General features: G+C 52.1%; 3 protein-coding genes and 1 long non-coding RNA gene across 5 annotated transcripts; 3 read left to right on the top strand and 1 right to left on the bottom strand.

Annotated features, from left to right (window-relative positions):
* The first annotated feature begins 40494 nt into the window (after window positions 1-40494).
* On the top strand, window positions 40495-46422 carry DUSP2 (dual specificity phosphatase 2). The gene is made up of 4 exons (XM_037886485.2): window positions 40495-41396; window positions 42859-42992; window positions 43690-43909; window positions 44724-46422. The coding sequence occupies exons 1-4, from the start codon at window positions 41009-41011 to the stop codon at window positions 44936-44938; spliced, it is 957 nt and encodes a 318-aa protein (XP_037742413.1). The 5' UTR covers window positions 40495-41008; the 3' UTR covers window positions 44939-46422.
* A 5042-nt stretch (window positions 46423-51464) lies between these two features.
* Window positions 51465-72541, top strand: ASTL (astacin like metalloendopeptidase). Its single transcript, XM_043536271.1, has 12 exons — window positions 51465-51600; window positions 54269-54379; window positions 55093-55154; window positions 58709-58799; window positions 59376-59493; window positions 60554-60735; window positions 61404-61485; window positions 62058-62203; window positions 62622-69758; window positions 70883-71011; window positions 71914-72041; window positions 72380-72541. The coding sequence occupies exons 1-12, from the start codon at window positions 51543-51545 to the stop codon at window positions 72500-72502; spliced, it is 8367 nt and encodes a 2788-aa protein (XP_043392206.1). The 5' UTR covers window positions 51465-51542; the 3' UTR covers window positions 72503-72541.
* Window positions 52825-75678, bottom strand: LOC122463866. 2 transcript variants are annotated; one of them, XR_006287528.1, is made up of 4 exons: window positions 75533-75678; window positions 56503-56596; window positions 55017-55843; window positions 52825-53024 (listed from the first exon to the last, which is right to left on the bottom strand). It is a non-coding gene; the product is annotated as an uncharacterized LOC122463866 (long non-coding RNA). The 2 variants fall into 2 exon arrangements; XR_006287527.1 differs by lacking the exon at window positions 52825-53024 and having other exon boundaries at window positions 53614-55843.
* Window positions 75679-76532: 854 nt separating this feature from the next.
* Window positions 76533-138520, top strand: NUDCD3 (NudC domain containing 3). The gene is made up of 6 exons (XM_007072419.4): window positions 76533-76762; window positions 81899-82203; window positions 112408-112540; window positions 120493-120636; window positions 133061-133249; window positions 134339-138520. Exons 1-6 carry the CDS (start codon window positions 76565-76567, stop codon window positions 134447-134449), a joined length of 1080 nt encoding a protein of 359 aa, XP_007072481.3. The 5' UTR covers window positions 76533-76564; the 3' UTR covers window positions 134450-138520.
* Window positions 138521-140741: the final 2221 nt, after the last annotated feature.

Here is a 140741-nt window from a genome sequence, read left to right as displayed (position 1 = left end):
GGGCTTAGGCCAGCCTCATGCGGGGCAGTCGCGGGAGGGGGGAGAGCTCAGTCCGGCCCGGGGATGTCCTGTGTTCCCCTTGAGAAAATATGGTCCCCCTCATTGTGGGTTATGCGGGGGTCTGTCCCTGGAGCCAGGGCTATGTTCTGGCACTTTTGCTGCACGGGGGATGCTATTTTGTTCCCAGAACGGTACCATCCTCCTCCTCCTCCCCGCATGACCGTGCACACCCTGTGCGTGAGCGATCACGCTGGTGGGGGTTTGGGTAGCACCAGGAACGAAAGGGAGCTGGGACAGTCAGTCAGATGCCAAAGGTGTGGAAAACAGTTTGAGAAGCACTGGCCTAGGGAATTCCTGTCTCCAGGAGAGGCGCCAGCGGCCAGGTCAGCGTCCCTTTGGGTGTGTGCGCCATGGCGGTGGGGGTAGAAGTTATTCGTTGTGCTCGGGGGACCATTAGGTCATCTAGTTGGACCCCCTCGTAGCACAGGACTTAGATTTCAGCCCGTGAGCCCTGCACCCTGCCCAATCATTTGTGGCTGAGCTAGCGCAGATGTTGGGGGCATGTGCAGAGACCCAGAGATCCAAGTGTGCCCGATGCTTGGCTGCCTGGGGCCTGGGCCACCCAGTCCCATGGAAAGTCCCCGAAGACAATTGCCTGGACATTTGGTACCGAGCAAATGAAGACTACGGATGGCCCCGCCTCTGCAAGAAGCCAGCTGGGTATGACCAGCTGGAGAACAAAGGGCTGAGGAGGAGGCCAGGTGGGGCTGCTGGAAGCAAAGAGGTTTCTGGACTGGGACTAAGGAGGGATCAGAGAGGTCTCTGGACTTGGGGACTGACCCAGATGGACCACGCTGTGCCCTTCTATTCGCCATGGTAACTAAGGACTTTCTACGCTGTGCTCCAAACATCTAATAATTCCACTGCTGTTCCAATGCTGGCCAAAAGTCACTCCAGTTTAAGGAAACTGGGGGTGCATTGCTCCCTTTCGGTGTCCAAGTCTCCCTCGGGTGTCCAATCCAGGTGGACTTGCTGCAGGGAGCTCATGGCGTGACGCAGGGGTGCTGAAGGCTCCGAGAGTCGGTCCCAGGAGGTGGTGAAGCCAAAGGGATTACCCCAGTGAGAGAGTTTGACCCTAAAGGGACTGACACACTGAAGGGGTCCTCCCACGAACTATTTCAGAGCAGGGGCACCAGAATGGGGGGGCTAGGGGGCTCAATTTGCAGTGGGGAAGGTTTAGGTTGGATATTAGGAAAAACGTTTTCATTAGGAAGGTGGTGAAACACTGGAATGCGTTACCTAGGGAGGTGGTGGAATCTCCTTCTTAGAAGTTTTTAAGGTCAGGCTTGACAAAGCCCTGGCTGGGATGATTTAGTTGGGGATCGGTCCTGCTTTGAGCAGGGGGTGGGACTAGATGACCTCCTGAGGTCCCTTCCAGCCCTGATAGTCTGTGATTCTATGATTCTATGGTCCCCACTTTTTACCAGCTGTAAGAGCAGGCGACGGAGGGTGAGGGCAGAGAGGTGCAAGCAGGGTCCTGGCGGGAAGGGGCAGCGTGGGGGCGGCACCAGACCTGGGGATCTGTGACTGGGCCTGTGTTCTGTCTTCCCATTGCTCTGCTCTTGGGGCCTCTCACAGGTTCTTGGCATGCTGCCTGTTGTCCTAAGTGATGTAAAGGCACCGGACGTGGGGGCTGAAGCATCAGGAGGATTCTCATCTCTCGGCAGTCGAGGCGCATTGACATTCGTGTTGCCAGCAGACCAGCAGGAGCCACATTTTCTTGGGTGTCTCAAACCAGCCTCTGAAAACCACCTGAAATTTCGCGTCTCCCCTGGGTTTTGGCGTGTGTGGAAGCTCAGCTCTGTGTGTGTAGAGCCAGCACCAGGGATGGCCTGGGTGGTTAGTAACCGGCTAGGAAGCATCTTGCTTCCCGGCTGCCGTCTTGAGTCTACCGCCGACTGAAAACGGTTTACACCTGAAGTTTTTTCGGCAACGGGTGATGAGTTTGGTGCATCTCAGCCCACCTCCGAGTGCACACGATATAAATGCGCCGCCCAGGATGGCTCATGGGGTGCCCAGGCCTACGAGTTACCTTGTTATCCCCATGCGTCCAGCGAGAGGGAATCTTGCTTGTGCTTAACTGGGTGTCAGCTCCCTGACTCCACCAGCCCATTAGCCACGCGGGCACGCCCCTCTGGGCTCTGCCAGCCCTTGCTTTGCCTTGCAGGTTAACAATAGGTGCACCCATCCCTGAGCCTCTTTGAAGCATTTCCACGTTGTGGCCAGCCCTTTATCCCCTGAACACTCACAGAAACACCAGGGCTGCTGGCCCCAAAGGAGCAGTGTGCACGCCAGCCTGTGCAATTTGGCTCAGAATCAGCACCTTGCTTACTATCACAGCACTGAGGTATATTAATAGTGAAAACAAGAATACGTTTATCACCAAAGATTCAAGAGCTAGTGAGCGAGGATAATGGAAACTAGAGGGCTACATATAACACAAAATAATAACACACAGCCTAGAGACTAAATTTAACTTAACGGGCCAATCTTCTACGTAAAGAAGTTCATCTCACCCCAAAGGTCTTTTGCAGCATTTCAGCTAAGGCTGGCTGTAATCCCATTTTCATGAATGTAATCACACTGCCTACTTACTTTCTAGGTGCAGGATAAAGAGGGGTTCTCCTTGCCTTTTCCTTATATTCCCCCAAAGTTCATTGTCTGTTCCCAAAGTCAGACTAACACCCTCCCTTCCCTGGCCATGTCCGATTCTCCGGAGTGCTGTCTCCATTGTGAAAAGAACAGGAGGACTTGTAGCACCTGAGAGACTCACCAATTTATTTGAGCATAAGCTTTCGTGAGCTACAGCTCACTTCATCGGATGCACTCAGGAAAGCTCATGCTCAAATAAATTGGTTAGTCTCTCAGGTGCCACAAGTACTCCTGTTCTTTTTGCGAATACAGACTGACACGGCTGCTACTCTGAAACCTGTCTCCATTGTGTTAACTTACAGCGTTTCATTTACATGCCAGAGGGATAGGAGAATAAACACCTTCTGCCTGACAGAAAACCTGCTTGTTGAGTCTGCCTTGATGCAGACGCTAAGAACATATTTCCAGTACACATGCGTAACTCCTTACACAGTATCTGCATATACATTTCACAATGATAGTAATGACCAGTGTGGCCCTGGTTTCCATTTAAGACAGCACACAACATTCTTTGGTGAACCAGAATACACATACAAGATCAGGATATTCTTGTAACCCCCTTTCTAGTTGGCATTGAGGGGTTCAGGGGTCACACCACCCCAATAATAATACAATGCAGCCCCTTTCACCCATGGAGTTCAATAGAATTCCATCCCTGCAGCAGCTGCTGGTGGGGAAGGGATTTGCCCCCGGTGACAATGGCTGGCTCAGCTTGGGAGAGGTGATCTTTTGGCTCAAAGCGCTGAGTCTGGGAGGAGCCCATTGATTTCTATCCCACCCCCAAAGACTCAGGCTCTGTGGCTGCTCGCATGCAGTGTGGGGATAATTACAGGCAGGGACAGTGGGGTTTGTGCCGTATATTAATACTTTGATTGTTTGCTTGGGGCGTTTTGGGGATTGCTCTGTGGGTTAGATGCTAGAGACTGGCTGATGAAACAGTCTGGCTTGGGAGCTCCTCTGTCTGCTCACAGAGTCTGGGCAGTGTCCCACTCCTGTGCCCTGCTCCTAAGTAAAGAGGAGCAAGAGGGCAGAGGTGCTGGAACTCGGGGTGCTGGGGGGGCTGCCGCACCCACTGGCTTGAAGTCGTTTCCATCATATCCAGGGTTTACACTTTGGTTCAATGGCTCTCAGCACCCCCACTCTACAAATTGTTCCAGCCCCCCTGCAAAAGGGGCACGCAGTTCAGTGCTTGGCCTCTCAGCTGAGCAGACACCGTGGGGTTAAATCAACTCCCATTGTGGGGGCAGCTTTAGAGATGAGGACACACGTTCACCGGGCACTGGACTGAGACCCAGAAAACTCATTGCACAGAAGCCACCCCACAGCTGCCAGTCAGAAGGACTTTTAAGTGTTAATGGTGGAGAAGCTCCATGTGGGTCTAAAACAAAACCTGACCTGGGCTCTGGGTCAGTTCAGACCTGGATCTGGGAGCAAATCTCACTGTGGCTCCTATTCGAATGATTGACCACACCAGGCCCCTGGATGTGAATGCCCCAGCTGAGGTGGTGTCTTTGGTAAACCCTGTGTTTTCTAGGAACTGGCTGAGACCCACCAGAGGTTCCCAACAAGTGCCAAGCTCTATAAAAGACGTATGTTTCGTGGGAATGGACGGCATCACCTCCCCTGTAAAATCAGTCCTCAGCAGGGTATTTTGGCTTCTTGCCTGTATCACGCCCGGTCACTGTGGTTTCCCCACCTTAAATCAGAGCAATTAGAAACCTTTTGGCTCTTCGGTGCAAAGGGCACACAGAGGCAGAACTAAGAGGCTCCCAGTACGTCTCATGCTGCAGCCACATGGGTGGGAGGTGCAGATAATTAGCAGCTGGAACACTTGGCTCGTGTCTCTGATCTGAATGCCGAGGCTGGTCCCACGGGATGTCTCCAGGCTGGCTGGGTGGCTCATGCGCTATGTGCTGATTTGTTTGTAAGGAAGTTTTGCGCTCGGGATGGGTGCCTGATCGGCAGCCCCAGAGGGCAAAGGTCTACATTCCTAGATCCATGCATAGCCCACACTGCCCCTGCCAGTGTGTCTCCGCCCTGCCTGGAAGAGTGAACTGTTTATCTCCACTTCAGCACGTACAGCAGCAGCACCGTATTCCTGCACCTGCAGCTGTATCCCTCAGTCCTGCACTTGAGCCAAATCCTTGAATTATTCCCCAGTCATGTGCATCATGGGCAGAGGCAGCACAAGCTCCCTGATGTGGAGAGGACACTTCTGGGGCCATCAGAGAGTTAAAGAGTCCTGCAAGAGTTGGCCGAGGAGATCTCTGGTCTGCTGTTGTTACTTTTTAATAAATCTCGGAAAACTGGGGAAATTCCAGAAGACTGAAAGAATGCTAATGTTGGGCCTGTATTTAAGAAGGGCGAGTGGAATGACCCAGGTACTTATAGGCCAGTCAGCCTGAACTCAGTCCTGGGAAAAATAATAGAAAAGCTAAGATGGGATTCACTCAATAAAAAACTAAAGGATGGGGATATAATTAATGCCGATCAACATCATTTTATGGAAAATAGGTCTCGTTAAGTCAACCTGATTTCATTTTTGATGAGCTCATGAGTTTGGTTGATAATGGTAGTTGCCTAGATATAATATACCTAGACTTTGGTAAGGTGTTTGACTTAGTGACGCACGACATTGTCATTCCCATATTATCACTACACAGTAACAACAGAGCACACCTTACATGGATTAAGAACGGGCTGACTGACAGATCTCAACCAAAAGTTGTCAATGGGGAATTGTCACTGAATGGGGATACTTTTAATGGGGGTCTGCAGAGGTTGGTTCTATGCCTAGGGTAGTCGGTATTTTTATCTATGAACTGAAAATGCTCCTGATAAAATTTGCAGCTGACACAAAGATTGGTGGTGTGGTAAATAGTGCTGAGGACAGTCATACAGGGCTATCTGGATCACCGGGTGGGCTGGGAGCGTTCAAAGAAAGGGCTCTTTAAGCTTGCTGAGAAAGGCAGGAGAGGAACCACTGGCTGGCCGTCGGATCAATTCACCGGAAAAGCACTCACCCATTTTTAACAGGGAGGGTGATTAAGCACTGGAACAAACTACCAGGGCAGTGGTGGATTCTCCATCTCTCGAAGTCTTCAGATCCAGACTGGCTGGCTTTCTGGAGGATGCTTTAGTCACACACAAAGGCTAACTGGGTAAAATCCTCTGGCCAGTTGTGACAAAGAGGGAGCTGTCTGAGTTCCCTTTAGGAACAGTCCATGTCCATGTGTGTTTGATGGTTGTTTCATTGCTTGCTATGTGATGACCAAAGAGTTCATTGCTGCCAGGACTGGCTGCACTCAGGTTTCAGATTATCAGTACTCAGCGAGACTATGCAGCTGCCAATGGCTTTGAAGTCTGACCTCCCCTCAGCTCTGGCTTGCAGTGCAGGGGATGGGGAGAGATCCTGGTGGGATGCTATGTCCACACTGGAATGAAACACCTGCAGCTGCCCACGTCAGCTGACTTGGGCTCCGGGAGCTGCAGGGCTGCAAAATTGCAGTGTAGACATTCAGGCTAGGGACTCTCCCTCCTTGTGGTTTTGCAAAGCCAGAATTCCAGCCTGAGCCAGATGTCCACACTCCAATTTGATAGCCCCACAGCTGACAAGGGCCAGCCAAGGGGGTTTAATTGCAGTGTGGACAGACCTGAAAACAAAGAGCTTGATTCTGATAAAAGCAGCCTGGCAGACAGACAGAGGGTTTCTGGGAGACACAGAGCAGCTGTCTGAAGAGCTACCAGCTGATTCTCAGCGCCAGAAAAGGACTCTGGGCTCTGGAATAAGCCAGTGCCTCTTCAACTTGCTAGGAAACACTAAGGGTTAGGTAAGAGGATAAATGCCGATAGGCATTTATTGTTTTAACCCTGGGTCTCTCTACTTGGTAGGTTTCTACGAACCATTAAATCATACTTGTTCTGGTTTGGACTGTCCTGAGTCACTGCGTTTCATACGGGTCGCGAGCTCCCAGAGAGGGTTCCATAGCCAGACGCAGACCAAGTGGGGTTGGCTGAGGTGCAGCTGGTGAATCAGGGGGTGTGGTAGCCTGGTGATCCACAGGGCTGAACTTGGGGAGAAGTTTAGCTAGAGGCCTGTCCCTCTAAAACAGAGCTCACAGAGGGCGATCCCATAGCACTTGGACTATGTAGGAGCTCAGACTGGATTTGCTAATGGTCCCGTCTTGTCTTAAAGGCCTAGGAATCAGGCAGGGCTGGTGCTGAGTTTTGCAGGTGAGATCTGGGAGTCGTTGTGGCGAGTTCTCTGAGAACATCCACTCAGTGGGCAGCGGCCGTCAAAAAAGCGAACAGGCTGTTGGGAATCATTAGGAAAGGGATAGAGAATAAGACAGAAAATATCATGTTGCCTCTGTATAAATCCATGGTATGCCCACATCTGGAATACTGCATGCAGATGTGGTCACCCCATCTCAAAAAAGATATATTGGAATTGGAAAAGGTTCAGAAAAGGGCAACAAAAATGACTGGGGGGATGGAACAGCTTCCATATGAGGAGAGACTAATAAGTCAGGGACTTTTCAGCTTGGAAAAGAGATGACTAAGGTAGGATATGATAGAGGTCTATAAAATCATGACGGGTGTGGAGAAAGTAAATAGGGAAGTGTTATTTACTCCTTCTCATAACACAAGAACTAGGGTCACCAAAGGAAATTAATAGGCAGCAGGTTTAAAACACACAAAAGGAAGTATTTCTTCACACAACTCACAGTCAACCTGTGGAACTCCTTGCCAGAGGATGTTGTGAAGGCCAAGACTATAACAGGGTTCAAAAAAGAACTAGGTAAATTCATGGAGGACAGGTCCATCAATGGCTATTAGCCAGGATGGGCAGGAATGGTGTCCCTAGCCTCTGTTTGCCAGAAGCTGGGAATGGGCGACAGGGGATGGATCACTTGATGATTCCCTGTTCTGTTCATTCCCTCTGGGGCACCTGGCATTGGCCACTGTCAGAAGACAGGACATGGGCTAGATGGACCTTTGGTCTGACCCAGTGTGGCCATTCTTATGTGATGCTTTTTCAGGGTGTCCAGAACTATAAGTCACCCGGTTACCTCTCTGCCTAGGCATGAAAGGGATCTGTGGTGCTACCGTGAGTGACTCTCTGTCACTCTGAGCTGCTCACCAGCCCCACAGATTCCTCAGGACTCTGCTAGTCCTAACTTTGCTTTTCAGTTTAATCTTTGGTGCACATCAGTTCCCGAACTCCCCAGAAGCATCTCCCTGCAGTATCTGGTCCCTGATGAGTGGACACTCACGGAAATTAACAAGTCTGCTGTCTCTAAAGAGACTGTGTACACACTCTGCTTAATATAAGAGCACTGAGCTATACTTATGATAAAACAAAGAGAAGTATATTAACCGAGAACTGAGATTTAGGTGATACTACACAAGAATAATAGAGACAGAAATGAGTTCCAAATACTACAAAAGTATAACACACATCTAAGTGACTAAAACTTACCAGGCTACAATCCTTGGTTAAGATGCTTTTCCTACCTTCAGCATCACCCACCCACATGGCAGGGGATCCACCATTCAAAGATACAGAGAGCACTGGCCTCTTTTTCCCCTAGGGACGGATCACCAACATGTCCTTTTGATTCTCCTTATAGTCCCCAAAGTTACTGTCTTTGTCACTGGACTCAGGATGACCCCTGGGGTCAGACTCCAGTGTTTTCCTGTGCTGATTTCACATTTTCATGTTAATTTGTCTCTTCGGTTTAGCTCCGAGGCAAATGAACTGCCCACTGTCTCTGGCATCACCCTGCTCGCTTTACATGAGAGACAGGGAGAGAGCTAGCCTACCTCTTGTCTGGAAGATAACCTGTTTCTCCCTTTGTTTGATTAGAGACGTTAAAGTGTAATATCAGTGAGAATCCACAATTCCTCATATAGTTTTAATACAGACATTTCACAATGATATTAACGACTAGTGCATCACCAGCTTTCATATGAAATCTCCCATGACATTCTTTATTGATAACCATGATGACAGCAATGTGTTAGGTGTAATGAGTTTGCCAGGCTCTATAAGAGTTGCTGTTACATGGCAGTGAACCCTTTGCCAGTGAGCACTGAGAGGCTCTTAGGGTCACAGCAAGGCCCTGGACAAAGTCAGACATGTGGCTCCTTCTGCAGCTGTGACTGGGCCCCCAATCTCCATTTATCCATGACTGCCCTCCCACACTCTGCGGATGCTGGGTCTGAGGCTGGCTGGAGCCAGCTAGGGAAGGCCTTTGGTGCGGAGCCATGGGCAGACTTTGGTTGGATGGGGATGGATCTGAGACCAAGCCAGGAGCAGCAGGGGCAGGAGTCCAGGTGCATCCCTGAAGTGGAAGGGTGATCTGACCATTCAGGTGTTGCTCAGGGACTCAGGAGCTCTGTGTAACGTCCTTCAGCTTCTCTGGGCAATGGGGCTATTGTGGGGAGCTCAGATATTATGCTACGGAGGACCAGATGAGTGCCTGGATCAGTGCTATTATGGGAGATGTCAGCTAACTGGAGGTGGCCACTGCGATAGAATTCATAGAGACGTCATGAACTTGTCCCGGGGGTATGTGCTCTTTGTATGGCAGAGACCCAGTAGATCATGAAGGTCATCTATCTAGATCTACTGAGGCCTCTCGTACCACAGTGTCCTCTAGCCCTGTCCTAACGCATTGGCTCAGCCTTTCCCTGGAGGTCTCCCAGCGATGTGCCTGCTCAGCGATATGCTAGGGGAAATGACCAGAGTAGGCTAATATCCTGTCCACCATTGGCAATGCTAAAGATGATCAATACTGAGTCCAAAGGAGGGTCTGTACAATACCCATGCTGTTGTCGTGTCCAAGGATTGTTCCTTTCAGGGTGTAACATCCACCTCTGCATTCGCCAACCCCCCCAGGAATTCAATAACTCTGGAATGTTTGTCAGAGATAATAATGATGCACGGCACTTGCCTCGTGCCTTTCAGGTGCGGATCGCACAGCCCAGCGCAAGCGTTAATTAATGGAGCTGCACACCACTCCTGAGAAGGCAGGGCAGTATCATTACCCACACTGTACGGAGGAAAAGCGAGACACAGAGCGATTAAGTGATTTCCCAAGGTCACACCATGAGTCAGAGGCAGAGATGGGACTAGAACCCAAACTCTTTAATCCAAAGATCTCAGCGCCACACCAGGCTTTCTGCAACTCTTTCATAGCATGGACCACATCTTAAAACAGACATTGTCTCAGGGCCCTCCCATTCACCTTAGCCCTGGCCCCATCTCCCTTCCTGTTCCCCCTCGCCTGGCCCTGCCTCCTTCCCCTCTTGGCCCCGCCTCCCCTCCTGTTTCCCCTCACTGCCACTGCCCCTTGCCCACCCTCTCCTCCCTTTCTATCCCCCCTCACCTGGCCCCACCTCTCCTCTTACTCCCTCTCTCCTGGCCCAGCCTTCCCTCCTGTTCCCCCTCACATGCTGCCACCCTCTCCTCTCCTCATCGTCCTCTCCTGGCCATCCATCCCCTTCCACTCCCCATCCCGTGGGCCATTTTCCTTCCAGTTCCTGTTCCAGGGCTCCTTCGTGGCAATGACACGATGCTGACATTGATGGGTAACGTTAGGGGAGTGTTGACGCAGCTCTTTCTAATGTGATTTAGCCGCTGGGAACAAGGAGAAGGAGCCAGAACAATGTGACCAGTCAGCTCCCTGCATCCCAGTAGCAAGTGCCCCATGGAGAGAGGATGCTCCACAGACCAGCCACTGGGAATGTCTACACTGGGCCATGCTCCCTCCTAGACCAGAGTCCTTTCCCCGTAGCTCCCTTGTTGAATTAACTGCTTGAACCCGGAGTGTCCAGAGAGTCCTGGCTGGGGCAGGGACCTGGGTCCTGCTCTCGCCCACCGAGGAGAATTTCTCGCCCCCTCGAGCAGTGATTTTATTACGTCCCCCCCTCCCCCCAGCCTGGTGCGGGTGAGCTGTGCTGGGAGGCTGTGCGGCACGTGACACTGGGGAAAGTGTTAATTTGTAAGTGCTGGTCTGTGGTGCCCTGCCCTTGGGCTCAACGAGCAGCCAATGCCAGTTTGTCTCGACCAGTCAGAGTTTGCAAATTAACAACCTTGCTAGAGAGTTGTGTGGGTGGAATTGGCTGAGGATAGATCTGGACTGGCTCTGTGTGGCTTAGCTCCCATCTGCACAACATAATCATCAACCTCCTTAAAACATGGTTTGAATGTAGTGTAGACGGGACCCACCTCTCTCTCTCTGAATCGTCTAGTACTTTGCTACAATCACAGTCATGGTCATACTTGATATGGAGAGTCCAGTTAGTTATAAATAATTTAGAAAAGACTCAGTGAGGACAGGTGGCCCAGTGGTCTGGGAACTAGCTTGGGGTTTGGGTGACCTGGGTTCAGTTTCCTGTTTCACTACAGATGTCCTGTGTGACATCTCAGTTCCCATCTGTTCGGTGGGGAGACCAGCACTGCTCTGTACCCCAGGGGTTTGGAGGGACAAACGCATTTCACAGGGCGAGGCACTCGGTTATTAGAATAATAGCAGCAGTAGACTAAAGGGTTGGTGAATTGTTATGGAGTAGGGTTGACCAGATGTCCCACTTTTATAGGGACAGTCCCGATTTTGGGGGCTTTGTCTTAGGCACCTATTACCCCCACCCCCGTCCCGATTTTTCACACTTGCCCTCTAGTCATCCGATTATGGATTGTACAATAATGCAATATGTTTCTTACAACCATTGATACCTCCTTCTACAGCTGTGCTCGTAAGGATCAGTTAGAATGCTAACACCGGTCAGCTGACAAGGTGCGGGAGGTGATATCTTTTATTAGAAAAGCGTCTGTTGGTGAGAGAGGCAAGCTTCTGAGCCCCACAGAGCTCTTCTTCGGGCCTGGGAAAGGTACCGAGCGTGTCACAGCTAAACACAAGGTGGAACAGATTGTTAGCACATATTTTAAGGGACCATTTAAGGTGAAGTGGCCTGTTAACATCCTTGCAGTCACAGGCTGGAAAACGGGGGGTGGGGTTAGTGGGTTACAGATTGTTGTAATAAGCCATAAATCCACAGTCTTTATTAAGTCCATGATTTTTAGTGTCTAGCAAAGTTATGAATTTGAGCTCCCAGGCTCCTCTTTTGAAGGTGCTGTGCATGTTTCCTTTGAGGACGAGGACTGAGAGGTCAGCTATGGAGTGATCATTTTGTTACATGTGTTCACCCAGGGCTGATCTGGTGTTTTTGTCTTTTTTATCATTTTTCTGTGTGAGTTCATTCAAGAGCATTGTAATTGTCGGGGTTCACCCATATCGTTGCTATGGGGGTACTAGGTAAGGTACACACCGTGTTGGAATAGATGTGTGTAGGACCAGGTTAATTGTAGGGGAGGAAGAGCACTGCAGGGACACAAGTCCAGAGCATAAATCATCTGGAAAAAGGGGTAAACAGTGAGGTGGCAAAGTTTGCAGATGATACAAAACTACTCAGGATAGTTAAATCCAAAGCAGACTGCGAAGAGCTACAAAGGGATCTCACAAAACTGGGGGACTGGGCAACAAAATGGCAGATGAAATTCAGTGTTGATAAATGCAAAGTAACGCACATTGGACATCATAATCCAACTATACATGCAAAATGATGGGGTCTAAATTAGCTCTTACCACTCAAGGAAGAGATCTTGGTGTCATAATGGATAGTTCTCTGAAAACATCCACTCAATGTGCTAACAGTCAAAAAAGCAAACAGAATTTTAGGACCCATTAGGAAAGGGATAGATAATAAGACAGAAAATATCATACTGCCTCTATATAAAGCCATGGTACACCCATAACTTGAATACTGCGTGCAGTTCTGGTTGCCCCATCTCAAAACAGGTATATTAGAACTGGAAAAGGTACAGAGAAGGGCCACAAAAATGATGAGGGGTATGGAACAGTTTCCATATGAGGAGAGATTAATAAGACTGGGACTGTTCATCTTAGAAAAGAGACGACTAAGGGGGGGTATGATAGAGGTCTATAAAATCATGACTGGTGTGGAGAAAGGGAATAAGGAAGTGTTATTTATCCCTTTGCGTAAAACAAGGACCAGGGCTCACGTAATTACATTAATAGGCAACAGGTTTAAAACAAACTAACAGAAGTACTTCATACCACGCAGTCAGCCTGAGGAACTCCTTGCCAGGGGATGTTGTGAAGGCCAAGAAGATACCAGGGTTCAAAAAAGAATTAGATAAGTTCATGGAGGATAGATCCATCAATGGCTATTAGACAAGATGGTCAGGGAGAGGGAACCCCATGTGCGGGGTGTCCCTAGCCTCTGGCTGCCAGAAGCTGGGGGACTGGATGACAGGGGATGGATCACTTGATAATTGCCCTGTTCTGTTCATTCCCTCTGAAGCCTCTGGCATGGGCCAGTGTTGGCAGACAGGACACTGGGCTAGAGGGACCATTGGCTTGTCCTAGTATGGCCATTCTTAGGTTCTTAAGAACCTTAATAGACAGTATGACCAAAATCTAGACAGCTCATTGTCTACACGAGAAGATGATATGCAGTACTAGGAGTAGTGCTGGTTGAAATCTTTTGATCAAAACATTTTTATTTTTATTTGGATGAAAGTTGGCATTTTGACCACAAGCAAATTTTTCTATGACAACAAAACCTGAATTTTTTTGGGTAAAACTTGCACTTGTCGGGAAATTTTTTTTTGTTTTCAGTGTTTCCGTATTCAATATTTGGGTTCAGGGTTTGAAAACTACAAGATATAACTGAAGGCTGAATGTATTTAACCAAAAAGAATGTTCAGAAAGGGACATTTTTTTGAGTTTTTGCTTTTCAGCATAATTTTTTTTTAAATTTCGTGAGAAATTTTTTAAAAAAATTGTTTTTATTCAAAATTTCCCATGAAATATAATTGCCATTTTCAACCACCTCGAACTGGGACCCAAATTTGCTGTAGCAAAGTTCCCACAGCCTGGATGGTTTTATAGTGTAAATGGTTGGCTGTGGTCCATCTCCATTCAGCAAAGCACTTAAACATTTACTGTGTTGAAATGTGGCCTACAACTCTAGAAAATAATGGAACAACAAACAGCAAAGCAGCTGGAGGTTTGTTAAGAACAGTGCATGGCAGATTAATGTGATGGCTTTTTGTGACTGAATTATAGAAATGAGTGGATGAAGGGCACATGGTAGATGCACTGTATTTGGATTTAATGAAGCATCTGATAAGAGTCTCGTGAAATTCCACTCACCATATTAACTCAGCGAGGCTTGGCCAGGATCTGTCTTACATGAATGGGCTACTGATCTGAGGATCCATAAACCAACAGCTAAGTAGCAGTGCGTGTGTGGAGTCTGGAGAGATATCTTGTCAGGGGTCAATGCTGTAGCAGGCCTGGCTGTAGTCGCACACCTTGGTTAATGCTTCAGAAGTGGGAGTAAATCACATGTTGATGAACCTCACAGAAGACATAACACTGAGAGGAACTGCTCACGCCAGTTAAGGAGAGAAAAATAACACAAAGGGCCCTGTAGGTAGGTTAGAAGTATGGGGCCTGGTCCTCATTACAGGTAACTGATGCCTGTGGTGAGGCCCATTTGCTGGCCAGAGTGGTACCAAGGACTTTAGAGTAAATGCGAATCAGGCCCATAGACCATAAATGACAGCATAAGACTAACTGATACACCTGGGTGTTAGGATATAGATATTCAGGCCTGTCTGCAAAGGCCTGTACTTTAAGAATGTAGGTGTATTCTTATCACTTAGCTAGTTCTAGAGGCATAAAAGAAAGAATCAAAATCAGTCTGCCGGTGTAAGGACCTTCTCTTACTGTGACCGTCTGGGGCCCAGTTCTTAGGCTAAGATCTCTGGCTAAGCAGCAGGGGCAGCCATAAGCTGGGAAGCGACCAGTCACCTCCTCACATCCCAAACTAGTCACATTGAAATAAGGCAATCTGGGGCTGTTAGGAAGGTGATCCGATCTATCACCTCCAGAGAAAGGGAAGAGCCTTGAGGATGTAAAAGGAAGTTTAGTTTGACAGTTTTCTGTTCGGTAAGAACTCACTTATCAACAGACACAGCTGGGGAACCCTTGTGTCTTTATAGCTGTGAAATCCTCACTTCTGTATTGTTTTGTCATCATAGTTCCCACTTTGCTATTGTTTGTCTGTATAATCTCTGTCTGGTTCTGTGATTGTTTCTGTCTGCTGTGTAATTAATTTTGCTGGGTGTAAACTAATTAAGGTGGTGGGATATAATTGGTTAAATAATCATGTTACAATATGTTAGGATGGGTTAGTTAAATTTCAGGGAAATGATTGGTTAAGGTAGAGCTAAGCAGAACTCAAGTTTTACTATGTAGTCTGCAGTCAATCAGGAAGGTTGGGGGGGGAATGGGAACAGGGAATGGGGGTGGGGAATTGGAATCATGTTTGGCTAAGGGCAGGAATGGCAACAGGGACACAGGTGTAAGGCTCTGTGGTGTCAGAGCTGAGAAGGGGGACACTGAGGAAAGAAACTGGAATCATGCTTACTGGAAGTTCACCCCAATGAACATTCAATTGTTTGCACCTTTGGACTTTGGGTATTGTTGCTCTCTGTTCATGAGAGAAGGACCAGGGAAGTAAGTGGGTGAAGGAATAAGCCCCCTAACACTGGGGAAAGATCCTCCAAACCACAGGTACCCCCTGGGGAGCAGGACTGGCTCAGACTGAGAGCTGAGAGTAGAAAGCAGATAAGACAGGGCTTTGCCAAGTGATACTGAAAGGCCAATGTGATTCTGAGTCTGCAGGATGCGGAGGTATCCCATTAGAGGCGGGAGGGGGTTAGCTGTCTCTGTAGAGCTCTGGCATGACCACAGCTGGAGACTGAGCCTAATTTACCTCTGCACTACTCCAGTTTTGTGCTTGAGTAACTCCACGGACCTGGGGTTACCCCACCCCTGTGACGGTGAATATTTCGGTAGTGAATCAGTCCCACAGGTCCAGACGCTCAGCTCGTGGAAAGTGTCACAGCACATTGACTTCAAAGGAGCGATGCAGATTTACACTGAGGATCTGTCCCCATTGTATTAAATTCTGGGCAACTCAGTCGTAGAGAGACAGCAACAGACTGGAAGGAGTTCAGAGAAGAGCAACAAAGTGTACTGGGGCCTGAAGGGATCACCCTCTGGGGAAGATTCAAAGCGCTACATATGTCCAGCTTGGCTAAGTGGCAGCTGCTGGAGGGGCCGTGACAACAACCTGCCAGAGCCTGGGGGGAGCACACACCAAGTTAGGATGACCAGGCATCCGGTTTTTGTCCGGAACACCTGGTTGAAAAGGGATCATGGCGCTCTGGTCAGCACCACTGGCCAGGCTGCTGACAATGGGGTTGCCAGGCTCCCTGTTAGCCTCCAGCTCCCAGGAAGCAGCCGGTATGTCCCCACTCCGGCTTCTACATGTAGGGGCAGCCAGGGGGCTCCACACGCTGCCCCCATCCCAAGCGCTGCCCCCGCAGCTTCCATTGGCCGGAAACTGCAGCCAATGGGAGCTGCGGGGGCGGTGCCTGTGGACGGGGCAGCGCGCAGAGCCGCCTGGCTACCCCTACGCATAGGAGCCGGGGGAGACATGCCAGCTGCTTCCTGGGAGCTGCTAGAGGTAAGCGCCGCCCGGAGCCTGCACCCCTGACCCCCTCCCACCCTCTGAACCCCTCGATCCCAGCCCGGAGCACCCTCCTGCACCCCAAACCTCTCATCTGTGGCCCCACCCCAGAGCCTGCATCCCCAGTCAGAGCCCTCACCCCCTCTCAAATCCCAACCCACTGCCTCAGCCTGGAGCCCCGTCACACACTCTGAACTCCTCATTTCTGGCCCCACCCTGGAGCCCACCCCCCCAGTCCTAGCCCTCATCCCCTCCTGCACCCCAGCCCTGTGAGCCAGCCCAGTGAAAATGAGCGAATGAGTGAGGGTGGGGAAAGTGAGTGACAGAGGGAGGGGGGGATGGAGTGAGTGGGGGGTGGGGCCTCAGAGAAGGGGTACGGCATGGGCGGGACCTAGGAGGAGGAGCAGGGCAAGGGTGTTCAGTTTTGTGCAAGTAGAAAGTTGGCAACTCTACAGCAAGTGGAGGCCCAAGGAGGTGGCATTAGAAGTGAGGGGGAGGCATTAAAGCTGAGAAATTGCTGCTGAATGTCAGGAAAGCATTCCTAGCCGTGAGCTCTCCCAGGCTGTGGGATCGTCTCCCAAGGGAAGGGGTGACAGCCCCATCGCTTGAGACATTTAAAACAAGACTAATCTAGCTAACCATCCACTAGGGATAAAGGTTTTCAAACCATCATATCTGGATAACTTGTATCCAAGAGTCCTATAAGAGCTGGCTGAGGAGACCTATAGCCTGCTGATATTACTTTTTAATAAATCTTGGAATACCGGGGACATTCCAGGAGAATGCTAATGTTGGGCCAGTATTTGAGAATGGGGAGTGATTTTCAGACGGTTTCACTGTAAATTAGCAGCAGAGTCCAGACGAGAACCCAGGGTATGCTTGTCTGAGAGGGGCAGATGTTCCTCTGGCCCACACTGTTTGCTCAGCAAAGCTTCTGCATGGGGCAGGATCAGACTGTTGTTTTGCAGTGTCACTAGCACAAAATGGGTGCCACAACCCAATCCTGAACCAGCTCCGCTTCAGTGGTGAGTGAGTGACACTTTTACAGCTTTGTAAAGCACCTTGGGCTCTGTGACAGGTCCCCCTCGGGGTGCCGCCTGGAACTGAGGTACAGCTGAGCCCTCTGTCTCACCAATCTGGGTTTCCTCTTGCAGTGTGACCAGTTGCAAAGCCCTCCAAGCTTGAACTCACACCAACAACCACAGGCAGGGACCACACCCAGCTGTATTCATGAATGCTCTGGCCAGCCACTCATGAACCCATAATAGAGAGGCTGCAGCCAAAATACTCCCAGCTCCCCAGCCTAAGACCCCAGAGCTGTATTGTCCTACCCTGGTCCAAACCCGACCAGTATGAATTTATTACCCAGTCCGCCACTTCTACAAAGGAATGTGGATGTGCACCAACTCTTGCTCATGAGATGAGATTTATTCCCTTTGCATTTCAAACGACACACTAGTAAAATATAAAATGGATTTATTAACTACAGAAAGATAGCTTTTAAGTGATTATAAGTGATAGCAAACAGATCAAAGTAGATTACCATAAAAAATAAAACACACGTGCAAACTAAGCCTGCAGTACTAGATAGGATTTGAATCAGTAATCTCTCACCCTGACTGATGATACAAGCAGTCCACCAAGTTTCTCTTTAACCTGGGACCAGCACCTCCCCCGCAGTTCAGTCTTTGTTCCTCAGGGGTGTTTCCAGGTGTGTGGTTGTAGGGAGAGTGAGGTACCCCCATGATGTCATTTCCCCCTTTTATATCTTCTTCCCACTTGCTGGAAAGCTGTTTTGCCATGACCTGGGTCAAACAGTTCCCATTGTGTAGTGCTATTTCTGAGAGGTTTTTATTGTACCCAGTTCCTGGGGTAATCCTTGTGCTTGTTTGTATTTCCTCAATAGCCATTAACATTGTTGTTAGCCATTGTTGTACCTGAAAGGCTGCTTGTGGGTGTTTTCAACCTCAGAACACGTTTCAGTAGCCCATACATAGCCCAACTTCATAACTTCATGTAGGACAATAGCACATAGAATCCAACGAGATATTACTGTCGAGCAGATCGAGACTTTTAGAATGATACCTCACAAGGAATACTTTGTACAAAACATATCCTAATTACCTGACAGTGGTGAATATTGGGGTGCCAGGATGTCACAGGCTCCTCCAGGATCAAAGGGCTGCATGGATGCAGATTACTCCCATAATTAGTCTTTACTGTTGCAGTGTCTGGAGAGTTAGCAGTGCAGGCAGCTCTGTGTCCTTCGGAGCCTGAAACAAGCCTTATATGGGGGCGTAGCTTTTCTTAATGCTGCGAGTTCATGCTCCCGTTCTATCCTGGCTTCCTCTTGGCCTTTGGTTATGTAGAATCATAGAATCGTAGGACTGGAAGGGACCTGGAGAGGTCTCTGGTCCAGTCCCCTGCACTCATGGCAGGACTAAGAATTATCTAGACCATCCCTGACAGGTGTTTGTCCAACCTGCTCTTAAAAATCCCCAGTGATGGAGATTCCACAACCTCCCTGGGCAATTTATTCCAGGGCTTAACCACCCTGACAGTTAGGAATTTTTTCCTAATGTCCAACCTAAACCGCCCTTGCTGCAATTTAAGCCCATTGCTTCTTGTCCTGTCCTCAGAAGTGTAATGTCCTTTGATCCTGGCTGTGGTGTTGCAACGTGGGAGTGACCGGCATTCCTGTGTCACTGATTTCCCACTGGCTTGGCTGAGCTCTTGGTTGGTGGCTCCTTGTTCAGCTTGATCATGGTGACCAAGACAAGTGCTGGTCAGGAGGGGTTTGTGGTTCAGGCATTCCACTGGGGCTCAGGAGAGCCGCCCGCGATTTGTGGCTCTGCCACAAACATTCTGTGTGACCTTGGGCAAGTCACTTAGGGTTGTTTCTTCAAGAGTCCAGCATCCCATGATAAAACTTGGCCTTCAGAAGTGCTCAGCTCCCGCTATGACAATCATGGTCAGATTCTTAAGAGAGCTCTTCACCAACAAGCTGAGCTCACTTGAAAATCTGAAAATCACCCGGGGCCGTGTTACAGAGGTTGTGTTGGTGTGTATGTGTACCCGGAGGTTGTGTCTTTCTGTATTAATGCCTCACCCAACGCTGTGTTACGGTGGTTGTGTTGGTGTGTATGTGTCCTTGGGGGATGTGTATGTCTGTATTAGTAACTCACCCGGGGCTGTGTTGTGTTGGTGTGTATGTGTCCATGGGGGTTGTGTATGTCTGTATTAGTAACTCACCTGGGGCTGTGTTGTGTTGATGTGTATGTGTCCATGGGGGTTGTGTATGTCTGTATTAGTAACTCACCTGGGGCTGTGTTGTGTTGGTGTGTATGTGTCCATGGGGGTTGTGTATGTCTGTATTAGTAACTCACCTGGGGCTGTGTTGTGTTGGTATGTATGTGTCCTTGGGGGTTGTGTATGTCTGTATTAGTAACTCACCTGGGGCTGTGTTGTGTTGATGTGTATGTGTCCATGGGGATTGTGTATGTCTGTATTAGTAACTCGCCCGGGGCTGTGTTATGGTGGTTGTGTTGGTGGGTATGTGTCCATGGTAGGGTTGCCAACTTTCTAATTGCACAAAATTGAACACCCTTGCCCCACTCCTGCCCCACCCCTTATCTTACGCCATGCCCCATCCTGCCCTTTCTCTGAGGCCCCGCCCCCACTCACTCCATACCCCCCCCTCCACTTCCCCACCGTCACACACTTTCCCCAGACTGGGGCAGGGGGTTCGGGTGCAGGATCTGGCAGGGCATTTGGGCTCTGGAATTGGACCAGAAATGTGGGGTTCAGGGTGCAGGAGGGGGCTCAGGGCTGGGGCAGGGGGTTGAGGTGCGTGAGGGAGTGCAGGATGCGGGCTCTGGGAGGGAGTTTGGGTGCGGGAGGGGGTTCTGACCTGGGGCAGGGGGTTCGGGTACGGGAGGGGGTTCGGAGCGTGGGCTCCAGCCGGGCGGCACTTACCTCAGGCGGCTCCCAGAGGCGGCTGGCCTATCCGGCTCCGAGTCAGAGGGGCTTGGAGGCACGCCACCCCCACAGCTCCCATTGGCTCCTGGCCACGGCTCCTGGCCAATGGGAGCTGCGGAGCTGGCGCTTGGGGCAGGGGGAGAGCGCAGAGCTCCTGTGCCAGCCCTGTGCCTAGGAGCTGGACATGCCAGCCACTTCCGGGAGCCACACGGAGCCAGGGCAGGCAGGAAGCCTGCCTTAGCCCCGTTGCACTGCCGATAGGAGTTTTAACGGCCTGGTCAGCGGTGCTGGCCAGAGCCGCGAGGGTCCCTTTTCGATCGGGCGTTCCAGACACCTGGCATCCCTAGTCCCTTGGAGTTGTGTCTCTCTGTATTACTGATGCACCCGGGGCTGTGTTACTGTGCTTGTGTTGGGGTGTACGTGTACCTGGGCGTTGTGTCTCTCTGTATTAGTGACTCACCCCGGCCTTGTACTCAGCAGAAAAGCCCCATTTAGCTCAGAGGAAGTTTATTATCTGATTACTGGGATTTGCTAGTGTATTTATCTCTAATCCTCTCCCTTCTGCTCCCTTTCCCACTCCCCCCCCTTCCCCTTCTGCTAACCTTCAGCCCGCTGGGCCTGCAGGGTTCCTTTCTTCCCTCCTGCTGGACCAAGGAGTCAGGGCTGGGGCATGAATCACGGAGCTGAAATCATACATCACTTCCCCAAAGGAGCCACCTGCTCAGCCCTGCTCTCTATGCCATGGTCTCCTGCTAGGATCAGCTGCTCTGGGTCCTTCCCGCGAGTCCTGTACCTGCCTGGGCTCAGCGCTTTGTGCCCCACACCTCTGCCTGGCCCCTGAATGGAGTGGAGCATTTGGAGTCCGTGTGGTTTCCATCAGGGAGGACGGCAGACCGAGTACTGACCTCACTGATACGGGTCAACCCTACGCACCTCGGTGGAGCTGCTCAGAAGAGGGTTGCCAACTTTCTAATCGCACAAAACCAAACCCCTCCTTCCCTACACCCTGCCCCACACCTTCCTCGAGGCCCCTCCCCCCGCTCACTCCATCCCCCCTCCCTCTGTCACTTGCTCTCTTCCACCCTCACTCAAAAAGAAAAGGAGGACTTGTGGCACTCTAGAGACTATCCAATTCATTTGAGCATAAGCTTTTGTGAACTACAGCTCACTTCATCGGATGCACCCTCACTCAGTCACTCATTTTCACCAGGCTGGGGCAGAGGATTGGGGTAAAGAAGGGGGTGAGGGCTCTGGTTGGGGGTACGGGCTCTGGGGTGGGGCCAGAGATGAGCATTTGGGTCGCAGGAGGGGGCTCCGGGCTGGGGCCATGGGGTTTGGAATGTGGGAGGGGGCTCTGGGCTGAGGCAGCAGGTTGGGGTGTAGGAGGGGGTATGGGCTCTAGGCTGGGGGTGTGGGCTCCAGGGTGGGGCGGAGTGAGGGAGAGGGCTCCGGGCTAGGGCAGAGGGTTGGGGTGTGGGGGGTGTGTGCGGTGCGGGCTCCAGGGGGAATTTTGAGTGTGGGAGGGGGATCAGGGTGGGGACAAGGGGTTGGGGTGTGGGCGGGCTTTGGGGTGCAGGCTCTAGGCGGCACTAACTGCAGGCGGCTCTTGGGAAGCTGCCAGCATGTCCCTCGGCTCCTAGGCAGAGGCGCGGTCAGGTGGCTCTGCACGCTGCCTCTGCCTGCAGGTGCCACTCCCACAGCTCCCATTGGCTAGCTGCATAGCCAGCACTCAGGGCAGAGGCAGCACGCAGAGTCCTCCTGGCAATGCCTCTATCTCGGGGCCACAGGGACATGTCACTGCTTCTGGGGAGCCGTGCAGAGCCAGGTAGGGAGCCTGCCAGCCCCACACCAACTGGATTTTTAGCAGCCTCCAGGGTCCCTTTTCAACCAGGTGTTCCAGTCGAAAACCGGACACCTGGCAACCCTAATCGAGACCCGCTCGGCCACCCAGCCATTGCAATGGGATGGCTTTGGAGACCCACTAGAGTCCCGCACATTGTTGTACTGAAGCTCGTGTCGTCATTTCCAACAGTGCAAAGTGGGCGTCACAACATGCTACCAAATCAGCCGCTTTGCACCGGTGGAAATGACACCACCAGCCGCAGGGCAGCGGAAAACGGAACCCAAGGGCTTCCCCGCGCCAATGTCAATGGGTCAAATCCTCAGGTGTAGTAGATTGGCCTAGATCTACTGTGATAAACACCAGTCGGGGATCTGGCCCATTGACTCCAATGGAGCTGCGGCCAAGTCACCTCAGCTGGGGATCTATGATGAGATAACTGGCTCTGTGGATGAGGGGAAAGTGGTGGACGTGATATACCTTGATTTTAGCAAAGCTTTTGACACGGTCTCCCACAGTATTCTTGCCAGCAAGTTAAAGAAGTGTGGGCTGGATGAATGGACTATAAGGTGGGTAGAAAGCTGGCTAGATCGTTGGGCTCAGCAGGGTCTTGATCAACGGCTCGATGTCTAGTTGGCAGCCGGTATCAAGCGGAGTGCCCCAAGGGTCGGTCCTGGGGCCAGTTTTGTTCAATATCTTCATAAATGATCTGGAGGATGGTGTGGATTGCACCCTCAGCAAGTTTGCAGATGACACTAAACTGGGAGGAGAGGTAGATACGCTGGAGGGTAGGGATAGGGTCCAGAGTGACCTAGACAAATTAGAGGACTGGGCCAAAAGAAATCTGATGAGGTTCAACAAGGACAAGTGCAGAGTCCTGCACTTCGGAAGGAAGAATCCCATGCACCGCTACAGGGGACTGAGCGGCTAAGGGCTTGTCTACACTACCGCACGGGGTCGATCTAAGATACTCAACTTGAGCTACATGAATAACGTAGCTGAAGTCGATGTACTTAGAGCTACTTACCGTGGGGTCTTCACTGCGGTGAGTCAACAGCTGATGCTCCGCCATCGACTCCGCTTGCGCTCCTCGTTCTGGTGGAGTACCGGAGTCGACGGGAGAGTGCTTAGCGGTCGATTTATTGCGTCTATAGACTCCCGCTGGATCGGGTAGTGTAAACAAGCCCTAAGCGGCAGTTCTGCAGAAAAGGACCTGGGGGTTACGGTGGACGAGAAGCTGGATATGAGTCAGCAGGGTGCCCTTGTTGCCAAGAAGGCCAATGGCATATTGGGTTGTATTCGTAGGAGCATTGCCAGCAGATCGAGGGACGTGATCGTTCCCCTCTATTCGGCACTGGTGAGGCCACACCGGGAGTATTGCGTCCAGTTTTGGTCCCCCCACTACAGAAGGGATGTGGACAAATTGGAGAGAGTCCAGCGGAGGGCAACGAAAATGATCAGGGGGCTGGAGCACATGACTTACGAGGAGAGGCTGAGGGAACTGGGGTTATTTGGTCCGCAGAAGAGAAGAATGAGGAGGGATTTGATAGCAGCCTTCGACTACCTGAAAGGGGGTTCCAGAGAGGATGGAGCTCGGCTGGTCTCAGTGGTGGCAGATGACAGAACAAGGAGTAATGGTCTCAAGTTGCCGTGGGGGAGGTTTAGGTTGGATATTAGGAAACACTATTTCACTAGGAGGGTGGTGAAACACTGGAATGTGTTACCTAGGGAGGTGGTGGAATCTCCTTCCTTTGAGGTTTTTAAGGCCCTGCTTGACAAAGCCCTGGCTGGGATGATTTAGTTGGGATTGGTCCTGCTCTGAGCAGGGGGTGGGACCAGGTGACCTCCTGAGGTCCCTTCCAACCCTGATCTTCTATGACTCTACGTGAGCGAGCTGCCAGCTGGCAAAGGCAGGCACGTTGCTTCCTTCTCCATCTGCAATGGGTGTGTTTGCGTTACCCCAGCTGTATCCTGTTCCAAGGTGCCCAAGTGCACATGGGCCAGGACCTGAGCTCTGAATTATTTGTGTTGGGCTCCGGGGCCCTCCCTGGTGCAGGGGGCAGGAGGGGGCTCGGCAGCGGGCTCCCATGCTCCAGCTACTCCTGTCCCACCTCAGTCCCCAGGGGCCATGGCGGCCTGAGCACAGGTCAGGGCAGCCCTGAAGAATGCTCGAATGCACCAGGAGCTGAACTGAATTACAGGGACCTCAGTCCAGAGCAAAGGTCCCCAAACAGTGGGGCAGGCACGGAGGAATGTTCGGGGGGGGGTGGCGCAGCGGGGCCCGGGGCAGCCCCCATGGGAGGGCAGGGAGGGCGCGCCACCCAGCCCGGCTCTGCTCCCAGCTCTGCTCCACCCCACCCCCAGCCACAGCCCCATCTCCTGGCCCCTCCTCCGGCCCTGCCCCCAGCCTCGGACCCAGACTGCAGCCCAGCTCCGGCCCCACTCCCAGCCCCAGCCCCACCCCCAGCTGCAGTCACAGCCTCAGCCCCTTACCCCTGAGCACCCCTTCCCGCCCCCCCCCCCGGGGCCGCAGCCCTGCTCTGGCCCTCTCTCTGGGAGGGGGAGGGGGAAAGGGGGGTGCAACCATGAAAAGTTTGGGGACCACTGGTCTAGGGTGATGCAAACCACCCCTCTGCTCCAGCGCTGGGCTTAGCACAGGGAGGGAGTTAGTGTTAGACTGGTTTAAACTGGGGGGCGTGAGAAGCAAATCAGCCCATCGTGCGTGAACAGGGCCAGATTCCCATGTCACTCAGCGCAGCCCCACAGAAGCCAGAGGAACCCTGCGATTTACACCCGCTCAGGAGTGTCTCACAGGAGGCAGAGATACGGGGGTGTGTGTATGTGCATGGGTGTGTGTGTGTGTGTGTGTGTGCAGTGTGGTGCGTGTGTGTGCGAGATGCACATGTAGGGATACGTGTGGTGCATGTTTATAAATGGGGGTGTGTGTGCGCAGTGCATGTATACAAGGGATTGTGCGTGTGTGTGTGTGTGTGTGTGTGTGTGTGCATGTGTGCACAGTGCATGTAGACGGGTGTGTGTGTGTGTTGATATTGCCAGGATAAGGGCTGGTCTGCGATGTCCATTCTGGCAGCTGCTTCCCCGCCGGTCTGCTAGTTCCCTGTGTATCCCCATCCCACCCAGTGCACTGATGGCCCCAGCTTTAATGAAAGCTCCAGCTAAACCCTGAGGCTTAGCCCTGGGCCTGCATGGCCCATTGTACTGTAATCCCCTTGGGACACGTTTTTGAGTCACTCCAGTGTTTCATTAATTTTGATCTCAAATCCACGCAGCATTATTCCCTTCACACACAGCAAACGGGGGGTCACGGCCCCAGCTGATGCTAAAGCTGGGAAGGGTATTAGCAGGGCTGGCATAACAGGTGGCTTCTGGACACAGCAGTCTTGCTGTATTTCATTGAATGAGTCTTTAAGCTGTAGGCACGTGTGTGCACCACGGGGATCTCCCATCTGCAGAGGCCTCAGCTTGTCCTCCACTCTGCTCCATCCCAGAGACTGTTCCATGTCCCAGGCTGGCGGGAGAAGAGGGGCCTTCTTTGTGCGTGTGGAGAGACCAGTTAGCAAAGGAGGATCTGGGTATCCAAAAACCCAGATCCAGAGATTATCTATCTATCTATCTATCTATCTATCTATCTATCTATCTATCTATCTATCCCCATACACCCCCTCTATCTATCTATCTATCTATCTATCTATCTATCTATCTATCCCCATACACCCTATCTATCTATCTATCTATCTATCTATCTATCTATCAGTAAAGTATCTAGGTTGTTCTGGGCTGAATCAATGCTCTTGAGGGGATCCAAACACCCTCGGACTTTGAGGTGACAGAAGTCCAGATCCCAACACTGCAGCTGATGGACCCCATCTCTGGCCCTACACACCACAGCATCTCAAAGTACTTTAGAAATGTTCAATCATTGGTCCGTGACTAGATGGAAATGGTAGAATTATCAACAATAATTCAGAAAAGACAGAGGTATTCAATAAATACTTTTGTTCAGTGTTTGGGGAAAAATAGATCATGGTGAGGATAACACTCTTTCCTTTCCACTAGTATCTCTGGAGGATGTTAAACAGAAGCTGCTAAAGTTGGACATTCTTAAATCAACAAGTCAAGATAACTTGCATCCAAGAGTTTTAAAAGAGCTGGCTGAAGAGCTTGCTGGACTGTTAATGTTGATTTTCAATAAGTCTTGGAGCACTAGGGAAGTTCCAGAAGACTGGAAGACAGCGAATGTGCCAGTTTTTTAAGAGCGTCAATGGGATGACTTGGGTAATTATAGGCCTGTCAGCCTGACATCCATCCCAGGCAAGATACGGGACTCAACTAATAAAGAACTAAAGGAGGGTGATGTAATTAATGCCAATCAACATGGGTTTATGGAAATAGATCCTGTCAAACTAACCGGATATCATTTTTTGAGGAGATTACAAGTTTAGCTGATAAAGGTTTAGTGCTGACGTAATAAACTTAGACCTCTAAAGTGTTGGACTTGGACATTTTGATTAAAAAGTAGCACAATATAAAATTGACATGGCACTCATTAAATGGATTAAAAACTGGCTAACTGATTGGTCTGAAACTGTAACTATCAATGGGGAATCATCATCCAGCAAGTGTGGTTCCAAGGAGGCCAGCAGGGACTGGTATTTGGCCCTTCGCTATTTAACATATTTATCAATTACCTGGAAGAAAATATAAAATAATCACGGATAAAGTCTGCAGATGACACAAAAATTGAGTCCGGGGTGGTGGTGGTGGTAAATAATGAAGAGGACAGGTCTCTGATTCAGAGAGATCGGGCTCGCTTGGTAAACTGGGTGCAAGCAGACGATGTGTGTTTTAATACGGCTAAATGTAAATGTATACATGTGGGGGGAAAGAATGTAGGCCATGTTTACAGGATGGGGGACTCTATCCTGGGAAGCAATGACAAGAAAAATATTTGGGGGTCGTGCCGGATAATCAGCTGAACACGAGCTCCCAATGTAATGCTGTGGCCCATAGGTGCTGGACGAGGGGGCTGCTGCACCCCCTGGCTTGAAGTGGTTTCAATCATACACAGGATTTACAGTTGGTTCAATGGCTCTCAGCACCCCCACTATAAAACTGTTCCAGCCGAAAGATCTAATGCAATCCTGGGATGGATGAGAATCTCGAGTAGGAGCAGATGGATGATTTTACCCCTGTATTTGGCACTAGTGTGACCATTGCTTGAATCCTTGTCCAGTTCGGGTGCCCACAATTCAAGGATGTTGATAAATTGGAGAGGGGTCAGAGAAGAGCCACAAGAATGACTAAAAGATTAGAAAACTGCCTTATATTGATAGACACAAGGAGCACAATCTATTTAATTTAACAGTGAGAATGTTAAGGGGTGACTTGATCAAAATCTATAAGTATCTACATGGGGAACAAAGATTTAATAATGGGATCATCAGTCTAGCAGAGGAAAGTCTAACATGATCCAATGGCTGGAAGTTGAAGCTCGACAAAGTCAGACTGGAAACAAGGTGTATATTTTTAATGATAAGAGTAATTAACCATTAGAACCACTTACGAGGGTCGTGGTGGATTCTCCAGCAGTGGCAATTTTAAAATCAAGACTGGATCTTTTTCTAACAGATCTGCTCTAGGAATTATTTGGGGGAAACTCTCCAGCCTGTGTTATACTGGACGTCAGACTACGGTCCCTTCTGGCCTTGGAATGTGAGACACCTCCCCTCCCTCCATAGGGCAGGGCAGACTCATTGGGCCAGAGTCTTAAGTTCCAAACCTCCCCCTATTGACACCTCAATCTGGGACAAAAAAAACAACAACCGAGGAGTACTTGTGGCACCTTAGAGACTAACAAGTTTATTTGGGCATACGCTTTTGTGGGCTAAAACCCACTTCATCAGATGCATGCAGTGGACAATACAGTAGAAAGATATATATACACAGAGACCATGAAGAAATGGGTGTTGCCATACCAACTGTAATGAGACCAATTAATTAAGGTGAGCTATTATCAGCAGGAGAAAAAAAAAGCCTTTTGTAGTGATAATCAGGATGGCCCATTTCAAACGTTGACAAGAAGGTGTGAGTAACAGTGCGGGGGGGGAACTAGCATGGGGAAATAGTTTTTACTTTGTGTAATGACCCATCCACTCCCAGTCTTTATTCAAGCCTAATTTAATGGTGTCCAATTTGCAAATTAATTCCAGTGCTTCAGTTTCTCATTGGAGTCTGTTTCTGAAGTTTTTTTGTTGGAGAATTGCGACTTTTAGGTCTGAAATTGAGTGACCAGGGAGGTTGAAGTGTTCTCCGACTGGTTTTTGAATGTTATAATTCTTGATGTCTGATTTGTGTCCATTTATTCTATTGCGTAGAGACTGTCTGGTTTGGCCAATGTACATGGCAGAGGGGCATTGCTGGCACATGATGGCATCTATCACATTGGTGGATGTGCAGGTGAACGAGCCTCTTATGGTGTGGCTGATGTGATTAGGCCCTATGATGGCCTCCTTGGGGCACTGGCTCTCCCCTCCAGACCCCAGGGACAGTATCTCCTCTCAAAGCTTCTCCATTGCCCTGGCCTGGTGCCCCCTCCAGTGCTCCTGTTCTTCTTGTTGGCAGGAGGGACCCAGCATGGGGCTCGGCTGGGGGGATGCTGTGGGGTTCCCATCTCTTCCCTGGAGCAGCCTTGGCCACCCCTTCCCAGAGGGTGAAAAATGTCCTGGCCGCATCAGGTGGAGTCTCCCTGTTGCTTGTTGTTTGCCTCCATGGCCCCACGTGTTATGGGGCAGGTGAGGGCCTCCCGGCCTCTTCACCTCCATAGCTCGGACGGGGTTGCTAGGGAATGCGTAGCCCCTGGGGAGCAGGGAGGGGGGATGTGCAAAGGAACACGGGAGCATGTCCTGTTTGCAGCGGGGGCATGCCACCTGTCGGTCCCCTCTCCTCCGTCATAGACCTGGAAACTCTGCAGCTTGCGGGGAGGCGGGGACAGGAACACAGAGTGTGAAGCTGCTGCGATTGCAGCTGCTTAGATCCGGCCTCTGCACTCTGCCATTCCAGGCGCTGGGTGTGCATTACGCACCCACACCGGCGGTACGATGGTTCCTGCTCCCTTCGGTGCTGGGGCTGGCCGGGGCTAGTGCTGAGAGCTCTGGCTTCCTGCTGCCGACGCACACCCACAGGGAGGGCTTTGTTGGCTGCTACCAGGCAGCAGGCAAACAAGAGCGAGCCATGAGACGGGGAGCACTGGTGCCTTCATCATTGGCCACAGGAATCATTCACCCAGAGGTGCTAGTGATGGGGAAGGGCTGCTAGGCCAGCAGGAGACCTGCAGAGGGGATGAGCATCTGCAGCTCCCTTGGCCCCCGGGCCTGCATACCGGGTAAAGAGCATCTTCTAAAGGAGTTTGGATGAGACCTTCCAGACGCGTGGTTTTCAGCCAGTCCGATACCAGCACTCCCCTCACATCTTGCAGGGCCCTGCCTCCTACAGCTGGGCAAACAACTGGCTTTTGGCTCACCGACAGTTTCGAAAAATAAAAATACAACAAAAATTGTTCTGGTCAGAGAGGACCCAGGGTTCAGAGCCTCACATGGGAGCTGTTCCACACCCCTGATCATTTTTGTTGCCCTTTTCTGAACCTCTTCCAATTCCAAGATGTCTTTTTTGAGATGGTGTGACCACATCAGTCAGACTTACTGGCCTGTAATTGCTAGGGTCACCTCTGGAGCCATTTTTAAAAATTGTCATCACATTCGCTATCCTCCAGTCATTTAGTACAGAATCTGATTTAAATGATAGGTTACAGACCACAGTTAGTAGTTTTGCAATTTCACTTTTGAGCTCCTTCAGAACTCTGGGGTGGATACCATCTGGTCCTGGTGACTTATTACTGTTTAGTTTATTATTTTGTTCCAAAACCTCCTCCACTGACACCTCAGTCTGGGACAGTTCTTCAGATTTGTCACCTAAAAAGAATGGCTCAGGTGTGGGAATCTCCCTCACATCCTCAGCCGTGAAGACTGATGCAAAGAATTCATTTAGTTTCTCCGCAATGGCCTTATTGTCCTTGAGTGCTCCTTTAGCATCTCGATCGTCCAGTGGCCCCACTGGTTGTTTAGCAGCTTCCTGCTTCTGATGGACTTTAAAAATGTTTGCTATTACTTTCTGAGTCTTCGGTTAGCTGTTCTTCACATTCTTTTTTGACCTTCCTAATTATATTTTTACCCTTCTTTGCCAGAGTTTATGCTCCTTTCTATTTTCCTCACTAGGATTTAACTTCCACTGTTTAAAGGATGCCTTTTTCCTTCTCACTGCTTCTTTTACTCTGTTGTGTAGCCACGGTGGCAATTTTTTGGTGCTCTTACTGTGTTTTTTTAATTTGGGGTGTACATTTAAGTTGAGCCTCTATTATGGTGTCTTTAAAAAGTTTCCATGCAGCTTGCAGGGATTTCACTTTTGGCGCTGTACCTTTTAATGTCTGTTTAACTAACTTCCTCATGTTTGTGTAGTCTAGGGTGACCATATTTCCTAAAGTAAAAGTGGGACAGCCGGGCCCAAGCAGCGCCCCCGCCCCACCTGTAAGGCTAGCCAGAGCACTCCCACCGCCCGGGCCTGGGTCTGACCGCCCCCCAGCTCCATGCCCCATGCCACCCATGGCTGAGGCTGATCCCCCCCCAAGCCACCTGCCCCCTGCTGTCTGTGGCTAGGGGCGGGGCTGACCTCACGAGTCCCATACTGCCCACTTGTGGCTGGAGCTGGAGCTGACCCCCCCCAAACCACCACAACACCCAGGGCTGGGGCTGACCCCCCCCCAACTTCCATGCTGCCCGCGGCTGGGGCTGACCCTCCCCCCCAACCCCCATGCTGCCCGCAGCTGGGGCTGACCACCCCCAAGATCCGTGCTGCCCCCCTCAACATTCCTTTGTGCCCCCCGGGTGGGGGCCCCTGACTTTTTGGTAAACTGGGCATTTGTTTGTTCGCTCTTGCCAGCTGGTCAGTCGGGAAGAGCAAATGGGACCAGTGTCCATTCTTTTCCGAAAAGTCGGGACGGCCGGGACAGAGCTTAGAAACGGTAGTGTCCCGGCCAAAACGGGCCATATGGTCACCCGAGTGTAGTCCCCCTTTCTGAAATCAAATGCTACCGTGTTGGGCTGCTGTGGGGTTTTCCCCACCACAGGGATGTTAAATTGAATTATATTCTGGCCACTATTATCAAGCGGTCCAGCTATATTTATCTCTTGGACCAGATCCTGTGCTCCCCTTAGGACTAAATCAAGAATTGCCTCTCCTCTGGTGGGTTCCAGGACCAGCTGCTCCAAGAAGCAGCCATTTAAGGTGTCAAGAAACTTTCTCTCTGCATCCCGTCCTGAGGTGACATGTACCCAGTCAGTATGGGGATAGTTGAAATCCCCCATTATTATTGAGTTTTTTATTTTTATAGCCTCTCTAAACTCCCTGAGCATTTCACAGTCACTCTCTCCATCCTGGTCAGGTGGTCAGTAATATATCCCTACCGCTATATTCTGCTTATTCGAGTGTGGAATTACTATCCACGGAGATTTCTCTGGTACAGTTTGGTTCATTTCAGATTTTTACTTCATTTGATTTTACGCTTTCTGTCACATACAGTGCCCCTCCCTCACCAGCACGACCTGTTCTGTGCTTCCGATAGATTTTGTACCCTGTTACTGTGTCCCACTGATTATCCTCATTCCACCAAGTTTCTGTGATGCCTATTACATCAATATCCTCGTTTAATACAAGGCACTCTAGTTAACCCATCTTGTTATTTAGACTTCTAGCATAAGCACTTAGAAAGATTGTCACTTTTTAGCTGTCTGCCATTACATGATGTAATTGAATGGGACTTCTTTTTCATTTGACTGTTTCTCATGACATCCTACTCGTATTTCATCATCTTCCATCCTCTCCTCCTTACTAGGACATAGAGAATCTCCATTGTTCCTCGGCACCTGTCGGCTTTCCTCCAGCCCTCAGTTTAAAAACTGCTCCAGGACCTTTTTAAAGTTAAGCACCAGCAATCCGGTTCTATTTCGGTTTAGGTGGAGCCCAATCTTCCTGTATAGGCTCCTCCTTTCCCAAAAGTTTCCCCAGTTCCTAATAAATCTAAACTCCTCCTCCCGACACCATTGTCTCATCCACGCATTAAAACCCTGCAGTTCTGCCGGTCTAACTGGCCCTGAGCGTGGAATTAGTATGAATAAAGACGCTGTAAATAAAATGGATTAAAGGTTTTCATGGTTTTTATTTTTAAAGTGTTTTAAACAGTTTCAGATCCACCCCAATTTCATACAACAATGTAATTCAAGCCCTGGTAATTCATAGGAGAAATGTGAAGGTGGGAAGGGTCCCTTTTTTGTGGGACCAGCACATGGCTGGTGTTTTGGCCGCTTTGGTGTTTCGTAACTGTTTTTACTGCTGTGTTTTATTGGATATTTGTTCTTTTATAGTGTATTTGATGTACATGCGTATGGATTTTTTTGCCTTAGGGCTGCCCTTGCTGGTACCCTAGTTGCAGCCACCTCCGTCTTCAACTTCAGCGTGTATATGTCGTAAATTAACCCTTTGCAGCTGTGTGCTGTGTGAAAGACAAGTCCTGTGTCGATCTCCTGCCTTTTACAATCGTTCCCCGGGGGAGAGCGGCCCACACATATTTTTGGCGCTGGGCCCATTAAAGGTTAATCCAACCCTGGCCAGGAATCAAGGGAGCCAAGCTCTTTGAACGTCTGGCCCCTATCTCTCCAACCCTCCATTCCCCAGCTGTAAAATGGGGCTAACATTTCTGTTCTCCCGCCTTTGTCTGCCTTGTCTCTCTTACTCTGCATGGGTGCCGCACCTGGCACAATGGATGGCCGGTAGGTGTTACCATTGGATAAATGTGAAATAATCATAAAAATAATGCGGCTTTGGCACTGTTGGAATTCAGACAATGGTAATGACATGCTCATACACTCACCCACTGCACCTGCGTGCACCAGGACACCCATGGGCTTTTCTGCAGCAACCAGATAGCCACATGCCCCCCAGACACAGCCAGGCAAAGTGCTTCTCTACCACTGCCAGGCATGCTGGCTATGCCACACAAACACCCCTCCCCAGTGCATCTGGGTAGATCAGGTGCGTCCCAGGAATGGGTTTCTCCTCTGCACCAGGAAGCATGAGGTGCACGGAGCAAACACATTCGTCCACCTCCCGGCGACGTGTCTGTGTTTTCATGCGGTGGAATGGCCTTTCCATCAGCATTGGCCGAGCCCAGACACTGTGATAACCCTGCATAATAGCTGTGATTACCCAGAGAAGGTGCAGTTCCCAGCAAGCTCATTCCTTTATTAGCTCATGCCAGTTTCTGCAATTAACTGCAGCGCTGTTTGCTAATGTTTAAAGCAATTAGATCAGGGTGATATTTTCACTGACACTGTCATTATCATTTCCAGCCTGCGCTTGCACAAGCCATGGGCACTGGACACTTCACCTGGGGTTTGTGTCTCCATCAGGCACATGGAGTGGCTCCAGAATGGATCTTCCACTAATACTCTGTCTTCGATGGGCTGAGCCTTCAGGTGACATGCCTCTGGAGCACCCGTGGGAGGTTACTCTTTGCCCAGGTGTTTTGGCCTTGTTTTGCCAAGATCAAAAAGCTTTGTAATGGACTGGACCGAGAGGCCCCTTCCTGAGTGTCTAGCTGGCCTAGGACATTGAGACTAGGCCACAGAGCTGTTCTCCCTTAGACTATGGTTTGAATCCAGCCCAAGCCGATGTGCACTTTTGAAAAGACATGTTCAAGGTCTGAGTAGGCCATGTGGTCTGAACTCCCCTCATGCCTAGGGAGGTCCCTCTAGCTCAGGATAGAGGTAGGGAGAAGGTGTGGGGGCAGATAGCCCTGCCTGTGTTCCCCCTCCTCTGGGGATAGCGGGCTTCAGGGTGGATATAAAGTGAGTGTCATTTCTCTGCTGACTCTCTCCGCGCCTCCAGAAGCACAAACATGCCCGGATGCCCGGCAGACCAGGACGGATCCCTGTGGTCAGGCCAGCCTTGGCTGTGGTCCCCACCGACACAGTCCCACCCGGTGAGGGGACGGTTAACTCTCATAGCTGAGAGAAAGGGGCTTTCCCTGATTCTCTCCTGCCGGTCGCTTCCTCCCACTCTTCTGGCGCTATATTTATCCAAACACCCGCAGCTGCGCCAGCCACTAGCCCCTGTGCTCAAAACCGGCCTACGTCGCCTGTGTCCCCTGTGGAAAGGAAGGTGTGAAACCTGGGGCAGGCCGGAGACATTCTCGCTGACAAAAGGCCACTGGAGTCAGTGGGAGCTGAGGGCACCAAGTACATTTAGGCCTTTAAAACTTGGCTATTTGGCTTCTGAAATGTGGCTCCTGTTATTCCGTGGCCCGGTGGCTGTGCCTGGTATTTGCCAGCATGATGGCCAGCTACATTAACAGGTAGGCAGCTGGTGGGCTCAGACCACTGCTCCTCTTGGTTTCTGCTTGGAGCATGAGCTCTTTGGGGCAGGGCCTGTCTCTCTGTTCTTCGGTGGGTGGGCAGCGGTCGCCCACTAACGTCCTGGCCCATGACGGGGCTCCTGAGAGCTACCTTAGTGATAACCAGGGTTGCCAGGTCTCCAGAAGGTCCCCATCTGCCAATCTCAGCAGAGTGGCCAGTGACTGCGTGGGCCATGGGGAGTGCATAGCCACAGAAAGCCACCTCTGCTCTGTCCTGGGGCACACTGCAGGGCGGCCTGCACAGGCCGAGAGATAACTAGAGCCCTTCAGGCTCCTGGGCTGCTGAGCCAGTGATTTCGGAAGACTGAGATTAATAGGGTGGCAAATTCCATCCCTGGCCACCTGGGCAGCTGGAGGGACCGGTTGGAGACATCGCATTTCACAAGCTCGTGCCCCCAGGAATGATGCACTTTCTAAGCACAGAGAGGGGTTGGAGGAGAGGAGAATAGAAAGGCTTTATTCTCTCCTAAATTTCAGGTCTGCTTGGCACAGAGGAGTGGGTCCGTTAGGAAACTAGCTACAGCTCTTGGATGCTGAGCTGGCTCAGCCCTGATTTGAGTTAGAGCAGCCTAGGGGCTGCTCTAACTGGTACCACGGGGCTAAGGTCCTCAAGTTCCGCCCTCCCCGTCTAGCCCTTGGCATCCTCCCTCCCCTGGCAGGGCCTCTGTGCTGGGAAGATGACGGCTGTTGGTGCCAGAGTTAGTTCCACTGGCTTTAGAGCAGCAGGGATTTCACCTCTACCAAGGGAATTCTGCCCTGGTCACAGATGGCCAGAATCTGGCCCCCTCGTGTCACCTGAGCAGTGCAAAATAGAACCTGGGCCTGTGTGTGCCGACCATGGTGGTACCCGGGGCTGCCTGCGCCCCCGGGCGGAGTGGGCCAGCACTTGGGAGCCCTGTCAGTGCTGTGTGGATACCCACGGCTGTGCCCCCAGCATCAGTACAGCTCACTAGTGAGTCTCGTGGCCTTTGCCCCGCCATCTAGACTGTTCTCAATGGTTGCAGATGACAGAACGAGGAGTAATGGTCTCAAGTTGCAATGGGGGAGGTTTAGATTGGATATTAGGAAAAACTTTTTCACTAAGAGGGTGGTGAAACACTGGAATGCATTACCTAGGGAGGTGGTAGAATCTCCTTCCTTAGAGGTTTTTAAGGTCAGGCTTGACAAAGCCCTGGCTGGGATGATTTAACTGGGAATTGGTCCTGCTTCGAGCAGGGGGTTGGACTAGATGACCTTCTGGGGTCCCTTCCAACCCTGATATTCTATGATTCTATGATTCTATGATCAAGGAATCAGGAACCTGCCTCCCATTTCGCTGCCCCCTGTGGCGGATACGGTGGCTAAGGTCCCCTGGCCTCTCCAGCCCCTGAGTGCACCTGGGACATTGAAGCCAGAGGCGCCGGGGGCAGGCAGCAGCCACTCAGGGCATTAGCCCCCTAGAACCGTGCTGTGATTCCGAGGGCAGCAGGCAGACGCAGATCCCCGCTACGGGCCAGACGCGGCTCTAAACGCCACAGAGGCCCACAGCTGTCACTGAGAGCAGGTGGACACAGAGGCGAATCCTGATTCATCAGCCTGACCGTTCCCCTTCTGTACCAGAAATGTAGGGGTCCCTGCTATAATTAGCACTCCCTAGAGGACCAGAAAACCGAGCATGTGCTTCCACTTACTGTCACTGCTGCAGGGGAAGCTCGTGTGGGTTCCCCCTTCCCCGGGCTGGGACTTTCCTTCCCCAAGAAGTGAAACTCCAGGAGGCGGAGACCTGCCAGAGCATCACACTGGGGGTGTATAGGTAGCAGTGAGGGGTGGAGGGGGTGATTTGCATTTTGCAATCCCGCGGTCAGTGGGGGATGGAGCAGTGCTCTGGGGGATGGGGATGGTAGGAAGATGAGGGGGCAGGAGGTTGGTGGGTGCAGGGAGAGGTGTGTTAATTTGTAGGCTGGATGGGGAGGGAGAGTCACTGCTGGGACATGAGGAGTCAGAGCCCCGGGGAGGTCTTGCCTTGGGGTGGGGACCAGAAGGAGCCAGGCTCTGGAGAGGGGGTGGAGCTGGCAGCTCAGCCCCATGCTGGTGCCCAGGGACTGGGAGTTGGAGACTGGAGAAATGACGGATCTCCCCATCGTCTTCCAGCCCCCTAGATTAACCTGAGTGCACCTCGTTGGGGCAAAGCCCCTTGGTGGCAATGGGAGTCAATGGACATTGAATCAGGCCCTAGAAACCCAACCTGCTGCCACGTGTCCTGGTGCCTGGGAACTCAGCTCCGAACCCGCGTCTGCCCTCTGGCTGCTCCTGACCTTCCAGCGGGGAGGGTTTAATACACAGCAGGCTTGCAGTCCCTAAACTGGACTTCAGACGCCAGCCGGGCAGGGGTGGCCCTTCAGCCTCCTCCGGCAGGAAAGTGGCGTTCCCCCACATGACTCCCAGGGTGCTCGTTGGAAGTGGAGACCTTAAAGAACAAGGCCCCACTTGCTTTGCGGGGACGTCCAGGGTGCCGGAGCATTTCTCCCCTGAAAGTCGGCCTTTGCCCTGGTATTCTTGGCCCTCTCTGCTCACACCGGCGACGGCTTTAGCAGGGCTGTGCACACAGGGACTGATCCAGCTGCTACGCAAGTCAATGCAGAGCCGACCCAGTGGGTGAATCGGGCCTGCAGATTGTGGAGTGCACGATGCGATGGGAAATGTGAGTCAGTGTTCATGGGCTAAGCCAGACTTCTGCACTCACCCAATGCCAGGGATATCATGGCAGCCGAGAGCAGGGGTCTCAGCCTTTGCTGTACCCTCTCCCAGCTAGCTGTGACCTAGCCAAGGCTCCCCTCCCATCTACCAATATGGGAAGGGAGAGGGGGGGTGGGGGGTGGGGTTGCAACCTCCTGCTACGTTCACATGCTCACCACCTAAAGACCAGGGTAGGCCACGGCACCCAGATCCCGATCCAGATCCCCATCTAAACTTCCCAGACATGCGGTGGGGGTGATGGTGGGGGGGAGGGAGGGGGGGCTGGATCGTGGTGTGACTCTGGCCTCCATTTCCGCTCGACACTTGTTGCATCCATCTCAGGGGTCGAGAGACTTCCCCCCTCTGCTGTGTGTGTGTGTGTGGGGGGTGTCTCCATCATCACTACAATTCCTTACCCCCCCCCAGTCATCCCTGCTAAAGTCACTTCTCTTCTCACCCCTTTACGTGGGAGGAGTTGGGGGGCCCAGACACCAGACACCAGAGGAGGGATCTACAGTGGATCATGGCTCCTCGGGGGCGCCTCCTAGGTAGCCATCACCTTACGGGCCTGCCTTGGAGAGCAGCCAAGGCCACCAGTGCTTCCTCCCTCCCGCCACTTCCCATGCGGCTGCTCCCTGGAAGCCACCCAGGGAGCCGCGTCCCTGAGCCCGTTGTTGTCTGCAGCGACCCCTGCTGGTGGAAGGCAAGGCTGACCCAGTCCTGCGGGTTCCCTTCATCCCAAATGGCCTGTTGTGTGCCCAGGCTCCATGGGGCTTGCAGTGTGGGGAAATGGGGGAGGTGCCCCAGAGGAGTGTGCAGGCAGGAAGGTAGATGTCCCAGTCTTGACCTGGCCCACTATTATTCACTATTATTATACACTATTATTATCACTATTATTCTTTGTGGTCTGGGAGCACCTGGAGAGCAGGACCCCACTGGGCTGGGTCCTGCACCCACGCCTAGTAAGAGGCAGTGCCTGCCACCAAGGGCTGCCCAGATGAAGGAAGGATCCTTGCTCCCACTGCACAGGTGGGGAACTAAGGGGTTAAGGGACGTGCCCAGGGTCACTGAAGAAGTCTGTGGCTGAGCTGGGAATTCGCACCAGGTCTCAGCCCAGTGCCTAAACAAGGGGACCCCCCGCACTTTAAGGCGGCAGGGTCGACTGTTAGCTCCCCAGGGCCGGAGCTAGACGAAAGGCCGAACCGAAGCCCTGCCCCAGAGCTGAAGGCCCCTTTGCACCGCCCCCACCAGGAAGAGGCAGCGAAGGCTCCAGTTGTCAGCGCAGAGCTGGTGATGTGGCTGTGACCCACACGCCTGCTTCCTTCCTGCCCTCCGCTGGCGGCTCATCCCCGTCAGCCCTGGGCCGGAAGGGGGGCCAGGCCGCAGCAGAAGGGTCACCTGCTGCTGTCTCTGCGTCCCATGTCAACACCAATCTTCTCCGCGGGGACTCCTGCCCCCCGGCCCCGGGACTCTCTGCCAGAAAAGGCCGGGGGAGAGGATGAGTCAAAGCCAGGGCAGACCTGGTAAAGCCCCGGTGTAAAATGGGACCAGATCACAGGACCCTTGTATCCCCCACCTGTGTCACTCCGCCCCCGAGATTTCACATTCCGAGACCGGGGGGGCCCCACCTGCGGGGGAAGCCACAGAAGGTCCCCACCCCACTGACTTGAGTCAGTTGAGCGGTGCCATATATAGAAGCCACAGGAAACCAGGTGGGGGCGGGCAGGGACTCCAGGGGAAGTATGTTGTCTGGGCTGGGAAGGGGCTGAGACAGATGAGAACATTCCTGGGGGCTGCTGAGAACCAGGGGAGCGTCTGGGGAGACTTTGGAGAGGTGCTGAGAGCCCGGGAAGTGCTGGTTTGAAGAGGTGACTGCTTAGACACAAGAAGTGATGGTCTGGAGGGGGGACTGGTTAGTGTCAGGAAAGGAGGGAGATTTCCCTTGGCTCCCCCCGTCACAGACAGGGAGATTGTGAGCTGTCTTTACACAGGGCCAGGAGCGTCATGGCCAGCCTTGTAAGCAAAACACACCACGCACCTCCCAGTGAGATACAGGCGTGTGCAAAGAAAGACACACACAGTGAGATACACACAGACTGTCACACGCCCATACAGGCATGCACACACAGAAATACACCCCCGATAGATACACACACAAATATACACCCCCTGATAGATACACACACACACAAATATACATACCCTGATAAGTACACATTCACACACACACCAATACATACACCCTGAGAGATACACACACACATGTATATACCCTGATAGGTACACACACACATAAATACACACACCCTGATAGATACACACACAAATACATACACCCTGAGAGATACACACACACGCACAAATATACACACTCTGATATGTACACACTCCCACACACACCCTGTTAGATATACACACACACACAAATACATACACCCTGAGAGATACACCTACACAAATGCATACACCCTGAGAGATACACACACATAAATATACACACTCTGATAGGAACACAAACACACAAATATACACACTCTGATAGGTACACACTCACACACAAACCCTGTTAGATACACTTTCACACACACCCCCGATAGATACACACACAAATACATACACCCTGAGAGATACACACACACACAAATATACACACTCTGATAGGTACACACTCACACACACACCCTGATAGATACACACACACACACTCTGATAGGACCACACAGACACAAATATACATACCCTGACAGGGATACACTCTCACACACACTGATAGATACACAAGCAAACACACATACACACACCCTGAGAGACACACACACTCTCTCACACGCAAATATACACACCCTGATGGATACGCTCTCTCGCTCTCTCTCTCTCTCTCTCTCACACACACACACACACACACACACACACACACACAGTGGGACGGCCTTAGCTCCTCTGATCTCAGTGCACGTGAGTGGATGCTGCCCAAAAAAGGAGTTCCTCAGTGACACACACTCCCTTATATGGCTGCCCGGAGCTGGCCCCTGCGCTGGGTATTTAAACCGCAGCGCCTGGGGAGGCTGGAGAGACACCGAAGCGTCCATCGCCCCGTGCGCCCTGCTCCGGACCCTGCGCTGCGCTCGCTGCCCGGCCGTGCCCCGTGCGCCCTGCTCCGGACCCTGCGCTCACTGCCCGGCCGTGCCCCTTGCGCCCTGCTCCGGACCCTGCACTGCGCTCGCTGCCCGGCCGTGCCCCGTGCGCCCTGCTCCGGACCCTGCGCTGCGCTCGCTGCCCGGCCGTGCCCCGTGCGCCCTGCTCCGGACCCTGCGCTCGCTGCCCGGCCGTGCCCCGTGCGCCCTGCTCCGGACCCTGCGCTCACTGCCCGGCCGTGCCCCGTGCGCCCTGCTCCGGACCCTGCGCTGCGCTCGCTGCCCGGCCGTGCCCCGTGCGCCCTGCTCCGGACCCTGCGCTCGCTGCCCGGCCGTGCCCCGTGCGCCCTGCTCCGGACCCTGCGCTCACTACCCGGCCGTGCCCCGTGCGCCCTGCTCCGGACCCTGCGCCGCCCCCCGAAATTGGAGTGGGCGCATCCCCCAGCCTCAGCCATGGTGATGGAGGAGGTGCTGCAGCTGGAGAGCGCGGAGCTCGCCAGGCTGCTCCGCGAGCCCGAGGAAGCCGGGCGCACCCTGATGCTGGACTGCCGGCCCTTCCTCGCCTACTGCCAGGCTCACCTGCTGGACTCGCGCCCGGTGCGCTGGAACGGGCTGCTGCGCCGCAGATCCCGCGGCCGAGCCGGCGTCAGCCTGGACTGGCTCGTCCCGGACAGGGCGCTGCTGGGGCGGCTCCGCAGAGGCGAGCTGTCCCGCCTGGTGGTGCTGGACGAGGCCAGCGGCTCGGTGCTGGCTCTGCGGGCGGACAGCCTGGCCAGGCTGCTCCTCAACTCCCTGCTGCTGGAGGCCAGAGCCAGGCCCACGCTCATCTACCTGCTCCGAGGTAACGGCACCTTCCCCTAGGGACTCGCCTGTGGGCACCCAGCACCCCCACCCGGAGAGCATCCCCCCCCCCCGGGAAAACAGCGGGCACCCCCCTCCACCAGGAGAGCACCCCCGCCCTGGGAGAACACCCCCCACCAGGAGAGCACCCCCGCCCTGGGAGAACACCACGCACCCCCCCAACCCACCAGGAGAGCACTCCCACCAACCCACCCACCCCGGAGAACAATGACTGCACCCCCACATACCATGAGAGCACCCCCACTCACCCTGGGAGAGCACCCCCGCCCTGGGAGAACACCCCCCACCAGGAGAGCACCCCCGCCCCGGGAGAACACCACGCACCCCCCCCCACCCACCAGGAGAGCACTCCCACCAACCCACCCACCCCGGAGAACAATGACTGCACCCCCACATACCATGAGAGCACCCCCACTCACCCTGGGAGAGCACCCCCGCCCTGGGAGAACACCCCCCACCCGGAGAGCATCCCCCCCCCGGGGAAAACAGCGCGCACCCCCCTCCACCAGGAGAGCACTCCCACCAACCCACCCACCCCCGGAGAACAATGAATGCACCCCCACATACCATGAGAGCACCCCCACTAACCCTGGGAGAGCACCCCCCCCCCCACCAGGAGAGCACCCCCGCCCCGGGAGAACACCACGCACCCCCCCACCCACTAGGAGAGCACTCCCACCAACCCACCCACCCCGGAGAACAACGAATGCACCCCCACATACCATGAGAGCACCCCCACTCACCCTGGGAGAGCACCCCCCCCACCAGGAGGACACACACACTCGCAGGATCACACACAAACTCACTCCTATCAGTACCACCACTTCACACACATAAGAAATGGCACATAAACACAATACCACACACCTTCCCAGCAAGACACACTCTAACTAGCACCCCGCAAACTTACAGGCACTCGCAAACTCTCTCGCACACAGCACCGACTTCCACTCCTACACACACACACACACACCCCAACCAGAAATCTTCTCTGCCTCTCTCTCACACAACGGCAAACTCAGGCCTCCCTCTCTCCCACATTCAAATACACAAATTCAGCACCACACCTGCAGCCCATCACACTCACTGAGCAGCTCACACTACTCCTCAGTGCTATAAAAGTACACACGGAAGGGCTAAAGGAGACATGGTTTGTACATGGCTCCTGCCCCCAGCTTGGGAGGCCCTGGAGAGAGGCCCCCCCACTCCCACTGGCTTGAGATTACAAGCTGCCGTAGCAAACCCCATTTTAAAATGCATTTTCAGCACACAAATGCCGGCCCACGCCCCGGGCACATCTGCATAAGACCTTTCTGCCTGTTATTCCCAGCGGCTTCCGCGCCTCTTGGCCCCCACAAACGCCGGCCCACTGACCCTGGCACACCTGTCCTGCGCTGGTGCTGAGCGGCGATGACATTAACGCCGTGGTGTGTTCTTTGCAGGGGGTTTTGATGGTTTCCAAGCCCGCTTTCCAGAGCTGTGCTCCGAGCCACCGCCTCCTCCTGCCTCCTTGCCAGCCCTGATAGACCCCAAAGACGACAGTAACACCAGAACCATCACTCCTTTCTACGACCAGGTACGTTTCCCCGACTTCATCAGCAATGCGACAAACTTGGGCTGGGAGGTTGATCTACAGCAATCACCCCCCCCATCCCAAAGGCAGACACCCCAGAGCCCACGAACGCGTATTACAGGGCCAAATTCTGATAGTCTTACTCCTCCTGAATGCTCTCCTAAACGCCGAGGGGCCCGCTGAGGTCGGTATTCTTGGGCGAAGGTGTTACTCAGCTGGAGTAAGGGGATCAGAATCGGGCACCACACTGATAAGTCATTAATTCTGTTTGAGGGCCAGTCCTTGATCCCATTTCAGAAAATGGGCGTTTTGCCAAAGCCTCCCACAGCATCAGGACCTGTCCTTGGGCGTGTATCTGGCCAAACATCTGTCAGCAGGATTTGTGGGGCTCGCAGATTAAATTAATCGTGAACTGACCTGGGTTTTTGGCCAAGGTCAAGTGCAGGGTCTGTTGTCAGCTCGCTCCCAGAAAAGTCATCTATCCAGGCACGAATCTAATCTGTCCGTCTGTCTGATCTCCTGATATCCCTGCTGGAGTAGCACTCCGGTCCAGCAGAGATGAGGGGCATATGAGTACAGACAGAGACAGCTCCAGGTGATTTCAGGGCGAACTGGGGTCCTGTCTCCAGGGGTGTGTAAAGCTGTGAAATCAACCCAGAGGAGGAAGGTCTCACGTTGTCTTTATTCTTCTTGTTTCTAGGGTGGCCCTGTGGAGATCTTGCCATTCCTCTACTTGGGCAGCTGCTACCACTCCTCCAACAAAGAGGTGCTGGAGTCCTTGGGCATCACAGCCGTGCTCAACGTCTCCGCCAGCTGCCCCAACCATTTTGAGGGGCAGTTTCGTTACAAGAGCATCCCCGTGGAGGACAACCACATGGCCGAGATCAGCATCTGGTTCCAGGAGGCCATTGGCTTTATTGGTAAGCATGAGATCAGTCATTAATGCAGCCATTGCTCCTTGCAGCCCTACTGATGCCCTCGTCTAGAGTCTCACGTAGGGCTCAACCGAGGCTCATTGAAAGGAGCAGGAGCCTTTCCATTGACTTCAATCGGGACTGGATTAGGCCCATAGGCTCTGGACAGGGTGCAATATTAACCCCTGCAGCCCTTGTTCTAGAGGGAGAACTTTGGTTTGCCAGGATCCAGTCCAGCCATCTGGCTCAGGTCCAACACTGTCAGAGTCCCATTCCTGCTCCACCTGGCCCCATTTCCTCCCCTGGGGGCAATGCCCCAGGAAAAGCAATGGCTCTTACACAATGCCTTAAAGCCAAACAGGTCAGGGCCTGATTCCCCTCTCACAGACACTGGAGCAAATCAGGAGGAATTTCAGTGACATCAGTGGGGTTACACTGGTGTAAGTGAGAGCAGAATCAGGCCCAGGAGCTCTGCTGGATCAGTGCCCAGCAAGGAGGAGAGGAGTGAGTTTCGGGGCCAAGAGCCCTGCACTGGGGACAGCCTGCCCTGGGCTTCAGCCACTTACATCTAGGGACTCTTGGCCCGGGCATCTCCAATGAGCCAGCCTGTGGGGCAGGCTGCGCGGAGCGTTCGGCCCCTGGCTGTGCGGAAGGGGGATCTCCAGAGAAACTAGTGGGAGAGTCTGGGTTTAACGGGCCCGGCCCTGGGGGTTTACTGGAGGGTTCTGAGGGCAAGCGGGGTGCAGCGCCTCAGGACAGGAGGTTCTCAGCCCCGGGGTCCGGCTGGAGCGCTCAGTGACCCTCTCTGCTTGCTCCATAGATTCCGTGAAGAGCAGCGGGGGGCGAGTGCTGGTCCACTGCCAGGCCGGCATCTCCCGCTCGGCCACCATCTGCCTGGCCTATCTGATCCAGACCCAGCGGGTGCGCCTGGAGGAAGCCTTCGACTTCGTCAAGCAGCGCCGCGGGGTCATCTCGCCCAACTTTGGCTTCATGGGGCAGCTCCTGCAGTTCGAGACAGAGGTGCTGTGCCATTAGCAGCTGCCTGGCGGGCACCTCCCGCCCTCCGGAGCGGCCAAGGACATAGACTCACCGTGTGTTTCCGTTTACAGCCCCAAGGGGGTGCGCTACCCAAACAGTATCACTCGTGTATATTGCACTAAGACGTCAGAGGACACCCCTCTGCAACCTGTACAGACACCTCAGCCTCCCCGTGTTAAAGCCCCCACCCCCGTATGAATGCGGGGGACCCTTGAATGCGAAAAAAAGGAGTGAAGATGGGCAAGATGCAAAAAAAGGAGGGAAACTCTGCTTTTCCAGATGCACTGAGAGCAGCCAGGTGGCCTTGTTCCTCACACTGGGACGGGCCATTTTAAGGTTATGTCCACTTTGCCAACCCCCCCAGCCTCTCCCCAATCCTGGTCTTAAAAGAACACACAGTTGATTTGTCCCTATTGCTTTTCGGTGTGAAATCATGGCAGGTAGCTTCAGAGCAATGCCATTTACGCTGTAAGTTAGGGCAAAGTGCTTCGTTTGTTTTTCAATGCGGCCCAATCCTGTTCCCATCGAGCAGGACCAGGGCTCATGTCAGGTAATTCAGTACATTGCCTGACCTTTTTTGATCCACAAATTTGTCCCCTTTCTGCTCCAAGGGACAGAAGGAAAGACGATAGTCCAAATTTTCTGCTGGGAAATACTCCACTGAAGAACCCGCAGAGAATTTGGTCCCTTTGCTACCACCCCAGCAAAAATGAATGCCACAGTTTCTCCCTTGATTTCTCTCTTTCCTCCCAAACTTCCATCTAGAACCCTGTCTGAGCCATGCCACAGAGTTTAAAGGCCGATGCAGTGGGACTGGATTGGCGTCAGAGGGCAGCGTTTGGTCTGCAGTGCTAAAAAAGAAGAGTTTAACCGTTTCCTTGGCCAGAGATCTTTCCTTGATCGACTCAGCCTCACTGACACAAAAAATCTACTCTGGCCCTGAGCGGCAAATATTCTGACTCATTATGAGCAGATTATACGAACGGTGGATTGTGATTGTCCACCAGGCCCCAGCCTCACTTCTGAGAGCCAACAGCCGTTCTTCTTTGCACCTGAAAACCCTCTGTAATTCACGCCCCACTCGTTTTTAAAATATACCTTGGAAATGGGTTGAGGAGAATTGATTGCAAATGATCCCGCCCTTCCTCTTGGATAATGTGAGCCTTGCACAGACACCCTCTCTCTCCCGGGGGAGTGGGTGGGTGCCCACCTCCCCGCAGAGATCTCCTCTTTTGAATGCACTGAGGGCCTGGATGAAACTTGCCAAGCCAAAGAACCCTCCTGGAGGGCTGACTTCCCCAGCAGAGCTGTCTCTGGCCCTGCAGAGCAATACAGGTTTGCACACTTGCACCGGGAGGCAAACCTCGCGTGGCTGAAATTAATTTATACAGCTGTTGGCAATGTTGCACTTTATATTTATATAATAACCCACCGAGTTGGTTTTAACGATGTTTCAATTAAATGCTGGTTTTTATATTGTTCTCCGAGTCTCTGAGCATCATTCTGCCGAGGCTATGGAGGGACTCACTGGACAAGGGGACGGGATGCTTCCTGAGCACAACCACCTGCTGCTGTCACTGGTGTCCACACCTGCCAGGAGCAGGCCCGAAAGGAGCAAGCTCAGCTCAGAGCACCTTGGCCAGATGTGCATTCCCTGTGTGCCAGGGCTTGGGGCAGTGGGTTTCAGTCCACCTTCCTCTCCTGCGGGCCTAGGGCCATGCAGGGGCCTCTGTGTCAGATCGAGCAGCCTCAGGGCTCCCACTGGGTACCTGCGTCTCTGCAGGGGGCATTCTGGGGAGGGCTGGGTGTCTGCTGAGTGGGTACCAAAGACCACCTCCTCCTTTAAGGGGGGAGGGATAGCTCAGTGGTTGGAGCAGTGGGCTGCTAAACCCAGGGTTGTGAGTTCAATCCTTGAGGGGGCCATTTAGGGATCTGGGGCAAAAATTGGGGCTTGGTCCTGCTTTGGGCAGGGGGTTGGACTAGATGACCTCCTGAGGCCCCTCCCAACTCTGATCTTCTATGATTCTGGTGGTCACGTCCACACTAGCCGGGAATCAGCATTGCCAGACTCTTTGATACCCTGGACTGCTACTTCTGAATCGGTACCTTGGCATGCTCATTCCTCGGTAGCTGCTAGGCCGGTGCCTACCTCGGAGTCTACACGGCTGCCTGCGCTGTGCGTTGTGGCTGCTGTCGGGGGTGTCTGGGGGTTGCTCCTGTGCTGCCCGCGGAGGTCTGGCGTTAGCTGCGCCAGCAGCGTGCACCTTGCCGGTTTAGCAGCCCTCGCTGTGACTCATAAGGAAAGGCCACAGGGTCGCTTTTGCGGCGAAGGCGCTTGGCCGGGTTTATTGTTGACAAAGTCCTAGCACCCCCCAGAGTGTCACTGGGTACCCGGGGTCTCCGGGGGGCAGTCGGGGTATAGCTGGGTGTCACTGGGTACCCGGGGTCTCTGGGGGGGGCAGTCGGGGTCTAGCTGGGTGTCACTGGGTACCCGGGGTCTCTGGGGGGGCAGTCGGGGTCTAGCTGGGTGTCACTGGGTACCCGGGGTCTCTGGGGGGGGCAGTCGGGGTCTAGCTGGGTGTCACTGGGTACCCGGGGTCTCTGGGGGGGCAGTCGGGGTCTAGCTGGGTGTCACTGGGTACCCGGGGTCTCTGGGGGGGGGCAGTCGGGGTCTAGCTGGGTGTCACTGGGTACCCGGGGTCTCTGGGGGGGCAGTCGGGGTCTAGCTGGGTGTCACTGGGTACCCGGGGTCTCTGGGGGGCAGTCGGGGTCTAGCTGGGTGTCACTGGGTACCCGGGGTCTCTGGGGGGGGCAGTCGGGGTCTAGCTGGGTGTCACTGGGTACCCGGGGTCTCTGGGGGGGGGCATTCGGGGTCTAGCTGGGTGTCACTGGGTACCCGGGGTCTCTGGGGGGGGCAGTCGGGGTCTAGCTGGGTGTCACTGGGTACCCGGGGTCTCTGGGGGGGGCCGTCGGGGTCTAGCTGGGTGTCACTGGGTACCCGGGGTCTCTGGGGGGGGCAGTCACGGTATAGCTGGGTGTCACTGGGTACCCGGGGTCTCTGGGGGGCAGTCGGGGTATAGCTGGGTGTCATTGGGTACCCGGGGTCTCTGGGGGGGGCAGTCGGGGTATAACTGGGTGTCACTGGGTACCCGGGGTCTCTAGGGGGGGCAGTCGGGGTATAGCTGGGTGTCACTGGGTACCCGGGGTCTCTAGGGGGGCAGTCGGGGTATAGCTGGGTGTCACTGGGTACCCGGGGTCTCCGGGGGGCAGTCGGGGCAATGCTGGGGTGATGACAGCCAGTGGGTCGAACAGCCGCTGCTGGGTCTGTGCAAGGAGCTGCATGCTGAGGGATGCTGCTCTCGTTCTCAGAAGCATGATGCTGTTGGGCTCTTTGGCTCATGTTTTCCCTCTGTTGCCTGGCACAGTCCAGGGCCCAGAAGTTGGTACCTTGTCTCTAAGGCCGTAGTCCCTAAACTTTTCAGGGTCACCCCCCCCACCCCGTTACCCTGTCTGCATCCCCCTAACCCAGGCCTGGGATGTGGGGCAGGGGAGTAAGGAGGGCGAGACTGGGACCACAGTTGGGGGCAGGTCAGGGGCTGGGAGCGGGGCCAGGAACCGATGCTGGGGCCAGGTTCCCAGGGTGGGGGCGGGGCAGAGCAGAGCTGGGAGCGGAGTGGGGCTGGGTGGCACTCTCTCCCTGCCCCCCTGTGGGGGCTGGTCTGGGCCCCACTGCATCCCCCCGAACTTTCCTCCGCACCCAACTAGGGGGAGAGGTGCTCGAGTTTGGGAACTGCCTCCCCAGAGGGGGCGCGCCCCACAGTGTGGGGACCTCTGCTGAGGAAAGAGATCCCCTGCGTCTGCCCACCTTGCTCTGCAGGCTGCCGCTCAGCCTAGCTGGCGTGGAATTCGACTGCCCCTTGGTGGCAGGAAGGGGCTTTCAGCGTTTGCATCAAGGTGCAAGTCCAGGACAGTCTCAACGTCATAGAAAAGGGCTGGGGGCTGGCGGGGGGGGGGGGGGCTCTCAGTCTCTCCTGGTGAAGCTGTTCCACTTTGTATAAAGAATTATATATTCATTGGAGGAGGGGCTTGAAGCTGGGTATCCCACCCGAGTGCCCTGCCCACTGGGCTACTGAGTCAATCTCTCCGCTTGCCCTGGGATGTTTCATTATTTGTACAAAGTGGAACAGCCCGGAACTGCCAGCCTGCTGGTGGTCCCAGATCTGCCCTGGGAGGGGGAGACCCGGGTTCACCTTCCTGCTCTGACTCAAGCAAAGTGGGGATGTGGATCAGCGTCTCCCCATTCTCGAAGAGTGCTCCAGCCACGGCTGCCCTGGACCGCCAGCCAGGCCGCTCCAGAAGTCCCAGTCTGATCACCGGGCCAGGGGAGGCGTGCTCCGAGCACCCTTGCTGCGCCAGGCCTTGCAGACAAGGGAGGCAGGGGATCACTGAGTCTGAGAAACCAACCGGGCTTCGGCATTAGCCAGGCACCAGGGAGCACAGCAGCATGTGGCCCTAGGCAGCTTTGTGCACGGAAATGTAGGGCCAGCTTCACAAAGGGACTTAGGTGCCTAACTGCCACTTTAGGCACCTAAGTCCCCAACTCCCCGCTCAGCTGCTGCTGAACCCTACAGTGCTCAGCCCTGGGGGGGGCGCGAGACCAGCCGCTCCTTGGGGCCGGGGACGAAATGGCAGCGAAAGCGGTCAGCGGGCACTGGCTCCGGCCCCCAGTACCCTGGTCCTCCCAGAGCCAGGCCAACTCCAGAAGGAGAGGAGAGGGCTCCACGAGGACATGCATGCGGTACCAGGCCCTGTCCTTAGGGACATTCTGGTTCTGCCCCTGTGAGAGACCCCTGGCCCGAGTCTCCCCTCTGCCTGCCTTTGAAAAGGATTCAAACAGGGGTCTGCCACCTTTCGGGTGCATGCTCTAACCACTAGGCTAGGGGACATTGTGGTGTGGGGGCTCCCTCAGTCTCTCCTACTGAAGCTGTTGTACTGAGGATAAATATTGAAAGCGTCAGTGGGCAAGGGGCCGGATCCACCACATCCTGGCGGTGTGCACTGACCACCAGGCTACAGAGTCATTCTCACGTTTGTTCTCTCTCTCTCTCTCTGGACCAAGACTTCTGGGGATCTTCCATTAGCCAGCTTAGGTGGGGAGCTTGTCCATAGTGTGGGTCTGTCTATCCCTGCAGCGCTTCCCAGCGTGTCTGTATGCATCTGTGTGTTCCTGCCGTGCTTTTTTGCTCGTGTGTGATTGTGCGTCCAATCACTGTTGTGGTGTGAGTGTGTCGCTCTTCAGGAGCGTTGGTTTGTGACCCGGCAGTGGGTATGTGAACGTAGCTGCAGGGCACTCGGTTTTGCTTACGTCAGTGTCACTCTGCAGTGTGTTTGCGTGCTGATGTGCGTGTGTGGAGGAGATGTGAGCTGGCCATGAACAAGTCGGGGGGGCGGGAGGGGGGGTGAGGTTCTGGACCAGCCTCCCAGAAGCAGTTGTTGGAGTCGGAGCTGGACAAATGTAGGAGTGTGATTGTAGGACGGGTACTTGTGATGGTGGGAGGCAGGGCTCACTTCTGGTCCATGTCTTATGTTCCTAAAAGCTCATGCTACAGGCTTGCAGCCGGCCACTGGCAAAGGTCAGGAAGGAAAAAGGGTTTTTTAAATCTCTTTGCTCTGAAGTATCAGGGATGGCCATGGCTGGAGACGGGACACTGGACTGGGTGGGCCAGGCATGGAGCATTCTTTCTCTCCGGTGCTTGGCTGGGCTGGTTCTTGCTCACATGGTCAGGGTCTCGCTGATTGTCATATGTGGGGCTGGGAAGGAATTTTCTCCCAGGTCAGATTGGCAGGGATCTGGGGGGCGGGTTCACCTTCCTCAGCAGCTTGTGAGTGGGGTCACTTGCCAGGATTATCGGGATGAATCTCATTTAATAATTTCCTGCCATCGCAGGGAACTCGGGCACTGGGGCACCTCAGACCCTCCTATTCTCTTCCTGGGGCACATCACAGTCTAGTCTCCTGTGGGCTGTAACGCTTTAAACTCATTTTGGTTGTTGGGTACTGTGTGGGTGCTGGGTAGCCTGTGACAGGCTCGTGGCCAGACTAGATGATCTGGTAGTCACTTCTGGCCTTCGACTCTATGGTTATCTCTGCCCTGAGACCCCATGAGGTGGGAGGGTCCCAGAGCCTGAGCTCCAGCCCAAACCTGAATGTCTACACCTCAATTTTACAGCCCCGCAGCCCAACCCCCGCCCCACGAGCCCAAGTCAGCTGGCACTGGCCAGCCACGGGTGTCTCATTGCAGTGTAGATAGACCTTAGATGTATGTGCAATGTATTACAGTGAGTTTGCAGCTATAGGGAAGATACATGCTGCTATCCCTGCAGTGTGTGTGTGTAGCAGTCTCTTATTGTTGTTCTGTGGGCTCTGTACAATGGGTTAATTGATCATCCCTTAATCAGAGGGCCAGTTCCAGGTGTGCCTCTCACCTGTCCCCTATATAAAGATTCACAGGGGCCCAGTGCTCTGAGTAGGTTGTGTGCTAGTTGTCTAAGTGTGTGGTGCATCATAGCGGTTGCTGGTCCTTTGGATTTCCTCCTTTGCCATGGGTTTGCCTTTTGGCATTTGGCCTATATTCATAGGTCTTATCTGGGTAGCAGAAGGTAAGGGAAAATTCTGCCTGTTCCATAAAGATGTTGGCTTTTTCCTGTGTCACCATTAACAGCTTCTGCTCTTGCTCCATTGAGCATAGCTCTAGGGGAAATGGGAAAGCCCCAGAGCATGGTTAAGCAGCCCCCCTAAGCTGCAAACCTGTAACCTCACTACATAATGCAATGTTTAGAGCCTCAGTGCTCTCTGCCTTTGTAAATCAGTAATGGACTAGCAAGGAACGGGTGCTGGGCATGCCTCACCCTTGACTTTGCTGATTGGCTTGGAGATGCTCTAGTGTCTCTGTAGATCACAGAGTAAGTGTCAGCTGAGAACTCCCATGTTGGTGCTGGAGCTACTTCAAAAGCTGGGATCTGCTAGGGAGATGGGCTCACAAGTGGCTTTCTGCTAATGAAGTGACATCTAGTGATTGGAGCAGAGCTGCCCACTTAGGATGATGGGGAAGCTTAATTAGAGAAGCTGCTGGGCTCTACAGTACAGGCCCAGAGAGCTTAGGGACACCTGGCTGGGTCTGTGCCTTTAATGAAGGACTGTCTCTCACTTTACTCTGGGTTTTGCCTAAAGAGTAAGATGTAAGGGTGGCTTCCTTTGAGAAGAATCACATTGGGTAGCTCATAAGATCTATTTTCTAATAATACTATATTGGAAGCTTTTGTCTTATTAGTGATCTCATCCCCTCCTATTTTTGCAAGCTCTACTCTACCAATTTTGCTAGGGTTTGGTTAAAGGAAACAACCTAGGTGTTCCTCCTTGAGCCCGGAAGCTGTCAAATGTATCTAGCTAGAGCTATGGCTTGTCTAGCTCTCAGCAGGTGATCTCCGTTCAAGGGGGTCCATCCACCCTGCCCCAAATGGGAACTCTGAGTAATACTAGCCAGAGAGCAAGACTGTACTGCTTTAAACATCAGGGCTTTGGTCTTTTAAAGACTATACAGGTGGGATCCATGGAGGGACTTAAGTATGGCAATGCTGAGTGTCCTGTGACCTGGGGGCAGCCTAGAGTTTACTTCATTGTCCTAGTTAAAAGCCCAACTCTCCTAGAAAAGCACCTGGAGACACAGAATTCAATCAGGATTTTCAGCAAGGATTGCACAGGGTCAAACTCCCCTCCCCCCAAAATTTAAGAATTAAGTACTGACTTCATAAAATATGAAAAACATATAAAATAGCCATGTTAGGTTGTAATTTTTTTAAGCAACATATAATCTTCTCTTTAGGTTAAACTTGTTTTCTTTATGTATAACTGGTCCGTCCCCACAAACACAGTAAGAAGAAACTCTGTCACCAAAAGCTCAAGTTGAGTTCACCTGGGTCTGTTAGTCTTTGATCACTAAACCTATAGAGCCTGCTGAGTCAAAAGCAACTGCTTCCCTCCATTTGCTTGTAGAAATTTTCAGCTGGAATCCATGCAGACTCCTCTGAAATAACCCTTTGAGTTAGTTGGCCGCTAAGCGATTAACCAGCCACTGAGTTAATCATATAGATTTTTAAAAAGCTTGCATGAAATACAAAATTAATAGCAAAATAAATGACCCTTCCCCATCACATTTAAATAAGAGGAAAGCTGGTGAATTGTACTAGTTGAGCTCATTTAACTAAAACAGTTTGGCTAGAATCAAACCTTTAACGTACACTCTTAAAATAAATTGACAAGGGGGAATGGGGTGGGACAGCTTCCTGTAATGAACAGTGCTAGGGCTTCCCTGGCGGAGGGCTAACAATCCCTAGCCTGCTGCAAAGTGCTTCAGAGTTCGGGAAAACCACCTGCGTCATGCCGCTGGGCTCGGCTTCTCCCAACCTATGCTGGGCACGCAAAGCAGCTGCCCTGACTGGCCACCCTCATGGTGGCCGTACCCAAAACTACCACCCCCCACACGGGGAAGTATCCTCCCACCTTCTTGTGAACTGTCTAAATGGACCATCTTCATTATCACTACAGTTTTTTCCCCCCTGCTGATAATAGCTCATCTTAATTAGCCTCTTACAGTTTGTATGGCAACTTCCAGTGTGTGTATATAAATCTTCTTACTCTGTTCACTTCTATGCATCCAATGAAGTGGACTGTAGCCCACAAAAGCTTATGCTCTAATAAATTTGTTAGCCTCTAAGGTGCCACACGTCCTCCTGTTCTTGTGACCTGGGCACTCCAGGGGTGAGACCTTTCAAGAGTTGGAATGGAGGCTCCTGGTGTCTAAAGGCAGACTTGGTAAAAGTGACGACAAGCTGTGAGAACAGCATGCACCTGACAAATCTGGCCTGTACTGCTCCGAGCGGTCTGCTGCCTTTCCTGGCTCCAGTGGGGCCCTGCAAAGCCAATACTGCTGTGGGAGAGGGAGCTGTATTCTAGTTTGTCCTGGGTGCAGCTGGTGCTACCTCCATCACAACATGCCCAATTTTGAGATTGCCCTAGTGCCCTGACCCAGGCCTGACTCTGGGTGGGTGGGTGATCAGCACTCTGAATAGCAGCCCTCTCCATGTGTCAAATCAGGCAGCCCAGATCACAAGTCACTCCTGAAACTGCAGCTGGAGTTGGAGCTCAGTGGGTTAGATACTGCTTGGGATGGAAAAGACGTGAAACCATCTTGATGGCTGTCCCTGACTTACCCAAGAGGGGGTGGGAGTGAAATCTCCAATAACTTTTTTTTAATCTCCCTCTGTCTAGCTCTCCCTACAGGAGGCCCTGGCAACTCCCTCCAGCTCAGAAATCCTCAACATGCTATTGGTATGGCTGGGAATCCACCTGCTAGTGATGAGATCCTCAACATTAACCAAGGTAGGAAATCCCCTTGTGTTTTGAGGCATTTGTGTCTGCAGATCCATCTGAATGCTAGAAGCTCATATTTGCTGGGTCCTGTTCTGCCCAGATGTCCACATCTGTATGACCAGGAATGCCATCTTCACACCAGCCAGTGTATGCAGGCATGCTCCCTGCCTCAGCTGGGGCTCTGCTGATGGTGGCTTATCCCAGCAAGTCTCCAGCAGTGTCTTGGTGTGGTATGGGGCCCGCAATTCCCAGAAACCTGAACTGACCCAGCTCATCTCAGGCTTGGGTTAAGTGGCCCAATTGGTGCGCCATGTGCCTCTAACCATCATTCTGAGGTCTAGCAGCTCTTGCTGGGGCTCTGCTTTCCACACCTGTCTCTCAGACCCCTCCAGACTTGGGAGTGGGCAATGGGATGCCTGTGATAACACAAGCCATGAGAACAGTGGCCAAAAGCACATCTGACCCAATCCCCCTGTGGGGGCAAGGGGAAGAGACTGGTAGTAACTAAGCATGGGCAGTGGACAGCTGCCAAACAGATGGCTGGCTGCCAAGCAGCTGATTTACGCTGACTCCTAACAAACCGGCTGGGTGGAGCTTCCTGGCATCAGGATGCAGGGAATGTTCAGACTCTGGGCTGGCTGCTCACCTGGTGATGCAAGCAGGTGAGGTACCTGCCCCGAGGCATGGGGTGATTCAAATGATGGGGATTCTCCTACTTCCAGAGCTCATTCCTCCAGAAGCACCGGAAAGCAGCTTCCTGCTGGAGGGGGACATCGTCAAGGAGGTAAGTGACCCTCCAGGGGGTGAGGGGTGAATCCATTTGGAGGAGGGATGGTTAACAAGGCAGGATCATGAGGCCATATCTGTTGGCAGGCCTCTAACCCTGAGCAGGGTGCTGCTGACAGAGGTGGCGGAACTGGATCAAGGATGGGGACCCCTGCTGATGTGCCAAACTGTAGGTCAGTGCATTTGCTACAGCAGCATTAAAGCAAGATGCACACCCTGCCCTGGGGAGAAGGGAAGCCCAGAGGAGTAGTCAGCAGGGGCACAGACAGCCCTCTCAACTAGTGTAGTGTCTTGGCTTTCCTTTTAAAATCTCTCTAGCTGTTGCAGTGGCAAAGAACAAATTCGCTGGAAAACAAGTTCCACCGATGCAGAGATGTTTTACCCCCTTACCTATTGTTTGCAGAGGGCCTGAACAGCCCCGTTTGTTTAATGAGTGCTAAATCAGCTATTGTGGTGTGATTTAGATGTCAGTATTCACTATCTTCACTGCTCAGCACATGTAAGGAAAGCAATACTTACACTGGTGTTACAAAGTGTGGGGAGAATGACTCCTGAAGATGTGGATGTCTCTGCTGTGCAAGGGGGTGACTGTTCATTTTCCTGCAGGAGGGGTGGGGGGTGGGCTTCCAGAAATCTAGGCATGGGGACCAACAGGGTCCTCTGAGCCTTGCGCTTCCTGCAGTGGTCCTGTTAAAAGATTGAATTGACATGAAATAATATCAAATTATGAAGGAGGAATATAAAAAGCACAAGTATGTAGGGACAAAATTAGGAAGACCAAGGTGACAAAAGATCAAACTAGCTAATGTGAACAAGAACATCTTACAAATTCATTAGAAGCAAGAGGGAGACCAAAGACGGGGTGGCAGGCAGACGACTCAAGGAGGACAATAACAGAAAATACTGCAGTGGCTGAAGTGTTAAATGCCTCTTCACCAAAAGAATAAGCAGTAATTGGATGACTAATATGGTAAACATCAGTGTAAATGGGGTAGGATCTGAGCCTAACATAGGAAAACAAGTTAAGAATTACTGAGGCCAGGTCTACATTACAGACCTATATCAGTATAACTCTGGCATTCAGGGGGTGTGAATTCCCCCCTGGAGATGGGGGGGGGGGGTCTATGGGAGCAGCTCTCCCATCAGCATAGTAGCATCTTCAATGAGGTGGTCCAGCTGCAGCTGTGCTCCTGGACATGAAGACAAGCCCCAAAACAAGTTGGATGTCTTGCATCCTAGAATACTTAAAGAACTGGCTGAAGAGATGGGTCCTTAACAATTTCTGAGAAGTCAAGGAGGATGGAGAGATCCCAGAGGACTAAAAAGGGGGCAAATATAGTGCCTACCTGTAAGGGGAAGGACAACCAGGGAATTGTAGACTAGTCAGTTTAACTTTGGTACCCAGAAAGACAATGGAGCAAATAACCAGTTTGCAAGCACCTAGAAGAAAATAAAGTGATAAGTAAGTCAGCATGGATTTATCAAGAACAAATCCCTGTAAAAGAAGGATTTTAGGTAGGTTTGACAGGATGAGAAGCCTTGTGAATAGGGATGAAGCAGTAATCAGCTACATCTTGACTTTAGTAAGGCTTTTGACATGGTCTCATGTGGCCTTCCCATAAACTAAAGAAACGTAGCCTAGATGAACCTACCATTAGGCAGGTGCACAACTGGTTGGACAAGTGTACTCAATGGTTCAGAGTCAAGCTGGAAGGGCACATTGAGTGGAATTCTGAAGGGATCTGTCCTGGGTTTAATTCCAATTAATAATTTAATAAATGACTTAGATAATGCCATGGAGAGTACACTTAAAATTTGTGGTGGATACCACACTGAGAGGGGTTGCAAGCACTTTGCGGGACAGGATTAGAAGTCAAAATGATCTTGACAAACTGGAGAAATGGCTTGAAAGAAATAGGATGAAACGCAACAAGGACAAATGTGAGATATGACACTTAAGACGGAATGAGTTGTCCCAAATACAAAATGGGAAGGGACTGCTTAGGAAGTACGGCAGAAAGGCTTGGTGTTATAGTGGATCTCGGACTTAATGAATCATCACTGTTTGGTGGCTTGCTGCCTTTTGCAATAATATTACATCATTCTGGGATTTATTGGCAGGATTGTTGTAAGCGAGACACAAGAAGCAGCTTTCTGCTTTCCACAGCACGGATAAGTAGGGCCCTACCACATTCATGGTTCATTTTGGTTAACTTCAGCCATAGGATTTTAAAAATTGTAAATTTCATGATTTCTGTTGAAATCTAATTTCAGTGTTGTAATTGTAGGGATCCTGACCCAAAAAGGCATTGTGGGGTGGCCACAAAGTTATGGGGGAGGAGGGGGGGGTTTGCAGTACTGCTGTGCTGACTTCAGAGCCAGGCACCCAGCCAACAGCTGTCACTCTCCAGTTGCCCAGCTCTGAAGGCAGCACAGAAGTAAGGGTGGCAATTCCATGACCCCCTAAAATAACCTTGCAACCCCGCAACTCCCTTTTGGATCAGGACCCTGAATTTGAGAAACAAGGGTCTCCTCTCCTGTGAAATCTTAGCATAGGCTAAGAGCACACACAACAGACTTCATGGGGGGAGAACAGATGTCAGTCTGTGTCATGTTTGATGGAGCCCTACTGATGAGGCCTCAGCTGCAGTATTATGTTCAGTACTGGGCCCTACACTCCAGGAAAGATGTGGACAAATTGGAGAATGTCCCCAGAAGAGCAACAAAAATGAATAAAGATCTAGAACACATGGGTTTATTTAGTCTAGAGAAGTCTGAGGGAGATAGGCCTCAAGTACATGAAAGGTTCTTAAAGAGTAGGCTGATTGCTCTCCTTAACACTGAGGATGGGACAAGGGGCTTAAATTGTAGCAAGGGAGACTTAGTAAGTTTGTCCCTAATGTCTAACCTAACTGTCAGGGTAGTTAGTTTTGCTCCAGTGTTTACCTAGGGAGGTTGTGGAATCTGTCACTGGAGGTTTTTAAGAACAGGTTACGTGAACACCTGTGACAGGTGGTCTAGACTGGATGACCTATTGAGGTCCCTTACAGCCCTACATTTGTGACTTCAGGGCTTATCAATACTTCTCAAGCCAAGCAGAGGACTTGCTAAAACATCTCCCATCAGATTCTGGCTGGAGCAGTGTTCAGCTCCAAGGACCTGATTCATGTGAGCTGCAGCCATATGAGCTGCAATGGGGGGGTGTGTGTGATGGGACTAAAACACAATAACCACTTCACAATGTGAACGCAGCAGCAGAGGGGGGGCTCTCAATGTAGAAGACATGAGATTGCTTCTCCTTGTGGTTCGCTCTGTCCTCTCCCTCTCTTCCCAGTATATGCAGCTTGCAGCAGCTAGCACAGTTAAATTGTATTATGTGGCAGCCACTGACTAAACTTGACTAGCTGGTAATAGGTGTTCAGGGAGGAACATAGGAGGGGGCACACTCAAACTTGGCAGTTTCCTCTGGTCTCAGTGGGGCTAATGGTTGGAGAGTCCAAGCCTATGGACACCTGCCCACCAAACCAGCGTGTTTCTCTTCTCCTGCTCCAGAGTCCTTTCAGAGTGTTTTCATCTGCAAGCCCAAAATGGCCAAAGAGAAGAGGAACTGTCCAAATTCCCTACATCATCTCCTACAAATATGGTAGGTGGTGTCTAGTGCTCAGAAGCCCTTTCCTGGAGGGCAGGTTCCAGGTCTGGGGTGACCAGCACTAGATAGAGACCAACAGGAGAATCCCTGCAGCGCAGAAAGGTGCCTATAACGAGCAACAGCTGGCCTTTAGCACTACAGTCCTGAAAGCCCAGAACAAAGTAACCGCCTTGCCTATCTGGCTGTGGTTTCTCTCCCATCCATAGGAACACAGACTTGCGCTGCCTGGCCCTCTGTGGAAGGGGTTTCATTAGGGACTAATCACTAACTTATCAGACTTCCTACACCAGTTCAGAGGTGGCTTGGGTCACCAATTCCAGAGAGCTCCTGTCCCTCCAGGAACCCTGAGTGTCCCACTAGCCACAAAGCTGAATGCTGGAAATGGTCACCTGGTGTCGAACCACTTGTCTGTTTATGTGGCATTATGCTTCCCCTGTCACCTGACTGGAGTAGCTCCAGCTACTAGTGGGGAAGCTGGTAGGGCTGGAGCTCCATGGCTCAGATGGGATGTGGTGATGCAGGTGAGTCCTCTAGGTGACATGATACTGAAGCACCTCTCTTCTCCCCCAGACAAGCCTAGTGTGAAGATCATCAAGGAAGCATTTGCAGACTTTGCAAAGTTCACATGCGTCAAGTTTGTCCCATACTCATACCAGAGAGATTTTGTCTCCATCATGCCGATGGCTGGGTTAGTACTGAACCTGAGCGGGTAACTTATTAACTGCCTCCGCGGTAGTGCAGTAAAACCCCTGCGCTTGCTTCCTGCTCGCTCATCCAGGCTTTACCTTGTGGTTGTCCTAGGCTGCCTATGCAAACTCCTCTCTGGCTGGTATTATCAACCCCTCATCTGAAGTTTGGGTTTTTTCCCCTTCAGTAAAATTCCTGAAGCAAGCCCCAGCTCCTCCTAAGAAGCTGGGGAGCAGCACAGAACTCTCTCTTGGCTGGAGAGAACTAGCAGAGACTCATTGGTGCAGTACTAAAACCCCCCGCTAGTCAGCTGCAAGAACTTCACCTGGGCCCTTTAGCACCCAAACATGAGCTCCTCCTACTACTTCTACAGCTCCTCTTATCCTCTGGAGGGGGCCATGACGCTCCTAGCCAGTGTAACATCCCTCTTCTCCCAGGTGAGAGAGAGCAGCCCATCCAACAGGCTGGAAGCATTCACATTCAGCAGGGCTTGAACAGGGACCCCTGCAGTCCAAGGAACTCGAGTCTCATCTCTTCTCCCCAGCACAGGAGCCCTCAGCAGTCTGTTTCTGCTCATGTGACCTCCCAAGCTCTTGGGTGAAGAGCTTGCCAGCCATGTGACACAGCAGGCTGGCAACCCCAGCAGGTCCCATGGATGGGGTGGAGGTGGCTGTCTGCTCTGAGTTGGGTCTGCAGAACTCCTACTGAGCTGAATGGCAAAGCTGTCAGATGGGGCAACTTCTCCAATGCCAGGACAGTCTCTAGCTTGGCACTGCCCCTTCTAGCTTGTAGAGATGCTAGGAGCTCTCAAAGTGGACGTGCCTGAAATCCAGAGTGGGAACTGAGGGCCAGATCGTGCCCTTGGTTGGATTTACACTGGTATAACCAAATCAGTGCAGTTCCTGATGAGTGTGGAAGCTCCACGGATGGGCTGAGTTCAGCCCTTGGTTGCAAGACTGTAAACTACACCTTTGCTGCCTTAGTCATGTTGCAGGGGCTGTTCTGCATGGCAGGGTGGCCCCCCTCCCCTTCCCTGAACATCTGTCTCTGGTTCACACTAGGTGCTTCTCCAGCGTTGGACGCACTGGTGGGATGCAGGTGGTCTCCCTAGCACCTGCTTGCCTCAGAAGGGGGAAAGGGGTGACTCTGCACGAACTCATGCATGCGGTGGGTTTCTGGCATGAGCACTCCAGGGCTGACCGGGACAAGTACATTAGCATCTCCTGGAACGAAATCTTGACTGGTAAGTCCCCTGTCCCCTCTGCTGCCCAAGTCTCAACATTCCAGATGAGCTCTCCTGAAAGCAACCAATGACTTGGAGAAAGATATTGCAGAAGTTGGAAGGAGCCTGTCTCCACTCTCTACCTCCATAGCTGATCAAATGTATTCCTTTGGGGAGAACAGAGGGAGTCCCCTTCTCACCCCACTAACACAGCCCAAGCTCCCACTGCTGGACACCTGGGATCTCCAGTGTAGGATGGTGCTGTCGCATGTAGAAATAAACTCCAGTTTCATCTGGGTGGGAGTACATGTATTTCCAGACTTTGGGATTTTTGTTCTGCACAGCAATAGGAGATGCTGGACTTTAGAGCCCTTTCATTAAGAACCAAAGCCACTTAGATTGGGGGCGGGGGAGGGGAGATGCTTATTCTAACAGACCAGGAGGGACTATCTAGATGGAGATGCCAAGCAATCAGTGTGTGTGTGGGGGCAGAGGCATGTAATGCCAATTTAACTGCATCCCACTGGTCTCTTCCATGAGGGACCAGAAGAGCTGCAATTGGAAGGGCATCACTTTTGCACTGGGCAAGTGCCGCTGTACAGAGGGTACTGCAAGTCCCAGTCAATTCTCCATGAGGCTGGGGTTTTAGGCTGTTGGAGAAGATCTGTTACACTCCTCTTGCCTTACAGGCTTTGAAATTAACTTCATGAAATCCTGGAATAGCAACATGTTGGTGAATTATGACTATTCCTCAGTCATGCACTATAGCAGGTAAGCACCATACAAGCACTAGGTGGAGTCAGGCCAGTGGCGGTGCTCCCAAGGCTGCCAGCTTGTTCTCCATAACTTCAGTTCTCAGCTCACAAGGATGCAAATAGAAATCACTCCTTAAATGTGGAAGGACTATAAACCAATACAGTGGTGCCTGCCTGAGTTTGCAGAGAGCCCAAAACAGTTGAGGGGCAAACTGCCCCATTCATTGGAGATGTTGCCTTGGGCGCCCAGTAACTGACATTGCTAGCTATCTCACTGCTATCAAAGCATGTCAGTCAGTCATGTCATATCAGTGTCACGAATGGGTGGTGCTTGGGAGGGAGCCGCCTCTCAATCCAAGCCAGGAATAGTGCATCCTTCAAGAACAAAAGGAGAATGAGTCTAGGTAGATGCTTCTAACCACCAGACAGGATAGGGAAGCTTCTAACCACCTCTCCAGTTACCTTGCCTGATATTCTGAAGCTACCGTTCACCACTACACTAATGTAGGGGACACAGCTTGGGAGAACTCTGCTTCTCCATGGATTACTTGGCCTCCTGACAAATTATTCCTCACTTCTTAATTCTAGGTATGCCTTTAGTATGACAGGCTTGCCCACCATCATACCACTCTCCGATCCTCATGTTGCTCTTGGACAGAGGTGGAATCTGAGCAGTTCGGACATTGCCAGAGTCAACAAACTCTACAAATGTTCTCCGACTCTGACAGAACCAGGTAGGGAGGAGCTGGGTGCCTTCTGTGCAGTGCTTACCCAAAAGGGCTTCCCCTGGGGAGGGGCATAGTGCATTGGGGGCAGTAATGCTTCAAAGCACTTGGGCACAAACCCCTTTGTAAGGGCCTGGGGAGTGGGTTCTCACCTGTGGGAACAGCTAGGTTTGGGGAGGTGGCCTGAAGGGGAAGAGGTGGTGCAGGAACAGGGCCCACATCAAAATGGGGGTATGGATTAAGATTAGGGTGGCTAATTCTCTACAGAACAGATACTAGTTCTATAAGAGGGGTTTGTTATGCAGTAACATGTACTTGGCATTAGAGTATACTGCAGCCATCCTTGGCATTTTGCATAGCTTAACGTGACCCAGTTGAGACAATGTAGGTACATGAATGGATCTCTGCTCCAAACTTCTCTTTCCAGAAAGCCCAATGGAAAGTACCACCCAAGAGACTATAACAGACTTCCTCTCAAATGAGCTGGAACCTTGCCCAACAGAAGGGGAAATCAAAGTATCCACCCCCTCTCCCACTGCAGGAGCCTCCTCTCCAGGAACCAAACCCCCTGAAACAGTCCAATCTGCAAGGGGGCCCTCTAGACAAACGACAAGTGCACCCAGAGCAGGGACAGAGGAGCTCATGGGCAGAACTCCAATGGATGGTGAAGGCCTAAGCGTCTCACTGGCTGGACACCCTATAATGGAGTCAGAGACATTTGAACCTACAAGGCTGTCTACCCATGGCATGACTTATCTGGAGGCTACTGGGAAGTCCCCTCTGCCTCACATGGAAATGGGGACTATAGGTGCTGAGAGGAAACCTCTGATTCCTACAGAGGAAACTTCACTCCTGGGAACGGAATCCATTAAAGAGCCTGACTTTACTACAGTATCAGCCCCTCCTTTAAGACTTGCTTGGCTCTCTGAAGTGACAAATCACCATGGGAAGGCAGTGGAGGGACTAAATACTACTGAAATTCCTACAGATGCTCTTGCAGGGCTTGAATTCCCAGAACTGGTATCTCCTGCTAGAGTTGCCCCTGTGGAGACCAGGGGCACCAGGCCAAGTGATGTGGGAATAGCAGAGACTACAAGCATCCAAGGAACAGAACTGGCCTATCGCTCTACCTATGTGGCACAGAAGGGGCCCTCTCCAGCAACTGAAGTTGGAGTGGTGACCTTGTCTTCAAACCAAACACAGTCTCTGGAGATTCAACCTGAGTTGGCCACAGCAGAGATCACTCTCCCCTCAGAGGAGAGTTTAGTGACCTATACAGCAGTATCTCTATCTCTGGGACCAACCCCCCCTGAGCAAGTAAGTGTCACAGAAACCCCACATCCAACCAGCACTGAGAAATGGACCACTAACCTAGCCAGACTGCTGAGTGCCAAATCCATACCCACCAGGACCAGGTCTGCCCCAACTTGGGAGACTCTATCTGCAGAAACAGAGACTCTCACTCTGAGGTATGCTACAGAGCAGACTTCTCTGCGACCCCCTGTACAGAACTGGACCAGCAGCCCAACTAAGCAGGGAAACCGGCCTGCAAGCAGCCAGGTATACAGCCCAGGGAGTCATGAGCAAAGCACCCTTGCCATTCCTACCAGTGGCATTACAGAGACTGAGCCCACAGAAGAGATGCAACCTACATCATTAACTACCTCCTTTGAGATGGTTCAGAACCACACAATCCACCCAGTGGAAATAGGCGTGCAGGGGGCCACAACTAGGCAGAAAAAAGGTACAGCCTTGCCTTCATCAGGAATTGAAACCTCCTATCTAGCACCTCCTACAAAAGCTACCACCTCCATGGAGACCCAAACCAAACTGGGATTTGTAGCAGCCACAAACGTCAAAGCCAGCTACCGAGATGGCTCTCCTAGCATAACAGAAGGGACTTACTTTCCAGTGACCAAAGTGGAAGATGCTAAGTGTGCTACAGAAGCAGAGACCCTTCCAGTGGATTGGGGCTCCCAAGCCTCTGAACCAGCTGAGATTGGAATGCAAGCAACTAAAACCAACTACAGAAATAAAGAGAGGGTGCACATTGATACATTATTTCCTGTTGGGGGAACATCACCCACATACACAACACCCTCTCTGGGGGCTTCTGAAAACCCAATAACAAACCCACCCAACGCACAACCTACAGAAGCCACAAGAAGTGAGGCTAGAAACCAAGCTACCTTGTCCACCAGAAGCTCACCGGAGATGGGGGTGCAAGAAGCCAGTAACATTCCTCCAAACAGAAGGAGAGGACTAACCTATACACCTGCTTCTGTGTCAGCCTCCTCCACAGCAACTGCATTTAGGTTCATGGAATGTCCGACAAGGAAAGCATCAGGCCTGGGAACTCCAGTGGCTCAAGCCAGCAGACCAAGTGAGAGGGTAACTACAGGAGTCTCACCTGCTTGGACAGAAGCTAAAGACCAATTTAGCTCTTCTGGAACAAGGGAGGCAACTCTCTTTCCAATGAGCAGAGCTACAGAAAAGCTGTATTCTACCCAGATTATCGAGTCTCCAGAGTCTGCCACCCTACCTGAGGTGGAGATAAAGGAACACAGTGTCAGTTACAGGATGGAGGTAGGACTAGTCACACTTACCCCTCCACAGTCAAGACCAAGGACTGCACTGGTGCCATCTATAGAAATGCCTAAGCTGACAGTTCCTGAGAAACTGACCCCTGCCCATACTGAACCCACAACTAACCAAGCCCAAACCGGTATAAAAAATACCAGTCTATCCTTAGTGGGTGAGATGCCTTCCTTACAAACAGAGCCCACCAAAGCAGCATATCCTACAGAGGGACCCTCACAGCTGCAGGCTTCACCTCAGACTTTTGGCTCAATTGAACAAAGACTCAAAACTTCAAGTAAGCAACAAATGCATGCAGCTGTGAGTTCTGGGGAAAGCCTGACACCCCTGGAAGGGATTCCTACAGCTTCCATGTCTGCATGTGAGCTGTGCCATTCTACAAAAGCTCTATCTACTCAAGCTTCTGAGACCCCTACACAGAGACTAGAGGAGGTTAAAGGAAAAACCTTCCCTCTCCCCATGGGAACAACACTGCCTGCAGAAAACACAACCTACATGACCCCTTCTGCCATGGAAACTTCAGAGAGTCCTGTAACTGAGCTACAAACTACAGAAGCATCATTAGCTCAACCACCTCACTCTACCCATGTAGAAGGAACAAGCTTTCCCACAGCCAACCCATCAGAAGTTGTGAACACTCCTGAGACACCAACCACTCACTCTATTCTCACCTGGGAACCCATAGCCCAAGTAGGGTATAAAAAGCAAATGACTTGGTTCCCAAAGACAAGCCCATTGAATGCAGAGCATTTGACTAAAAGAACCTCTTTGGAGGATACTGCTGAGCCAGGGCTTGTGGAAACGACTGGCACCGGAATGGAAGCTGAAGAACATGGTTCTCCAGTAGAGAGAACCTCCCCTGCAATGAGTGAAGCCCCAGAAGTAACATTCCCTCCAGAGACTTCACCCATTTCAGCTGAGTTGGTTGTTCAGGAAGCAATAAGCACCCCTAGAAAGGGAAGCAGATGGGTCAGTCACACAGCTCACTCCATAGAGAGAATTTCACTGGCTGCAACTGAACCCACATATGTAATGGTCCGTGAGGAACCTGGCAACCCAGCAATCAGCACTGAAGCTGGAAACCAGCTGAGATTGTCCATATCCAGCAGCAGAACTGAGATGGGCTCACCTCTGAATCCTTGGGCTCCCAAGAAGGAAGGAAGACTCAGCCCTACGGTCCCTTCTGCAGGAAGAATAGAGTCCCGAGAAGTGGAGCCATCTCTCAAGAGCAAAGCCATGCTCCTTCAGGGAAGTAGGCTCAAGAAAGGCCTGTTCCTCTGGAAACAAACCCAGCCATTTCTGGGAATGAAATCTACTGAATTGGTGACAACCACAGAAGAATCTCCACTCCTTACTGAGACCTGGCAGCTGCACCAAGCGCAGACAAGTACCAATGCTCCTGCTATGCTGTCCCTAAGAACAGAACAGGTCACAGGGGCTCATCCTGCTAGGGAGGAGACCTCTCTGCTCCCTCCACAACTGACTCCTGCCTCCCCTGAGTCAAACAAGCTTATGAGCTACAGAGCAACACCTGCCACAAGCCTCTATGGAGAGGAGGCTGCACCAAGTATCTTGGCTGTCAAGAGAGCTCCCTCAACAAGAACTACCAACCTCCAACCTCTAGAAGAGAGCAGGACAAGCCGCCCGGTTGAAAGGGGAGTACAGGAGGCTGACAGCCATGGGAAGAAAGGTAGCAAGTACAGTCATACTCTTGCCAGGGAGAGTTCGCCTGCAGGAACTGAACGGTCTTGTAAAATGGTGCTGGCTGCAAAAGCAACAGGGGATGAAGGGATGGGGACAGCAACGCACGTGCAAGGAACGGAAGGTAGAGAGCAGCATGCTGCCCCTGCAACAGAGGGAATGCTACCTGTGGACACTGAAACAACAGAAGGCTTGGCCCCCTTTTCAGAGGCACTTGGGACTCAAACCACTAATGCCGTTGAGGTGGTGGGTACAAGAGAAGCCCCAAGCAGCCCCAGAAAAGGGGGCAGAGGAGAAATGTCTAGGCTGACTCCCACTGGAATGCCAGCTGCAGCAGTTGAGAGACACGTGGAACCTTCAAAAGGAACGTCCGCCACAGGGCGTCTTGAGACCCAAACCATCAGCCACCTGGAGTTGGCAACAATGACGATCCCGTTCAGCCAAAGGAAAGCTTGTTCGACAACCGAAGAAACTAACTCGCCAATGACTGAAGTGGTGTACAGACCATTCCTGGAGGCTCCGACCAAACCCACTACCCGAGCTGTGCTGGGGCTGCAAGAAGCCCAGAAGAGCCCCAGAAAGCAGGGTAGTGTGTCCATTCCTGCAGAGGGAACTAAAGCCACACATGTAATGCCCTCACTGGGGCCTTGGGCGTCTCTGGAAACAAACCCAAGCACTGGGACAGCAAATCCTACAAGCATGGGTGCTAGCCTCCACAACACCACACCTGTTCTCAGCACGTCAACTGAGGTGAATGGGCAAGAAGCCACAAGCAGCCATGGACAGAGAAAGGGAGGACACCCCTACGCTGCCACTCCTGCTGGCACGTGGCCTGTAACAAGGGAGTCGGAACACAGAGGGCAGAGAACCCTCGTTCAGGAGACCCAATCCAACAGCCCACATGGGAGAGGCACAACAGAAACCACATCAACTCAGGCCAGAGCCCCAAACCTCCCTCCCATCGAAGAGGGAACTCCCATTGCAGACACAGCTACTGAAGTCATGCGTTCCACCAGGGTGATGCTGCCGCTGGAGGCTCCTGAAAATAAGACAGCTAGCCTAAGAGAGGTGGCAATAAAGGAAGAAACTAGTAGTCATCAAGAGGAAGGTGGCCTGTCTACTACCCAGCCTCCACCTTCAGGCACCCTAAGCACTGAAACAGCTGAGCAAGTGCAGTCTACACAAGTAAATGAGCAGACGCTTCCCGAGAACTGGCCCACCAGTCACCCTGAACAGGGGACAGGCAAACCCACAACTGACACCACCCAAACAGGTGGAGAAAATACCAGTCTAACCTCAAGGGGTGGGGGGCCTTCCCTAGAAGCAGTGACCCACTGGTTTGATCTTGCAGAGGGCACCTCACTGTGGCAGGCTTCACCACACCAAACTTTCAGCCCAGCTGAACTTCAAATAGAAACTCTAAGCAGCCAAGAAACACCTGCCACGATCCTCCACAGGGAAGAATATGGCCAAAACCCTAAGTCCCCAGAAGGGACGCAACCCGCAGAAACAGAAGCGTTGGAACAACTAGGGCTCTTTACAAAGACTGTATCCATGCAGTCTCCTGAGACCCCAACACAGAGACTAGAGGTCAGTGTCTTCCACAGGAAGAGAGGCAGTGGAAAACCCTCTCTCCTCTCCATAGAAACAACACTTTCTGCAGAAAGTGAGACTGACATGGCATCTTCTCCCAAGATAGCACTTGGTATGGAAGCTTTGACAGGTCAAACTGAGCTGGGAACTGCAGAAGTTTCACTAGCCCAGCTGCTTGGCTCCTCTACACCTGCAGAGAGAGCTCGCTTTCCAGGGGCTGAAGCGACAGAAGCTGGGAACTTTATTCCCAGCAACGGTACAGAGACTCAAACCATACTCCCAGGTGAGACCAGGGAACTAATTCCAACAGCAAGGACTCCATCTGCAGGAACTGAAGCCACAGGACAGTCTTATTCCACCACAGTGGGGACCACAGTGAAGGCTGCTGAGACCCCTAGCAGCCCAAGTGAGAGGAGGGGGTACACAGCCACAGGTGGCAATAGAAAGAAAAATGGAGAACAAGCCTATACCCATTCTCCTATTGGAAGCATGTCTTCTGCAAGAAGTGACACAACTCATGCCAGTCCCTTTGTGTGGCCTCCCTACAACCAAACTTCACTGGCTTCCACAGTGCCTGTGAAGACTCCATTTGAGTCTGGCGCTCAATCTCCTCTTGGAGGAATTCCACCTGGAGAAGTGGAACCTACATATATTGGATCTTCCCTTGAGACCCAAACTGCAAGCCCACCAGCAGGGGGTAATGGCGGGAAATACACCTCCATCAGCAGAGAGAGTGTAACACCAGCGGGTCACTGGGATCTGGGAAATGAAATCTCTGCCCTAGAACAGCACTCCGGTCTATCTGAGAAATGGGCTCTCAACACCACCAAACTGGCCAACGGTGAACTGTCAACCCCACAAGCACAGGTTCACAGAGAGAACACTACCACCAGCTCTGCAGCAGGAGTGATGCCAGCCCCAGGCCCTAAAGAAGCACATGGCATAAAAGTGACACAACTGAAACGGGCTTTTCAAAAGCACCCCAGTGACCTGTTTGCAGTGGACCCAGAGCTCCTACACCTTGTTGGCAAGAGGTCCTTGCCAGATACAGAGGAAAGCCCAGCCCCACCCCATGACAGCAATCCAGACCTCAAAGTGATTACCCCAACCCATGGACACCAAAAAATGCAGAGTCCCCTGTTTTCAAACACTCTAGAAAAACCAAGGGCAAAGGTTCTAGAAGCATTCCAAAAGCAGCATGCCCTGTTGCCAGAGTTTCAAATGTCCCCTGTCACTGGATTATATCCAGCTGCAAAAGAGATCAGGAGTGTTCCTTGGGGGCTTGAGACCAGTACCTCTGATTCCACTCCTGACCATAAGCATGGGCTCTTCAGACCTAGAGAGCTTCTCTTCACAGGCAGGAAAAAGGCAACTAGCCAGACTCCATTCCTGCTTTCTGCCAAAGCCGTGCAGGCACCAGCACCCCCTGCCATGGACAAACCTATTGCAGCTCCTCCACAATCTGGCTCTGGTAAACGTGCACACCACAGCCTACCAGCTCAAAGGGCTACAGTGCAGCCTGGCTGGCAGGTCTGTGACTTTGAGAAGGACTTGTGTAGCTGGCAGCAGAGTGATACTGATGACTTTGACTGGATACTTGCTGGGGAGAGACCTTCTGCTAGATCAGCGATTGGCAACCTCTCTGAAGAAACCCATTATTCTTCCTCCAGGGGTAAGTTCTGCTCTCTTGGCCCCTCTCTGAGCAGTGGGGTGGGAGTAACTATCTGTGCTGTGGGATCCAGGAGTGACATGGTTAACCAGCCCTTGTGGAGAGCAGGCCAGGTACCACATCAAGACATGAAGCCTTTATCAGCTGAGTCATGGAGCCTAATACCAGGGGGGTCTGCATTGGGACAGACTGGCATCTGCTGGCCTGGCAGCCTCCCCTTCTGGTGACTGGTAGCCTGCTCAGCAGGAGGAAAGGAGCCATGGCAGATTAAGCATGTTGCCCTCTGACCACCACTGCTTGGCTGATCACAGGGAAAGCTCCTATTGCAAGGGAAAGCTCCCTCTTGTATGAGGGCTGGAAGTGCTCAGCCTTGCACCAGGCTATAGGCCCACGAGGACCAAAGTAGCTGGTACAACTCAGGCATATTCTCACCCCAGTCCTTGCAGTGATTTTTTTTTTGCAAGAGTGGAAGCTGAGCAATGGGAGGAGAAGGGACTCTAACAAAACCCTAGAGTCAAGTAACCCAACTATCCACTGACTCCCCACTTGGAGAAAGGAAGTCTGAATGAGACCACACATTAGAAAGCAAGGTGTGGTGTCTAACTCCTGAGACTTTCCCAGAGGGCCCCTGGCAAAACCAGCAAAGATCAGTGATGAGCAGAGTTGGTATTCCAATTCTAAGTTCTGAAGCTTTCATGCATCCTAAAGAAATGCAAGGCATGAGCCATCCCCTAAACTTTCTTTGCAGGTCACTTAATAGCTAAAACTTGGGAGCAAGCAGTGCTAATGTAGACAGACCCTCCATGGGTGTTCTCCATTCTATTTGGAGAGGTATTCCATAGTATCCATATACTCAGCCCACCACAAACCAGGAACTAGACACCTGAAAGCCTAACCCTAAAGCCATTTGGAGGAGGATGCAAATTGTCACTTCTGTGTTACAAAACCCTTAATCCCATACTTGGTTGAATTACCAGCTCTCCCATGTACCTTGTTCAGTCTTGCATACATGCTCTTACACCTGACCTGTCTGCTTGCTACCATGACAGGAAGAAATTCCCTAAACAGGGGAGGGGCAATTGGGGAAGATTACTACATTTGATTCAACTTTTGTCATCTTCCACCAGGTGGTTACATCTCCCTGAAGTCCCCTTCTGCCAGGCAAACCACAGGACAAAAGACTTCTCTAATCAGCCCCATCCTGCATAGGATTGGATGCATCCACTTCTGGTACAGTCCACTGGGCTCTGCCATGGGTAAGCTTGGCTTTGTGCCTCTGACCAGGCTTGAGAGCATGGAAGACTGACTAAATACAGCAGCAGCAAGCTCAGTCTTAATGAGCACGTGCTCTACAGCATCCTGGCAATACCAATACTGTCTGAGGGCTCCCAACGGGGGAAAGGAGGTGGGGCAGGACTGGCCCCTGAATTCTGAGCACAGCACTGCATGGCTTTGTCTGGAGCCGTAACCCCCAAGTAACAGATGCTTCCCATATTAGGCCTTGGGAAGAACTCCCCCAGAGGCCTAAGCCTGTGTCTAGATCAGTGGTTTTCAAACTCTGGGTCAGGACCCCAAAGTGGGTCGTGACTCTTTCTTTTTTTTTTTAATGGGGTTTCCAGGGCTGGCATTAGACTTGCTGAGGCCCACGGCCAAAACCTGAGCCCCACCGCCTGGGGTCAAAGCCCAAGGGCTGCAGCCTTGCAGGGGGGCTCAGACTTCAGCTTCAACCTTGGGTGGCAGGGCTCAGGTTACAGGGCCCCCCATCCCCCCCCCCCCCCCCCGGACTGAAGCTTTGGTCTCTTCTCCCTCCATCTCCCCCCCCCCCCCCCCCTCCCAGGGTCATGTAGTAATCTCAGTTGTCAGATGGTCACAGTGCAATGAAATTTGAGAACCCCCAGCCTAGGTGATCTATGCAGCCACCATGCACACGCCTTCAGTGTAAGCGCATGGTATGTCTAGTGGTGACCATTAATAGTAGCAAAACACTGTTTGTCTGAGCTACAACATGGTGGAAGTGACTACTCCCATGAACCAAAGTAGCCCATAAACTCTCATCTGCAGGGAGCTTTAGGGAGGGGACAGGGACCATGTTTGGTTTGTTACTGGCCTTTATCTGAGTCTATATCCTGTTGGCGCTAATTGCTTGAATTCTCACCAGGCACAATAAACATCTATATCAAGTTGGCAGATGCCCCTGAGTGGCACAGAATCTGGTCTGCTGAGGGGCAGCAGGGCACAGACTGGCATCAAGTAGGCGTGGAGGCCTCCGAGTCACAGAAGCTGCAGGTGAGAGTCCCTTTGGGTTGGTCTTAAGTCTCAGCTATTCTATTTCCCCCTCTCTGGGTGAGGAGGGAGGAAACAGTGTGCTGGTGATCAGGAGGCTCTTCAGGATGATGCTTGGTAGCTTTAAGGGGGAAAGGCTGTGTCCAGAGTAGACTTGGAGACAGGGAGCAGCTCTCTCCATAGAGCCTTCCCCTTCCCACCTGCGTGCGTTCTCTACGGATCCCCAGCAGAGAAGGTTGCAGGAACTAGGTATGTGCCGTAAACTGCAACACTTCCTGCTGTTGGCACTCATGGAGCCCAACTCAAAGCCACGATCTAGTGAAATCTCTCTCCTCCTGCAGGTTATGGTGGAAGGCGTCATTGGCCCAGACGCAGGGAGTGATGTTGGCATTGATGACCTGGCTGTCTGTGTGGCAGAGTGTCAGGGAAGCTGTGACGAGCTGATTGCTTTATACAAAAAGTGAAATGAGCAACAAACTAAATAAAGGTTTTAAAGTGCAAAATGGTCCAGAGTCTTTCATGGGACTGGACTGATCAAACCCTGATCAACTTGGGCAGATGTCCCACAGGCCAGCACCCTGGACAGGTCAGAGTGTCTGACAACTAGGTAGGTGGCCCTTGGAAGGACAGCTGGGCTCTTAGACCAGGGGAGGTGGCTGTATCTCCTCCACCCTTGGGGAAGCACTGTGGGGGGCTGGACTCTTTGCTGGCATAGGGAGCAATTAGACCTGGTTCAGCTCTTTCCATTTCACCCTTTTCACAAAAAGGGCCTTTTCAAACACACTACAGCAGGGAAAATCTTCCTCTTGCTAAAAACGTTTCCATTTTCAAAGGGGTGGGTGAAAATCCACACACTACTACCAAAAGTGCCTTGGTTCTACTCAAACTGAACTTTGAGGGAACTTCCTGCGGGAGACTAACTGGCCTCTTGCCAAGCTCTAGAGCTGTCTCTGAGAGCATGGGCTGTGGGCAGCTAGCCTAGCTTCAGGACAGTAATGTTAGAGTAGGACCTGTCAGAGGCTTGTCTCTGCTCAGAGCAGTGAAATGGCAAATATGCCCACCCCCTGCAGGCACAGCTCACATCCCTTTGCCATTGTTCAAGTTTGGTACTTTGTTTTGCCACTGTTCAAGGTACCAGACTTAAGCTCTGGCTGTTTAATTGCAGTGTAGATATTTGGGCTTTGGCAGGAGCCTGGGAGCAGGAGGGTTTTAGGGCTCAGGCTCCAGCCCACACCTGAACGATCTACACCACAATTAAACAGCCCATAAGCCTGAGTCAGTCAGTTGATGGGTCAACTATGGGTTTAAGTGCAATATAGACATACCCAGTGTAAAAACCACTGGCTTAACTCAGAATTTTGTTAGACTTGTAAACCAGGGGTTCCCAAACTGGGGGTCAGGACCCCTCAGGGGGTTGAGGTTATTACATGAGGGGTTGTGAGCGGTCAACCTCCACCCCAAATCCTGCTTTGCCTCCAGCATTTATAATGGTGTTAAATATTTATGTTTTTAATTTGAGGGAGGGTCACACTCAGAGGTTTGCTATGTGAAAGGGATCACCAGTGTAAAGTTTGAGCCACTGTTGTAAACATACTTATTGACCAACTTCTGATCTTGCATACACCAGTGTAAATCTGGAATAAATGCAGCCAGATCCAGTTTCTCACTAGGATAAGTCAGGTGAGAATCTGGCTCATTTTCTTCTTCCCCAGTAGTACTGAGGAAACTCTAATGGGACTCTGACAGGTGCAGTAACATGCATCCTGCACCAAGGGGGATGGGCTTGTAGTCCCTCCACTTCCTCTGGCACCTGCCAAGGTTTCCTTTATCTCAGTGGCACAGATATAGCAGGCTCCCTTACAAGGTCAGATCTCCCCATGCAGGAGATGGGGAAGCTCCCTAAAAGCAGGGGAGGGCACACTGGTGCCCAAACTGTGGCCCTGCCCTGACATCACCTCTTCTCCTCTGAGGCCCTGCCCCTGCTCACTCCTCTCCCTCCCCTCATCACTTGCCCTTACAGCCAGTAAAGAGGGAGGGTGTAGCCCTCCCACTTTTAAGAGCAATAGGGCCATGGCCTTCTAGCCCCCTCTGTTCTGGCACTCCTGTTTCAGGGCCCATGTCCACAAAGACAAAAATGTTCAAAACAAGGTGCCTTAAATCCATGAGAACAGCCAGGCTGGGTCAGAGCAGGGGTCCATCTATCCCAGTGTCTTGTCTTCCAACAGTGGCCAGTGCCAGATGCTTCAGAGGGAATTAACACAGCAGGATCCACCCCACTCACTTCCAGTCCCAGCTTCTGGCAGTCAGAGGTTTAGGGACAACCAGAGCATGGGTTTGTATACCTGACCATCTTGTCTAATAGACATTGATGGACCTGTCCTCCATGAAAGTATCTAATTTTTTTTTTTAACCCAGTTATACTTTTTGGCCTTCACAGCTTCCCCTGGCAACAAGTGTCACAATTTGACTGTGCATTATGTGAAGATGTATTTAGGTTTGTTTTAATCCTAAAGCAGGGAGCCCAACACACAGGAACCTAAACCCTAGGGAGGGGAGCCCTACCCACAGGTAACTCTAACTCCAACTCGCCATCCACTAGGAACCTGAAACCTAACTCCAAGTGACCTACCCATAGGCTGGTGAGCCATACCCAGAAGAGCCACCTCTTCTCCCCTTCTGCACATGCATGTCTTCTCCCTCCCCTCCACAGGGGCAGGCAGAGATGGGCCAGCAGCCAGCCACTTCTAGGAGCAACATGGGGCCACTAGCCACAGCATGCAGGCAGCCTGCCTGCCTGAGCCCTGCTGCACCACCAGCTGGGACTCAAGGGGAGGTTGTCAGATTTGCCCTGCATTTTTGGGGCCTCCCTGTCATTGAGGGCCCTATGTCACTGTACAGGATCAGTGTTGCCTCCATTATAGCTAAGCCAACTCCTCCTTGCCTTAACAGTCTGGGGGCAGCCCAGGAGGCTAGATAAAGCCAACATGGTGGGGTCTTAGCAGGGTGCTGAGCAGAACCACAAGGAAGGCTAGGGTAGGTGTGGCTGGGTGGGAACCAGTCCAGCTGTTGGAGGGACCCCTAGTGAAGCTGCAGGAGGGAGATGTAGAGTGTGCGGAGACCCAGTGGAAAGAGGAAGGCCTTGTGGCTGAACAGTGTGGAATCCCCCATCGTTGGGGATTTTTGTTTGAGTTCCCATTGAGATGAATGGGGAAGTTCCTGTCTCGTGTCTTGGGAAGAGCTGTGCTATGTAAAAAGAAGCCATTGCTACTCTAGCACTCCCTTTCACCTTCAACCCCGCTGTCCACGTAGGAGTAGAGCTCAAGCCTGGTTCTTGACTGTAGGGTTTCACATAGCATGAGCAGTGTCCCCCAGGGCCCCTTCCCTGCAGCAAGCCCAGCAGAATTTTGTGGGCAAATAAATCAAAAGGGGGAAACATGAAGTTTCAAAGGCATTTCCCAGCAACAAAGCTGTTCTGAGTTCTCATTTCTATAGACCTCGTTTTGTTTGAGTCAACGCATCCAGGGCCAGATGTGGTAGGAGACAAGCATCAGTGCTACTGTTTCAGGCTCACTGCGGACTCGGGCACAGGCTGCCCCGGACTGGGGAGGGCTCTTGGCGGCAGACTAGTCTGGGATGAGAAATGACCCCTAGAGAGTGAAGCTGGGAGGCAGGTGTGATTGGGGGGAACTGGGGGCACATAGGGCCAGCCCCCTCCCAACACCCCACCCCCAACCCTCTGGTCCAGCCCCCCCAATGCCCTGCCCCAAATCCCCCAGTCCAGCCCCCTCCCAAAACCCTGCATCCAACAGCCCCCAACCCCCAGTCCAGCCCCCCCCATGTCCTGCCCCCCACCCCCAACCCTCATGGGCCAGCCCCCTCCCAACGCCCCCAATTCCCTAGGCCAGCACCCTTCCAATGGTGGCCCCCCGGCCCCTATTACGCCCCGCCCCCAGGGCAGCCCCTCACCATGCCCCGCATCGCACCGTGAGGCCGGCTCTCAAGATGGCGTCCAGATCCGTCACGCGCTATGGCGACGCTCTCGCTCGCCGTCCCCATCTCTATGGTCAGCGGGCTTGTCTCTATGGCGACGGCCCCTCCTTGACGGCCGCGGTTGCCGGCCGGAGCGTTTAGCGGGGCGGCACGAGCGGAAGTAGCCGCCGGGACCCGTCCAGGCAGGGACCGGAAGTGCCTGGCGGGAGGAAGCTGGGTTGCCCTGGTAGCGGAGGAGCCTGGCCCTGAGGAGCCCTCCCCTCCCCTCCTCCCCCGGCGCCCCAGAGACTCGGCGGGGCCCAGCCCAGGCCTCGCGCGTCCGGGTCCCGGCCCCTCCCCCCAGCGCCCCAGAGACTCGGCGGGGCCCAGCCCAGACCCCGGCCCAGGCCTCGCGCGTCCGGGTCCCGGCCCCTCCCCCCAGCGCCCCAGAGACTCGGCGGGGCCCAGTCCAGACCCCGGCCCAGGCCTCGCGCGTCCGGGTCCCGGCCCCTCCCCCCACCCCGCGCTGCTCCCCGCGCCCCCCTCCCCCCCCCGCCATGGACCCGGCTCCTGCCATGACCGACATGTACGACCAGGCGCTGCTGGGCATCCTGCAGCACGTGGGCAACGTCCGGGAGTTCCTCGGCGTCCTCTTCGGCTTCCTCTACCGCAAGACGGATTTCTACCGCCTCCTGGGGCGGCCCGACGACCGGCTGGGCTTCCCGCCCGGGGCGGCGCAGACCATGGCCCTCCAGGTAACCCGGGGCGCAGCCGTGGTCCCGGGTTCCCTGCAGCCGGCCGGCGTCTCGAGCCTCCTGGCTGTCAGGGGAGCTGGTCGCTGACGTCTGCCCGAGTCTGCAGGCAGCCCGAGACACGAGCTCGGGCAGATGTGAACTGGGCCGTGCCTGGCAACAGGGTGGGGGGCGAACGCTGAAACCGTCAGCTGACACGATGCGTGCTAAAGTTAACTATTTCGCGGGTCAGTCTGGCACAAAGATCCAGCCGAAGTCCTAAATGGCCTCCCACCCCTTTGGAAGTGCCCCAGACCCAACCATCTCCATCCCAGCTGCCAGAACCTCCAGCTTCCCCGGGGCAACTTCACCAGTGCAGTTCTGCCCTGTTAGTCCAGGATTAACTGAAAGGGCGGGGACAGCTTTGCATTAATGGCTCTCTCGCACCAGAATCTGAGTGGGCCAGCATAGATCCTGGTCGGTTTCCCTCACAGAGTATAACCGTTGCTGTTCAGGACACTGCCACCCTGAGGTCTTGGAGGGGTGGACCAGGCCATCATCAGTTGTTCTCATGATGTATAGTGGTGGTTAGTGGCATTCTTATGCCAGGGTCTGAGTGGGGCCAACTATGTTACATGAGCAGTTTGCACATGCCTGGTGACTCCCTACCTAAGGGTAGAGTTACTATTTTTATTTGTTTTGCAACCTTCTAGAAATGTTTGCCACTCCACAAGCAAATAAAGACCCAGGCCTTGCCCTGGGGAGCGTTCAGTCTGTGTGCCATGGCACAAGTGAGCCCTATAAACACCCGAAGGGGATGGAGAGTGAAGGGAAGAGGGGAAGATGATTGTGAGGTTGATCAGTACAGAGCTGATTGTGTAATTCCTTTGTTATTTGCAGGTTACATTGCTCTCCTGTCATGTCTTAGAGGTTCCACATCAACAATGAGGTTTCGGGAGGAATTGGAATGAGGGGAGAAAGGTGTCGGGGCAAATAGGTTTGGGGAGAAGAGACGAAGGGAGGATCATGGTTGGTGCTGCTGTTGGAGGAGAGGGCACATGGAGGAGCACTTCAGAGGTGTAGGCAAGGGCAGCATGATGGAAGAAGATAAGAAGTTTGAATGTGATGCACAGTTCAGTGGGGAGCCCGTGGAATGACGCATGGTGGGTGACCTCCTCAGAGGAGTGGCCGTGAGAGAGGATATTGACAGCAACGTTTTGCCCACACTGGAGGGGGTAAGGTTGGTGGTTAAAAATGCCTGACAGGGAGTGATTGCCGTAGTCAAGGCAAGAGGAGAAGTCTGAGTGATATTGGAGAGGAAGGGGGGAATTTGAGAGAGACTTTGGAGGGAAAAGTGTGTGGATTTGACCATAGATTGGCAGAGAGGGAGGTGTCGAAGACCTCTCGTCCAGGTTTCAGTGTTTGCTTTCTATTTCTAAGCCTTGGTTTTCACTCGGAGCTTCTCAGCCCTCTCATTTTGTGTTGAAACGCACCCTGCTTGGCCTCAGCCTTTTGGATCTGGGAGAAGGTTTTCTTTGGAATGCTTAAAACTCAAAAATGGCTCAATGGGTGATCTGAGTAGGGGAGATGGGGGAAGACCTGGTTGTTTTTTACAGTCTAGTTTGTTTTATCCTCAAAAACTGGTAGCTTACATTTTTAAATATCAATTTTGCTGCATACATAGTCAATCAGGAGTCAATATTTACCAGTTGGTTTGAAAGGTTTGATATTTATACAGCATTACAGAGGTGTGCTTGATGTCTTAGAAATCAGTAGTCTGTAAAAGTTCCCTCACCCAAGGCTATTCCGTTCTAAGTAAGATGGAAAGGAGTGTTGTCTAGTGGGTGGAGCAGAGGGATAGGGGTCAAGAGATTTGGAACTGTATTCTTGGCTCTGTCGGTGACTTGCTTTGTGACCTTGAACAAGTTGATTCCCTCCCCTGTGTAAAATAGGATCTTAATTATCTACCTTACAGGCATGTTGTGTGTCTCAGTGCATGTTTGCAAAGGATTCTGCGACTCAAAAAAGGCCCTAGAGAAGAGTCAGATATTAAGTATTTCTTATAATAATAAAGTTTTAAGGAACTGGAAATTGCCTGCTACACACGTGGATTCATTTTCAATTAACAATTTAATGCTGAGGACTGTATAGTGTTCCAGTGAGGTGCAGGGCAAGCATGCCTTATCTGGAAGTGCACGTTTGAAATAAACACAGCCCCATTTAGTATGGTGTTTATGTGAAGGCATAAATGTGCTATGCTGGCACAGACACTAATTTAAAATACCCAGGCTGCAAAGTGGCCAAGTTAGCGATGCTGTGGAAAGTTTGAAATCACCTTGCTTTAGAGAAAGCTCTCTCTACTTGGAGCTGGGTACTCCAGAGCTGCAGTCCTGGAGACCCCATCCCTCTCTGACCTTAGGCAAGCAGCATAGAAGTGACCTGCAGAGAGGAGCAAAAATTTATTTATGCCTTATTACTGAGTCATGATGGACAAAGGAGACCTGAAAGTTATTCTGTTCCTTCTTGTTTTTAACGTTGAAGTCTTGCCTTCCTTGCCTTTTGCTGGAGGACCAGAGACCTGGCATGAGAGTTTTCTCATCCCCCAGTGGAACGGACAGGATGTTGTTTTCAAGGAGAGCATTCATTCCAAGTGTTTTGCAGGAGTCTACATTAAATTGGTGTAGACAAAAATAGAGGCAAACTAAAGAGTTTTAAACGGTCTGACTAACAATCCCTTTCCCTCTCAATTGCTCAGGTTACAAGTCTCTTGTGATGTTAGTTAGTTCTCATTAGTTCTCCAGGAAAACCAGGGAAGGCAATGTCTGATATTTCTAATGTTCAAAAAGACAATTAAAAAAAACAGGTAACTCCCCTTTTTGAGTAAATAGGCGGCTTTTTAGGGCTTCGTGAAGCATAAAGAAGCAGACAAAGCACATACCCACTGTTTCCTTTGCAGATCATGTTTCAATAAACAGGGACGTACTGAGGGGGAGGAGCCAAGGAGCACGAAGGGACCACATAGGCAGTGGGCTTATACTAGGGTTGGTGATGATGGGCTGCACAAGGAGGCCCTGTGACTGTAGCTCTGTGCTTCCCTGCCCAGTGACTCAGAGCAACTCCCTCTCTGTCCTCCTAATGGGGCTGCCTCTCTCACCACAGCAGGTTTAGAGCGGCATCCCTGCTTTCCAGAAAATGGAGCAGAGCGCAGCTGCTGTTGCTTTTGATATAGAACTGAGGTCTGCGGAGATCTAGGGTCCCAACATCCTGCATTGCAGCTTAACATTGCATTATGGGAACCGCTGCTTTGATGGCAGAAAGGGGGCAAAATCCTCAGTCCAGGGCTTATGCGACCCCCATCTGCTGCCCCTGCCAAAAGAGACTGCTGGCGAGTAGCCAGAGATGGTAAGGGGAGTCATTCCAAGAATTCAGAGCTTCAGAGAAGCCCATCAGCAACTGTAGCCAACTTCTGTAAGTTAGAGCTGACCTTGGGGCTGTCCTAACTCATGCTTGGGGCTGTGCTGTCCGCAGGGGCAGCAGCCCAGAATCCCGTGCGTGCAAAGGTGATATAAAGCCCCCTTTGCCTTCCCCATGCTTGTGCTGCGCGATCCAAGGCGCGTGCAGGATATGGTCTCTGGACTTGTAGCCTGTGAGCCCCAAAGGTGAGGGTGCCTGTAGACCCCATTAGAGAACTCTGCAGCCTGTACTAGCAATTAGGTAGATAAGTTGCTATGCACAAGGAACAGCCAGATGATGTGACAGACCAGTAAGTGTTACGGCCTGTTGAGGAGAGAATGTGAATCTTCTAAATGAGAAACTGTGTCCTGGTTCCCCCCGAGGAGTAGCTCAGGTCTAATGACTTCGTGAGAACAAACCACTGCACAGTAGCCTAAATCTTGATTTCCCCAGAGAGAGGCCATTCTGGGCTCTGGCTTCAGTCACTTCCAGGACATGCTGTTTCTTTCCACTAGCCACGGGCATTCAGAGCCGAGACACTGCTCCCAATGATATTGTGCTGCAGAGCAGTTCAGAGGTGCCACCCTCCCTTCTCAGCTCAGGATTTTGGGTCCTGTCCTGATTTAAAGGGCACGGTCTGAGCCTTGTCTCTGAATGCTCTGCCTTGGGCTGGTTTGTGTTTCATGATTGAAATACAGCTGGACGGGTGGGTCTCTATGAATAGCACATGTGAGTCATTCCCTGGGATTCTTTCGGAGCGGCAGTGCCTGGTTTCAGGCTGTGGCTGCACTAACGTGCTCTTTGCCCTAACGCTTCTCCGGAGGAGCTGCTGGTGGCAATGTCACTCCTTTCGAGAGAGCTCTGCCCTTCGGACTGAGCCTGCCTGTAGCCTGGCTTCTCTGTCCAGTGTCTATTCCCAGAACTGCTGACTCCTCTAGAACTGTTGCTATGTTACTTTCGTCAGCTTTCTGCTAGCCTGACCAGGCAGCAGTACCAGCAGGTACGGATTTAAAAACAAAAGCCCAGTGAACGTGTGAACTGGGGAGTTTGGAGGGGAGGACCCAGTGTGGGGTTAGGGTTGGGGTGAGGTGATGCAATTGGAGAAGTAGCCAAGACCAAGTGGGTCGGGGAGTGGCAAGATTGCACCTGAAGACAAACGAAGGTGCAGGTTGGAAGCTGCTGGCTTATCTAATCATCCCTCCTTAGGCCTCTCTTCTGATCTGCCACTCTCCCAGTGGCCTCCCATTCTGTTTTACACACACAAAGCAAACCCAACCTATTTCTATTTTAGATTGAAAAAAGAGAACCAGTGTAATGTTATGTGAGAGAGAGAGAGAGCACAGTGTATGTGTCTCAGAGTAACTACAGCCACAGTGAGCTGCCTCAGAGCAATGACCCCACTGGAGGTTTCCTACTTAGGTACAGTCTGCAGAAATGGAAGAATACTTTTGCTTATTCCTGTGTCACCTAAAGAATCTGTCAGCTCTCACTGCTCTAGGCAGGCATGCTTTCTGTCACCTGCCTTTGTGAGCAGTTTCCTGTTAGAAGCAGTGCTATACTGAACTAGTGTCTCTTTTCCAATCTCGGTTCCTCTAGTGTCAAGGTGGAAACCCTGCACCACATCTGCTTCTGAGATACACGCATATTAGCTGTGGATTGATGGCTTGGCTACCTGCTTGTTTGCTTGATTGGCTTTGTCTCTTTCAGGCATTCAAGAACTTTGAACACCTGGCCCGTCAGGATGACGAGGAGAGGCGGCGGGAGCTTGTGGAGAAGATGAGGAAAAGGGAGGAGGAAGCGGCAGCGGAGAGGACGAAAGTGCCTGCTGTGGCTCAGGAAATTGAGATCCGCTCGGCAGCAGAGCCCGTCCCTGGCCCGGATGATGGGGCAGCCGCCAGGCCTCAAGAGCCCGCTGCAGCGGAGGAGACAGCTGAAGCAGTGGACAGTTCTGCAGCCTCAGAGCCACCAGGAGCAGCTGCCCCAGTGGAGTCCCAGCCATCAGCATTGCCCAAGTAAGGGTTTCTTGTTATGGAACTTCCCTTGTGTTCGTTGTAAGCCTAAGTAGCTCATTCTGAATAGAGTCTAGTCCTCGGTCCTAGCTCACGAGGTGACGGGGTGGTGGGAAGGCTGCACTTCTCCAGGATGGTGTTTAGATTCTTCCCAACAGAGAGAACACTGTGTTGTGTGGGCACAGGGCAGCCCCAGTCTTGTCAGGCCCATCCGTCAGAGGAGGTGATGTGGATTCACAGAAGCATGGTAGAAGCCTTCAGATTTGGTTTCCTTTGCTCCTTTCCGGGCACTTCAGTCTGTCTGCTCTCTTCTCTCCTCTAAGCGGAGGATGTAGTCTGTTAGCACATCCCTCTTCACAACACTGCAGTACAATTGTTTGCTTAGCGAGGTCGCTAGGCCTTCCTCCCCGGTGGTCACGTCACACACAGTCGAGACAAGGCCACAAAGCATCTTTTCTCTCAGTATGGGATGTGGTGCTGTTTGTGCATCTCCACGGACTCTACTACTTGACTGTGTTTCAGTGCATTCGGGGAAAATCTGGGCGTCCATCCCATAATGCCTCGGGAGGTTAGGTGCCCAAGTCCCTCAGTCCACTTTGAGCACTGGGATTTTTCAGCGGCCCTGCACCAAGAGTAGACACACATGGGGCAGTGCACTCTGGGAGGTTACCACACAGACAGCTGGGAGCAGGGCGGACCAGCCAAACTGGTTATGCCAGCGCAGTTAGGGTCCAACTACACAGCAAAACAAATTACCTTGTCCCAGCCTGGGCTGCAGGCTTGGGTACACACTAGCTGATTAATCAAGCCATATATAAAGCTGATTGTTTCACTCCTTGGTATGAGCTGTAATGTTAATGGAACCAGAAGATCAAGTTGTTTTCTTTTGTTCCTTGGGGTTTCTCACTCCCCTGTGGAAGATCTCCCTGGCTCAGGCCAAGGCCAGCGCATACATTCCAGAGCAAAGCAGGAATCTCCATTTTCGAACTGGCCAGTTTTTAAAGCCTCTGTACGGATGTCTGTTACCCCTGTGTGAGTGAGGAGCATTCCGCTGGCCTGCGCTCTCCTAAAACACTGGCAAATGACTCTTTGCGAGGCTAAGTCAAAATGTCTCCTCTTTCCGAGAGTGATTTTGTGGGGAGGAGCTGTGCCTATTTCAGCTGGGCTCTGCTCCAGGTAATGCCCACCTGTCACTCTGGAGGAGCTGTTCTAGAATGTTGAGTGATCTAGAAGCACAGCTGCTGCTGGGAATATATCAGGGCAGGTTCTTTGGATAGCTGGCTGCCCTGCCCAGCCCGTACAAACCACAAAGACTAGGGGATGTGAGGATGGCAGAGAGGGATTGGATGGTGCAGGGGACAGGTGATGGCGTACAAAGCATTTTGCCTCCAGATCATCCATTCAGATCTAGAGCAGATTAACGAGTGAAAGTCGTTACCAGCTGGCGGCTCTTTAACTGCCTTTGTGAAGTGAAATTCAGTGTGATATGAAGTGGGCACCTGTCCGTTAATTAACAGGGCCTCTGTGGTCCCCTTTATTGACATGCTCCTAAGAGAGGCCAAGGATTTAATGGGCCACAGCGATTCTTGGCAATGTCAGGCTGGTTAGGCGGGGGCAGTTTGTCCCTGTGATAGGAGCTCGCGGTCTCCGGTATCCGTTCAGTACCTTTCAGCAGCACTAAATTAACTGTAAACAGCAAAGAAGTGTTCATAAGACACCAGGCTAGTGAAGTATTAAGGGCCACACATGAGTCTCTCTGGGCAAATAGTTCCGTTTGAGCCTCAGGGATGGGGATGCTCCATGTTTCTCTCTGAGGAGACAATGCCAGAAGAATGGAAGAAAAGGATTACCATAACTCTGCGTTTTTTGGCGGTTATAGCGGTGTGTGTCTCTGATCCTTCGTGTACCTTTCCTGTGGTTTGAGAGAGCTGCTGTATGTGTGGTGGATCCAGAACGTGTAGCCTTCCCTGTTCCTCCCGTTACCTTATAGTGTGTCTATTAAAACATTGTTATTGGGGTGGGAGACAAATGTCCAGCTCTGCATATCATGACCGTCTGCCCCATGCCCCCAACCCAGAGCACACAGACTGTTTCATTCCTATGAGTCTGGGGGTGCTAAGCGGTCAGGGCTTAGCAGGCTGGGATCTTTTTCAATCCCCTGGCACCCTCAAGAGCAGAGCCACCACCCAAAGGCAGGCCAAGGATAGTGTGGCACTGCCAAGACTCCCAGAGATGGGGAAAGATGGTTTTCCCCCCTTGACTGTGCTTTTTCTTCCTTTTTCTGCAACAGTGTGTGTTTGGCAGGACCATCCCCACATCAGCAGATCAGAATGTTGCAGGCAAAGGATTATGGGAAGTCCTTGCGTCATTGTCTCCGAACGCTATCTCTCTGATAGAGAAAAGGCTACGTAAGCGTGAAAAGTGAAGGGCCTTGCATTGCAGTAAAGTCTCTCTCCCTCCCTCCCATTCCCCCCGCCCATGCTTATTGCAGTTTGCAAAGCTGCTGTACATGTACTGACAGCAGTGGAGAGGAAGATTCTCCAGCACAGGGAGCTGTGTTGACTTTATCCCCTCCCAGCGTGCCACAGTTTTGCAGCAGGGCTGGCATGCCTGCAGCGAGGGAACGAGCTGAAAGGGCTGGTTGTGTTGGTGAATGCCTGGAGTGGCTTTCCTCTTAAGAGCGCTACACGTAGGTCTCCAGAGCCTTTTGGTGCTTCAGAATAGGGCAGCTGGAAGAGTGTGTCTTCACCAGCACAATCTAACTAGCTTGCATGCTGAGTTTGTGCAGCAGCAAGTGAAAGGGTGGGACAGAGCGATCCCTGGGAGCTGGAACCAAATGGCTGAGCGGATTGGTGACAGCCAGTGAGCCTTCCACCTCTAGATTTCCTGGGTACATGTGATGTATGTCAGTATTGAATGAGGCCAGTGAGAAAAGGCCATTGGAAAGAGAGAGGCTGATCAACTTGATTCTAGTGAGAGTCTGACCCGAGACCTCGTTCATTCACATAAAAGAACCAGGTGGCCTGCCTCCTGGTGGCTAGGACAGAGGATGTGAAGCAGGAGTGCACCCTGAGGCTGCTGGGTTATTCCCATGTGGGACCAAATGCAGGAAGGATGGGAAGATTAGAAAGGAACAAGACCTTCAGGGAAGGAGAAGGAGAACAGAAGAAAAGAATGACGTTCTGCCAGGGCTGTAGTTGTCCTGTGCATAAAAGCTTCATTCTCCCAGACTGTCAGTCTGGCACCTTTCACTAGCATGAAATTTACAAAAAAAACCCGTTAGTAATGGCAGATCCCTTGAGCTTCCCGTGCAGGCCATGCAGCCGCGGCCCTGGCTAGCATGGCTAAAACCGACTTTTTTCTAAAAATACATTTAAAAAATTAAATCTCCGTGTGCAAAAAAAGACCTGAATGCAAGCTACTAGCACACAGGTTTAATTTCAGATTTATTGAGTTAATAGTCCGTGGGACTAAGGTTTGACTTTGAGTTGTTCTCTTGCTATAAAGACAATAGTTGCTGGGAGTAATGAGTACTTAAGGGTGGGCACTTAAGTCCCTATAGACAGAAGTCCTATGAACAAATGTCTGGACTGGGGAAAATAAGCAAGACGAATTAGAAGCGATACTAAGGGAAGGAGATTATGATGCGGTGGGCATAGGATGCATCTTGTTATGGATGTGTGTGAGCTGATGGGTGCAGTGTCTGTTGGAGATACAAAAAGAGCAGGCCCACACCTGCTTAGCTGAGAGGCTTGGAATGAGTGTGCTACAGCCGGGTTCTGTTAGCAACACTTGTTTCCAAGAGCAATTGAAGTTTTTGGCTTTAATTTCTCAAGCCCCATGGTGTGGGACCTCGGGGACAAACTCTCTCCCTGGGCAGCCTCATGATGTTGAAGACCAGTCAGGTCTCTCTTTTTGACCACCTGATAAATTTGTGTTCAAGGGCTGGCCCTGGAGCTGCTGTCCCGTATGGTTGAGCTAAGTATCCAGCAAACTGGCTGTGCTGTCTAGTGGGTGCTGTAGTTTCAGTCCCACTGGACCTGGGCTGAGCCTTCAGGATCTTCAGGGAACTCTACAGCAGAGCCAGTGAATTTGTCTACAGCTCCTGGCTGGTGTGAGGTCTGCATGGCTAGTGTTACTACAATGACTGAGCATGGTTAAGCTCAGAGGGGAACTGATTGTGTAGGGCTTCTCCAGGCTTGTATTTTCCCAGGCTAATTGTGGTGGGTATTGTCCTGTTTGTTAAAGAATGGCTCAAAGCGAAAAAAGCATGCAGAGAGATCGCTTCTTTCAGTACAGACTGCCCGCTCTGAGGAGCTATGCTGGGGGCGATTTCACCACATGGAAAAGTGTTGGCAGACAGGGCGTTTCAATATCTGCATCGGAAATTCTTTTAGCAGCCTGGATCTTCAAGTCCCCTGTGGTGTGTGGATCCAAGAAGAAGACGGCCTTGTCATGAGGACCTCATTCTGTCCCTGGTCCCTGTAATGGGCATCTATGGGCCACACTTGTTGGGAAAGGAATATTCAGCTGTCTGTAGGGAAGAGTACAAGTCCTCTCAAGAGGCTGGGCTGCCATTCTTCAGCCAGCTCTCACCCTAGAAAGCGAGGCTTTGCTGACCAACTTTGCTGCTGACGTTGCTGAGTGAGAAGGACTACTTCAGGGCAGTCACTAGGCAGCAGTGTCTCTACAGCCCCTCTGCCAGCTAGGCTGGTTCTCCTCCTCTTTCCATATCCGGCCCTGAGCCCATTGAATTCAGTGGTTTGGACCCTTTAATGATAACCCCTCCCCACCTCCTCTCAAATTTATGCATGGCTGTGTCATTGCAGGGATCAGTAGAACCAGGTGAGGAGCTGCAGATTCACTGGATAAGGTCTCTCAGGCCCAAAGTCCTCCAGGGGTGCCTGCTGCTCAAAGGGGCAGCTCAGAACTGAGAGATTCTGGGCCTGCAGAATCTAAATAGGGCTGTTTTGCCGAGCTGACTGTAGCTAGTGCTGTCTGCCCCTGGGTGGCGCTGCAGTCACCCAAAAGAATGTCAAGGGCTAGAACATGCATTCAGGGCACTTGGATAATGGCTATTAATAATTTAAAGAGCAGTTCCTTCTGCACAGCCCCCCCTCTGACAAAATTCAATGCCACCAGCCTGGTTAGTAAGAGCTTATGAATAATGCGCATCCCCAATAGCTAGCTGAATGCAAAACTGAGATAAAACAAAAATATTTTTCTCTCTTCTTAGGGGAGAAAAATAAGAAAAAAACAAACGTGTTAGTTCCCCAAACTTTAGTGCTGTGTAAATGTAGGGCATTTAGCATCCCAGCTGCATCAAGCCCCTGCAGCGGCTGGGTGAGCTCCTGTGTTCCTGGGCTTGCATCCCAGCGCCTCTTGTAAACTGCCTCAGTATGGTCGTGGCTTTTACGTGGCTGCAGCAGGTTTGGTTCCGCACTCTGGATAGTGCCAAATGGGCGCTTGCCAGGAACTCTGTAGACAAGAGGCTTGGGCCAGTCACTTGGTCTCTCTGGGCGTCAGTTCCAGTGGGGGTAATAGCTGGGCCCTTCCACACGGGTGTGTGTGTGGGTGTGTGAGTACGTATGTTAAAGATGGTGATGTTCAGATACTGTGGGAATGAGGGCCAGAAAAGTACCTTGAGAGACTCTGTCATGGTGAAGGCCTCTTCAGTGCAGCTCTTACCCACATACATATACCAGCCATTCCCAGCCCCATTGCAAGGCAGAAGTTTCCCCGGCACTTCTGTCTGTGTCTGCCCGCCATTCCAGTTCAGGGGTATCTCGTGAGCACATCTCCCATCAGTTACGCTCTCCTAAATCTCAAGCCACTTGGTGCTCCCACCTGCTCCTTTTCGGTTGACCGTGGAATGACCACATGTGAGGGAACATGGGCTTTGATCGCTCTCGTGGCAATGAAGCACTTAGCTCTGCACTCCCCCTTGGCACTCCTTGCAGCAACGAGGTGGGGTAGCCTGGCTGCAGCCACCTCTCATTAATCAGGATCAGGCTCCCTTGTGCCCCACGTCCTCACTTCACCGTGCTCACATGCAGCAGTGGGCAGGGCCATGCCCTTAAGGGACAGACCAGCACCATTTTAGGCTTAGTTAGTGCAGGTGACCGAGGGCACGTCCATCTCCCCAGCACGGACTTGCTGATCCCTGGGGGACTTTGTCAGGAATATGGACGCTACCCCACCCATGATGAGGTGTCTCCAGCTTCTGTAGAATCATAGCAGGGGAAAGGACACTTAGTCTGCAGCCATGTGGCTTGCGCAGGGTGGTGAATTCCCCCCTCCCCCTTCTTTGCAAGCAGTTCCCATCTGCTCTGAGAAGCCGTTCTCTTCATCATTCATGCTGCTTGAGCTCAGCTCCTAATTTTGAGCATCTCCCTTCTCACCCAGCCCCCTTCTTGGATTTAGCTCTGCATACATTTGCCACATAGCATTCAAAATAGTGCCCGGCTTCCCACGTGTGCGGCAGTACTGTCTGGCCTTTGAGTTCTATTTATGCTTCTTGACTCTGGCTCTCAGCTCTTCTCCAGGAGGCTGAACTTTCATACTGACCTAGTGCTTCATTGCTATGCGGTGAGCTAGCTGCTCTTGAGAAGAAGCTGCTTCCCAGTGTTTTCTAGGAATTGGTTAATTTCCAGAACCGCACAACTGTTTGGAAAGCCATAGAGAGCCGGCAATGGCCGGAGGATGAGTGAAGCGAATGTCCTTGGGAGTCTAAGTGTGGTGCAGGATGGTGGGTGTCTCATCTTCCCTCTTCTGTATTCTCTCTCCGGATAGTTACACAAGAACGGCCACACTGGGTCAGACCAAAGGTCCATCTAGCCCAGTGTCCTGTCTTCTGACAGTGGCCAATGCCAGGTGCTCCTGAGGGAATGAACAGAACAGGGAATCATCAAGTGATCCATCCCCTGTTGCCCATTCCCAGCTTCTGGCAAACAGAGGCTAGGGACACCTAGTTCCCCCTCCCACTGCCGCCTCCACACCCAGCACTTCCTCACTGGTGCCTGCAGAGGGGCAATGCCCAAGTGGGTTCTGGTCAGTTTTACGATGCTCTTGCTGAGACAGGAAATTGCTCTGTGCTGGAGCAACAGGAGCTGGGTCCTGTGAGTGTGGAAGACGGAGTAGCAAGTGAATTTCCCTCCTGCTCCGAGCAGCAGTAGAGCCAGAGGCTTGCACCGGTTCTGTTGTACAGAGCATGGCACCTCTGGCCCAGCAGCCTTGTGTTAGTTCCGGGGGCTGTGCTGAATACTGGGAGCACTGCGAACGCCATTCTCGGTGGGGAAGGGAGAAGAAGGGGAGCTTGAGTGAGACACGTGCAGGAGGGACGGGTACACAGACAGTGGAATGGGGTGATAGGTTACCAGCAGGGAGAACTCAGGGCTAAGCTTGCTGCATGGCAAATCTGGGAGCTCTAGAGAGCTGCTTCACTCCATCCCACTGCTCTCCGGTGGAAGGACGGAGCAGCATCTACCAGGCTCATCCAAACAGATGGTCGCCACCCTACGGGATCTTTGCGGGATGGAAAGACCCCTCTAAAGAGGAGAAGCTTAAAAGGAGGAGATAGAAAAAGCAGAAAGTGGTTGCTGGCTGTGACTGAAGTTCAGGGGGCAGGTGGCAGTCAAGGTCTTTCAGCTTCTGCTGCAGTAGCTTGTGGGATTTGGAGCCTAGTGAAGCTCAGAAGTCAAGCCCCAACTCCCCCAGTTTGAAAGTGTTGGGAGGTGGGGTCCACGCCTTCCTCCCCCTGGCAGACTGAGAGAACCCAGAACTGAGAGAACCCAGCAAAGCTCTTCTCTGCTGCTTCCAGGGCAACCCTTGGCTCTGGCCCCGCTCTGACACAAGTCCAAGGGTAGTGAGTTAAATCCGGTTACATCCTGAGAGGTATGTGCTCTTGGGGAGGAGAGGGACGGGGGTGGTGGTGGCGGTGGCAGCCTGCATGGGCCCAGCAGGGAGAAATACCATATTCCCACAGTGATGGTGGCAGCAGCGGGGAAAGGCCCTGAGAAAAAGGATGAGTACAAGAAGCCACGGCTCTCGGCGCTCTTCCTGCATTTAGCGGGACACGTGGCAAAGAAGGGAGCAAACCAGTAAGTTTGGAGCCGCCGAATCTCTGCACCTGTGTGACCCAATTCTCACTCGCTTCCTTTTCGTAGCTCACACGTGGCTGGAAACTTTCCAAGCCCCAGAATCAGAGCAGCAAAACAGACTCCTGGTGAGACTCCTAGCAGAAGCCAAGGGAGCAGTCACGGCACCTTATTGCTCGGGAAAGGTTTTCCAGATGCAGCCTGAGAACTCGTAATGCAGTGACATGTGAATGTCAACTGCAGGTCACTGATCCAGAGCAAACCAAAACCCTGGCCCGGGGGATTCTGCAGCAACACATTTGTTTGCTTTAGAAAAGCCCTCGGAGCTATAGGGGAAACAAATGAAAGGATTGTAGAGATTTAGAAAAGAGCTAGACCATTAGGAGTCAATATTGTCGAATGGCTAGAACGGGGGACTCTTACGTTCTGTCTCAGCTTTCCCGCTAACTCACTTTGTATATGTTACACGGCCAGTTGACATGGACTCTTGGGTTAAGAGAGCAGCGATGACACAGCGACTTGGCTTTTAACTCAGGTAAGCAGCTCGAGTTCAAACCGGTGAGGTAGCTTGGCGCTGAACTTGAGCAGCTAAAGTTAAAAGTCGAGTTGCTGTGTCTTCACTGCTGTTTTAACCCACACCAGCTAACGCAGGCTAAGAACCTGCCTTTGTTTTTGCAGTGCGGACATACCCCCTGTGACGTGGCACGTAACTTCTGTATCTGTGTCACCGTCTGCGAACCAGGGATAATGGTGTTGCCCCACAAGTGAGGCTTAATCATTGACTGTTAGGAAGGGCTTGGGGACTCTTCACTGAAAGGCAAGGTAGTGCTTACTGTCCTCCAGCCAGCCAGGGCTGTGTCAAATCCCAGCTCTTAGGCACAGCCCCAGCAATGCTTGTGATGTACTCGGTAATGCCATTCTCAGGGCAGGTAAAGTTCACTGCTGTAACTTCCCAGTAACTAGGTGGGTAGGAACGGCGGTGACCTACAAAATCACTCGTTGCTTTCCAACTCCCTGTCCCTAGCGAGAGGCGGAATAAAATTGAACTGAAACGTGTTAATGTGGTGAGCTCTCTCAAGAGTGAATGCTTCTATTCCTGGAGGCATCGGCGTGAAATTAACTGTTTCCAGGGCATGATGGTTTCAGTCCTGTAGAGTTTCTATGAGAGTATAGAGTGCTTCAGCTCAGGAACAGCCTGGCCTGCCCGAAGCTGAACTGATTGTCACAAGCGCTTGCAACATCAGCCGCTCTAGAAGGGAAAATTGACCCATGTGGAGAAGAACCTTTCTCCACTTCTCCCTGTGCTCTTAACAGAAGCGTTGGGGGTGCAACTACTTCACTACCACCCCAAGAGTACCAAGTGAAGTTCAAATGGCTGTCCCGAGCTGTTGCAAGGGGAGAGAAATGAAGGCAAGTTTTGCATTGACTCATTTAGGAGCGGGGTTGACCACAGCTCTTTACTATTAACTCATTTTAAAGGGGACTGGCAGTACAACAGTGCAAACAGATGGCTGCCCAGATTCCTGTGTTGAATGGCCCATTCTACTCGCTCTGGCATTGCACTGTACAGAAACCAGTTTCAGCTAATACTCATTAATTTCCCCCTCTGAAGTCCCTTTGGAATTTTGGATTCACTGATGACTCACAAATACCAGACCATTACGGTTACAATCAATGGTATATTTCGGTGGCTCCAGCCTGACCCCAAAAGATCAAGGGGCCGCAGTCAGTACTGCAGGGCAAAGTCTTTGTCTTGTTGCATTTTCTCTTTGCACTGTTCAGGCAGCAAGTCCCCCTGCTGGGCATAGCAGTGTCCCCCTGTGGTATAGGAGCCCGCTATGCCAGCTGTCCTCCACCTTTCCTGTGGCCCCTGGTGCCTGGATCCTCTCTTCCCCCAGGCACCCGGTATACTGCAAAGGGTGGAGAGAGGCCCTCTCCTGTGATGGTGAAGTTCTGCTCCTAGTAAAGGGTTTTTCAAAGGGGATAAACACTTGTCTCTAAGACGAGATTCCACTCTACCCTCTAGTCACCTGTGTGCCAGAGCTCTAGCTGTGGCTCAGGGTGGCTTTGTAATTACGAGCCCTTCACAGCTGTTGTGAAATCATACTCAGGGCCCAATTTCCAAATGCTTTAATCGGGCATCCAAACCACCACTTGGTTGCTGAGAGCATCACTGGCGTTTCAGTTCCCTCGTCATGGCCTGTCACTAAGGGATTTGGGTGCCTGGCCTCAAAAATCAGGCCCTGAAACAATCAACCTCCACCCCCAAACCTATGAAATTTCTGTTGTTTCCCTTAACAAGCAAAAAATCCCTGGAGGCAGAAAGAAGAGGTGTACCTGATTTTAATAAAACATAAGTCTCCTCCTTAAAATATCGATGCTCATCAAAATAGAGAAATTCAGTGTGGAAAATCACCAAGCAGAATTCAGACTTGTTAATGCAGTATTCAAGTGGCGTGGAAATTCAGACTAGGTCACCTTGTGTGTGGCTTAAGGGTCTACAGGTTTGAAAGGCCACGTTTCCTTGGAGTTGTAGGTTTAAACCCTGTCAGGAATTGCTTGGTCCTTCATTCTTCAAGGTAGCTAAAACTGAATCCAGTGCAGTTCACTAGGTGGGGGTGTCTCAAAGGAGACCTTTAAAGCCCAAGTGTGTGTGAGCTCTGTGTGATCGATAAAGATCCCAGGGGACTTTTCCTAAAAGTAGCATGTCCTGCTATCCTTGACCTAAATTTCCCAGCAGTAGTAAAACCCACTGACAACCAGGTGGAGTTTTCCTGCGAGCTGGCGGTGACACTTTAACTAGTTTAATGTCAGTAAAGTTGACTCTCTGCTGAGCCACTCCATAAATAACTTGAAATCAAAGCAGAAGGGTGGAAGACCACCTGAAGAGAGCGAGAGTGTTTCAAATGAAAATATCTGACCAACAGAATTTGTTGGGGGAGAAGAGGAAAGCTCCTGGCACATGGAGGAAAAATCTCTCTCCTGAATCTTTGCAGTAGCTAAGAACCCTGCAAGGAAAAATATGAATTGAGGTCTCCAGCCCTTCAGAGGGCCCAGTGGCTGTTGACCAGAGCTGACAGACACCGTGTGCACGCCTGTAGATATAAACCTACTATGGGTATGGTTGATTGCCCAGGATAGTTGCTGGTTTCATAAGGCCGCGCCTGCACCAGCAAACGTAGCTGTAATTCCCCACAGGTGTGCAACTTCACTAGCAACTGTTAGTGTGACCAGGCTCTGGCTTAGTTGTAGCATAGAGGGGACTCTGGTGTCTTACCATAGGGTCATTTAACCTTACTTACATAATATATAGTAGAACATGCCTAACTACTGCTCACACTGCAGCTTCTGTCACGGCTACCGCTGTGGTGATGAGATATGGCTTCGAAGCTTGCTAGCGTAGACAAGGTCTAGCAGCATGGTGGCCACTCAGGGCTTGATCCAAAGCCCACTAAAGTCAATGGGAGTCTTTCACTGACGGTGGAACAGCATCGGTGCCTTTGTTTTGGGAGCTGAGGGGTTTATTGACAGGTTTTTTGGCTAGTTCATGGGGCCTTTTGCCATTGGTTGGCGAGAGATTTGGGCAATGGAGCATTCTGGAAAGTATGCCTGTCTCGTTTGTGGAGTGTATGCAGATTCCCTGGGTCTGTACAGGAATGGGCATTTTAAGGGAGATTCTTGAATCAGGGCAAATGTTGGTTTGGTGCTATAAGGTAAAAAGGTGGCTGCTGCATGAAATGATGTTGGAATGTAATAAACTCTTAGCAACTTAACTCAACCCTTTCCTGATTCTCAGACGTGTTGGTGTGACGCTGGTCATCTCAGTGATTGGAGAGGTTATTCTAGAAAATAAAAGGGAGCTCACAGTTTTAAAGATGACTTGCACAGATGGAGAAAAAGAGGAAGAATGGCTCATTGGTTAGGGCACTAGCCTAGGACTTGGGCGACCTGGCTTTAAGTTCTATTCTGTGATCTTGGCCAAGTCATTTAGCGTCTCTGTGCCTCAGTTTCCGCATCTGTACAATGGTGATAATGGCACTGCCCGGCCTCACATTTCAGACTCTGAGGCACCCGGAGACTATGGAAAGGGGGCAAGTTTGGGACCACAGATAAGTAGTGTTTGTGCTTATGTTGGACAAAGAAGCCCTGGAAGGGATTTTTTCAAAACAGGTATTTGAGTTGGTGTTTTTCCTTGGTCCCGTCTAGGCTGGCAGACTCTCTGATGCTGGGGGGGCAGTGAAATGATCACAGCAGCACAGTTAAGCCAGTGAGAGTTGAGCTGTGAAGTGGGGAAGCGATTGGTGTTTGGGCTGTTTAACACTTTGTTGTTTCAGACATTTCTAGGTGTTTTGCGTGAAGGAGGCCTTTGCGAAACACTCCACACCTCTTCAGGGGAGGTGTTAAGAGCTCAGATAAGCATCTCCTGTGCCTCCCAGTAGTTCTCCAGCTAAACTAGGGAAGATCAGACTTTACGTTCCTCATATTTTGATGCTTTTAAAAAAAGGGGGAAATCCTTTCCGGGCCTTCTGTCCGGTGTCAAGAAGCACAAAGAGCCCATGCCCCATATTTTCAAAACCTCTTTGCAGCTCACCGTTAAAACCTCATCTTTCCAGGAGGCTACACTTTGTCTACTTTGTGTTTAACCGTTTTAGCTCCCCCTGGTGGACAGTAGGCTCAGGACAGCAGCCCTGTTCTGAAATTCACTTTGCAGAGGCCTCATATTGGGTTCTGGGAAGTGGGCGGGCGCAAGCCCCCCACTGCTAAAGGACCCTCCCCCAGCCTGTGGGGAGGATCCACAAGGTCCAGGAACTCTTCCTGTTCAGTACTAGTTTCTAGGAAGGGCCCTAGCTGACCTTTAGCCATCTGCCCTTGAGCCACGGGCAGGCAAGGTCTGTGGGGAGAACGGTCCGAAAGTAGCCAGTTTCTTCTCTCCCTGGAGAGGCAGGAGAACAGTTTGCCTGGTTAACAATTATTTGCTTAAAGGGGCTCTTTAGGTAGCTCGACTGGCAGCTGAACAAATCCTTTCTGTAGAAGAGAGCAAAGCTGGTATCTAGAGAGTAAAGCCTCTTGGTGAGAGTTAAGGGGTTTCCAGTTGCAGAGGTGACTTGCATGTGGAAGTGAGCTGAGTGGCTTGAACAGTGGCAGATCAGCTACCTCTGTGCTGGGATCTTCTGGTACAAGGCCGCGTTCAGAACAGTGTTTCCCAAATGATGGGTCCCGACTCCCAACCTGCCCGTCGATCCCATGTGCTTCCTTCCCCTGGGTGGCAGGCAGCAGTGTGGGGAGTGGGGTCTGAGTGGCAGCAGTGCGGGACAGAGACAGGCTGCTGACTGTTCACCCATTAACTCCGGCTGCCTGGATCCTGCTGTCACCCCCCTTGGGCAGCATGCAGCAGAGTCAGAGGTGGATTAGGGATTTGTGGGGCCCTGGCAAGAGCAAGTGGGAGGCCCTCCCCAACCCTTCCACCTGCAGTCCCCCCCATCCCACCCCCGGCACTCCTGCCAGGGAAATTGGGTCGGGATATGGGGCCTTGCCCTGCTCTGCCCGCCTGGCATTCCTGCTGGGGAGTGGGGCAAGCCCCCGAGCCTGCTCCCTGGCAGGAGTGCTGGGTGGGTGGGGCAGGGCAAGCACCCAACCCCTCTCCCTGGCAGGAGCTCTGGGCTGGTTGGGGTGCAGGGGCGCCCCAATTGTTCACCCAGTGGCTAATCTACCAGTGAGCAGAGTGGGGAGCCAGATCTGGGCATCAGGTGCAGCATGGAGGAGGTCTTTGGAGCCAGCAGGTAGTGGACAGTTAGCAGCCTGATGGCAATCGCAGGCTGGCTGTGGCCTAGCTGGGGTTGTGGGAGGGAGCAGGGGAGGGGAGCAAGTGGCAGAGGGCTGGGGTGGGAAAGGGGGAGGAGAGGTAATGGTAGGTCCCCAAACAGCTAGAGTGCCTTACTAAGAAGGTTGGGAACCCTTGCTCTGGAGCACAGAGCTGGCCAGTCAGTTCAGGTAAGGGGTTGCTTTGGGGTTTATAGTCCCAAGAGTGGTTTTGCCAAGTTTTTAGAAGTATTTCCTTTGGGACAGAAATCAGGCTTCTTGTTGAAAACACCACCTTTCCTGAGCTCAATGAGTGGCCTGCAAAGGAATCGCAAGGGGCAGAGACTAGGAAAGCCTGACTCAGAATCCCTCCTGTGCATGCTGCCCCCTTACATCCGCTGTTCTTGGGAGCGTTTAGCCCATCCCCTAGCAGTTTGACTTGCTTCCTAGAGGGGAGGTTTCAGCTGACCTAGCAGCCCGGGGAAGGTGAGGCTGCAGAGTTGGTCTCTGTCTGTTGGAGGGCATGCGAGAAGCACGATGCAAAGGACCCTTGCATCTGCATCCACCTATGCCCTGCTGGGTTCTGTCACTACCTCTTCCTGAGTTAATTCCAGTCAGGTAACTTGTGTTCAGTAGATCGTCTAACCTTATTAGTACTTAGGGAGCTTGGGCTGTTTGTGTGTCTGCATCACTCAGCAGATGTAGTCCAGGGCCTTTAGAAAAGCTTCTCAGTACAAACACTTGTTCGGAAAGATGCTGCAAAGGAGAAGCGCTGAAATGCCAGAGCATGGCTGAGCATAACAAGCTCCAGTGCCTGCCTGAAACGAAAACAATCGGACTCATTGACATTTACAGAGAGGCCGCTGGATGTGCCAGCTCTGTGATGGTTGGCTGGCATCTGGAATCGGCACTGGTAAGTGTCTGACTTGCCGGCCAATAGTTGGCTGCCACCTCCGAAGGTCGGGCCAGGGCCAGGGCCAGAGTGGAAGGAGTGTTTGCATTCAGAAGAAGGCTGCTGGGGAGGATCAAATTGGATCATCCAGGAGCTTTATAAATAACAAGGCTGTTCTCTTGCCATTTAAAAACTGCAACATCATTTAGTTATAGTAACAGCTCAATTCCCTGACAGCCCCTAGCTAATGGGAGCAGAGCAATGTTATTTGCAAAGGCTTTAAACGAGCTGATTTTATTTAATGCTCCCCTAATCCATTGCCTGGGTTTACTGCCTTTTACACTCAGTTGGCTGCCAAGCGCCTTGCTTGAGCCAGGTGATGATGGCTATCAAAAGATGCTCAAGTCCAGCTGGCATCAGCTAGCATCTGAGAAGGACAATGGCACAAGGGGTTACACAGCATTAGCTCATTGGGCTGAGGTGGTGCCTTCATGTGTAAGAATTATTAGACTGGTGCCTTGCCTCAGTCTTCCCTGCTGTGACTCGAAATAGTGGGAGTAGCTAGCCAGAGCATCTTTTTGCTGTGCTGGGGCTTTGTTGTGGGGAGGCGTCAGCCCTGGTGAAAAGCCGCTGGTGCAAGGAGAGTGGTTGACTGTGTTTCCAAATGCTGGTCGAGACAAGTGCTAGCTGGCACGACCAATGGCTGCTGAGGCCGGGCCGGCAGTTATCAGATGAAAACAGGCCCTCACCCTAAACATGACAGAATGGCAAGCCCAGCTCGTTGCATGGGTTCTCTAGCCCTGGCGCGATGCACAGAACCTCAGGAAGTACAATTATCCAGCGCTTGATGCACTCCAGGTCTGCTGCCTGCCAAAATGCTCATGTGCCAGCTGAAGCATCTCCTCTAAAATCTGCCACCTCCTCCCTGATTCATCCCCTTGTTGTCACAATTCAGTGTTTGTGAACTCACAATTAATTACTTTGATGGACGCCTCTTGCTCTAGGCCGCTGTCAGGGAGAAGCGGCCTTTATTTGAATGTTTAATCGTTGAAATAAATGCTGGTCTGTTTGCGCATAGTGCATCTCTCAGGAATACCACACTTGCGGCATCCTTATGTGGTTAAGGCATATGGATGCATGAGACATCCTCTTCCTACTAGCTCCTTACTTCAGTGTTGTCTAATGAAATTGTTTTGTGTTTAGCAAGGTTTTTGAGCTTGAGAAAAGCTTCACTTGTCAAAAAGGGCACAGTCGAGTGCTTAGAGAACAGGACTAGCATCCCCCCCGCCTCAGCCACACACTTGTGTGACCTGGGGCAGTACCCTTCACCTCTCTCTGGGTATGTCTACAGTACCAAATTAGGTCGAATTTATAGAAGTTGTTCTTTTAGAAATCGTTTTTATATAGTCGATTTTGTATGTCCGCACACAAAATGCTCTAAGTGCATTAACTCGGCGGAGGGCTTCCACAGTACCGAGGCTAGCGTTGACTTCCAGAGTGTTGTGGGTAGCTATCCCACAGTTCCCGCAGTCTCCGCCGCCCATTGGAATTCTGGGTTGAGATCCGAATGCCTAAGGGGGAAAAACATTGTCGCGGGTGGTTCTGGATATGTGAAGTCAGGCCCTCCCTCCGTGAAAGCAACGGCAGACAATCGTTTCGCACCTTTTTTCCTGGGTTACCCGTGCAAGCGCCATACCACGGCAAGCATAGAGCCCGCTCAGCTCACCGTCACCGTACGTCTCCTGGGTGCATTGCTACACAGCAGCAGCTCATTGACTTGTGGCAGCAGACGGTGCAGTAGGCCTGATAACCATCGTCGTCATGTCCTAGGTGCTCTTAGCCGCCTCGGTGAGGTCGGTCAGGAGCGCCTGGGCAGACATGGGCACAGGGACATAAATAGGAGTGACTCGACCAGGTCATTCTCTTTAGTCCTGCCAGCAATTGTATTGCACCGTCTGCTGCCAGCCTAAGATGTAAAAGATAGATGGAGTGGATCAAAACAAGAAATAGACCAGATCTGTTTTGTATTCATTTGCTCCCCCCTCCCTCTCTCCCTCCTTCCATGAAATCAACGGCCGACAATCGTTTCAGTGAGGTCTGTCGGGGCACCTTGAAAAGTTTAATGGGGATTCCGTCCTGCCTGGAATACCGGGGGGAGGGATAGCTCAGTGGGTTGAGCATTGGCCTGCTAAACCCAGGGTTTTGAGTTCAATCCTTGAGGGGGCCATTCTGTGTGACAGTTGTTTTTGTTTCTCCTTGATGTAAAGCCACCTCCTTTGTTGATTTTAATTCCCTGTAAGCCAACCCTGTAAGCCATGTCGTCAGTCTCCCCTCCCCTCCGTCAGAGCAACGGCAGACAATCGTTCTGCGCCTTTTTTCTGTGCAGACACCATACCACAGCAAGCATGGAGCCCGCTCAGATCACTTTGGCAATTATGAGCACATTAAACACCACACGCATTATCCAGCAGTATATGCAGCACCAGAACCTGCCAAAGCGAAACCGGGCGAGTAGGCGACGTCAGCGCGGTGACGAGAGTGATGAGGACATGGACACAGACTTCTCTCAAAGCACGGGCCCTGGCAATGTGGACATCATGGTGCTAATGGGGCAGGTTCATGCCACGGAACATCAATTCTGGGCCCGGGAAACAAGCACAGACTGGTGGGACCGCATAATGTTGCAGGTCTGGGACGATTCCCAGTGGCTGCGAAACTTTCGCATGCGTAAGGGCACTTTCATGGAACTTTGTGACTTGCTTTCCCCTGCCCTGAAGCGCCAGAATACCAAGATGACAGCAGCCCTCACAGTTGAGAAGCCAGTGGGAATAGCCCTGTGGAAGCTTGCAACACCAGACAGCTACCGGTCAGTCGGGAATCAATTTGGAGTGGGCAAATCTACTGTTCGGGCTGCTGTGATGCAAGTAGCCAACGCAATCAAAGATCTGCTGATATCAAGGATAGTGAGTCTGGGAAATGTGCAGGTCATAGTGGATGGCTTTGCTGCAATGGGATTCCCTAACTGTGGTGGGGCCATAGACGGAACCCATATCCCTATCTTGGCACCGGAGCACCAAGCCAGCGAGTACATAAACTGCAAGGGCTACTTTTCAGTAGTGCTGCAAGCATTGGTGGATCACAAGGGACGTTTCACCAACATCAACGTGGGATGGCTGGGAAAGGTACATGACTCTCGCATCTTCAGGAACTCTGGTCTGTTTCAAAAGCTGCAGGAAGGGACTTTCTTCCCAGACCAGAAAATAACCGTTGGGGATGTTGAAATGCCTATAGTTATCCTTGGGGACCCAGCCTACCCCTTAATGCCCTGGCTCATGAAGCCATACACAGGCAGCCTGGACAGTAGTCAGGAGCTGTTCAACTACAGGCTGAGCAAGTGCAGAATGGTGGTAGAATGTGCATTTGGACGTTTAAAAGCACGCTGGCGCAGTTTACTGACTCGCTTAGACCTCAGCGAAACCAGTATTCCCATTGTTATTACTGCTTGCTGTGTGCTCCACAATATCTGTGAGAGTAAGGGGGAGACGTTTATGGCGGGGTGGGAGGTTGAGGCAAATCGCCTGGCTGCTGGTTACATGCAGCCAGACACCAGGGTGGTTAGAAGAGCACAGGAGGGCGCGGTGCGCATCAGAGAAGCTTTGAAAACCAGTTTCATGACTGGCCAGGCTACAGTGTGAAAGTTCTGTTTGTTTCTCCTTGATTAACCCCCCCCTCGGTTCACTCTACTTCCCTGTAAGCTAACCACCCTCCCTTCCCCCCTTCGATCACCTTTTGCAGAGGCAATAAAGTCATTGTTGCTTCACATTTGTGCATTCTTTATTAATTCATCACACAAATAGGGGGATAACTGCCAAGGTAGCCTGGGAGGGGTGGAGGAGGAGGGAAGGACAAGGCCACACTGCACTTAAAAACTTTAAAACTTTAAAACTTATTGAATGCCAGCCTTCTGTTGCTTGGGCAATCCTCTGGAGTGGAGTGGCTGGGTGGCCGGAGGCCCCCCCACCATGTTCTTGGGCGTCTGGGTGAGGAGGCTATGGAACTTGGGGAGGAGGGCGGTTGTTTACACAGGGGCTGTAGCGGCGGTCTGTGCTCCAGCTGCCTTTCCTGCAGCTCAACCATACGCTGGAGCATATTAGTTTGATCCTCCAGCATTGAATCCTGCCTCCTGTCATCACACTGCCACCACCTATCATCTTCAGCCCTCTCTTAAGCCCACCACCTCTCCTCGTGTTCATGTTGTGCTTTCCTGCACTCTGACATTGTCTGCCTCCACGCATTTGTCTGTGCTCTGTCAGTGTGGGAGGACAGCATGAGGTCAGAGAACATTTCATCATGACTGCTTTTTTTTTTTTTTTTTTTCATCTTCTATTCTTTGCTAGCCTCTGGGAAGGAGAAGATACTGTGATCCTTGAAACACATGCAGCTGGTGGAGGAAAAGAAAAGGGACAGTGGTATTTAAAAAGACACATTTTATAGAACAATGGGTACACTCTTTCATGGTAAACCTTGCTGTTAACATTACATACATAGCACATGTGCTTTCGTTACAAGGTCACATTTTGCCTCCCCCCACCGCGTGGCTACAGCGGGGAACATTTCTGTTCAGCCACAGGCAAACAGCCCAGCAGGAATGGGCACCTCTGAATGTCCCCTTAAGAAAAGCACCCTATTTCAACCAGGTGACCAAAAATGATATCACTCTCCTGAGGGTAACACAGAGAGAGAAAGAACGGATGTTGTTTGAACGCCAGCAAACATACACTGCAATGCTTTGTTCTGCAATGATTCCCGACTACGTGCTACTGGCCTGGCGTGGTAAAATGTCCTACCATGGTGGACGGAATAAGGCTGCCCTCCCCAGAAACCTTTTGCAAAGGCTTTGGGAGTACATCCAGGAGAGCTTTATGGAGATGTCCCTGGAGGATTTCCGCTCCGTCCCCAGACATGTTAACACAGTTTTCCAGTAGCTGTACTGGCTGCGAATGCCAGGGCAAATTAATCATTAAACACACTTGCTTTTAAACCATGTATACTGTTTAGAAAGGTACACTCACCAGAGGTCCCTTCTCTGCCTGGTGGGTCCGGAAGGCAGCCTTGGGTGGGTTCGGGGGGTACTGACCCCAGGTCCAGGGTGAGAAACAGTTCCTGGCTGTCGGGAAAACTGGTTTCTCCGCTTGCTTGCTGTGAGCTATCTTCAACCTCCTCCTCCTCATCTTCCTCGTCCCCAAAACCTGCTTCCGTGTTGCCTCCCACTCCATTGATGGAGTCAAAGCACCCCCTAAAATGGTATGCAGCTCATCACAGAAGCGGCATGTTTGGGCTCTGACCCAGAGCGGCCATTTGCCTCTCTGGTTTTCTGGTAGGCTTGCCTCAGCTCCTTAAGTTTCACGTGGCACTGCTTCGGGTGCCTGTTATGGCCTCTGTCCTTCATGCCCTGGGAGATTTTGACAAATGCTTTGGCATTTCGAAAACTGGAACGGAGTTCTGATAGCACGGATTCCTCTCCCCATACAGTGATCAGATCCAGTACCTCCCGTTTGGTCCATGCTGGAGCTCTTTTACGATTCTGGGACTCCATCATGGTCACTTCTGCTGATGAGCTCTGCACTCACCTGCAGCTCGCCACGCTGGCCAAACAGGAAATGAAATTCAAAAGTTCATGGGCCTTTTCCTGTCTACCTGGCCAGTGCATCTGAGTTGAGAGCGCTGTCCAGAGCGATCACAATGGAGCACTCTGGGATAGCTCCCGGAGGCCAACACCGTCAAATTGCATCCACGCTACCCCAAATTCGACCCGGCAAGGCCGATTTCAGCGCTAATCCCCTTGTCGGGGATGGAGTAAGGAAATCGATTTTAAGAGCCCTTTAAGTCGAAAAAAAGGGCTTCGCCATGTGGACGGGTGCAGGGTTAAATCGAGTGAACACTGCTAAATTCGACCTCAACTCCTGGTGTAGACCAGGCATCTGTTTCCTTATCTGTACAATCGGGATAGTTCCATATCATGGTGAGGCTTAATTCTGTGACTGTAAAGCAGGATGAGGACCTGTTATGAAACTTACTGTTGACAGCAAAGTGTTCATAGGGTGTGAAAATTGTAATGCCCCCAGAAAGGACTCAACAGATTTTTCTCAGCGTTTCCCACCTCGTGACTAAGAACAATCAGAAATGTCATCGGCAGAGGAAATGGTTGGAGAAAGGCAAGTGACCGAACATAGTGTAAGCTAGAATTGGTTGATCAAGAGTAAATGCACTTAATGTTGACGATAAGCCAGTGATCTCCTCTAAGCTCAGGCTCTTTCAGCCTTTTCTCTATTACCTCTGCTAGGAGTGTTCCTCACCCATCACAGGAGAGGCAGAAAAGCCACAATCCCGATGGCCTTTTCTTGGCCGACACAGGTATGGTTCTTGACCCTCCAAAGGGTAGCGGAACTGACCTGATCGGGGCTGTCCATGTTGTGATGAAGCAGGACTGTTCTTAATGTTTCCTCTGAATATTGTTGGGGTGCCTCAGTTTCCCCTATGCAGTTCTTAAGTATCTAGGGGGTGGGATAAGGGTGTGTGATTGTTGCAGAGCCCTAGAGGGCAGGTGTGTGCAGGGGTCTGGACACAGAGAATGGCTGACACCCTGTTTCCTGGCAACTGTTGGCCTGGCTTCCCCCCTGTAAGGGTTGGAGAACAAAGGAATCAATTCTCCTGGCCTGGGAAAGGGACAAAGCCCAGAGGAGGAGGGGCTGGAGAGAGTTTCAGTTTGGGGCTGGCTGTGGACATGGAGTGAAGGGCATACGGGGTTGTCTGGCTCACTGCCCCCCAAAATGGACCCGGCTGAGGGGTCCTGTTCTCTGCACCTACAAGCTCTGTTTTAGACCATGTTCCTGTCGTCTGATAAACGTCTGTTTTACTGGCTGGCTGAGAGTCCCGTCTGACTGCGGAGTTGGGGGGCTGGGCCCTCTGGCTTCCCCAGGACCCTGCCTGAGGGGACTCGCTGTGGGAAGCGCACGGAGGGGCACAGGATGCTGAATGCTCCGAGGTCAGACCCAGGAAGGTGGAAGCCATGTTAGCTGCTTGCCCTGAAGACAGTCTGCTCACAGAAAGGAGACTTCCCCAGAGTCCTGAGTGGCTTCGTAGGGAGCAGTTCCAGAGCATCACCCGGGGACTCCATGACACATGTCTTAGCAGACCGAACGAGAGCATCTTTCTCCATCCCAGCGTTGTGTCCCTGTCAGGTTGACTCCTGAGAGGGTAGAGAGTGAGAAGTCTGGTGTTTTTGAGCAGGTGTCCCAAGTCTGCCAGGAGGGGTCCAAACTGAGATTTCAAAGTTACCTCCCTTTGAGCTATCTGACGCCTTTCCATTAAAGAAACCCCTTACCTTTCACTTCCTAGCACCTGTCGCTGTTCTCTTATTTATGTTCTGTGTAATCAGTTGAGGTTAGATATTAGGAAAAACTTTTTAACTCTGATAATTAAGCACTGGCACTGGTTACCAAGAGACGTTGTGGAATCCCTGTCAGTGAAGGTTTTTAAGTACAGGTTAGATGAACACCCGCAGGGACAGTCTTGGTATAATTAATCCTGTCTTGTTGTGAGGGGGTGGACTAGATGACCTGCTGGAAAGCGTCCAGCGGAGGATAACAAAAATGATTAGGGGACTGGAACACATGACTCATGAGGAGAGGCTGAGGGAACTGGGATTGTTTAGTCTGCGGAAGAGAAGAATGAGGGGGGATTTGATAGCTGCTTTCAACTACCTGAAAGGGGGTTCCAAAGGGGTTGGATCTAGACTGTTCTCAGTGGTAGCAGATGAGAGAACAAGGAGCAATGGTCTCAAGTTGCAGTGTGGGAGGATTAGGTTGGATATTAGGAAAAACTTTTTCACTAGGAGGGTGGTGAAGCACTGGAATGGGTTACCTAGGGAGGTGGTGGAATCTCCTTCCTTAGAGGTTTTTAAGGTCAGATTTGACAAAGCCCTGGCTGGGATGATTTAGTTGGGGATTGGTCCTGCTTTGAGCAGGGGGTTGGACTAGATGACCTCCTGAGGTCCCTTCCAACCCTGATATTCTATGATTGATTGTATAATTTCATCGAGCCATTCTTGGATCTTTTGTCTCCAAGAGTGGGGGATCTGTTGAGATGGGAGTCTATAGAGAAGAAAATTCCTTCTCTGTGATTGTTGTGGGATGAGTTCCCACTCCTTACAGAGTTGAGGGTTCTGAAATCTTTGCATTCCCTCACTTTCTATGTGTGACAGTAACATCACTATCTGCTCTAGGAGGACCTGCTGTGCTTGCATTCCACAGCACGGACTAGGACCAAGCTTGCCCTTTGAGCCTGGAATTCCTGTCTAAGGCCTGGGCAGAGTCTGGACTCTGCTTTGACTAGATCTCTAGAGCAGTGGTTCTCAACCAGGGGTACACGTTCATCTCTGAGCACCACCAGAGGTTCCAGGGGGTACATCAACTCATCTAGATATTTTTACGGAGCCTATTTTACAACAGGCTACATAAAAAGCACTAACAAAGTCACTACAAACTCAAATTTCATACAATGACTTGTTTATACTGCTCGATATATCATACACTGAAATGTAAGTACAGTATTTATATTTCAATGGATTAATTTTATAATTATATGCTAACAATGAGAAAGTAAACAATTTGTCAGTAATAGTGTGGCTGGGGCACTTACAAAATCAGACATAAAAATACAAAAGTAAGTCGTTTTTAAGTGAGGTGAAACTTGGGGGTACACAAGACAAAGCAGACTTCTGAAAGGGGTACAGTAGTCTGGAAAGGTTGAGAGCCGCTAGTCTAAAGAACAAGAATTACAGGTAAGTAACAGTCTCCTCCTTCTTTCCTTCAGTGGCCAGCACTTGCAGTTGGATGGTTGTTTGACCCCCAGGCAGCTGCAGGTCTTTATCTCTGTTGGGAATGGGTCTAGGCATTGGTATTAATGACCGCATAGATGTGTGTTGCAGTCCATAGGAACAAAAAACAGATTTGCTGCTTCTCGGTGGTGCATTGTTAAAGGTTTCACCTCCCCCAAAATGACACATTGCGAGCAAAAATAGAGCAAGACAGAACACACAGACCCACCCACACCATCCCCACCACCAGGCAGCCAAGTGCAATCAATACCAAACCCTTTATTTTAAAGCTGATGCTTTTTCACCCTCCCTCTACTCAACCCGACCGCCATCTGTTGCCAGCCGTTGCTAGCGTTCCTGGGCCCTAGTACACTGACCAGCACAGCAGGTGGTGGTAGTCATTGACAGTCTTCCGCCTGGAGACCAACTGCAGATGTTCCTGAGCTGGCTCCATGAATACCCTGTCCCCTGGGAGACGATCAGTGGGAGGGGCTGTTGTTTTTGCTGTGTGATGGCAGGAAAGGCTCTCTCTCTGGAGATGCAGCTGGTGCTACTTGGTGGCCCTATTGAAGCAAGACTAGCAGCATGTTTGACCATCTTTCCATGAGCACGTCTAAGCCTCAGCATGGCAGGAGGCAACAATGGAAGAAGGTGCCTGAAGAGTCCTCTCTGCCCTGCTCACTTTGAAATGATGCCATCCCAGTATTTCTGAGGAGAGGGGATCAGCTGTTTTCTAGTTTATCTTCCCACTCCAGCTAAGAAGCTCTAGCCAGTTACCTTATGCTGTGAACACAAAGGATCAAGTAAGCCAAGCTGGGCCAGACCAGGGCAGTGTTTGGATGGGAGGCCTCTGTGGGAAACCCAGGTAGCTGCAGGAAACGGTGTTGGTGAGTCAGTGAACGGTGCCATTTCTTCTGGGTCAGTACTGAACCTAGTACCCTCCTGTGGTGTCAGCAGGAGGAGCTGTGCCCAAAAGTGAGGTCCTGACCACTTCTTTAAAGAGCCCATGTCACTGCTGCACAAGGTTAGGGTGTTAACCCAACTGCATTGGTAAGTTTCCACTTACGTAGTTCCATCTTGCCTCTCTAAATCACCCATTTTCAATGTTCTGTCCCAAATTCTGTGCACTGTTGCTGTGTCTTGAGAGACAACCGCCCTACTCCACCCCAGAAGTGGGTTCACAGATTTCTTACATGCATTTTGAAGCTGAAAGATTCTGTGGAAAGACGAAGCATTACCTAGCTTGGAGAAGTAATTAGGAAGAACATCTGGGGAGGGTTAGATGGGAGCAGGGGAAGGAAATGGCCATTCTTTGCATTATCTCTGACTGTAGCATCACGGTTATGAGTCTCTCTAGGAGGCAGCAGGGCTTGGTGGCATGTTCGCAGGAATGGGAGGGGCTTTGGGCAAGTCACCCTGCCTCAGTTTCCCCATCTGTAAATAGTGGGTAATACTGGTTTACTTCCCAGGGCTGTTGTGAGGCCTGACTCATAGCTGGGCTGCGAAAATGTGCTCCAGCCAGCCCTAGGTGAGCACTAAGGGTCAAGATGACGTCCTTCCTCTGGGCCTTTCGGCTCCAGCCCAGTAGCTGCATTTTGATGAGCTGCAGCTTGTTTGCCCAGTTTTCCCAGCAGAGACGCACTGATGTCAATCTGGGAGTGCAACAGCCTGTTCTCTCCAGGCCTCGCAAGCCCTTGTTAAGACTGACCTTTGCCGCAGGAGGGTGACCTCTGAGCATTCTCCTTTTCATCTGCCTTGCAAAGTGGCTGCTGCCTCCCCAGCTCCAATTAGAAATGCAGAGCAGCCCTTTAAAAGCCAACCGCCTTGTCATGCAGGTTGGGGTGCAGAAACAGAACGTGCTAAGTGGAAAGAGAAATGGAGCAGCTGGAGGTTTCCTTAAGGAAAGTCATTCTGAAGCCCCTGTTTGTAGATTAAAATGAGATGCGAGCTTTAAGTGACCCAGGAGAGGCCTGTAAACTCTCTTACAATACAGTCATGAATAGCTATCCCCCAGCTTCAGTTTGTGAAATAAAAATCCCAGCCTGCCTTTTGGTAGTCGGTGGGAAGCCCCAGACATTGATCCAGTAATTCTCCTGTTGTCCCATCTTTCTGATATGTCACCCTCATTGGTGTATGTTATTTAAATGACACTAATGCCATTGTGTTGTTTTATGAGCTACTTGAGTCCCCAGGTAGATATCCTGAGAGGCTGAAGAGGGAAAGCTGACTAGAATGAAACAGGACTGTGGTCCAATTACTTACACAGCCATATGGAATTAATGTGAAGAAGGGGTGCCGCCTTTGGCTTTTTTCTGATGGATAACGGAGACCTGGAATGTTTGTTTGCTTTCCTGCTTTTATTTTAGAAATATCAGGCACATCGAATTGTCTCTTTCCTGTTTTTGTGGGATGACTCTGTGAAGGTCCTGTTCTGAGCAGGGGGTTGGACTAGATGACCTCCTGAGGTCCCTTCCAACCCTGAGATTCTAGGACCAGAGAACTGGAACAGCAGCTTTCTCAGCCCTTAGTTGGAGTGGAGGTGTTGCATGTTTCACAGAGAGCTTTTTCTCCCAGCTGTTTGTTAGGGGTTTGAGTTAAATAGGCACTAACCAAAAAGACCCTCTCCAAATTTGAAATTTCCTGACCCTTTCTCAATAACTCTTGTAATGTCCTCATTCCACTAGCTCTCCAGCCCTCCCAGGAGCCCTTCAGCAAAGCCAGATAAATTGAGACCTCATTATTTCTGCTGGAAACAAGCAAGCAGAACCCCTCCTTTTTTTTTTAAACCCCCTCCCCCACCCCCTTCTCCGGGCTGTCTTTATACTTCAGAGGGCTAAATGCGATTCCTGCCCTTTATAAAAAAGCATTGAGAATGGAGGGATTGATTTGGGTAATGCAAAGCCTGACTCTGGATATGGGGGATCACCCCACAGGTTGGTGACTTATTACAAAAGGGATTTGTTTGATTAATAACCACTGCTGTTTTCAGTAACCCTTATGCAGCACACTAGATCTCTTCCCTCAGGAGTGGGTGAGAAACATGGGTCTCTCTATAGACCTGAGATGCTTCTATAGCCACCCATTGACATAGTATCTGAGCCCCTCATGATCTTTAATGCCGATGGAGACCTGAGGTCCAGAGAGGCTAAGTGACTTGCCCAAGGTCTTACAGGAAGTCTGTGGCAGAGCCGGGGAATTGAAGCTGGCTCTCCAACAGCGCAAGCTAGCATCCTAACCACCTGATCATCCTTCCTCTCCCCATGAAGCATGTGGGGGTGTGGTGTAACCATAAAGTGCTTTTTCAGACCGTTCTGTTGAGGCATTCTGCTTACATGGCAACATGACCGTTCAGAGTCGCGTCTGTAGCAGTAGCTGCTGCTGACACCAGGACCCTGAGTTGGAAGTGATTTTGTTTTATTCAAGCTGTGCAGGTATCTGAAGAGATCACGTGGCTTGGAAATCATTAGCCAGTTTGCCCTCCCGAGATGACTCTGCGGTCGTGGGCGAGGGTGTTGTGGGGCGTCTGAAATCTTCCCCTGCGCGTTCGTTTTCTATTTGTCCCCCAGTGCTTTTGGTTCCTGAAATCTGTGGGTGGTTTTGGAAGCTGGCAGCTAGAACCAACCAGCAAGAACGCTGGTTCTCTGCTGCCATGCCAACCCCGTCTCCGTGGAAACGGAGGCCCAATGGGCGAACACCAGGCAAATCAAACTTTGTCAAAGTGTTTCAATACCCTCCTTAAATCTCTGCGCTGGTCCATTTCCACAGGGACAGGACATAGCAGCTAGCCGCTGAGCTTGCAGAGCTCAGACACTTCAGCTGCTGCCTTGTGTGTCTGGTGCTCTCGTTTGTTAATTTCAGCAAGTGGTTTCCAAATTACCTGCCAAAAAGGGTGCTTTAATAAGGCTGGTGAAATCTTATATTTTACCCCTTTAATTCTCTATTTAAAAAAAAAAACAAACCCTTAATTTAATTAAAATCTGTGTCTCTTATATAATCTTCAGCATGCAGTTCTGCTGGAAGCCACCCACACTTGGTTGGTTGAAGGCCTAGCAGTGCGTGGGTGCGTGCATGGGGGATAGGTCCCTTGGGTGGGCCGTCTTGCGGGCCTGTTACATTACCTGTTACATAACTCACTGCAGCCCGTGTTTATATTAATCAGGATCGAAGACTAGGTACATGTCAAAACATTTTAAAATATCTCAGACTTTTGTTAGCGCTGCAGCTATGTTTAGAAACGATTGTTTTTTTAAAAAAAAAGAAAAAAAAACCACAACCTTCCTGTGAGATTAAAATGAAAGCGGTTTTATTCTGACAGTGATTTACAGGGACGTTTACAAGTTAGGAATCCCATTTCCAGCTGGAAATTCTATGGATTACTGTTATAAATACCCAGTAAGATTCCTATAGCTATGAAAACAATTGGGTTTTTTTCGTTCGTGTGTTCCCCTTATGCACTGGCAACTCGTTTGCGAGGAGTTACTTTCACTGTTTTGTTGGTCAGTTACGCGTCCAGTCTTACGCCTGAGCTGATCTCACCGCTGTGTGGCCAGTCCAGAACCTGCTCTGCTTTTGCCTGGGGTCGAGGGGTTGTGTGCATACATATTGTGCCCCTCAGACCTTGCAAAAGGGTGTTTACCGGTAATAACAGCTGCAAAACTGAAGCAGAGATGTCAGCCAACAGGCCTGTGCCCAGAGAGGAAGGAGAGGGTGCGTTCAAGCATATTTGGTGCTTCCACTCTTCCCTGCTGGATAGACCCTTGCAGATATCACAGGGGAACAGAAAACGCCTTTTGCAAATCAATATTTTATAAAGGAATTTAGGTAAATAATTGTTTCCACATTGTTTAAAGGGGGCTCATCAGAATCTTGAATTGTTTCAATTGTCAGTGGGAATTTTTTAAATGTACCAGTGTCCATTTAGACAGGTAATGCTGAGCTACGGGTCCGAAAATGCTCCTCTAATGCACCAGTTCTTAAAAAAACCACCACACAACAAAGCTGTTAGATCAAACTATGGCAACTCCTCAAGCGTCTTACTACGCAAATCCTGCAATCGTCTCTAGGTTAGAAACCCATCAGAGTCAAGGCAGTTAATGTTTATTTCCTAAACGCGGATTTCCTCAAATGGCAGTTAGCTTTAGGGTTGTTTGAGTTTTTTTTAAGGTGAATGCAAAAGAAAAATAAGACCTGACGGTAGTCCAGATTCTGATGCCGAAGCTCCTGTCTGTCTAACCCAGGCGCGGAGGTGGGTGGAGGGGGGCGGGAAATCAGGTAGCAAAAAACCCAGATCCCATTAACTTTAAAAATCCTCTTTCTCCCTCTGTGGAATTCTCCTTCTGGTACTTCCTGGCTCAGCAAAATGATCTTAGAATGCAAAACCGCAAATACCAGGTGCCTTTTTTTGCAATCTATGGCATTCATTATGTCAGAGTGAAGCATTCTGGGATATCATCACTGAGCCCAGGGATACCAAGAAACAATGTTAAAAAGTAAGTCAAAGCTGGTGCATGGCGTCTCTGCACTGGATTCTGGGTGGGTTTCCCTCATTCTTCACTTTTATTTTGCAGTTCCCCTTTGAGTAACACAGAGGAGAAATGTTTAAAGGGGCGAGACTGTCGTCATGTTTCGGGGGAGGGGTTCTAACTGTAGCCTCCATCAGCCACGCATTGGCTATAGCCCACCTTCTCTTTCCAGCTGTCGTCGTACTGCCCAATCTGCTTCCTTCTCACCAGCTACCTCTGTGAGCGCCTCTCTCTGGTCTGGCCAAGGCAGGCAGGTAGGCTGTATGGACATGGTGGCTTCTTCTGTATCACTCCGTCAAGTGGCGGCAGGTCAGGAAGGCTGTGCTATAGGACAGCAGCACGTGTCCATCATTGTGGTGTCTCCCTTGTCGCTGGATTCATCCAGTTTGGCACCTTTTAAGTAGCAAAAGGAAATCTGAATATTCCTTAGAAAACCCCAGTTTGCCTCCGTTCACCAGTTCCTCTCTCCTCATCGGGTTGTCATGTTCCCACGTGTGCTGAGGTCACTGGGTCAGGCTAGACATGCCTTGGCAGGTAACAGTCTGTCTGGAGGCTGCGTGGAGGTTGGAGATGGAGGGGCTCAGCACGCCTGGATGCAACTGCATGCTGATCCCTTTGCACGTTTACAGTCATTCCTCCCTAGGCTGGCCACGGGCGTTTCTGACACAGACATGGGTATTAGAGTTATTGAGTCTACCTGGGCCATTAATAAGCAGCAAACTGGCAAGGCCGGTGACACCCCTTTCTCTGTACAAGGGGTCCTGGGGCTGGGGAAGGACCTGTAGGAGCCTGGAGCTGTTTCAAACCTGTTCCTTTAGCAGGTGTCCCCAGCGAAGAGAGATCCCAGGGCGTGGGCAGCAGAGTGCCTGTCAAGTCGCTCTTCGGTGCTCCTTGCTCTGCCTCCAGGTAGCCGATTACAGGCACAGCACCCTCCATCTGCCTCGCCCAGCGTGTCCTGGTGTTTCCCACTCTCCGCGTGCGGAGCCACTTGACACCTAGCATCTCGCTCTTTCCCCTCAGGAGGCAGGAGCAGTTCCAGACCAACCCTGACAGTTACAATGGAGCCGTGCGAGAGAACTACACCTGGTCCCAAGACTACAGCGACCTGGAGATTAAAGTGCCAGTACCCAAGCACATCATGAAAGGCAGGCAGGTAATGAGCGCCAGTGCTATCAGCCAGTGACGAGCTCCCCGTCAGCGCCCCGGCCTGCCTGAGTGTTGCTTCTTAGCAGCTCTGACTGCCTGCAAAGTGATGCTGAACAGTGATGGAGCAGGCGTGCGCATGCTAGGGGCACCCCAAACTTGCTTGATTCCCTTTAAGTGCCATACCTCTGCAGACCCCAGACGCTGCCTAGCTTCCCTGGAGGAATACGTGACATATTTCCTCTTTCTTCTCCACTCCTCCTCGCTTGAAACCCAAATGCTGCCTCTGAGTGACTCTTCCCTGGCAGGCTACATTGTATACACACACACTGAAACCCAGACCTTGCCTCCAAGCAGAGACTTCCTAAGGAAAGATGGTGTCCAAACTGGTGTAAGCAAAGGCCAGGTTGTCCCGCACGAGGTCCCCGTTCCTCTCAGGCTGCCCCGTGGCTCACTGCTCTGTAGCTTTATTTTGTGCTGCTGTAAGAGAGCTGCCTGCAGGGTGGATTCAAACAAGTGCAGCTCATATGACTACAGCTGAGGCATGCGGCAGAGTGGCCTGCTTCATTTCACCCCAGGCTGTTTTCCTCGGACTCGCAAGGGTTTTATTGAATGAGGCAGATCCCTTTGACCATCCAGGCCCCCTCCCCTGTTCTCCCCTGCTTGGTTAGCGCGTGTGGGGATGCGCGGCCCTTTTGAATTTGAGTTGATCTGACAATATTGTCGGGTGGATGGAGATTTTTTTTTTTTCCTGGCAGAGACCCATTGGTGAGTGACTCTTCTATTAGCTTGTACCTGCAGGAAAATCTCCAGGTAGCTGGAGCGGCCCTTTCTCCTCCACGTTTCCTGCACTCTCTTCTCTCCCGCTGATGCCCTATGAGCATCTCATTGCTGGGCTGGACAGTGGGTTTGGGGTAGCCAATGTAAATCACACCCCTTTTCGGTTTGTTCCCACTCTCTGATCTTATTGGTGGGGGTGGGTTCGGGGAGGGGTGCGCAGACTGGCTGTTCGAGCCAGAGGTTTATTTTTACTTTCCGTTGTCCTAGAAGCCTTTAAAGAGGCCCCCACTGACTTTGTATTTTTCCATTTGGGAAATACGTTTTTTTTTGTTTTTTTTTTTTTTCCTTCCCCTCTGTTTTCAGGGCAGCTGAAATGAGCACAGTCGGTTTTGTTCACCAGCTTCAGCCTACATAGCTCCGTATCCAAAATAGCTTTGTTTGGTGCATCAGCATAATTGACAGTGGCAGCACAGACCTAGGGAGAATGTGGCTAACTGCTGCTGCGGGGCCAGCAGGGGGCACCCAAGACACCCTTTTTCTACAGGGTCTATAAAATGAACCAGAACCATTTCTTGCTAGGTCTGGGAAAACAAAACCTGCTTCTACCTTGTTTTGCAGTGAGGGGCTTTTCCTCTTTGGGAACAGCCTTCAGGCTGGTGAAGTTCTGGGCCTGACTTGAAAGCACAGTGCTGTTTGCATACAGTGCCACTAGCTTGAAGGAGCGGCGTCCTCGCATGGGAGGTCCTGAACTCTGGTACTGCATGGGTGCACTGCAAGAGCCACCCTTCATTCTGATGGATCCTCCAACCCCCTTTTGCACCATGAGCTGAAGGCCGCTGGCAGCTAGAGAAGGGACAGCAGAGAGAGAGGAAAGGGTTAGTGTTCACTCTGCTTAGAAGAAAGAGGGGCATAAATAAAACTCTGGCTTGTCGTTCTTTTCTTTTTCTTTTTCCCGCCTTTCCTTTTAATGAACATCCCAGCATGACCTTGGGGGTGATCCTGCGGTCCCTGGCAGCAGAGTTTAATGGCTGATGTAGTCACTTCATGTTATTTTTTAGCTCAGTTTACATTACTTCGCCTTTCCCTGCATGCAAATACATTTGCCAGATGTCAGCCCAATTCCACTGCAGAGACTAATCTTGGTAATCAGGAAACTGAACTGGATTAAAGATGGTCTGTCTCTCCCAGAGCTGGTTGGCTAGATCGTGATCAGGAAAGCCCAACATGACCTGCTCACAGATGCTCCCGTCTTGTGCCATGTTCTCTTCAGATCTCATAAACTAAGCAGGATCAAGGTGAATGGGAGACCACCGAGGATCTGTAGGAGTGGTGTTGGTGGCTTGTTAAGCGTGGTCTTCCCTGTGAGCTAGTTCTGAGTCAATTCCCCAGCACGATTCAGGAAGTGCTGTGTGGCTGAATGTGCTGTCCTTCAAATGAGATGTAAAATTGAGCTCCCGATGACTGGTGTTCCTTAACATTCCCAAGGCATTTATTGCAAGGGTCAAGGTGTAAGCCCCAGCGTCCTGTCCAGATTCCACCACCTCTTCTTCCTCTCCAAACACCCCTGCAGTTTCAACTGGATTTGAGATCTCTTCATTTATTGTCCTACACAATTGTGTAGTGATGCCGCATGCTGTTAAACAGCTGGCCTGGCCCCACTGCAGAAGTGGCTGCATGTCAGAGGTGGGTCAAGTAATCTCTGTTTTCGCCCTCATCTGCCCCACGGAGGGTTGAATCTTAATGAATGTTTCCAAGTGTTCTGTCACTTTCGGAAGAGGATATAGATTATGGCACTTGGTGCTGGATGGAGTTGCTCGTGCAGCTTGCTCTACAGGCTTTCCCACAGCGCCGTGCCGAGGTTTAGATGGGAGGCAGGAGTTCTGGGCAAGGCAAGGCAAGGCAGCATGTGTGTGAACACAGGCATGGCCCTCTGCTGCAGGAAGGGGTGTCCTGGGGATAGGCATGGAAACTCTCAGGTTCAGTCCTTTCCTCCTCAGGAGCCTCACAATGTAAAAGCAGCATTTTGCAGGGTCAAGAAGGGGTTGGCTGGGGGAGGGAAACAGGAAGTGACACCATTCGTGTCTTCTCATCCGGTCCTGGTCCCGCGGCACAGAAACTGCAGATCTTTCTAACCTGCAGCACCGCCACATTCCCTGATGTGGGCAAGGGCCCTGGGAGCGTTGGAGTGAGGCCACCAGTCTGCGAGCTGTGTGGCTGTGAGCTAAGCTGTGGCTGACCCCAGCTATTCAGAGGTGACAGTAACATCTGACCCATCAGTGGTGGGTTTCTAGCATGCACTTCCCTCCTCAGTAGCAGGAGGTGCCATGAGCACTGTAGCGAAGCAGTTCACGCACATGGTAATGTCACCCCCTCTTCCCGTGTCATGGAAGCAACGACACAGCTAAGGTTGCAGCTGAGTTTTCATTTAAACCAGATCTTGACCCACTCTAAAATCCACAAAAATGTCCGTATCTACGTCAAAAATGGTAGGCTAGGTCAGGGGTCAAAGTAGAATTTTTCTACCAAATTTGAAAGTAAATGGACATAGAATTTGTGAATGACGACATCTTACAAACTGGAAGTGTTCACCCACGTTCTACAAATAAGCTTATTCTTTTGCTACCTTGCAGCAAAAAAGCCCAAGTAAAGTGAGATTAAAATGCACTTCACTGGCCTTCCTTGGCTGCGAACTAGTGCCCAGCACCAAAGGTGATTTAAAATCTCATTTTAAACATGATTAACTTTTGATTTAGGACGGTTGCTATGGCATTTTGGCTCAGGCAAGCTTAAATGTAGCTGTCCCTGGACTGTCCCTGGAGGAGCAGCAGCAGGAGACTGGGAGGGTAGAGGTTCCTCTCTCTCATCTTGAACTCTGATTGCTTGTAGGCCCCCCCATCACATTAGTATGAGTGCCTCCCCAGAACTTGAACATAGAAATAACAATGACAATCTTTCTTCCTTCCCAGCCTGTAGGAGAATTAGCTGGATTAGTTCATAGGTTTTTTTTGTTTGCTTGCTTGCTTGGTGCGGGTGTGTGTGGGTGTATTTGTGTGCGAAGAAATTATTGGGGCTGAAAGCGACATGGAAGAGCTGAGTTCTGAACTCAGCAAGGCCCACAGTCGTTATGCTCTCTTGTGGGAGTTAGTTTCATAGTCTCAGCGCGGCTCCGGTGAAAGTTCTGTCTCCCGCACTCTTGGATCCCATCGTTCGTGACTCCAGTGGAATGGAGTTGTCGTGGGAAGTTGTGGTGGTTGGGGCAGAGGCAGTTAGGGCAATCTCATGGGGGACTTTGAGCATCAGGGACAGAGACCTTGAATCGCTCTCTATATTTAATGGGGCGCAACTGCAGAGAGCAGAGCCATGAGGTGATGAGATCACGGTGACCTGAATTGCTAAGCAGATTGGTTGCTGTGTTCTGTGTTTGTTGGAGCTTCCTCAGGGCATGTGGTGTCATTCTGGATATGAATTGCAATCATCAAGCCTAGAAGTCTCCAAATGCATGAGTCATTGTGGCCAAGAGTGTGTGTGTTTGGATGGGGCCCAATCAACTGGCCCATCGCAGGTGCAGGTGTGGCATTTCTGCGGCTCCTTGGACATCCAGTAGCCCAGAGGAGCTAAAAAGGGCCCCAAGGCTCCAGGCTAGTTTAACAATCTGAAGGGCTGATGCACTTTGCAGTGGGGGATCTTAAAATCACAACTTCTTCCCACCAACATTGCTTCAGTCTTGCTTGGCTGCAGTTTAGCCAGCTGCTCTGAATCCAGGGGCCGGTTTTGGCTAAGCATTGAAATAGCTGGGAGGTGGGGCTGCAAGCCCTTCAGGAATGTAATCATGTATTTCTTTTCCATCAAGGTGGCCTCCCTGGTAGCTATCACCTTTGCCCAGAAAGCACGAGACTGTAGGGCCTGATCTACTGAGGAACGCCGCTGCACATTCCGCAGCGGTGGGGTGGTTCTTTGAACGACTTGGGCTGTATCCCAAAAGTTAACTCATTGAGCCTGGAAAATTGTTCTCCCTGTTTTGTCCAAAGCCATCTTGCCCAAGAGAACAGCTGGTCTAGAGCCCTCAAGATCTACATCCACTGCCTGCAGGAGTCCCAAGTTCAATGCGCTGTTTATTCTTCACCACCTGGCATCTAAAAGGAAAAAGTATCAAAATCTGCTGTTTCAAGATGGTTAAAATGGTGCATCCATGAGGCCGAGACGTCAGAGAGTCTCTGTCCAGCAACCAGCATCAAAGCCCGCTCTCTGAGAGCGGTAGCAGCCCTCACGCTAAGCCTCAGCAGGTGCTGCCTTTGGTAGGAGGGTGTGCCCCATTGTGACATCCCAGGAGTGGAGAAGGAATTTAACCCCCTGTAGTTCTGTTTGCTCAGAACCCTCCCTGAAGGTGTAGTGCTGTAAAAATCCCCTTCGTTAAAGGATCTGTGGGACTAGTAGAATCGGAAAACTTATTCTGATTTATTGAAAATTTCCTTTCTCTGCGTTCCAAGGTCTACAGATCCAGCCCTCCCTTGTTTAGAGTATTTCTTTGGCCTGTTTGGCTCATTGATTAGTTCATGGTGGTGTGCTCTGCTGTTGGAACTCAGGTCATTGCTTGTTCGGAAATGTCAGTCCACCTTATCCTGTGCTATGGAAACAGTCTCAACTTGTCCATTCTTTGGTGTGGTTGGCCAAATCCTTCTATATCAGTGACTGACAGGTCTGGTTTTGACTATATATATTCAGGCTGAGAGCCCATTGGTTAATGGATCTGAACTGGGAGAGAAAAAATTTTCAATAAATGTTCCTATTCTTGGAGCCTAATTGTGTTGTATCAGGGTCTCTCTTGTCTTTAGCCCAGGAGTGCTTATAGATCCAGAGCTCCCGCAATGAAACAGTAAGTCACATCCATCCGGGGAATCCTGGTGCCATATCACTTAAAAGATCAGCTTGGAACGCCTCTCCATCTGCTCTGGGTCTCTCCACAATCTCAGCAAACTCTCCCCCGAGCTGTTCCCTGCCCTATAGTCTCTAATAGGTGTCATTTCAAATACGAGAAGCCATACTCCATTGACTTTATTAAATGTAATACTCCTTTCCTGGCATGCTCACCACCTCCTGGCATCTTCCTGAGTCTGATCTTCTTTGAAATGTTGCTGTAAACTTCTCAGGTCCTGGGCACACTTATCCTGGCCAAGTTTGTGTCTCGTTGTTCCTAAGAGGTCACTTGGGGAAGTACATCCAGCCTCAAGTGGCTTCTCTTTTAGCCACCTCATACTAAAGGGATTGCAGGCTTGTTTAAGGATTCATTTGTTTGCTGAACTGTGGCTAAGTCACTGACCTCCCCTTTAGAGGCTGCCGGCTTTTTCTAGGCCATGTTGTGGCAGCAGTACCCAGCAGCACTAATTCTGCTTAGAAGCTGCCTGTGGTTAAACCTCTGACGGTCCTGTCTTCCCTCAACTCTGAGAGTTACGAATGAAAGGAGCCAAGCTAAAACCCTCTGTCCACGGAGCAGCAGCCGGGCTCTCTTCACAACCCTCTTCTAAAAGGCTTTTGGCCTGCCTTGGCGGGGCCCGTCTCCAGGGATGAAATAGGAAGCTGGCTCTGTGGAGAGGCCTCTCTGAGGGGCTGTGTGGGATGTGGATTCCCTGAGCTCTGTTCACAAAGGTCCACAAACATCTGTCAGATAGAAATTTACTTCCAGTCATGTCTGTCCTGGGCTGGATCGAACCAGGAGACTTGGTGCCGTTACCAGTCCCCTAAGCCATCCAGTTCTCCCACCCCTTCTCCTTTCTTCCTGAATTTCCATTTGGGCTCCTCTCAATGGGCCTTTTGTTTGATTTAGAGACTCCAGTCAGCTCACACTTGGGTATTTTAGATACAGCCCTCTTGCACAGTCCGGGTTAACAGTATTTAAGCTTAGTGGCTCTTGCTTTCCCTGTTTCCCCCTCCATTGTGTGCACTGGGTGTTCTCAGCTCCTCTCCAGGTCTCCAAGGGACGTGTCAGAAGTGGCTCATTTTTTTGTTTTATCTCTGTGGCATCTATCAAATGCAATTGTGGTGCAGTCCCTGACTGGAGCAGCTTCAGTCTATCCCCTGCCCGCACTGAGTCACTAGAAATCACCTAGGTAATGGATAATGTAATAACATTTCAGATGAGAACTGCAGAGCAGAATCTGGGGGAACTCTGGGAGAGTGTGCAGGCAAATCTAGCAGTAACTCCCTTGCCTCAGCGCTAAGGCAGTATTTGAAAGATTGGGCAGTTCCCTTTCCTGAATATGTTAGTGCACCCTTTGTTGTTTTCGAGGGAGAGCAGGGCTCCCCCAGATCCCTTTCTTCAGTGACTGCAGCTTGAGGCTGCAGAAGAAAGAACAGATGGTCTCTTTTGAGACTGAAAGTAACACCACTCCATGAACCAAGCCAGCAGTTGTCTCCAAGAAGCATGTCCCCTCCACAGCAGGTCTGATCAGGGTCTCCCATATGGCAGCACTGCTGCTGTGTGAGGGACCTGGCCTCATTCCTGTAGAGGGCATGCCAGGAATAAAACCTTTCTTGACTTTGCCGTCAGCGCTCCTTGCTTCCATTTCCTGCCCTGTCCTAATCTGTGCTGTAGCAGGGGCAGCATGCCATAGGCATGTTCTGCCCCCACCCCCGTGACCCACATGCTCTCCAAGCCTACCACAGATGCAGCAGGAGGCGTAGGACCAACCCAAGATCACAATTTTCATGCTGTTCTTTGGGTTGATTCTGGAATCTCCAGCAGTTGCAGGTGTCGACGTTAAAGCACATGCCAAGGTATCTCCCCTGCAAACCCAGCAAGTACGCTTTGTCTTTAGCAGTGTGAAGCACAAGAGTGAAGAATTCATGGAAAGAGAGAGACACACTTCAACCCTGTGGAACCCTTCGCAGAACAGAAATCCCCTCCTCATTCCCCTGTTCTCAAAGCTGGTGAGGCATGCACTCTAACTGCAGCAAAGGCAAAGGGCACACAAAGAAGTCCCCAGTAGAGTAAATGACTCTATGTACATGGTTTTCCATCTCCCTCAAGCTGTGGCAGGATTCCCTGCCTCCCTGCTATATAAAGATCTGATTGCTTTCCTCTCATCCCCAATGAGTGCACTCGACCCCCTTCCCCGCCCCAGCAAACACGGGGGGAGAAAGCAGGAGGGAATGGCCCTTTTGATTTCCTTGTCTCTCTCCTTCCAGGTGTTTGTGGATCTCAGCAGCAGCTCAATTCGTGTGGCCGTGCTGGAGGGGAGCAGCCAGCGTGTCCTCATGGAAGGGAGACTCACCCACAAGATCAACACGGAGAGTTCCCTATGGAGTCTGGAACCAGGGAAGTGCATCTTGGTAAGAGCTGCCTCTTTTGGGCACCCCCTTCTCGAAGTCACTCAGCAGGAGAGCAGGAGCACACGCACGTTGGCTTTGTGTCCTTGCCCTTTGACCAAGAAGCAGCAGTCTGCAAAGCCAGGGTGGTAGAAGCCTTTGCCAAATCAAGGGGCCTGATTTGGCTCTACCAACCAAATGCTGAATTGATCCCTTGCCTCCCTCTGCAAATGACTCATGTTTCCACTCCCCCCACATCCCTTCACTGGCTGCATGGCTCTTCCTACAGCAAGTTCGAACTCCCCACCCCTGTGCCCTAGCTTCTGCTGTCTCTCCTCTCTTGCTCCTGAGCTCTGCTCGCTCTGCTCACCTTGTTGGGTGCGTCTCTCCTTTCCTGTGCCTGGAACCCCATCCCTCCTCGTTCTCCTCCTTCAGATCCCTCCTTGAATCCTGCTGGCTCTCCCCTCTGCTGTTTACTCCTGTCTTGCCCTACCTCCGTTACCACTGAAACCTGTGTGCGTGATCCAACAGTTCTGTAATGTGCGTCACGTGATTCCTTCCAACCCTCCCCTCTCTCTGTCTCTCCCCTGTCCTGTGTCATCTTATTTAGACTAGAAGTTCTTTGAGGCAGGGACTGTGTCTCTCCCCTGCCTTAACCTCTGACATGCCGTGCACATTTGTGGCATTATGCTGATACTTATTAGAGATGAGCATTGGTCGGCACAAGTGGTGGGAGCCGTAGTCCCTGCTAATCCGGGTGCTCTGAGCTCCTCCCCTTTATTTCTAGAGTGTTAACTGGGCAATTCTGCAGATTTAACCAACTGGCAGCTGATTACAAGGAGAACTTCACATTGTTGTCACATTTCCAGTGCGTACCAGCAGTCAGTGCCCAAACGTCACCACGGTGGCCTCAACTGTCTTGCCTCCCAGCCTGCAGCAGCCTCGTCCAGAAGAGGATCCCCAGGGCCCTGGCCACCTGGCAGTTTTGTCAGCCCTGTCTTGCTTAGGCTTTTATCTGGCTGCCCATGGCTGTAATATCTGGGCACCTTCCACATAAAATCCATAGAAATAGCCAAGTGCCTAGTGGATTTCATGGAGTCTCTGGCATGTCTCCTTCTGGGGTCAAAACTCTGCTTGGGGCAGGGGTTTGCACTGGTTTGTTTACACTTTATTCATTTCCTCATTTTTGATTGGTTGGGGCTTAGGAGAGGAGGGAGGGTTGGGGGTGGAGGGCTGGAGTCAGGAGGGGGCATAGAGGCTGGAGAGGGGGGTTGGGGGCAGGAGAGGGAGGTGGGGTAGGGCGCCTAGGGGCAGGGGAGCCAGTGTTGAGTGTCCTCCTTGCTGTTACGGATATAGTTTGTAGGACGGGTTCTTGCAGACTGTCCTGGAGCTGGTGACTTTGCTGGCAATGCGAGCCTGTGTGGAGTGACGAGAGCTGTCCTTTTCAATGGCCGCTGAAAACCATTGTTAGCCTGGGGAGAGCCTAGGGTGGAGCGGGTGCAAATGCCCATTTAAAAAAATTGCTTTCCCACCGCTGATCTTGATCCAGCAGAAGTTGGGGTGGGGTGGGGTGGGATGTTATTGGCCCTCTCTGCCCAAGGTGAAAAAGCTGCTCAGTGAAGCCTGGATGGGGACACTTGGAGCAGCTAACATCAGTGCCCTACTTCCGCATGCACCGGCTGTCTCCGATACTGACTGGCTGCAGCACCTGGGGTGTAATCATTGGCTCAGAGCCAGCTGACTGAGGGAGGTCTCCCATGGCTTCTCCTCCTCATGGATGGGAACCAACAAGTGTTGCAGCCACATCTGGCCAGCTGGTCCTCCTAAGTCCCCCCTGCTATGTAGTGGAAATTAGTCAAAAAAAAGCTCTGATGCCAGTCATGGTGCTGTTCCAATGTAGGCATCCCACTGCTGTGAAATGCCCTCAGTGTGGACCATCCTCGCACATGTGCTGAGCCATTACAAGGATAAATGAAGGAACTGGCCACTTCTTGCCATTGATGTCCTCGCATCCAGTGAGTCTTTAGACCCGAGGCTTCTAGAGGAGAGCAGGCCAGGTTGCATTGAAGGTGTAGGAATCAGATGGAAGAAGGGTCTGTGGCCACCCCTAGGCTCAGGCTCTGGCACAGAGGGGGCTGCATAGGGAAGGAGTGTCCCAGAGTTATAAAGAAATCTGTTTGAAGGGACCACGTCGTTGTAGTTAATCTTGTTGCTCAGGTGGTAGCAAGTGGCAATGTTAAATCTTTCTGCAAGGAGAGCAAGTGACCTTCCTTTGGGCCTGGCTGTGCTCCTCTCTGGGAGGAAATGTACAAAGTGTGGCCGGCTCTGACATCAGGAATAGCAGATGATGTTGCACAGATGGACAAAAAGCCCCTTTCTTGAGTCTCTGCATAGCTTCCTGCAATCTGGGGGAGAGGACTGCTCCATTGTACCACCAGATTTTGGGTCACTAGAGGGATACCTCCCTCCCCAAGGAGGTAATGGAAAATGGTAAGCAGCCAGCTGGAAGACTGAGGAGACACCTCAGTATCATGACATCCACTAGGGAGAGCACTGTTGCTGATGGTGTTACGTGGAAGGCCCTCTGAGACTACAGTGATGGGCAGCTGTATAAAACCCTGTGATAGGTAGTGCTAGGAAAACTGGAAATCTAACCAAAGAATTGTATAACTCTTGGATAGCCTTTGTGAGAGAGAACCCTATCTTCTAACCTGTCATGTCTTTGGAGAAGGTTAAAGTAGCAGATAACAGCGATGTAATTTACTTCGATTTTCCAAAAAAGGTTTTAATAAGGTCCCTACTAGATGAATAAGGAAAACAAATAAGAAACAAAGACATTCTGTAGGAGCTTTGCAGATTGTGCAAAGGTTAGTCATGGGAGTTCCCAGGTCAGTAAGGGGACTTGTGTGTGTTAAATAACAGTGATTTGGAGGAGGAAGGGGACAGCAAGGTGGTGAGGTAGGATCAAGGGCCTTCTCCAGCTCCTGTTGGAGTTGAAGAGAGTCTTTCATTGTCTTGAACAAGCTGGTTCAGGCCATATGTGAGTGAAAACGATGGAGGATTCTGAGAATCTCCAGCTGTCTTCTAACATATTGATGGTGGGAGTGTGGGGTTCAGGGCAAAAAGGCAATAGATGAAATTACACTTGAACGTAATTGGAGACTAGTGAGTAATTCTCAAGCAGGACTGTCTCCTTTGCTGCTCACAGAATAGACACGAGTGGTCTGCTGGTTCCTCAGATTCATTCATTGTTTGCAATTCAACCATTTGTTAATGAATTGGTGTAACTTTTGCTTGCACACAGGCTCCCTGCGAGCATTTGGTACGTGAGCTGTACGGGTTAGGTAAACCGCCTGGTATTGTTTCTGGATTGCGATTGGTTGAGCACACGAGCTCGTCCTTCTGCAGCACTTGCCCATTTAAAAGACGGTGGTGGTGAATTCACAGCATCGCACTCTAAAGTTTTATTTCCCACAGATGTTCGTGCTGGCCAAACTCGCTCTGTCACAGCCGCGCTCACAGGAAGCGAGAGCAGCCAAAGCAAACTCATAACATGTCAAGTGACCCTTTGTGGGGGATCTTTGCAGCGTTCCCCCAGCTGGCGCATTGGCAGCAATAGTCCAACCTTCTCCTCAGCGCTGCTCTGTGGGCTCATTGTGGGGAAAGGGTTAGGAGTTACTGAGCTCAGCGACACGCGATTGCCCGCCGCACAGAAAACAAACAGGTGCACAGCATGCTGTCTGAGGTGAGCACGCATCAGTGGAGCCCCACGCGCAGAGCTGGTTCTGTGCGCACTCAGGCTCACAGCAGCCATTTCCCTCTTGCAGACGTTGGGAGCAGGGACAAGATTGGTAAGAAAGGTGGCTTCGAGTTGGAGGCAGTGTTGTTGTAGCCAGGTTGGTCCCAGGCTATTAAAGAGACAAGGTGGGTGAGCTCAAAAGCTCATGTCTCTCACCAGCAGCAGTTCGTCCAATAAAAGATCTGACCTCACCCGCTCTGTCTCTCAGGTGGCTTCTAGTGTCTCAGCCATTCTAGCCAGACCATAACTGAGGCTAGGGCCATCTGCCTATTCAGGGTGGTGATGTCTGCTCCGCTTCCAGCGGTCTGGCTGTACTGCGTGGGTCAGTCTGCTGTTCAGACTGATTTCTTTTCAGTTGAAATCCTGAAATATCTTAGTTGGAGAGATTTCGTCTCTCTCCTGTGCAGGCTCCCTTTACCTTCCACAATCTCATCTCCCTGCAGCCTCAGTTTTCCAGGGTGTAGGTATGTACTTTCCCTTAGCCCATGGACCCTGCCATGCCCCTCTCATGGTGCGCCAGGTAAGTATATAAGCAAAGGGTTGCAGTGCTCCCCATGCCCTGCATCTCTTTGATTACACAGGGTGTCTCCTCGTCTGCTTCTCCAGCTCCCTTTTCTGTACCTTCTACCTTCCTGCCGCATGTTCCTCATCTCACTTCCAGCTTCCTCGCCCCATCCTGCACCATCTCTCTGCCTTACCCTGCTCTTCTTATTCAACATTTCTTTTCCCTATTTTCTCCTGCTTATTAGTAAATACAAACAGGGCTAATGGGGTTAATTTCCCTTGTAATCCATCCATCCCATCCTAGCTGCTTTCCTGTACACCTCTCTGTTTCACTGTCCTATAGTCCACTGTCCTATAATCACTGCCACGGTCCACCTGTTTGACCATTTCATCCTCCTGTTTCTTATACTGGTTCCCTCTGCATTTATCCTCCTCAATGCTCCCTTTATTCTTCTCCGCCTAAAAGGAGCACCACTGCAGTGTCTTGTTTAATTATATCAAGTTTGCAGGTGACTGGACTAAAGATCAATGTATTTTCCATCCTCTTCTCCAGCATGTTTGTGAAACCCTTTAGAGTCCTGGTCCAGCAAAGGAAGAAATCCAATGGCTGTAATTTCCCAACCTAATTCTCTATCCCTTACCGTTTCCTGACGCCTCTTAGTGCTTGGATGATAGCTGGACCAGTGCTCTACAAACACCTAAGCTCCATTTTTATCGTCTCTCCAGCTTTGCGATCCTAGCTAGCCTGTATCTTTCTCGTTTCTCTGTGACTGTCATGTGACACTGTGTGAAGTGCCTTTGCAAACTCCTGGTCCTGTGTATAATCTCCTCTGCGTTCCCCTTCTCCATTACACCAGTTAGCTTGTCAAACAGTGAGATTAAAATAGATTTGCACGAGCTGTTTTTAGAAACCTGTGCTCGGTGTTGTGCACAACACGTCCCCTCCCGCCCCGTCCCCAATGTTCGCTAGCCAGGCCGTTTGAATTGGTTACAAAGTCCTGCCTAGAAGAGCTATGAAAGCACTCGTCTGCGTAGCACCCAGGGAGCTACGGGGGGCAATGTTAATAATTGATCTCCACTTCCCTAGATCTCCTCTGATCCCGTATCGAAAGCTGCCCCAACACCTCTCCTGCCTTCCATGAGCAGTTGGCAACAGCTCCACGTTAATTCCTTCAAAGTCCCGAGTAGCTTCCGCGGGAGCCTGCTGATTTTTAAGCAGGCTCCCCACCCTCCAGATATTCCCTCACTTGCTCTTCAACTATTCTGCTGCTTCTCTCGTTTAGCTGCTCACCTCCTTCTGTGCTACCTGATTGCTCATTACTGACATTCTTCTCTAGCGGGAGCTGAAGTGAAGTTGGCATTTAGTACTTCAGCCCTGTAATTTGTTCCCCTTCCTACCTTGTTCTCTCCCTCCCCCTGGGATGTTATTTTTAAAAAGCCTTTTGCTTCCTCCCTCCCGTTCATATCCCAGCACAGCCGGTCTTGCAGGATCCGGACCACTGCGACAAGCTAACCAAGAGTGGGGCCCAGTCAGTACTTGATGGGAAACCTCCCACCTACGGTAAACCCTCTGGTTCTTGGGATAGTGGGTGCTGACCCCGGTGCCCCTGGGAGAGGCGCTCTGCTGCAGGGACTGGTGCAAGGAAGTGGTGCTCTGCCCTCCTGAGCTGACATCAACCTTGTGTCCCTTCACGGGGCAGTGGGCTGGTGTGCTGTCTTTCGGCTGAGACAGACAGAATCCACATCAGCATCAGGCTTCTCGGAGTCATGTTTTGCCTCCTCAGTGCTTCGCTCCCTTCAATCGGTTTTATTCCTGTGTCCAAGGCCTCATTCTTGTCTCATGTCCAATCTCGTCCCGTCATCCGTCCCTTGTGCTTGGAACCTCTTTCCTCACCCAGCCTGACCAGGCTTCCCCGCTCTGCTCCATCTGTTCAGCTTACACCTCGTTCCTCTCAGCAAGAGTCTTACCTGAATCCCTGGTGACTGGTCCCTCAGATCCTCAAAGGTGAGGTGCCTAAGTCCCCTTGAAGCCAAGGGAAGTTAGACACCTCAATACCTTTGAGGATCTGGGTCCCTGTGTCTATTGCTTTCCCTTACTTACAGTCCAGGTCCTTTCCCTGGCCGCCTCATGGCTTTGTACAGCTCTGAGCACACTGTGTTGTAGCAATAACACATTCACACCAGGAGGGGTTAACTCCTGCAGGCCCTCAGTATCCACTCTGGCAACTTCAGGACCTTTAGGGGGGCAAAATGAAGCTCCAGTTCTAGAAGGTGCTGTGCTGGTTCCCTCTTATAAACCAGCTCAGCTGCTGCCGTCTCCCTCCATTTCAACCACAGGTGAATGACTCTTCTTGCAGCCCGTAAGGGGCTCTGGGGCCCCTCTGGTTGAAAGGCACTCTAGACGCATAAAGGGCTGGCTCTACGCTCAGCAGCAGTCTGGCCCTCAGTCCTGCAGAAAGACTCAGGGTTTCTGGGACCCCAAAGTGCTGAATTCAGCCATCAGCTGGAAGTCCTGGAGCAGCTTCAGGGAAGTCCCATGGTTTGTTATACAGGAATCAGACTTAGGCGGTCACAATGGTCCCTTCTGGCCTTAGGGTCTAAGAATCAATGCGCAAAGGTTCTGATTTGCATTGAATTCGAAAGGGAAACGAACAGTGCAGACAGGTCAGGATTTCTCTTCGCAATGCGATTCAGTTCTCTTGTTGCTGCCCCAACTGTGGAATTGCAAAACCCATCTTTTGGGCCGTGTGTGTTGTGGTTTGCGGGGCGGTTGAGCCCCCTCGTGTGTCTGCGTTATGATAGTCTTCAATACATGAGCACGTGCTCTCTCTTCCCACAGGTCCCGGCTTCATTCAGTTGACAGGGTGGGACAGTGCTCAGGGAATGGTTTAGGATTGTGTAGGAAGGGTACACTCCTCCCTTTGAACCCAAGGGCAAAACTCCCTTTTTTTTTTTTTTTTTTTTACAGTGGGACAGGATCAACCCTTAATGAATCTGTTGTCTGTGGCAGGGGGTGCTCAATCGGGGGTCCGCGAGCCCTTTCAAGGGGTCTGCAGGGCACTGCGGCTGAAACCCAGAGCTCCAGCGCCCCCTGCAGGGTTGAAGTCAGGGGCTGAAGCTGACAGACACGGGGCTGAATCCCAGAGCCCCGGAGCTCCCTGTTGGGCACAAGCCCTGAGCCCATGGGCAGAGTTGGGAGCATGGAGGGCATTCCCCCCCCCCCCGCCCAAAAAAAAAAAAAACCTGCAGTGCAAGAGCACAGCAGTCCTGGGGCAGCTTCACCCACCCCCCCACCCATCTCGTCTCCCCATCCTCTGGCCAGGTTGGAGGCAGGAAGCTGGTGCCATGGAGCAGGCAGCCGCAGCGTTCCCTTGTCTCCTGCTGGTGTCCCGGGTTCAAGCTGCTCCTCAGCTCCCAGCCCCCTTTGCTCCCGCAGAGGCAGCTGGTAGGAGCTCCGTGGCTGGCAGACCCCTCTGGGAACAGGGACCCCAGGGGAATCCTCCCAGCACACAGCCCCTAATACCTCTCTCCCTACACCCTAAGCTACCCCCTCTCTGCATCCTGAGTACCCCTGCCCGCCCACAGCCCCAGCTACGCACTCCCTGCACCTTGAGCTACCCCCTGTCTGCACACAGCCCCTTGCCACCCCCCTGCCTGCACCCTAAACTGTTTTCAAACTTTTTTGAGCTAAGCCCCTCCACCTTTGAGTTATAATTTTTGGTTACCCACCCCCCAACCCAGACAGGCTGGGTGGCCTGCTTAAGTGAGTCAGGGGGTGGAGGTGACACTCCCTCTCTGCACCCCACCGTGCAGAGCTGGCTCGAGCCCCGCTAGCCTCTGTCCTCCCAAAATAGAAGTCAAATGACGCCTGTGCCCGAGGTCCTCCCCACCCCCCCCGGGCCATGGAGTTGTATAGCATGGTGGTGGTTGCGGGGGGAGCCTCAGAAAGAAAAAGGTTTAGGACCCCTGCCTCACTTCTCGCTGAAATTGGAAGGTGTGTAGTGAATGGAGCAGGCGACTGCAGGAATAAAGCCTGGCCTTGTGGTTTTGGCAGTTGAACGCTGCCTTGTAGAGATGAATTAATCCCTGCCCCTGCCACAGCATTCCTATGTGAGGCTGGGCAAGTCACTTACTCCCAGCTTTTCACTGCAGGTCACTGCCTGTGTTCCTCATCTTCCAGGTGCCCAACTTGAGATGCTGGGGTCTGATTCGCAGGAGTCCTGAGCACTCACAGCTGCAACTGAAGTCGTTGGGAGCTGTGCTTGGCACGTATGACGTGCTCTATAATGCCTACTCCTTTCGTGCCATAGACACCTCAAATTGGGCACCTGTAACGAATGGACACTCTTGTCCTTAATCTCTCTGTGCCTCAGTTCCCCCTCTGTAAAATGGGGATAATGCCCCATGCGTGCACACACGTGAAGTTCAGTTCATTGGTGTCTGTGGACCCTTCAGCTACTGGAGTGAGGAGCGCCATAGAAACGTCCAGGAGGAAATTAAGAATTCTGCCTTCCGAGCAGGGTTTGACCCGTGTGCCGTAAATAGGGCCTGGACGGTAGAGATAAAACGAAATATTGGTTAGCTGCTCAGTAAGTGAGCACCGTCCATCCTGCCGAATGAGGCAGGGGTGCTGTGGGGAAAAAACAGGACTTGTACGTGTAATTAAAGACTAATCATAAAAGCTTAGGTTCTGGAGCATGGTTCTGCAGCAGACGCCATGGCCGTGGACTACACCAGGCCCTGATTGCTGCTCCTAAATGCAGAGATCCCTAATGGAAGGGAGAGTCCAGCTGTACCCAGCTTAGTCACCTGCAGGTTGACGCGCCTATGGCTTACAGTTCGGCAGTCTTTCCTCTGTCTCTAAAGCCAAACCGTGCAATGACCAGGAGAAGGAATGGGCCAGTTTGGCTGGAATCACCAGTGCTATCTGTGTTGGAATATTTTCCTGGCTCCCCTTGCCCAGAGGGCTTGATCCCAAAATGCGCCCGCCATCCTCTCCTTTGTTAATCGGCTTCTTTTCTTTGCTCGGGAGAAAATCTCCTTGCTTCATAACTTTAATAGCTGTTCGCTTCTGCCCATGTTTCCCCGCCGGAGCTGTTGAGAGCATTGACTAAATTGTATTGTCTGACTTTATTGATGATCTTGCAGAGGTGCCAATGCACACCATGTATCTTCTTCACCGCTGAGATTATTGTTAAAATAAAAAACACACTGGGAAAAAAACATCTTGGCTGGCCCAGCACGGTGAGCGAGAGAAATACTGATTACTAGGAGCTCCTGTCTGCATCGGATTCCCCACTCCTGCTTCCATGTTCGTCTAAATGTGATGTTTACACACGTACATTTCTCCCTCACCTGGCTCTGCTGTGTCGTCCCCCCACCGGCCATGACTACAGCCCAGGCTATAGCACGCCCTCACCCCTGTTCTGCTGGCTGTCGGCAGAGCTGCTGGGGCTGTCTCTGAAGTTGGTGACTGTCTTCACATGGCGCTGTTTTCCCCGCCTGCTTGCCGTTCCTTCAGACGCACGCCTGGCCCCGTCTCCTGTCACAGAGCAGATTCTGCATCACACACGCAGGGGCAGGCACTCCCACCGAGCAGGGGCGGCAGCTAAAAGCGTGTGACATTTCAGCCTCCTCCCCGCCCCCGCTCGTGCATGGGAGGGAGTTGAGGCAGGACTCTCTTTTCTGGGTTAGTGAAATGTGAAATCTCCACGCTGAGGGCTCCTCTCTGGGCTGCACATGAGCAGAGTCGTCAGCTGGCTCGGAGAGGGTCTGAATTTCTTAATCAAGGGGGGCGTCTGACAGGTCCCGCCGCTCTGAGCCTATGGGCGGCTAGAGGCGATTCCTCCTCGCTCAGCCCTGTCAACACACGGTTGTCTTTTATCAGCACTCCAGCCTTTGCCTGACATAACCCCATTGCCAGGTGGTTCTGGCCCACCTCAGGTGGGGCTGCACCACGACGGCAGGCATTGAAGCCGTTCCCAGTTCAGCGGTGGCTGTGAAATGCATGGCCTCGCGTCACGGCGGTTATGAAATGGAATCTATCCATTCAAATAAACGTCAGGGCCTGAGAATTATTGGCCTCACAGACCTGGGGATGACATCACTGCCAGCCAATCAGGAAGCTCCAGTTATGCCCCCGAGTTCTCGAGCCATTTCTTAATTCAGGTTTTGATGCGTCTGCTGGACTGGACGGGGGGCATGTGAGCTGGCTCTCCAGAGAGACACCTGCCGTGCTTAGAGTGTGGTTAGGGGAGAGACTGCTAGCCCTAAGCCTCTTTGAAGGAGATCCTATGAACGAGAATCCTGGATGTCCTGCACTGCTTGGCTGCAAAACCAGCTGGCCCTGTGGTGGGGAGGGTTGGTCGTTAAGAATTGCTATGGAAGGACAGGTTAAAAAACTCACCATGTGGAGTCAAGCAACCCACCAACTTGTCATTAGAACAGACTGGCATTGTGTGTGAAGGGAGACACCACTCCCCGTTAAAGGGCATGTGCAAGCCAGCCCCTCCGTTCGCTTTCCTACGTGTGGGCTGGGATGCAGAGAGAATCTGGAATGGTTAGAGCGAACCGCCCCCCCCCTTACAGATCTACACTGCCAGAGGCCCACATGGGTGGGGGAGCATTACCTAATGGCTAGAACCAGGACTCTAGGGTTCCACTCCCACCGCGGTCACTAACTCAGCATGATGTTGGGTAAATCTGGTCCCCGCTCTGTGCCTTAGTTCTCTTCATAAAACGGAAATACTAGTATTAAGGGTGTAGAAGGAAAGAGAGAGGAACTCCGAGTAGATCCAGTGCAGAGAACCAGAATCCTGGATTAGGTAGCGTCTGAAGGAAGAGTGAATGAGGCAGAGGTCTCCCCCGACCCAGCTCTCCTGGGATACATGGTAGTGCGTAGCATGGTAAATCCCTTTCCCTCTGTGACAGTACATAGTGGGGGGCACACCCTGGCAGCCGTGCATGTCTAGGCGAGGCATGAGCAAGCTAGGCAAGAAATGAGGTCTCCCCACGGAGCGTCAGTGCCTGTAGGAGCAGGGGCAGCCCAGCTTGCCCAGAGGCAGCTCTATAAAAGCTCCTCAACGGCTTTTCACTGGCCATGCTGGATGGCAGTCTTTGCTGGCATGGTAAAATGTCCGCCAGGGCACTGCTTCTTGCTAGCAGGGGGAACATCCCCTTCAGTGGGCAGGGCTGCAGCTGGTGCAGCGATGGTTGAGCAGAAGCCGCACAGTGAATAGTTGTTGATGTGGGAGGGTGTAAAGACTTGGGATGGGCACATAACTCATGACAACAGTCATTCCCCCACCCCCACCCCAAGTGAGTGCCCATGAAGCCTTCATCTTCCCCACATGGTGCTGAGAGTTCCCACAAGGCAACTCGACAGCAAAGAAAACGTGCACCATCTCAAAATGATGTAAGCAGCTTTTCAGTACATAAATGTGGTGTTAATGGCCGGGGCGCGAATCCGTTGTCCTGTGACCCCCACTGGAAAGCTAGAGTCTCTCTTTTCTAGCTGTATATAGTACCCATTTCGAACCCTCGGGGACTCCTGAGCCTTGGGCTAGCCTATCTTTGGAAGCTAAATTCAGTGTTTGGGAGGGAAAGAAGGAAATCAGGTACATGGAGTGGGCTGGGTTTGCTCTGCAGCCACTGAGCCGTTTGGGATGCCAGCAGTAGCCCCACGGTAGCGGGTTCGTGGGCAGAGTGCAGGTGAAGGGGTCAGAGGTGGGTGATAAATGTAGTTTAGCCCGAAGATTTCCGGGGGCCGGGGCGGTTCAGAACAATCATTTAATTTTATTTCCTTGTGCATATCTGGTTGCAGAAGAACATCTGTTGCTCTATATTTATTCCGCCCCCTTGACTGGGAGCTGCCAGCCTGTTGATTCACTGGGGTGAAAGCCTGGCCAGTGAAAAGCCATTGAGGAGCTTTTATAGGGCTGCTTCTGGGCAAGCTGGACTGCCCCTGCTCCTACAGGCACTGACGCTCCATGGGGAGACCTCATTTCTTGCCTAGCTTGCTCATGCCTCGCCTAGAGCAGTGACTCCTGGACTGGGCTCCACTCCGGGCCCAGGCCTGGCTGGCTGGCTGCACCTTGTCTCTTGCTTGCTGGGCTGACGGTGCTTTTGGCCTGTCTTTGTCCCCAGATCAACCTGAACAAGGTGGGGGAGTACTGGTGGAGTGCCATCCTGGAGGGAGAGGAGCCGATCGACATCGATAAGATCAACAAGGAGCGTTCAATGGCCACGGTGGACGAAGAGGAGCATGCCGTGCTGGACAGACTGACCTTCGACTACCACCAGAAACTGCAGGGCAAGCCCCAGAGCCATGAGCTGGTAGGTCCTTCGCAGCTTGCGGGGAAGCAGGATGTCAGCTGGCCGGGCAGATCCTTGCTGATGGCTTTATTCTGACACTGCGCCCAGGCACTAGGGGATGGCTGTGGCTGGCTGGACTGAGCGGGGACTTAGCAGCAAACGCTATCCCTCCTCTTGCCCAGCGTGACTGCTGGGGCGGTAGACCTACCCTGGCTTCCTGAAGGGCCCCGGCTGCTCTGCCCCTAATGGATCCCACTCCATGAGCCATCTCCGGGGAACTGAGCACCACCCTCTTGCCATTTGCTGCCTGGACATTGTGTCCTGTGTGGCAATGCTGACTCCTCCATCACACACACACACACACAGACACGCACCCGTTGGACCTCAGCAAGCATCGTTTTCCCCACACGCCTCTCCCACGCTCTCCTGTGTAGGCGAGCCTCACTCCGTACCCTGCAAGTCACCAACTCCCAGTCCTCGCAGCCCACCCGGCATGCGTTCCATAGCCCGCGGTCCTCTGAGAGCCCTGCCGGCCATTCTGGAGAGGGCTGGTCAAGGACCGACAGGAAGAGGGCGTCTGGTCCCTCACGGCCGGGAGTGGGGGAGAGGCAGTCGCCCAGTATGCAGGTCCGAGATCATTCATTCCTAACCAGCTGAGCTGCACCCAGAAGCAAGTGGGTGCAGGTCTGTCATGCGACTCCCTCGTTGCTCGGGAGCCCAGCCCGGTGGCTCTGTGAGGCGGAGAGACCAAAGCAGGAGGCACCTTTCGGCTTGGTGTTGACGTGCAAAGCTCTCTGGGAAGTGAGCGGGGACCTCGTGGTTCTCTGTTCTTTGGCGCAGCCCCTGAGCTGAGCCGCTCCCTGAGTCTGCAGGCTGCTGGGAAGGCCGGGCGCGGAGCTGACTTGGGGGGTTCCTTAAACTCGTTCCTTGGAGACAGCTGAACAAGCCTGAGGGTTGTGAGGCACTTGATTGAGGCGAAGGGGTGGTGGCCCCCGGCTGGGGAATGGCAGAGACCGGTGGGGCATTGAGACCAGCCTGGGTGGTGGGACCGTGTCTCCGTCAGCTGTGTATTTCCTCCGTAGACTTGACTCAAGTGCGTTGCGTTTTCAGAAGGTGCACGAGATGCTGAAGAAGGGCTGGGACGTAGAAGGCTCCCCGTTCCGGGGCCAGAAGTTCGACCCCGCCATGTTCAACATCTCCCCGGGGGCCGTGCAGTTTTGACGACGCCCGGCGCGGAAGGGAAAATCACATCCACGCTTGGGATCGCGAGGCCAAGGCCAGCAGCGCCACTGTGTGTAGCCAGCTAGCGCGGGGGCCAAGCCTGGGCTTCCCCCTCTGCCTGTTCCCACGAGTGACGTCCGGCCGCCCCTTTATCCTCGCGCTGCCCCCGGGGGCTGTTTGCAAACAGCCAGCCGCCAACCGGCTGGGGCGGGGGTGTGGTTGGGGGGGGCGGGGGGAGCGTGAGTGCTTCCTTCCCCCATGCCAGCGTGTTGTGTTTGAGATGCATGTGGGGCAAGCCGAGCAAACGCAGAACGACGTCCTCTGTCACCACGGCAACCAGCGGCTGCTGGTAGCGTTTCCCTTTCTCTCTCGCTGGCGATGGCCCCGGTTGCTGCTGGGGGGGGGGCGGGGGGGGAACCTAGGCAGCTGTTGTTTTTCAGGAATAGATGATGCTTGTTGAGGTGACTTTGAAGTTTGTCTTTCTTGCTTTTGGGGAGCCCGTCCCAGCCCCCCGTGCCTGACACCCCCCGCCCCCGAGATGGCAGCTCTGCCCCATGGCTCTGCGGCCCCGTTTAAAAGTGGCTGATCTGTCCTTGCTGGTGGTGGGCGTCTCTAAGGGGGACCCCAGGGCGCTGGCAGCGGGAGGGAAGAGCTGCAGCCTCAGACACCTGGTAGTGGAGATGGTGCAAACCATGCCATGCCCCAAGCGCTGTACACCTGCAAAGCCTGGGCCTCGGACCAAGTGTGGCAGTCTGCGCCCACGCATCTATCCGCACGTGTCCCGTTCTCCACTGGCCTCGGCAGCTGGGGTTCTGTGAGTTGCTGGTTCTATTAACAAGGTTTTCAGCTATGGCAGAGATCAGGGGGCCAGGCCTGCCCTGTGCCAGCCTTTGCAAATATAAGCTTATATACACCACCCCCTAGGGCTCACATTGTGAAGTCAGCCCAGCTTTGGGTGCCTAAAGCACCGGGGGGCTGATTTCCAGAGGCAGCAAGCGCCTGCAGCTCCCGCTGTCTTTGCTTGGCTTGGGAGTCTGGAAACCGAGCCCTAGGGGCGCTGCATTGGGCACCCAAAACTAGTGGGGTGAACTTCCCAGCCTGGCAGCCACATCTGAGCTCTGCTCAAGGTCTGGTGCTAAAAGGGGCAGGGTGGTCATGGCGGCCGGGGTGGCAGCATGGGTACAGCATGAGTGGGTGGGCAGAGCTAGCGGGTGTCTGTCTAGCCAGCGTAGTGGTCAGCAATGTAGCTGCTGAAGCAAGATACGGTGGGGCTGGTCTGCCGCTGCTCCCCTGACCTTGGGAGGCGTTAAAGCCAGGCGCTCAGACCGCTGCATCCTGTGTCCTCTCCATCGCCAAGAAAACACACGGATGCCCCGCTTCTCCAAGGAGGGTCAGAGCCTGGAAAACCGGCCACCTGCCGGCTGCCCGTACCTGCTGTAGCAGCAAGCCCCACGGGACTCAGCGGAAATAATCGTATGTGACTGTGTCCTTAAAGACCATATCCTAATGCACACACACCGGGGGCTGAATTAAGGTTGTCTAGGCAACCTTCATTTGGGCATTTCCTAGCTTTTGATTTGCGACCGTAATCATGTTCCTTGCACCTAGGGGTGTGTGTGTGTGTGTGTAACTTCCTAGGGTCTTATAAGAACAAGCTGGAAACAAACCCAACAGGAATTCCAGCATGTGGAATCATATTGGCTCCCCATCAGCAGGGTTGAAACCTGTAAATCCTGCCCCAGACCTCTGCTGCTTGAGCTAACGGACCGACTGATAGCAGTAGTAGGTTGTGGACCAGTATGAGAGGGGGATGGGGTGCTCTGCCAGTGGGTTTTACAGCTATTTGCAGACAGCAGAGGAACAGTGAGACTCGGGACTCCTGGGTTCCAGGTGCGGGAGAGGAATTTTGTGGGCACAACTTACTTTGCCCCCAAGCCTGACTCCTCCTGCTCTGTCCCTTCCAAACTGGCCTTGTTCCAGTCTGGATCTTCCCTGCCCCGGTCCCACTCTCCTCCCCTAGCCTAGCCGATCTTCACTCCTCAGGCTTCTTATGACAGTCCCAGGCTCTGTGCCCAGCCCATTCTAATCTGCCTCCAACTCCCAGGCTCTTCGCCCCTCAGCTCCTTGCCCAGCCAGTCCCAGTTGCCCTTCCTCCTGGCTCCTTATCTGTTCTCTCTTCCCCCTCCATCTGTTCTCCCCCCCTCTGCCCCCTCCCCACTGGCGCTGAGTCCCAAGCTGTGCCCCCCACCCCCCTTGCAGGCTTCTTGTCCCAGTCTCCGCCCCGCTGATACCAGTTCTCCCCCTGCATCCTTGTCAGATCTGTCTCCTTTCCCTGTCCCACTGACTCAGCACCGGTTTTCTTGCCCAGCCAGTCCCCCGCACCCCCAGCTCCATATCCATCTTCCCCTGCTCACCCTACTGACTTCCCGTCCCCCCCGGCCCCCAGTCTACTCAAACCCCCAGTCCCACTTGCCCTTCACTCCCCATCGGCACCCACCTTTGGCTCCTTATGCCAGTCCGTTCCCCCCTGCTGGTCTGGCGCTTGTCCCCTCTCCATATCCATTGGGCAGCCTCCTCCATGCTGCGGGGGCCCAGCCGCCGGGGGTCGTTAAGGTGTGTCTACACTGCAGCCGGGAGCAAGCTTCCCAACTCCGGCAGACGCGTCGAGCGGCTCAAGCAGGAGTCTGTTGCTCTAGACCCAGCGGGGCGGGCGCTGCAGCTCCTGCAGCAGTGGGCTGAGTTGGGCTTGAGCGCCCCAGCCTCCGTGGTCACACTGGTTTGCTAGCTCAAGTCCCGCTCGGGCGGCGTGTGCCCAGCTGCAGTGTAGACGTACCCTGAGAGCGCAGGCGAGAGGCTCTCTGCCCTCCGCTCAGGTGCGCGGACCTGACGCAGCTCCGAGGCGCCCTTGCAGTGCTGCTCAGCTTGGGGGGAATTTAGCTGCTAAGAAGTCTACCGGGCACGTGCGAGCTGTGGTTGGTTGGTTTGTTTGTTTGTTTGTTTGTCCAAATTAGTGTGGATTTTAAGGGGGACGTCAAAAGGCCCCTCCCTGACTCCAGAGCCGCCCCCCTGCCGAATTTCAAGTCCCTGCTCCAAACTGCGCGAGCTTTAGAGCGTCTTAAAGACAAGGGTGCCGAATTCTGGAATGTGGCCACGGTATTTTCCCCTAGCCTCAGGTCTGGGGCCGCCTGCGGCTGAAACTTTCCAGCCACATTCAGCCTGGGGCCGCCTGCCGCTGCTGTGGACGATTTCAGCCTGAAGGGCTGCAGTTTGGCAAAGTTGGAAGCAGCTCCAAACGGCCGTGGCAGGCTCCTAAACACAGAGCCCCACTGGACCCCCCTGCAGGGCCCGATTGCGGAAGGGGGCGGGGGCTTGCAGCTATCCCCATAGCCATGTATTTGGATAGCGCTGATCACTCGCCATGGACAACTGCCGCTCTGCTACCGGTCTTGCTGGGCGAGCCCCACTTAGCCTGCTCTGCCCCCCAGCCCGTTCCCCACGTCCTGCTGGTTTAGCCCTGCCCTGGCCCCAGCGTGAGTGGAGCAGCCCAGCCAGCCTGGGTGTGTGTGCCCCACAGGACTTCAGGCTGGGATCGACACCCCCTTCCCGTCTGTGACTGGGGGCCACCCCCTAGAATAGCCCCTTGGCCCCCTCGCCGTCACAGCGGGGTCTCCTACTCCTGGGTTAACTCAGTTCCTCTGCCTCTTTAAAGGAGCCCAGCCTGTGTGTTCTGCTGGCCGGCTCCCCTCTCCTTTAGGCCCGGTTGGGTCAGTAACCGTAGCTCCTCTCCCTCAGCCTGGAGGCTACCTAGCGGTTAGTCTCGCTTCGTTCTTCCTTGTCTCCTCTTCTGCGGGTCTCTTCCCAGGCCGGGGCGGCCCACAGGCCAAGCAGCTCCAGCTGCCCGGGCTGCGGTGGGCGCAGCCTGCTTCATTCTCTCCGTGAGCCCCCCAGAGGCTGGCAGCGTGCTCCAAGCCGCACCCGGCAGCCAGCGACCGGCACCCCGTTGCCGCCACACGGGACTGCACTGGGATTTGTCCGCCTCCCTCTTGCTTTACAATAAACGTGTTTATCTGAGCAACTGTGTGCCCATGTATGTGACTCTGCGAGGAGCCCCTCCTTCCCCCGCTGGGGGACATGCGTTGGGCTGGATCCAGCCTGCTGCTTTTTTGGGACAGTCAAGGCTCCAGCTGGGACCTGCCTTAGAGCCGAGCGATAAAGCAGAGCAATGCCCAGCAGCCGGAGCTAAACCTCCCCCGGGGCTGGGGCTCCCACCACCCCTGCAGGAAAGAACTGGAGTTGGATAGATCGCCCTGGGGGCGAGGAAACGCTCTGCCATTCAGCAAGGAGCTAGGGCTCAGGTGTGTGATATTTTCTACTGGCCGCTGGATTCACCCTTTAGCCCTGACCACATCTTCCCACCAGCTGCTTCCTTTTCGCAGCCACTGTCCCGCGTTGCCTGCTGTTCCCTGGGCAGCGGCAAGTCCAGCCGGCTGGGCATGGGGACGGGAGAGTTGGATGGCATGGCAGTGTGGGGTGGAGAAGCCCTCCCCGGGGGTAGGTTGTTGAGGAATACAGGGGGCATTTCAGGCCGTGGGGAGTGGCCCTGTCACTGGCTGAGTCCTGGCGGGGGGAGTGAACGGGAGTTGGCTACAGAGGTGGCTCTTCCTCACCAGTCGCTCGTTCCCTCGTGCGCCCGTTGGCCTGGTCCGAGGGGAACATCCCTGGGCCCACGCGGAGCCAGGGCGGTGGGTGCCAGCACCGTGCACAGAGCATGGAGTGCGCCAGGAGCCAGGGTGACTTGTGCTCTGTCTGTTCCCTTTGCTTCCTGCCTCTCCCAGGGGTTCATCGATTCAGAGTTTAAGGCCAGGAGGGACCATTGTGCTCATCGAACACAGTCACCCTGTTACTCCTGGAGTGAGCCCAACAGCCTGGCTTGACGGGCGCTTCTTGCAGAAAGAGAGAATCCCCCATGTCCTGTGGGAGATCGTTCCAGGGGTTAGTCGCCCCCGCTGCTAAGATTTCTGATTGGAACTGGTCTGGTTTCAGCTCCAGCCGGCGGGTTTGGGTCTGCCTTTCTCCCCGAGCCTGAAGAGCCCTTTAGCGCCGGGACTTTCTCCCCATGAAGGTACTTAGACGTTGTGCTCAAGTCACCTCTTGATCTTCCTTTCAGTAAGCCGAAGCCAGCCTCCTAGTACCCCCCTCCCCTCCCCAGGGGCCATGGCTGCTCTCAGCTGGGAGCCACCGACCAGCCCTTGGCCTCCCCCGAAGCCTGACTCACGCCGACGTGACCCGTGAGCAGCAGGCGAGATCCTGTTTTCACACTAATGTTCCTGTGCTAATGAAGAGCGGGGGGAAGAGACGTTCAGCCGACTCACCCGAGACACATCAGGCGAACGTCTTTGGCCAGCTGAAGGCATGGAGGAGATTGGGGGGGGGGACCGGGCTCTTTGGGAGTGGAAGAGAGCTGGTCTCACCCCCGCCTCAGAGCTCTTCCTCCCTGGCACTTTCCAGCTGGCAGCCACGGCGCAGGCAAGCGGCTGGCGAATCCCCAGAACTCGCACTCGTAACTAGGAAGCAAAACTTAAGCCCACCCGCCTGGCATTTGGGGCTACGGAGAAGAGCGTGGTGAAGCCCAAAGGGTGGGCACACCAGGCCAGCGGGCACCGTGGTACAGGGCAGAAAGAGGACACGGTACAGAAGAGAGCACCACGGTCTCTCTCCCTTTCTGTCCCAGGGGATAGCAGGAGCGGGCCCGGGTGGGGGCAGTAGTGAGGTATCGGCCCCAGGGGGCTGAGATGGGTCCTTGGCTGAAGGCTCTCAGAACCTCCCAGGGGGCTAGGGGAGAAACGTGCACGAAACGCAGCAAGACTCACCGTGGGAGGAACTCCTGGGCCTGAGCCACCGGCCAACGCTACCCCAGCATCTCGGCTTCTGCTTAAAGCCAGATTGTGCGTCATAGAATCACAGAAGATCAGGGTTGGAAGGGACCTCAGGAGGTCACCCAGTCCAACCCCCTGCTCAGAGCTTCTACAAACCCACCGTCAAACAGCTGGCTTGGCCTGGAACCTGGGGGGCGAGGCCAGGGCCTGGGGCGGCGGATGTGGACCGAAGGGGGTTCCCAACCTGGAGCTCCCCAAACAGGAAGTGGTACAAAGGGATTCATTCGTGCCAGGGCACCCAGGAGGCACCAGGTCTCCAGCACTGGCCTCCCCTGGTACCAGCCCCAAGGCCCAGCCCTGGAAATACGACCCCCTAAGACATGGCCAGGGACACTGCAGGGGAAGGGGGCTTCGGG

Source organism: Chelonia mydas, chromosome 26 (genome assembly GCF_015237465.2).
Source record: "Chelonia mydas isolate rCheMyd1 chromosome 26, rCheMyd1.pri.v2, whole genome shotgun sequence".
NCBI classification, from domain to species: domain Eukaryota; kingdom Metazoa; phylum Chordata; order Testudines; family Cheloniidae; genus Chelonia; species Chelonia mydas.
This window is presented reverse-complemented; position numbering and strand designations above follow the sequence as displayed.

Bases quoted from the DNA above. Each gene is read 5' to 3' on its own strand.
- NUDCD3 (XM_007072419.4), top strand. From the start codon at position 76,565: ATGGACCCGGCTCCTGCCATGACCGACATGTACGACCAGGCGCTGCTG. The intron at 76,763-81,898 runs GTAACCCGGGGC...TGTCTCTTTCAG, and splicing joins CGCAGACCATGGCCCTCCAG to GCATTCAAGAACTTTGAACA. The intron at 82,204-112,407 runs GTAAGGGTTTCT...CTTTCCCCTCAG, and splicing joins CAGCCATCAGCATTGCCCAA to GAGGCAGGAGCAGTTCCAGA.
- DUSP2 (XM_037886485.2), top strand. From the start codon at position 41,009: ATGGTGATGGAGGAGGTGCTGCAGCTGGAGAGCGCGGAGCTCGCCAGG. The intron at 41,397-42,858 runs GTAACGGCACCT...TGTTCTTTGCAG, and splicing joins GCTCATCTACCTGCTCCGAG to GGGGTTTTGATGGTTTCCAA. The intron at 43,910-44,723 runs GTAAGCATGAGA...CTTGCTCCATAG, and splicing joins GGAGGCCATTGGCTTTATTG to ATTCCGTGAAGAGCAGCGGG.
- ASTL (XM_043536271.1), top strand. From the start codon at position 51,543: ATGGGTTTGCCTTTTGGCATTTGGCCTATATTCATAGGTCTTATCTGG. The intron at 59,494-60,553 runs GTTAGTACTGAA...GGTTCACACTAG, and splicing joins TCCATCATGCCGATGGCTGG to GTGCTTCTCCAGCGTTGGAC. The intron at 61,486-62,057 runs GTAAGCACCATA...TCTTAATTCTAG, and splicing joins TCAGTCATGCACTATAGCAG to GTATGCCTTTAGTATGACAG.